We start from the raw sequence: 144,179 nt of genomic DNA on the forward strand, positions 1-144,179 counted from the left end.
TATTCCACAACCATTTCTGTACTCTGTCCTGAAATACATGTAATTTCTTTTAAGTCAGTTTATGCTTTTTCCTTTGCTGGTTTTCCTGGAACTAGGTTCATTGTTCAATTACCATTTGGGTGAAAGTGTTCCATCATACTCTTTATATCTAATTCTTAAAGAAAGAAAGAATTTGCATTTGTGTATCACTTTCTATAATCTTAGGGTGTTGCGAGATGCTTCACTGTAAATAATGTGGTTTTGAGCTGCAGTCACATCGCAAAGCAGAAAATACGTTGCTAATTTCATGCATATCAAGGATACAAGTGAGACAATGACCAGATAAATGGTTTTAGTGATGTTAAGTTACGGGATAGTTATTAGCCAAGACACCAGGTCAAGTTCCTCTACTCTCCTTTAAAATAGTGCCATGGAGTTATTTATGTTCCCCCTGAGAGGGCAGTTGAGAATTTTATCTAAAGGTAGCACCTCTGACAGTTTAGCACTCCCTCAGCGTTACCATTGAAATGTTAACCCAGGTTTTGTGCTCAATGCGCTTGAGCTCACAAGCCTCTGCCTCAGTGCTGAGAGTATTAGAGCTGAACTGCAGCTGACACAATCAAACTTCTGTACCTTAATATTTGGAAACTTCCCTATCATGGATAACTTGTCTGCATTAAATTTGCAATCTTCACATTTTCATTTTTGTCATCATAAATTCTCTTAATTTGAAATCTTGTTTCCTAGCTTTAAACTGCTAATTCATTCTGAATTGAAAAATGTGTTGCTGGAAAAGCGCAGCAGGTCAGGTAGCATCAAAGGAGCAGGAGAATCGATGTTTCAGGCATGAGCCCTTCTACAGGATGAATGACTAGTGTTATGAAGATGTGGGTGTACTGTACCTTTAAGAGAGTTAAAACTTAGCAGTGACAGCACCAAGTATTAGATTAGATTAGATTACTTACAATGTGGAAACAGGCCCTTCGGCCCATCAAGTCCACACCGCCCCGCCGAAGCGCAACCCACCCATACCCCTACATTTACCCCTTACCTAACACTACGGGAAATTTAGCATGGCCAATTCACCTGACCTGCACATCTTTGGACTGTGGGAGGAAACCGGAGCACCCGGAGGAAACCCACGCAGACACGGGGAGAACGTGCAAACTCCACACAGTCAGTCGCCTGAGGCGGGAAATGAACCCGGATCTCAGAAACAAAAATACAATGCTCCAGCTACTGGGGTAACTAGGGTAGCTGGTTACCTGGAAATAACAAAACAAATTCAAATTAGGCCAATCAGTTCAAATTATACCCCCCAAAAAAAACCAAACTCCAATCCAGTTTGAATTGTGTGTATTGACAATCTTAAAAGCCAATGGCACAATCCAATGCTTTAGTGTATAAGACTGAGGGAAATTGAACAGCTGAGAGGAGAACTGCCAAGCTACCAGCATGTTAAAAGACTGCCTGAAAAATAGCGCTCTTAAAAGTACCTTTATTGATCAGTAATCTGTGGAACAGAAATCCCTCAGAAGAAGAAAAAAAGACAGGAATACAGAGAAAAACAAAAGCTGCCTGGTTTTAAGATAAGAAGTTTTGTTTTATAAATTGCATTTGGGAATTTTCTCGGACTAGTATTATAGAAGAGAAGGAAAAAACTAGGGTAGAGGAAGGATTTGTAAATAGTTGTTAGTTAATTATTCTCTGTTATACTTTAAGAAATAAAGTTGTTAATTTTTACTTCAAAAAATACTTCTTTGCCAATCGGATTTTCACAGATTACTGCACGGGATAAATCCTTTGTGTTGCTGGTTTTAAATTAGGAAGGAGAGTTTACCCCATGTCGTAACTCTAGGATGAGTCAAGCTTGTCTACTCTTAGACTTCCTTGAAGAAATAGTCGGCCAATAGCCTTGATGTCCATAGCAGGACAATTACACAGAACTATGTTGAATATACAGTTCAGAAACAGAGCAAACTTCGACTTCTTTCTCCCTCATGTATAAAGCAAAGATCTGCTGAAAGGCACTGACGCAATACTAAAAGCGACTTCACATAACAGTGATTGTGTAAGGTAATAATGTCAAGCTTCTCTAGAACTACCAGTTAGATTCATGATTAAGCAACTTATATTTAGGAGTGTGTGATTCAGAATTGAGCCAACAACATGGGTTCAATCCGTTTCCAGTAGAGGTACCAGGAACCTGCCACCTCACTCTATCCCTGAGAGTGGAAGGGAATGGCAAAAGTGAATACCACTGACAAAAACTGCTAAGAAGAACAGCTTGAGGGGAAGCATCAATATACAATAAGTCAAAGACCTGTCTTCATGCCAAATGCATGGGTGATTGAATTTTATATTTATGGCCCCTAGTTCTGATCTCCCAAAAGTGGAAATATCCATGTCTACACAATCAAATCCTTTCTAAATCATGTTTTAAAATCATCTTTCAAGTCAATGCTTGCTCTCTTATCTCTAGAGAAGGAGACCTTGACTCATTAATCCTTCCTAACAAGTATAACTCTGGTAAACCTTGTAAATCTCTTATTGTATCTTCTGCAATGCTTGGGCATAGTTTCCAGGGGATGGAGATGAGAACTGTGGACAATCCTCTAAATACTGGAATTCTAGTCAAAGATAGAGCTAGTAAACCTCATAGACTGTTATGAAAAAAATATATGTTAGGTTAAAGGCAAAATATAACCAGCATCATGTCTTTGACATTGGATCTCTCCACTATCTCATTGCTATTGCTCTCCTCGATCTAAAGTATGAACAAAATCTTGCAACAATTTTCAGTTCTAAAGAAAAGACACATTGGACTCAAAATGTTAATTCTGTTTCTCTTTCCACCAATGCTGCCAGACCTGTTGAGTTTCTCCAACATCCTCTGTATTTGTCAACAGGTTCAGAGTTTGAATCTAATATATAGACATCCATAGGTTTGTCTACAGAAGTTTTCTTTTATTCACTCATGGGATGTGGATGACACTGGCTGGCCAGCATTTTATTGCCTTGTCCTTGATTGCCCTTGAGAAGGTGGTGGTGAGCTAATCTTGAACTGCTGCTTTGGGTTGACCCAAAATTTCCCGAGGGAGGGAAGTCCAGGATTTTGACCCAGTGACAGTGAAGTAATGGTGATATTTTTCTAAGTCAAGATAGTAAGTGGTTTAGAGGAGAATTTGCAATTGGTAGTGTTCCCATACATCTGCTGCACTTGTCCTTCTAGATGGAAGAGGTCAGGGTATGGAAGGTGCTATCTAAGGCAAGGTTCCAACTGGAAGGTCAACATCTAAATCAGCTTCAGTTACTGCGGAGTGGAAGGATAATTAAGTAGGTGGGCTAAAGTGTATATGAACCCCACTGCTTAATGTCCCTCCACCAGAATTACGTTTAGATAGGAAGAGCTGAAAGTGTGCACTTTCTTCATTCCTGAAGAAGGGCTTATGCCCGAAACCTCGATTCTCCTGTTCCTTGGATGCTGCCTGACCTGCTGCGCTTTTCTAGCAACACATTTTCAGCTCTGATCTCCAGCATCTGTAGTCCTCACTTTCTCCTTTATATAGGAAGACCCAATGTCTGACTTATTGTCTCCAAATGAGGATTTTAAGTGACCATTTAGCTGCTATTTAAGGGCTTCATCCCACCATTACAGGTATCAACAGAGTTGTGGACATACTGGTAGCATGTAGAGCCGTGTCACCATCTTGTCTTCCCTCAGGAAGTGGAAGGGTACTTCAATCAAAGGCACTTAGGGAAGAAAACTGTCAGCCTTACCTGGTCTGGCCTATATGTGACTCCAGGCGGAAGTGCGTACTGCAGATGCTGGAGATTAAAATCAAGATTAGACTCATGCTAGAAAAACACAGCAGATCAGGAGGCATCTGAGGAGCAGGAAAATCGATGTTTCGGGCAAAAGCTCTTCATCAGGAATGAGCCATAGCTAGGTGCTTGAATCTTCACTGTCCTCTGATCAATAAGGGTTGGACAATAAATGCTGGCCTAACCAGTGATACCCTCACCCCACAAGTGAACTTAAAATATCAAACTGTTCAAGACTGTATTTTGTAAAAACAGATTTTACTTTCTCTCTTGGTGTCAGGATGATCCACAATATTAGAAACCTTTCCGTTTCGAAATCTTATTTTTGGATTACCAACTGGATAAAAGTGACTTTGGGAATTATTGATTTCTGTGGCACTGGAGTCCTATTGTAGATTGATAATATCAGGAGCAGTTTCTGCTCAAAAAAAGAATTGGATAAAGTGAAACTTGTCTAAAGACTGGAGGGTAAAGACATAAGATGCTGCCTAAGTAGTTTTGGAATATGCAGTTCAAAATTGTCCAATCTCAACAGTTTTGAGATGTAGGCAGATTTGACCTAGATGCACTGGAAGTGCTTACAAGTAACACAGAAATTTCTGCAATTCTTATAGCTCCTGGTGTACTGGCCAGCAAAGCAAATCACTAGGTTTGAGCTTGAGTGCTCATAGTTATTTTCCTATTTCCACTTGGTAGAATTATGCACATCTGCAATATTTATACCCAATTTAAAGTATTATTGAATCTAATTCTGTGCTTCATAATTCCTGAGGTATCCAAAGATGTCAATACCAATGGATAAAGTGTCATCATATAACATGTTTTGAAGATTTCATGTCAAGTTCCTCCATTCACTCACTCCTCTCTATCCTGATGACTCTGTCAATTTAATGATTCTTTGTTCCTCTGACTGACCTCTTTTTCACCTCCAACCTCCACTCTTGCTATTTGCTGGTGAACATACAACTACCTTGGCCATAAACTCTGGACTATCCTTCTTAAATCTCCTTATATTTGTAACTCTTTCAGTTTGCTCCTTTAAGGCTTTTCTTAACATTTGCATCTTTGAATGCATTTTTTGACATGTTTTTGGAAGTTGTCTTTGCAAAGGTATATTGTAAGTACCCAGATTTTAGTTTTACCTCGTTACCAAAAGTATAAAATTGTTAAGATCGAAATTACATGAATAGATATAAAGGAAATATTATTTGCAAAGGCTGTGAGTGCAAAAGAATCCCAAAACTTACAAGCAAGGGCTTCTCAAAATCTGAAATAAGATCTCTGAAATTCAAAACCAAAGTTGTTCTACTACCATAAAGTTAAAAGTCAGAAGCCTGGTCGCAGCACCATGTCTTCATGCCTGTTTTGAAACATTGGTCTTGAATTTGGTGACTACCCACTTCTCTACTGCAATTGTGGTAAAATAGGGCTCCCACACTGTGAGCTGTCCCCCACTAACCCTGCCTCAAATCCTTGGGAATGCCAATGATCCATGGGATTCATGGTATTTTTCTTCACTGGATAAAGTCGGGAACACCACTGAAACAAGTTCCATTCCTAAATTTTTATCAGCCCCCAAACTGCAAGGAGCTCAAGCCAAACATCTGGAGGAATTTCAGAACTTCAAACTTCCACAACTCTGCTACCCATTGGATTCACCGCTAGCTACCTCTTACTTGTTAGCCAGAAAATAGAGATTTAACACAGCAGGAAGTGACAGGAACAAATGATATATGCAGTGTAGTGGACAGACAGAAGACATAAATATCTTCTTCATTTCCTGCCTGGACTAATTTGACAGGCTTGAGATGTGGGTAATGCAATTCAGAAAATTTCCCTGCTCGCAGCAAGATCCATGGTGAAAGTGCCCCTGTCAGGCTTGAGTTTCCCTCTGATAGTGTGAGTGCAGGAGGGAGACGACACCCAGACACCGATCAGAGGCAGCTATAGAGGTTGCCAGGTGCCTTTGGGGTTGATCATTCTCTGCCTCCATTTTCTAGGACTGAGTCCCAGTTCTTGCCTTGAATTTTAGCCCCTCTAACCATCACTCATCATATCTCATTCCCCTTCCAACCCCTTCCCATGTTTTCATGCCTTTCACCCACTCTATAAGCTGACATACCAATGGGTACCCATAGTACCCACCATGGGCAGAACTCAGGAGCTACATTGAGAAAACACAAAATAAAGGCCAAAATATCTATACAGCCTTGGCCATAGTAAAACAAAATCATGAAAGTTTATCTAAAACTTTTAAATACCATTAAGCAAACGAACTTATATTCATAATAAATCATCAAAGAAAACTGATCCTTTAACAACCCCTTTCAATCATCAAGCAAATTGCGAAATTTCCTGTTGAGATCATTTTCAATGGTGAAAACAGCCAAGCACTGATAATGATACAATGATAGGCCTTAGGATTTTATTGGTGCAGTGGTAGTGCCCCTGCCTCAGTGTCAGAAGTCTAGATTCAAGTTCCACCTGCTCTAGAGATACGTCATAACACGCCGAAATAGTTTAATTAAAAATAACTATTATGATAATCCTGTGGAAATGTTTTTAACCAACTACCACAACTGCTAGAATAGATTTGTTTTAACTTTTACTCACACGGGCAACCTATTTAAATAAATAATAGCAAGCTAGGGTTTTAAATAACTTCACCACTTGAATTTATTTTAATCTTTCACTGACATAGGAAGACTTTTTCAATTTTTTAAAACACTAGGGATTTCAATAACTTCACAGTTTGACCATTCTATACTTATTCACCCTTCTTGAGGATATATGTCGACTTTAAAAATTCATAATTCTTGCACTGTGAGTTGAAGCCTTTGATACAATGAAAATGATACGTATTTGAACTCACCACTGAATTCAAATGTCCTTATTAAGTTTAGCTTTCTTTTAAACGTGAATTATATCCTGTTCTCTTTCCTCTACCACTGAAAGTGGAATCCATCTGAAATGGGGAAGGGACCTCTGGGTATGAGTTCCGCTGACAAGTTTGATAGCATTTGTTTTCCAATAGGACAGTGATACACATGCCTATCTTGCTGAGGTTTGCAAAGACTGGAAGTGAATCAAATTGAGCTAACTCTCCCTGTGTTCAAATAGAGTCAAGGTTGGCTGCAGTGCAACATTTCCAAATGTACTTCTTCAGATTCGGCTGAGTGCGCCCTCTTTTTTTACTAAAAAGCAACAAAAATGAACAAGATAAATGTCAATTCAATTATAAAGATTGGACGTTCCAAATCTATGAGGGTGGATAAGGGACATCTGACAGTCTCACACTTGCTACTACTTATACATTGCTCTCTCCCAGAAACTGAAGAATGCATTTTAAATTCATTTCTACAACTTGTGGAAGAAATAGGGTGGCATGCTGACTCAGTGGTTAGCAATGCTGCCTCACAGTGCCACCCTTGGGCAGTTGTCTGTGTGGAGTCTGCACATTCTTCCCCTGCTTGCATGGGTTTCCTCCGGGTGCTCCAGTTTCCTCCTACAATCCGAAGATGTGCAGGTTAAGTGGATTGGCTGTGCTAAATTGCCCATTGTATCCAGAGATGTACAGGCCAGGTGAATTAGCCATGGGAAATGCAGGGTTACAGGGACAGGGTAAAGGGTCCTAGGTGAGATGTCTTCAGAGGACTGGTGTGGACTCGATGGGCCAAATGGCTTCCACATTGTAGGGATTCTATGAATTTGGAGGAGAAGACTTTGTGAACATAACCTTTGTTGCAACATTTCTCTGAAATTATATCCAAGTTATTTTTAGACTTTTAATTGGAAGTATCTCAGAAAAAAAATCTTTTTAGCATAAATTCCACAAAATACTAGAGGGGTCAATGAAGAAAAGACAGATTTAAGCATTGCAAATGGAGTTCTTCTTCTGAACTGAGCGAATTTTTGTAATGTATGGAAAGCCCTGAAGGAGATATTGTTGTGGAATCGCATTATCCCCTACTTAGAATTCCACTCAGGGTGGAATCATCACTGTACCACCATCTGTTAATGATTCAATCAGAAAATACTGAGAAGATGGATCACGAATGACGCAGGCAGAAGCAAATGGTCAGTGTGAGCATGCCAATAAAAAGTGTTTTATTACATCTACTAAAAGGAGTAAAATCTAATTTAATTGTATCACTGGTCCAAAGACTCTCTCATATGAAAATAAGATTGTTTGAAAATGTTTGGACTTCACTAAATGCTGTGAACTAATTGGGGTTGAGGACAATGCTGTGGATTTGAAAATGTCAGGAAAGGGTTGTTACTGGACAAGCTTACAGTTGTTGGATTGCAACAGCACATGGACAGCAATGGGTCAAAGGGGCAGCTCACCATCACCTTCTCAGGAGCCACCAGGGACAGAAAATATTTGCTGGCCAGCCATTGGTAACCACACCTATGACTGAATAAAAAGATACACCTCAAAGAGTTAAAAATCACACAACACCAGGTTATAGTCCAACAGGTTTAATTGGAAGCACACTAGCTTTCGGAGCGACGCTTCTTCATCAGGTGATAGTGGAGGGCTTGACTATCACTTGATGAAGGAGCGTCGTTCTGAAAGCTAGTGTGCTTCCAATTAAACCTGTTGGACTATAACCTGGTGTTGTGTGATTTTTAACTTTGTACACCCCAGTCCAATACCGGCATCTCCAAATCATGACCTCAAAGAGTGAGATGGATGTCACTAACAGCCTTTTACACAATGGCTGGTAGTTAGAGTAAGACTCTGATTTGATAGATTCAACACTGCCACCAGATGTTAAAATGCTCACATTATTGGAAGCAAAGAAAAACATTTGTGGGGAGAGTGTAGGACTATGGAATGAAATTTATATTACTTTAATAATGACATATATGCCATGATGTAATGACGTGATATAGATGTCATTCCTCATGACATTGCTGGTGCCAAGGATAAGGCCTGGGTTACATCTTTGTTGAAGCTGTGCTCAAGGGAGACATATGGAAGCTTACTTTGCAGTTTCATCTAACTGAATTGGGCTTCCAATAATTTCTGACCTCGATCTGCTTATAAATTCAATTCCACACTTGTTCAGGCTCAAGTGCTCTTTTAAATCAGGATTTAGAATCTCAGTTAGTTCAGTAATATTTTCATGGAATAGGTGTCACCACAAACAAACAGCAACTGTGGGAGCTAGAGCCTGAATGAGATTTTGTTACAAGTTGGTTAATTGGCTGCAGTGATAGTAACAAGGTCAGCCAGGTGGACGTTATAGAATATGTTCCCTGATTGGGGCTGTTAATCTGGTCCAATTGGGGAGCCCAGGCTGACAGTTAAGAACAGAAGTGTCAAACATCCTGTTCACTCTGAGAGCTGGCTCTGAAGGAACTGGATTAGTTTCAAGGACTTTCCACATGTAAATAAAGGGGCATTTGGTTACAGGACACCAGCCTGTATGGAATTTCATCAGTAAAATACTCTTTGTGTAAAATATAATTGTTAACATAATCAAAATGTGAAATGATCAATTGCAAAGCTGAAAGAATGTGGAGACTGCAGACAGTTACCAATAAACACAACAGACAGATGCATCATGTGATGTATCAATTATGTAATTAAAGGGATATGTCAGTGTTGGTATTTATGAGGGTGAAGAGGGTTAAATTGATTGGAATTGGATCACATCTACAATAAAAAGTCAGTTGCATTTTATTTAATTATAGATTGATGATAATAATATACTCCACCCATAATGTGACTTTAGCACCTGATTTCTAAGATCACTACCAACAATTACCATCATTGGTCTCTTGACATAGAGTCATAGAGATGTACGGCACGGAAACAGACCCTTCGGTCCAACCCGTCCATGCCGACCAGATATCCCAACCCAATCTAGTCCCACCTGCCAGCACCCGGCCCATATCCCTCCAAACCCTTCCTACTCATAATGCCTCTTAAATGTTGCAATTGTACCAGCCTCCACCACAACCTCTGACAGCTCATTCCATCCACGTACCACCCGCTGTGTGAAAAAGTTGCCCTGTAGGTCTCTTTTATATCTTTCCCCTCTCAGCCTAAACCTATGCCCTCTAGTTTTGGACTCCCCGACCCCAGGGAAAAGACTGTGTCGATTTACCCTATCCATACCCCTCATAATTTTGTAAACCTCTATAAGGTCACCCCTCAGCCTCCGACGCTCCAGGGAAAACAGCCCCAGTCTGTTCAGCCTCTCTCTGTAGCTCAAATCCTCCAACCGTGGCAATATCCTTGTAAATCTTTCCTGAACCCTTTCAAGTTTCACAACATCTTTCCGACAGGAAGGTGACCAGAATTGCACGCAATACTCCAACAGTGGCCTAACCAATGTCCTGTACAGCCGCAACATGGCCTCCCAACTCCTGTACTCAATACTCTGACCAATAAATGAAAGCATACCAAACGCCTTCTTCACTATCCTATCTATCTGTGACTCCACTTTCAAGGAGCAAGAACCTGCACTCCAAGGTCTCTTTGTTCAGCAACACTCTCTAAGACCTTCCCATTAAGTGTATAAGACTTATAAGTCTTATAAGTGTTTAAAACAGCTTAAAAATAATGACAGATGAAAAGAAAGGGGTAAGGACATAAACAGTGAGAAAGGAACATAGAAAGAAAAAAACAGCAAAGGCAAAAATGGAAAAACAAAGAACTTCCTCTTATATTTTACTATTTCAGGAGATGTTAAATTGCTTTAACATCAACTGTGTTTTTTTCTGAAACATAGTTGCTGTTGTCATTTAGGATACACAGCAGCCAGTTTGTATCTTTTAATATGCTAATAATTATACAAGTAATATAGCCATTAGCAGATTATCTGTTTCATAATGTTGGTTGAGGGATGTATATTGGTTAGAATAGCCAACAGAACTCTTCTGTATTTCCTCAAAAGTCACTTGGCACTATTTGAATGCACAACAGGAGAGTTCTGATTACATGCCTATAATCATGTTGTATGCAAATTGGCTGATATCCTACACTACACATCCACTTTTAAATTACTTAATTGGCCCTAAAAATAACTTCAATTTCCTGAGATAATGAAAGTGCCATATAATACACAAGTTGCTGCTTTTCCTTCCCTAACTCAGTCTGAAATGTCTACCCCTTTGTTGAAAACCTCACTGTTTGGATGTGAATAATCTAACATCATGCCCAAAAGCTCATGATCACTGGTCGTCATGCTTCCAATTCCTTTCCAATATGTCACGGTCCCTACAAACATTGTGACTTAGCCTCCCCTCTTACCTCTCCAACCCACCCTCAGAAGCACATATCCCACATGGTGATATTGACACTGAAACCCATCAGGAGTACACAGGATGGAATTTTTTGTGTAGCACAATCTTTTCTTTATCTTTGAAGTGATGAATGTGCTGTTAATTTACAATATTTGTTCATGCTTTCCAGCTGGTCACAGTTCGAGGATTAAGTTGGACATGTATTGTGCTTGTGATTCATTTTAAAACTCCTTACTGTTAAAGACAACTTGATCAATGACATTGATTCCTGCATTTCTGATGTTTTGGAAAGCATTAAGGAGGGTGATGATGGGCCGACCAATTTAACCATGTCAGAAGAATCCCCAACATGACGTATAATCCTTCTTACAGTACTAATTGATGTTAGACCCTGATTGTTGCCTGCATTGTGAATCGGATTGGATGTTCCAACATTTGATCCTCCTGGGCTGAGGAATGTCTTACAATTTCTCATCTCATACACCAACCATTATATGGTCTCTCATTAATTAATTCTTCCAAGCTCCATGCCCACCACATGTTGCTAGATGATAATGCAACATGCAATTAGGATTTAAATCCCACGAGAAGTAACAAGAAAACAAATTCATGAGCCTCATTTGCGTTCTGAAACCATTATATTTATTTTTTAGTCTGAAATAAGTATATCAGAGCACATTGAATATAATTATCCTACTTCTAGTCAGGTCAGTATCAAATTGACCACTATTTAATGTCACTGCTTGCTCAATATAATATAATGGCATTCATGTAAATTTCACATGGCAATATGAGAGAAGACATCAGTCGAGAATGAGTATGTGAAGAGAGGGGTCATAAATATCTCACTAGCATGGTACTCATCCTCAGACTCCATCAACAAGCACAATGACCTGAACCTGATATATAAACCATTGCAATGGAAAACCAGAACCAGCACTAACCAGAAACAGCTCAAACAGAGCCACATCAATTCAAAACAGCACAGTATAGTAGCATTTCACAGGAAGCAACACAGTACTGATGATGTCACCTAGAAAGGGGATGAAACATCTGCAAACAACCTACCAGCTCAACAAACAGACCAACAATGAATCTAACCACACTAGACCCTTTTCTTTGTTTTTAAAGTGAGGATGGTGCTGTTAATTTATAATATTTTCTCAAGCTTTCCAACCTTCCACAGTTAGAGCACTAAGTTGGGCATGTATTGCAATTCATTTTGGAGCCCCATTCCACACCAACTCCATTTTAAAAGTTTGAGAATGACACCACCATTGTTGGTCAGATCTCAAACAATGACAAGATGGAGTACAAGAAGGGATTAGAGTACTTAGTGACATTGGATAAAGGCAATAATCTCTCCAGTAATGTTAACTAAATGAAGGAGTGGTCGTTGACTTCAGGAAGTGGAATGAGGGACACGCCCCTGTCTGCGTCAATGTTGGCTGAAGTGGAGATGGCCAAGAGCATCTGGTTCCTGGCAGTGATGATCACCAACAATCTGTCCTGGTCCACCCCACTTTGACACGACAGCCAAGAAAGCACAATGTTTCTACTTCCTCAGGAAGCTAAAAAAATTCAGCATGTCCATAAAAACTCTTAAAAATTTTCATGCATGCACTATAGAAAGCATCCTATCTGGATACATCACCGCATGGTTTGGTAAGTGCTCCTCCCAAGACCAAAAGAAACTGCAGAGAGTTGTGAACACAGCACACTCCATCATGCAAACCAATCTCCCATCCATTGACTTCATCTATACTTCCTGCTGCATCAGGAAAGCAACTAACATAATCAAAGACCCCTCCCACCCCGGTTATACTCTCTTCCACAGGGCTGAAGATAAAAGCATTTGTAAACACGTACAAACAGATTCTAGATTAGCTTCTTCCTTACTGTTATCAGACTTTTGAACGGACCTCTCTCTCTGCACCATATCAGTAGCTGTACTATTGTACTCCTCGCACTGTTCTGTTACCTTGATACACTTGTATTGTGCAATCTACCTGTAAACCACGTAAGACAATACATTTCACTGAACCCCAGTACACGTGACAGTAATAAACCAAATCAAATAGTTAATTAAAGCTAATATATTAAAGTTAACCGAAATGTGGAAGTGCCGGTGTTGGACTGGGGTGGACACGGTCAGAAATCAGACCATACCAGGTTATAGTCCAACAGGTTTATTTGAAATCACATGTGACCACACCACACTGTTCTGTATCTGTAAAGTCTTCCTTACTGACCTGTTTTAACACCATCACCTTAATAAATTGTTATGATCTCCCTAACTTAATTAGTTTGTACAGTTTTGGATTACTTATTACTTAGACCCTCAGCATGTAACTCTTATAGCTATCATGTTACTTCAGTCAAATAAAAACCAAAAGAATTGCATATGCTGTAAATCAAGACCGGGGCAGGGGTTACTGGAGGAGGCTCAGTGGCTCTGATGGTATCTGTAAAGAAAGATCAGAGTTAACATTTTGGGTCCGGTGACCCTTCCTCAGCTTCTTCTTCAGAGATGCTGTCAGAGCTCCTGGGATTTTCCAGCGGCTTCTGATTGCATTCTATATTACTCAACTCATTTGGTTTGTCTCCAGCACAACCTCATTTTTAATGTTTTGTAATTGTCTCTCTGCCTCATTTAATCAGATTATAGGTCATCCCTTTGGTTGCTAGTCAATGCTTTACTCACGCTGTTTAACACCCTTAGTCACCTGCAGACTTTTCTTCCACACTCCACTCGCAACATTTGTCTGATCTTTGCTGTCCCTACCCTTGATATCTCTGTCCATAGATTCTGAATTTGTGTGGCTTTTTTCTCCCCTCACCTGATGAAGGGGCTACTTTCTGAAAGCTTGTGATTTCAAATAAACCTGTTGGACTATGACCTGGTGTCTTGTGATTTCTGACAAAGTTAACCTAGACATTGGTTCCTGCACTTCTGATGTTCAGGAAGGTGATTATGCCATCCATTACAAAGTCTTCTATTAAATATCAGAGCAGAATTTGGCTATTTAGCCCATTGAGTCTGCTCCACCATTCAATCATCATTTGATGTCTTTCTCAACCCCCACTTACCTGCCTCCTCCCTGTAATCCTTGATCCCTTTACTAAACAAGAAACTATTCATCTCTGTCTTAAATGCACTCAATGACTTGACCTCCACAGCCCTCTGTGCCAATGAGTTCCACAGACTGAACATCCTCTGGCTGGAGCAGGTTCTCATCATCTCAGTTCTAAAGTATTTTCCTTTCAGTCTAAGGCTATGTCCTTGGGCCCTAGTCTGCCCACTAGTGGAAACATCTTCTCCATATCCAATCTATCCAGGCCTTTCAGTATTCTGTAAATTTCAATGAGATCATTCCTCAATTTTCTAAACTCCATCGATTACAGACCCAGCGTCCTGAAATACTCCTCATGGGACAAGCCTTCATCTCCGGGATCATTCTTGTAAACCTCTTCTGCATGCCTACCAATGCCAGCACATCTTTCCTTAAATATGGCGACCAAAACTGCTCACAATGTTCCAAATGCTCTGCACTGAGCCTTATACAGCTTCAGCAGTACACCTCTGCTCCAGTTTTCTAGCCCTCTTGAAAAGAATGCTAACATTGAATTTGCCTTCCTAATTGCCAAATGATTCTGCATTTTAACCTTTAGAGAATCCTGAACTAGGACTTCCAAGTCCTTGGAGCTGGAAAAAGCACACCAGGTCAGGCAGCATCAGAGGAGGAGAGCCAACATTTCAGTTCAGAATCTTTCATCAGTCCTGAGAAAAGCTTCCAACGTGAAACCTTGACTCCCTTTCTCTTCTGATGTTGCTTGACCTGCTTTTTCCAGCTCTACCCTTTAACCAGCTTGAAGTTATTTTACACTTTTGAAGCTACCACTTTCAGAGCTCCCACGTTTCATCCTGTTGTGAAATTCTGTATGATCAAATGATTGAGGTTATAACAAAGTGAAACAGTCATTCCTCTGGACTATCATGCCGAATGGACGGAGGTGAGTGCTTGATTTTCTTCCTTCTTACTGTTGAAGGGTTCTAATTCTATGCTTTTCCCCCTCCACAGTATTGCTGGCTTGTGGCTAGGCTTCAAAGACTGCCAATTTTTGTTTCCACCCATTGGCGTCTTCCCACCCTCCTCCCTTCCCCCACCCCCAGGCAGTCCTTTAATCAAAGCCTTCCATGTCTATCTTCAGTCCTTTAGAATCTTCTTTTTTTTTCCCATGTCCATTTCTCAAAGCTTTGCCCAGCCTTTGGAGTCTTTGCAGCTGCATCCTTTGGACTTTGTTTCAACTTCTGATCCTGACTCTGGAGATTTGTTTTCCCCAGCTCCTACCATGTGCTTTAATCCAATGCATAAGACTGTGATAACAGCCAGGAGTATCTCAAGTTGTGAGTGTCTGCATATACATTGTCACTGAGCTTCCTTGTTCAATATCATTAAGTAAGAGTCTCAACTCCTTGAGCCTATAACACTTCTTTATTTATATTTGTAGACAGTACATTATAAAATACAATTTTCTAGTGCAGTATTTACATGCTCATTCCAGGCTCTCTTACTAATGTCTGTCATGTGATAAGTTGCAGTATTATAGTTTACATTGAGTAAGGAATTACATTAAATATGAATCAATTTGATACTGACCTGGGGCAATTATATTCAGGGTACTCTGATATACTTAATTCAGACTGAAGATCAATTACAAGGCTTCAGAATGCAAATGATGCCCATGAATTTGTTTTCCTCTGTTACTTCTCATGAGATTTGAATCATAATAGCTTGTTATATTATTGATTGACAAACTGATTACATTTGAAGTCAGTCATTTTTTGTCTTAATATATTTCTGATTGTACCACCACATAGCAAAGAGAGCATGAAATGTGATACCTTTTAAATTGGATGAAAACCACAGCCGATTTTAATTGATACTGTCTCAATATTTCAGTCGACCATTAACACAACGCCACAAAATTTGGTCTAGTGGCAGTGTCGGAGTTGGTGGACTCAGGACCGGGAATTCTGAAAATAGTGGCTGATTGACTTCCATTGTGCATGCCATATTTGTAAGGATGCCAACTTGGGCAAGCAAGCAGAGTGGCAGATCACTATAGCACTCAATGTTCAACATTGGTTTGGTAGCTAACCTACCATTTGGTGCCTTGAAAGTCTTGTTTATGTCCTCTGTTAAATACTAGTTGTAAGTATATTCATTTGGATTTCCCTCTCCCTGCCCTATACTCCTCCCTCCCACTCCCCACTGGTGCAATTAACTGCAGGGCATTAAGTTGGCTAATTCCCACAATTCTGGCAACAGTCATGATATTCCATCTTTTTCCAGTCAGATGCTGCTACTATCAAGTCAGTGTCAGAGACTGAGTATTTAAAGACAATGGCTACCTACTGGGGTGATAAGATGGCTTGGTGGTTAGCATTGCTACCACACAATACCATGGACATGGGTTCAATTACAGCCTTGTGCAACTGTATGTGTGGAATTTGCATGTTCTCCCCATGTCTGAGTGGATTTCCTCCCACAGTCCAAATATGTGCAGGTTAGGTGGATTGGCCATGCTAAATTGTCTGTCATGTCCAGGCATGTGTAGGCAAGGTGGGGATTAGCCATGAGAAATGCAGGCATTGGGTAGGGGTGATATGTTCTTTGGAGGGGTTGGTGTGGCCTTGATGAGCCAAATGACCTGTTGGGACCCTTGATACTGTAGATGTGGCTACAGTTTTCCATCTGGCATCCAGTCACATGGGAATAGTGAGCTTACATGAGGGCTATGCCACCAGCAGGAACATTTTGGAGCTCAGCATTGCTATTGCCCAGACCCCTCAGAAAGTCAGGTATTGGTGAAGGGTTTCAGATATGTAGGCTGATCCTACAATATCAGACAAACCGTGTCTTTGATTGTGCACTGATCTGCTGCAGTCTTGTGAGGGGATAGCTAGACTGTCATGAGGAATTCAAGGGAATGAACTAGAGAAAGAGAAAGAGGAGGATTCGGCATCATGGAACCCATTGCACTGCACTGGCTTCCCATGAATTATTAATCAGATTTTGGTTGTCCTAAAATCATTCCCATGTCATCAGTGCTCTTTAATTCCCCATCTTGCCATCTCTCTGCAATTCCCATGGTCAAAATCCAGAAATAAAAGATGCACAAAAGCAACATTTCATAATAACTTCATCCAATAATGTTTTTGAGAATACATGCACAACTGAACTATTCTATAATGTATTCGATTACTGCTTTTTTTGAGGGTGCCTTTACCCTGCCCTATTGCTCCGAAGGAGTTCGATGTTAGTGGTTGCAAGCAGCTCTGGGCCTTGAGGGTCTGGCCTCAGACTGTGCCACCTCAATAGGTGACAGCAATCTGAGTAGGCTGAGTGACTACAGCAAAAGTGCAGGCAGAGAGGCATCATTAGGAGACCCAGAAAGTGTGTCATTCAGAAAGTGTGTCCTCTGAGTGACATGGCTGTACAGCTACCCATAAGTCACCACTTCGGCCTCCAACAAGTTTGTCTCTTTATTGGCCAAGACATTTAAGGGGGCTGAATACTTAGGTGGCTCAGTGGTTAGCAGTACTGCCTCACAGCGCCAGGGACCCATGTTTGATTTCAGCCTCAAGAGATTGTCTGTGTGGAGTTTGCACATTCTCCCCGTGTCTGTGTGGGTTTCCTCCAGGTGCTCCAGTTCCTCCCACAGTCCAAAAATGTGCAGGTTAGGTGAATTGGCCATATTAAATTTCCACATAGTGGTGAGGGATATTTAGGTTAGGTGCATTAAATGGGGAATAATAGGGTAGGGGAATGGGTCTGGGTGGGATACTCTTCAAAGGGTCAGTGTGGATTTATTGGACCAAATGGCCTGTTTCCACACTGTAGTGATTCTATAATTCATTCTATGATTCTATGATAAATCACCCATGTACTGCACAACAATAATAAAGGCAACATTGGACAGCAGATGCATTGCCACTTGATTATATTGATCTGCTGAAGCACAGACTGCTGCAAGAGCCATGACGACACCAGTCTGAGACTGACTGGCATCAAGTTAAGATTTTATATCCTCAATCTGACATTTCACTGTGGCACAAAGATGTAGGTAGCTTCTGCTCATGCTGCAATGGAAGCTAAGACATTGGCCACCAATTGCTGCATCATGGTTGTGTATGCGAGTTACAACTGGTCACCTGTTCTACAGTTGAGGCTCTTAACTGTTCTCAAAACCCTGCTCCAAAGATGCTCCAAATGTGGGCGGCACGGTGGCACAGTGGTTAGCACTGCTGCCTCACAGCGCCAGAGATCTGGGTTCAATTCCCACCTCAGGCGACTCTCTGTGTGGAGTTTGCACGTTCTCCCCGTGTCTGCGTGGGTTTCCTCCGGGTGCTCCGGTTTCCTCCCATACTCCAAAGATGTGCAGGTCAGGTGAATTGGCCATGCTAAATTGACCGTAGTGTTAGGTAAGGGGTAGATGTAGGGGTATGGGTGGGTTGCGCTTCGGCGGGTGCGGTGTGGACTTGTTGGGCCGAAGGGCCTGTTTCCACACTGTAAGTAATCTAATCTAATCTAATCCTCCATTATCCTTGACAGACCTGCCAATGCCTCATGCATCTCTGCTGACATTTTCATCCCCTGTCAATGTCAGAATGACTGAAGGTTCACGTCCAAAAATATAAGGGCATAAGAAGTAGGGGCAAGGGAAGGCAATTTGCCTCCTCAAGCCTGCCCCATCATTCAACAAGATCAGGTTCCAAGCCTCAACTTTTCTTCTGTGCCAATTCTTCATAGCACACGACTGCTCGATACTTTAAAAATCTATTTTTGTTTCTAAATATTTTCAGTGTTCTAGCCTCCAAAACTCTCTGTGGTAGACAATTGTGTCTTGTTCAATGAGTTTGTGGAAACCTTACCACTGTCTCTGAATCACCTGGTGGCTATTTTACAGAGGAAAATTAAAACCTTTTTCCTAATCAGTCAAAATAGTCTGTCTCAGGGATGGTTAATGTATAATGGTGCAGTAGGGATCTCACTCATTGATCCCCATCTGTTCCTGACTTCAAGGCTGAAAAACAAAGTCTTCTTTTACCAACTGACAGACCGCCTTGATGAATAGATGGGAACACTTCTTAAAAATAACAATTAATGTTATTCATCATTATCTTGCCACAATTAGAGATAGATGCCAGATTTATTCACTGCGCTGTTTGGATGTTGTAAACACTGTAGTATATCAATCATAACAATTTTTATACAGTCCAGATTGTGTATAAGGACTCTACATTGTTCTGTATATAGAGTTCTCTTATTCTGTGTACTCTGCCACAGACTGTGTTTTCTACTGTGCGTTATGATGTATCACCTGCTATGTAATGTATATCACGCAATAATCCTGAACACTGTGCGATGTTATCTAAACTATGCCGTTTACTACACTAAGATGGAAATATTTTGTAGCATTTTTATTCACAGGTTTGTTTAAAATTTGTAAAGTATTTTTAACTCAAATCTAACCCCCTTTGGGAGGTGCTCACATTTACCTCTGATGGACAGCTTCAGATAAATTTGGACTCTGACTCAGTTTGACCTCTACCAGTAAGAGTTGGGAGTCGGGAAAACAGTATTTTGCAGTCAGCTCTTTCAGAAATTGCCTCGTAATTGAAGGACACATTTTCCAATTATTCAGGTAATGTGGTTGAATTCTCACCGTGTGTTCAGTCGCCTGTTAGCTATTGATTACGCTTAGATACGTCCCAGTCATTACAGGGGGAAAAAATCACACTGAATGGAAGGACTCTGATTTCTGACAGCACAGGATTTCAGTGGAAAACTGGTGTCTGTGTCTACTAGGTTGTGTGATTTAAAGCACAGTGATTTCAACTTCAGTCTTCGTGATAAGCTGTAATGTACAGTATTTGCTTTACACCGGAGCAGGCTATATAGTTAGAAGTTTGAATGTTTCATTGGTGGATAAGTGGATGGTGGAAAACTGTAAGATTTAACGTTTTATAGATGGTTTAAATTTGTGTGTAAAATGTTTTTTATCATTCCACCTCTTTCACAATGTCCTCCACCCTGATCGCAATGGAATGTCTTTAAACTTCAGACTAACTGAGATACACAGATTCAATCTCTCCTCAGCATGGTACCATACTGCCACCTACAGCATCAAAGATGCTATTTGCATGAAATTATATATTGGTTACAAAAGTCGTGCAATTCTGGTGCAGAGATGGACTAGCATTTGGATGGATAACCAGATACATTGGGATTGCACCCCTTCTGTAGCACAAGCTAACTTGCAGTGGGACTGATAGAGATATTTGTAAGCCCTAGTGTGTTGTAAGCATGCAAATGATATGATAATGAAAGATGAAACTGCTATCTCAGAAGTTGGACATTTCACACCGGAATTAGACTCACAACAGAAAAACGTAGAGGTCAACAAATCTAAATGACTGGTAAAACCAACAAGCAATCATAGCCATATGTTTTGAAAACTTTTCAGAAAATATCTGTGTTGATGGAAATGATTCTAAAAATCCATTTTCTATCATGCTGTTAACTAAGGATTCTGCATGCAAACTGCTCGGGCTCCTGGACCATTTTCCTTATTTTAGGTAACACTTTTCAACAAAGGCTGATTTAGGTGATGGAATGCATCATTGTCTTCGATATGTAGCTCAGCTCTTGGATGACGGTGAAAAGAAACATTTAGGATTAAGATCTCAGACCTGTGATGAAGGATATGGTTTAAGGGCAGTATGCCACACTCCTATAGTCTTTGGGGACTTGAACATCCTACACTGGGTTTCTCAACGCTCTGAAAAAGTAACAAGTGCAATATCCTTCAAAGCCAGTGGTTTAAAAAAAAGGGCAGACAAATAATGGACTCCTCTCCCAGGCCAATTGCCCAGCATTGAAGAACTAATCACTCAAAGTCAAAATATGTAATTCATAGACCAAGATCAGATTCCAGAAGCAATTGCACCACTGGGGTCTTGGGAACAGCAGGAGCCAGTCACGGGGATAACGGGAACATTTTGGGAATTTCCTACAGGTTTTCATGAAGAGGCCAAATGTCCCACCAAATTAATGGGAAACCCTGGCATGCAATTTGAAAAACTCCACAAAGGCCGGTATCGCATCACACAGAGAGTCCTTGACATGGATCCAGCTCCCTCTGAGCCAGCTCTCAGTGAACAGGATGTCTGACACTCCTGTTCTTAACTGTCAGCCAGGGCTCCCTGATTGGACCAGATTAACAGCCCCAGTCAGGGAACTCATATTCTATGAGGATCATATAGCTGACCTTGTTACAATCACCACACTACCAACTGCAAATGGTATCCATAATAGGGGAGTGATCTGCTTGGTAGTTTGTTACCCACCCAAGGGAGGCAAAAATTATCCTCAGTGGTACTTGTGCACATGATAACAAACCACTGACCATATTTCTGAAAGTGAGCTTTCCTTAAGCACTGTGAGCCTAATGTGGATTCCTGATGAAGAGCTTATGTTTGAAACATCAACTCTCCTGCTCCTTGGATGCTGCCTGACCAGCTGTGCTTTTCCAGCATCACACGTTTTGTCTCTGATCTCCAGCATCTGCAGTCCTCATGGGTTCTCCCACTCACCATGTCTGCTGGTAACTTGGAGTAAGCAGGGGTATGACTGGTCAACAACAAATAAAAGGTCTGTGTCAGTTTTGAAATTGTAAATAACTGCATAAAACTTCCAGCCATTCCCTAGGTACACATCATGTCCACTGTTCATAAAGGTAAGAATGAACTTGAGATTTCTGGGTGAAAGGGGTTACAGTGATGGTCCATTAGAAATTAAATAAACTATCAACGTTTCCTATGAATTATATAGAGTGTACAGAATGGCCATTCTGCTGAGCTGGTCAGTGTAAGAGTCCTACATAATGAGCATGGGCTACACTTCAGAAGCACTCTTTGTGGACATCCTGAGGTTGTGCAAGATTCCAAAAACATTTTCCTTCACTTTTTCTTTTCCCTTCTTTTCCCTACCTCTACTCAAGCCCTTCACATTATTAAAAAGTGGAAGTGATTGATTTTCATCCCTAATGAATTTGGGATTGATTTCAATCAGCTGAAGATAAAGGGAGATGGCAGCTTTAACTGCCCATGGATGCTCTGAGACTGTTCGCACAACTGGAGTTCACTGAGGCAGACTCTACCTCATAACCTGCCATTGACTTGTGCGAATTGGTGATGGTCCAAATACAGTGCTTTCACAATTGTAAACGGGCAGAGCTTTGACAGCAATGCACCATATGTCCTGTGCAGTGCTATGACTCCTTGCATAGCCTTGATCTGTGGTAGAATTACCAAATTGGCACAAGGTGGTGCCACTTTAATTCATGGTTTGGAGTACCAGATAGTCCGAAGCATTTACTGTAAGTGCCTGGCATTAGAAAATTGATTAACTCATTTACAGATGTAAAACCCACATTGCCCACCCCAGGATGTTAACAGATGGTATTTATTTCTGCATCTGTGTAGACCGGGACAGATTGTAGCCCACAATGCCATCATGATGGTTTGCAAAGACTTTGAAAAAAAAATTAATTAGGGGGCTGAGCTGATCGCATTTCACATTCAGCCTTTTATTTTAATTAACTCGGCCAGCTGCATCATAAGTTATCCCATATATTGGAGGTCAGTGCTCAGTTTGTAACGTGCATTTGGAAGTCATGTTCTCCCTGGCAATAATCACAGAATCACATGACTGCCTGGCGGTCACCCCTTTCCTCCCTGCCTCCAAGCCGTTAAGCTGCAATGTGACCACTCTGAATGTGCTGTCCATGTACACCTCAGATTGGTCTCAGTGTTTCCAGCCGCTGCTGCAGTTCCAAAGCCTGGAACTCCGATTTCTGCAATGTTATGTCCCAGAGGAAGGTCATTCAGCCCATTCTGCCACTTCAACACCCCACCCTGTCCTCTGGTCGACCTCTCTGTCTCAGGCTTACTGCAGTGCTCCATAGAAGCTCAATACAAGCTGGAAGAACAGCTCCTCATTTTCCGCTCGGGAACTCTAAAGCCGTCTGGACTTAGTAACAAGTTCAACAACTTTAGGGCTTCAGCTTCTTCCGTGTCCTAACCCAACCCCCACACTCCAGGCCTTGTTATCACACAGTTTGCTATTACACAGACAGTTGAAAAGTGTGGCTCTGGAAAAACACAGCAGGTCCGGCAACCTCTGAGAAGCAGGAGAGATGCCCTTCATCAGGCATACAAGGGAGGGAAGGGGTTTGAGAGATAAATAGGAGGTGGGGATGCTGGGAGTGGGGGGAACTAATTGAGAAGGAGATCGGTAGATGCAGGTATGTGGTGATGGTGATAAGTCAGAGGGGAGGGCGGAGCAGATGGGTGGGAAGGAAGATGGACAGGTAGGACAGTTCAAGACGGTGGTGTTGAGTTGGAAGGTTGGATCTGGAATGAGGTGGGAAGAGAGGAGATGAGAAAATTGATGAAATCAACATTGATGCAGTGTGGTTAGATTAGATTATTTACAGTGTGGAAACAGGCCCTTCGGCCCAACAAGTCCACACCGCCCCGCCTAAGCGCAACCCACCATACCCCTACATTTACCCCTTACCTAACACTACGGGCAATTTAGCATGGCCAATTCACCTGACCTGCACATCTTTGGACTGTGGGAGGAAACCGGAGCACCCGGAGGAAACCCACGCAGACACGGGGAGAACGTGCAAACTCCACACAGTTAGTCGCCTGAGGCGGGAATTGAACCCAGATCTCTGGCGCTGTGAGGCAACAGTGCTAACCACTGTGCCACCGTGCCACCCAGGGGTTGAAGGGTCCCTAGGTGGAAGATGAGGTGTTCTTCTTGCAGGCATCGGGTGGCTAGGCTTTGACAGTGGAGGAGGCCCAGGACTTCCATGTCCTTGGCAGAGTGGGAGGAGGAGTTGAAATGGTAGGCCACAGGGTGGCACGGTGGCTCCGTGGTTAGCACTGCCGCCTCACAGCACCAGGGTACCGGGTTCGATTCCAGCCTTGGGCGACTGTCTGTGTGGAGTTTGCACATTCTCCCTGTGTCTGTGTGGGTTTACTCCGGGTGCTCCAGTTTCCTCCCACAGTCCAAAGATATACAAGTCAGATGAATTGGCCATGCTAAATTGCACATTAGTGCTAGGGAAATGGGTCTGGGTGGGTTATTCTTCGAAGAGTCGGTGTGGATTGTTGGGAGGAAGGGCCTATTTCCACACTGTAGGTAATCTGAAATAAAGAGTGGTGGGGTGGTTGGGTGCCTGTGTCCCAGAAACATTCCCTGAAACTTTCCATGAGTTGGTGTCCTGTCTCACCAATGTAGAACCATATCAAGAGCAACAGACACAGTAGATGTGGTATTTGGATGTGCACGAAAATCTCTGCTGGATGTGGAAGGATTCTTTGTGGCCTTTGACGGAGGTGAGGGGACAGGTGTGGCTCAGGGAAGGTGCCAGGAGTGGAGGGTAGTTTGGGGAGGTTACGTGGACCTCACGAGGGAGTTGCAGAGGGAATAGTCTCTGCAGAATGCTGGTAGGTATGGGGAGGGAAATATATCTTTGGTGGTGGGGTCTGATTGTAGGTGACGGAAATGGCAAAGGATAATGAGCTGTATCCGGAGATTGGTGAGTGGAAGATGAGGACGGGGGGGATTCTATCCTTGTTGCAGTTGGAGAGGTGGGATTCAAGGGTGGAGGTGTGGGAATTGGAGGAGATGTGCTGGAGGGCATTGTTGATCACATTGTTGGGGGAGGGGGGAGGTGAAATTGCGGTCCTTGAAATAGGAGGACATCTGGGATGTTCTAGAGTGGAATTGCTCCTCCTGGGAACAGATAAGGCAGAGGCAGAGGAATTTGGAGTAAGGGATAGCATTTTTACAGGAGGGAGTGTGGGAGGAGGTGCAGTCTAGTTAGCTGTGGGAGTCGGTGGGTTTGATGGAGTTGTCCATGTTGAGTCAGTCACTGGAGTTGGAGATGGAGAGGTCCAGGAAGGGAAGAGAGGTGTCCAAGATGGTCCGGGTGAACTTGAGGTCAGGATGAAAGGTGTTGGTGAAGTTGATGAACTGTTCAACCTCCTCATGGGAGCACGAGGTGGCGCCGATACAGTTATCGATGTAGCAGAGGAAAGGGTGGGGAATGGTGCTGGTGTAACTACGGAAGATGGACTATTCCAAGTACCTGACAAAGAAGCAGGCATAGCTGGGGCCCATGCGGGTGCACATGGCTACCCCTTTGGTTCTGAAGGGAGTGGGAGGATTCAAAGGAGAAGTTGTTGAGGGTGAGGACCATGAGTGTGTCGGTGAAGGGGTACTGGTTGGGTGAGTGGGAGAGGAAGAAACGGAGGGATTGGAGGCCTTCACCATGGCAGATGGACACGTACATGGACTGGATGTCTGTGGTGAAGATGAGGTAATGGGGAGCCAGGAAAACAAATGTCATGAAGGAGATGGAGGGCATGAGTGGTTTCCTGAACATAGGTGGAGAGTTCCTGGACCAAGGTGGACAGGACATTACGGAGATATGAGGAGAGAGGTTCAGTGGGCAGGAGCAGGCTGAGACAATGGGTTGACCGGGCCGTCAGGTTTGTGAATTTTGGGTAGGAGGTAAAACCAGGTGCTGTGGGGTTGTGGAAATATGAGGTTTGAGGCTGTGGATGGAAGATCCCTAAGGTGATGAGGTTGTGGATGGTCTGGGAGATGATGTTTTGGTGGTAGGAGGTGATTTCATGATTGAGGGGGTGGTAGGTGGAGGTGTCCATGAGTTGGTGCCTGTCTTCAGCCATGGTTGGTGCACCAAACTACCACTGCTCCCCATCCACCCCCATGTCCGCTGGTTTAATGGTGAGGTTGGGGTTGAAGCAGAGGGAGTGGAAGGCTGCACTTTCTGAGGGTCAGAGGTTGGAGTGGTTGAGAGGAATTGATAGGTTGAGGCTGTCAATGTCATGGTGGCCGTTGGAGATGAAGAGGTTGAGGGCGAGTAAGAGACCATGAGGGAGTTTCCAAAAGGATGGAGTATGTTTTAGGTGGGAGAAGGGCTCCTCTGTGGGTGGGTGGGAGTCACGATTGACAAAGTAAGCACAGAGACAGGGGTAGTGGAAGAAAATTTTGATGTCCCAATGTGTATGGAATTTGTTGACCTGGGAGCATAGTAGGATGAAGTTGAGACCTTTACTGAGGACTGATCATTCATCCTCAGTGAGGGGGAGGTGTGTGGGGATGGTAAAAACACAGTAAGGCTGGGGCTGGAGCCTAGTGTAGAACTGGAGTTGGGAGTGGGGTTGGAGACCCTCTCAGGAATGAGGGGGATGGTCATGTGATCATTGGTGACATCACCAGAGGAAGTGACATAAACGCCAGCGGTCAGAGGACAGAAATGGTGCATTTGGTGGCACCCGTGGAGGCGGAAATGACATTCTGAGTGGCATTCACGGAAGTGGTGTCTTCAGCGGCAGCTGTGGAGGTAACATGCACAACCAATTACTGGCCACTAATAGTCCCCATTAGTAGCTATTCATTCTCTCAGGCTGATAGTTACCCATTGCTTTGTCTATCCAACTGTTCTCTCTCTTTGGGTTCTATCTCCACCCATTGTATGCTCCTTACCCCCTCCCCCTCACTCTATCTTTTGCATAAAATCTAACTTCTTCCTAGCGACCATCAGTTCTGAGGAAAGGTCATTGGACCCAAAACGTTAACTCTGATTTCTCTCCACGGATGCTTCCAGAGCTGCTGAGTTTTCCCAGCAATTTCTTTTTTCCCATTTCCAGCATTTGCAGTTCTTTCAGTTTTGAATCAGCCACTTGGGCTACACCAACTCTTCAAATGAGCATCATTACCTCATGCTAATCTCTTGTTTTTATACCTTATTCCCATTTATTTTCGAATGATCATTCAGTGCCCCCCTTGAACGTCTCATTTGAATCTGCCTCCACCATATTTCTAGGCAGAGATTTTTAAAAATTCAGTCATGTAATGTGGACATCACTGGCAAGACCAGTATTTATTTATCTCTAATTACCCAGTGAGCAATTAAGAGTCAACCGCATTGCAATGAGTCATATGTCAGCTGTACCAGGTGAGGACAGCTGTTTCCTTCCCAGTCCAAATTTTCCAACAATTGGCAGCAGTTTCATGATTCTTAATTCTAGATTTCATTAAAGTCATCTCATTAAATATCCACTATTGTCGCATTCAAATCTGGGTGCTCAGAACATTACCTAGGTGTCTAGATTAATAGCCTACTGATAATAACTAAGCTATCACATCCCTTAGCTACTGAGGTATACCTTAACTACATACTGCGTGGAAAAGCATTTTTCTCACATTAATTTGCTTCTTTTGCAAATCACTTTAAATCTATAGCCTCTCGTTCATGTTACTTTTACAAAAAGAAACAGTTTCTCCCTATCAATTCTCTCCAGCTTGCTCTTGATTTTGTAAACCTCCATTCGATTGCCTCTCAGCATTCTTCTTTTCAGAAAGAATAGTCCCAATATCTTCAACATATCCTCAGAACTGAGACTCCTCATCCCTGGAACGATTCTTGTAAATTGCTTTTGCACTGTATCCAATGCATTTCTTCTAATGTGGCTCCCGGAACTGTACATAATACTCCAGCTGAGTATTCTACAAATTCAACGTCACCTTCTTGCTCTTGCACTGTATGCCTCAATTAATGAAGCTGGGGATATTCAATTCTTTAATAAGTACTCTCTCTAGTATACTTTTTCAGTGATCCCTGCACATATATACCCAGGTTGCTCTGCTCCTGCAACACATTTAGAATTTTACCTCCTATTTTATATTTTCTTTTATAGTGTCATAGGATCATATAGCACAGAGGTAGACCCCTCAGTCCACTTGTCCACAACAACCAGACATCCCAATCTAACCTAGTCCCATTTGCCAGCATTTAGCCCATATCCCTCTAAACCCTTTCTATTCATATGCCCATCCAGACGCCTTTTAAATCTTGCAATTGTACCCATCTCCATCATTTCCTCTGGCAGCTCGCTCCATATGCACACCACTTCCTGTGTGAACAAGTTACCCCTCAGCTCCTTTTTAAGCCTTTCCCCTCTCACCGTAAACCTACACCGTCTAATTTTGCACTCCCCCACCCTGGGGAAAAGACATTAGTTATTCACTCTTTCCGTGCTCCTTATGATTTTATAAACCTCTATAAGGTCACATCTCAGCCTCCGACATTAGAGGGAATAAAGCCGTAGCCTATTCAGCTTCTCCCAAGAGCTCAAACCTTCCAACTCTGGCAACAGCCTTATGAGTCTTCTCTGATTCCTCTTAAGTTTAACAATATCATTACGAGTGAAGGGCAACCAGAATTCAATGCAGTATTTGAAAAGTAGCCCCACCAGTGTCCTGTGCAACTGTGACATGACGTCCACATTGCTATACTCAATGTCCTGACCAATTAAGGCAAGCATGACTGTGTGGAGTTTGCACGTTCTCCCCGTGTCTGCGTGGGTTTCCTCCGGGTGCTCCGGTTTCCTCCCACAGTCCAAAGATGTGCCGGTCAGGTGAATTGGCCATGCTAAATTGCCCGTAGTGTTAGGTAAGGGGTAGATGTAGATGTAGATGTAGATGTAGGGGTATGGGTGGGTTACGCTTCGGCGGGGCGGTGTGGACTTGTTGGGCCGAAGGGCCTGTTTCCACACTGTAAGTAATCTAATCTAATCTAATCTAATCTAATCTAATGTCAAATGCCTCCTCTACCATGATGTCTATTGTGACTCCACTTTCAAGGAACTACGCGCTTGGACCACAAAGTCTCTTTGTTCAGCAACATTCCCCACAGACCTACCATAAACTATGTAAGTCTCACCCTGGCTTGCCTTATCAAAATGCAACACCTCATATTTCTCTAAATTAAACTCCACCTGCCACTCCTCAGCCCATTGGCCCATCTGATCAAGGTCCCGTTTTACTCTGAGATAAACTTCTTCACTATCCACTACACCACCTATTTTGGTGTCATCTGCAAACTTATTACCTCCTATATTCACATCCAAGTCATTTATATAAGTGACAAAAAGCAGCAGACTCAGCTCTGATCCTTATGGCACACCACTGGTCACAGGCCTCCAGTCTGAAAAGCAACCATCTACACCAACCTTCATCTGCTACCTTCAAGGTAATTTTGTATCTAATTGGATAGCCTCACCCCATGGTAATCTAACCTTACTAACTAACCTATCATGCAGAACCTTTCAATGTTCTTTCTCCCCAAGTGCATCACCTCGCACTTCTCTGCATTGAAATTCTACTGTTTACACCTCTTCAAAGTTTTGTGCCATTTGCAACTTTTAAAATTGTTTTCAGTACACCAAGATCCAGATCAATAATGTATGTCAGAAAAAACAAGGGTTCCAATACTGACCCCTGAGGAAATTATCCATTGACCAATGCTCTGTTTCCTAACATTTATTTGTTTTATGATCATGTTTGTACTGACCCTTCTATATCATGACACATAACGTTTATTACCAGTCTGTTGTGTGGCACTATATTAAACACCTTCCAGAAGTCCATATACACCACGTCAACAGTGTTGGTTTCATCAAGCCTTTCTGCTAAATCCTCAAAAAAACTCCAACAAGTTAAGCAAGCAAGAATTCCCTTTCATAAATGCATACTGTCTCTTCCTAATCAACCCACTTTTCCATGTGACCTTTAGTTCCTTCTCCTCTCGGGCCTGGACATCACTGGCTGAGCCAACTCATTCCTAGATGCCCTTGAGAAGGTGGTGGTGAGCTACTGCCTTGAATTACAGCAGTCCATGTGCTGTAGGTAGATACACAATGCTCTTAGGGAGGGAACCAAGGATTTTGACCCAGTGATAGTAAAGCGACTAGTGCAAATGTGAATACTAATTCTAATCTGAAAAGAAAATGCTTCTCAAAGCTTCCTTACCACTGACTTTGTAAATGTTGGTTTATCCTGACAACTTTTCTCGGATAAGGCTTTAATGTTTGCAATTCTCCAGATTTATGCCATTTCTCCAAGTCGAGGGAAGACTAAAAGATAATGTTAAGTGTGCCTGTAATTTCCACTCCCACTTGCTTTCATATCCTTGGATTTACCTCTTCAGGTCCCGGTGACTTATCAACTTAAAGTACCAACAGTCTACTCAACACTTCTTCCTCCCTCAATTTGAACCTTTGTAGTGTCAGAGTTTCCTCTTCTGTTATCATGACCTGCGTAGCACCTCCCTCTTTTGTAAAGACAGATGTTAAATTATTCATTTAACACCTCAGCCATGTTTCTTGCCTAATGCATAAATATCATTTTTGATTTAATCAGCCTAGTCCTCCTTTTACCCCTCTTTCTTTCTGTTTATATGCCTGAAGAATAGGAAGGCATCCCTCTTATTTTGACTGTCAGTATTTTCTCATAATTGATATTTGTTTCTTTTATTTGCTTTGTTCATGCACAATTTGAAATGTCTGCATCCTTTTTGGTTCTCAATTGTATTATCTTCCTGGCACCTATCATAAGCGCAATTTAACTTCTTTATCTTGATTTGTACCTCCTTTGTCATCCAGGGAACTCTGTATTCATGTGCTCCACCTTTTCCATTTGAGGGTATATACTTTGACTGTACCTGAAACATTTCTCTATAAAGATAGACTGTTATTCAATTACAGCTTTCCCTATCACTCTCTCATTCCAGTCTGCCTTGCCCAGCTGTTGCCTCATTGAAGCCCACTGTCCACCAACTGTTTTTTTTCATAATCTGGGTTGAGAAAAGGGTTGAAAATGTGTTACTGGAAAAGCGCAGCAGGTCAGGCAGCATCCAAGGAGCAGAAGAATCGATGTTTCAGGCATGAGCCCTTCTTCAGGCTCATGCCCTTTTCCAGCAACACATTTTCAGCTCTGATCTCCAGCATCTGCAGTCCTCACTTTCTCCTTGAGAAAAAAGTTACCAGGATGTTGTTGGGTGGGGAAGGTTTGAGTAATAAGAAAAGACTGCATAGGCTGGGACATTTTTACACTGGAGTGGAGAAGGTTAAGAGGTGACCTTATAAATGTTTATAAAATCATGAAGGGTATAGATAAAAAATTGTAGATGTGTTTTCCCTAGGATGGGGGATTTCAAGACTGGGGGGGGCACATTTTTAAGGTGAGAGGAGAGAGATTTAAAGAAGATACAGAGGGTGGTTTGCATCAGGAATGAACTTCATGAGGAAATGGTGGATGCAGACACAACTACAACATTTAAAAAAACATTCAGATAAACCTATGAATAGGGAAGGCTTGGAGGACTATGGAGCAGGAGCAGACAGGTGGAGTCAGTTTAGTTTGGGACATTGTTTGGCATAAACTGGTTGGACCGAAGGAGCTGTTACTGTGCTGTGTGACTCGATAGATCTTTGTGCCTTATCGTGTTAGCTCAATAATCTCTTGCATTTGACACTGTCCTATTATATTAATGCTCTGTGTCCCCTCCCCTTCTAGATTAGTTTAAACTCTTTCCAACAGCACTAGCAAGCCCACTCATAAGGAAGTTGATCCTAATGTGGCTCAGATGCAGACCATCCCTTGTACATAGAGTCATACAACACAGAAACAGACTATTCAGTCCAACCAGTCCATGCCGACATTGATCCCAAACTAAACCAGTCCCACCTGCCTGCGCTTGGACCGTAATCCCTCCAAACCTTTCTTATTCATGTACTTGTCTAAATGCCTTTTAAATATTTTAACCGTACCCCCATCCACTACTTCCTTTGGAAGTTCACTCCACACACGAACCAGTCTCTGTGAAAAAAGATTGCCCCTCATGCCCATTTTAAATCTTTCTCATCTCAACTTAAAAATACGCCCCCTAGTCTTGAAATCTGCCAAATGAGGGCACCTGCCATTCACCTGAACTACATCTCTCATTGAGTCATAGGGATGTACAGCATGGAAACAGACCCATCGGTCCAACCCGTCCATGCTGACCAGATATCCCAACCCAATCTAGTCCCACCTGCCAGCATCCGCCCCATACCCCTCCAAAGCCTTCCTATTCATATACCCATCCAAATGCCTCTTACATGTTGCAATTGTATCAGCCTCCACCACTTCCTCTGGCAGCTCATTGCATACACGTACCACCCTCTGCGTGAAAAAGTTGCCCCTTAGGTCTCTTTTATATCTTTCCCCTCTCACCCTAAATCTATGCCCTCTAGTTCTGGACTCCTTGACCCCAGGGAAAAGACTTTGTCTATTTATCCTATCTATGCCCCTCATAATTTTGTAAACCTCTATAAGGTCACCCCTCAGCCTCTAACGCTCCAGGGAAAACAGTCCCAGCTTGTTCAGCCTCTCCCTGTAGCTCAGATCCTCCAACCCTGGCAACATCCTTGTAAATCTTTTCAGAAGCCTTTTAAGTTTCACAACATCTTTCCAACAGGAAGGAGACCAGCATGATTTTATTAATCTCGTTAAGGTCACCCCTCAACCTTCTACAGATCCCACCTTTCCCAGGAACAGTCCTGGTGATGCAGCAATCTAAAACTCTCCCTCCTGCACCAACTCTTGTGCCACACATTCCTCTCTACTCTATTCTCCTATTTCTGTCCTCACTAGCACATGGCACTAGGAGTATTCAGAGACTGCAGACTTAGATGTCATGCTTTTTAAACTGCCTAGCTCCCTGAATTCTTAATGTAAGAACACATCCTTCATTCTACCTAATGTCGTTGGTACTAAGGTGTACCATGACGTCTGGCTTATCACCTTCAGGATGCCTTGCAGAGGTTCAGTGATTTTGCCTGAACCTGGGCCCAGGGAGGCAACACAACTTGGATTCACTCCTGTGGCTACAGAAATGCCATCCTGCACCCCTCACTATTGAGTGACCTACCACTATTTCCTTTAGACTCTTGCTCCTCTTCACTTGGGCAGCTGAGCCACCCATAATGCTGTGAACATTTCCCTTGCTGCATTCCACAATGGAACCCTCGCTGTCATCATTCTCCAATTGCAGAAAAATGGTTATCAAATGGGACACCCTCTGGGGGCTATCCCATCTGCCTGCGTACCCCTTTCCTCTGAATGGTCACCCATTCCCTCTCTTCCTGAAGCTCTTTAGTGTGTGGATTGACAAGCCACATACCCACATAGCCTTCAGCTTCACAGATGTGCCTCTGTGTCTCCAGAAGATGCTCAAGATCCAAGCCTTAGTACCTGGAAACCCTTTCAGATAGGTGTGGCCATCCCGACTGGAGGAAGCATCTCAGAATTTCCCTAAGCCACAGACAGCACAACACCCAGTTAAACTTAAAGAACCTCATGTGTAAAACTGCTCAAAAAAAAAGTTAAACTATTACCCTACATACGCTGTATCCAAAAAGCTAAAAACATATGGAAACAGTATAAAAATATCAAAAGAATAAACCACAATAGATATTATAAAACAATAAAGAATAATACAAATATTCAGCCAATGAGCTGCATGCTCTTGCTCAATGTGTGTCACTTTGGGAATATGATATCACCAAGGGGTGGAGTCTGGCTGCCTCTCTCTATACCACTCCCACAAGGTCAACGAAACAGGCCTTGACTTGCATTTAATCCCACACCGTTGTATTGCTCCCTCATAGGTCCACTCTCAGGATGCTCACAAGGAGCCTGATCTTTACTGCTGTGAGCTAATCATTTATCTCATTGATGATATGGTATTTTACTCAGCATTGTGGGTATACCTCCATCTCATGGACTGCTCATTACCATGGCCTCAAGGTTAATTAGCAATGGGTAACAATGCTAGTCTTTCTAGCAGTGCCAACATCCTCAAAATGAACCTTTAAAGAAACATTTTATTTTCTAGCATTATCTTTACTTGAAAAAAAATGGCAATTAGTTTAATGGATTTATGGTATAACTTTTTGAGTCATACGCTCTATATCACAAAGATTAGACCTTCTTCATTGACAGCATGTTCTCTGAAGGTAAATAAGATCGATGGTACACAAGAAATATGTTTCAGGTACCAACTCTTTGAATCCCAAATATAATTTGTAATATGAAAATGTGAATGCACAGAACAACAGATGTTGCTTAGCCTTTTTCTATCTTTTATTGGTCATTCATGAGTATTTAATGAAATACATTAAGCGAAGCAAATTATTGGCTTTGTTCTTACAGCTACACTTTGGCTGGGAGGATTGTGTAAAAAGTCAAAATCTCTTGCTTCGTTCCACACCATTAGTATTGTTGGCTCATAGGAAACTATATGGGTCACCAAATGAAATATTGCTAATGGCACCCCACCACACAAGAATTCACCCACTCACATGCTGGATGCTGCAGATAGTCAATGTATTCTGGTTTAAGAGATCATCTCCACCAATAGCCCAATGGGCACTGTTAACTGCAGATACTTTGTTAGGAATATTGAGCACTATTCCAACTGATCTGGTCAGACAATGCAATCTGTTTATCCATACTAATTTTTTACAATAGAACAGTAACTATGTGATTAAAGTACCTCAATGGCTGAAAAGTGCTTTGGAATGACCTAAGCCTGTGAGTTTTGATAGATTATAAATGTTGGTTAAATGGAAAGCAAAGTTTGAATCTTACATTTTTTGGCCAAGTGCAAATTGTGTTGAGGTGTTTGGTGGGAATTTGACTTGAGCCTCACAAGATTTCTAGCTGTAGCTTGACAAACTTACTTTGTTAGTTAACTACCACTCCCCTATGATATCCCTTGCATCCAGTTCCAGCCCCACTTTATCTTGTGCTGTTTCCAGAATAACTTGCTACTTAGCAGATATCCCTTGTGTCTTTGTTCTGCACCATCTTTAAAAGTCTGCTGTGCACATAAATGAGCACCAGCATTCCAAAACCTCCTTGCCTGGTCAAGTACAATTTCAGAATATGTCAGAAAAGGGGAATGTGGCAGCACGCTGGTCAATGAGGTGTTCCTAGTTAATGAGGTGCTGCAAAGCAGAGATATTGTCTTCCCAAAGATCAGAAGAGTATATTGTGTCACCAGACCCTGAAACCTGGTCTGAGGTTGCTGCCCAGATTAGTGCTAGCTTTATAACCTGGAGGAGTGGCCAGCAATACCTTAATGAGGTGAATGACTTCTTCATTGCATCACTGAGTTGAATTAGCTTTATTGTCACATGTACGTGAATGAGCACTGTGAAAAGTTTGCAATGTCACCCTGTTTGGTACCATCTTAGGTACAAGATACCTAGCTACAAATACTTAAGTATTTGGTATGATAGGAAAAATAATTTTTAAAATGTCCAGCATAAGAATAAAAAGGAAAACTAAACAAAAATTACTCAATTTACAGTCCTTCGATCTCAGTCCATGCCACCACTGAGCCTCCAAAATACAAGCCCTCACCTCCAGTCCTCCAGCCTATGCCCACTTGCACTGGTTTTACACTGATACCTGCCCTAGCAGGCAGACCCAGGGAATGCCAGTCCAACACCTTCCTAAAAAGGTCAACAAAAGCCAAATCATTTCAAAGAAGTTCTGTTGATTTCTTACTGAAAGCATATGTTTCATTTACATTGAGACAATTTAGTTTCAACTCCACTGTCTTACCCAAATGACAGCAAAAGACCATGAGGCTGTGTGTTATGAGAAAGTATATTTTATGTCATAAAGTAAACCAACACAACAAGTATTTGCAACTGAGAATGTAAAGTATGTCTAATTTTATCATTTATCTATTTTCATGGTAGTAATACGACATTAATTTAGAGTGGGTTTTAGCATGATAACTGGATTTCCATATAAAGGGTTAATCTATCAATTTGATGTATGCAACTCAGGCAAGTATCAACTATAGAATTACATCAAGTTGTGTTTTCACTTGTCAAATTTGACTGTATCAATTCAGAGGGATTATTAAACTTTTTCTCCAACTGCAAAAACAACATTATCTCAGAGTTAATCCTTAGCTATCCATCTTATGCTATTCACAATCTATTTGATGATTGGCCATATATTTTAAAAATGCAAAAATGCATTTGGATAAAAATTTATGTTGAATTTTCAAAATTCCAGGGATTCTGGTTGAAAGCATATGATTCCTGAGAATATTATCCCATTCGGGGAAAGGACAAAAATAGTAATTACAAACTCACAGAAATTAAGCTTGAAATCTTCTCAAATACTATAGTTAATATCAATATCTTTGGAATTGCAGCTGTGGAGTGGTTCAGTGCTAACTTATGGGTGAAACAAGAAGCCAATACCCCTTTTACTCTCTTGGTGAATGTCAGAGATTCAATGCCACTATTTTGAAGAAGTGTCCTTATCAATACTTCACAGGTCGGCACAATATCGACGGCCGAAGGACCTATACCATGGAGTAACGTTCTATGTTCTATGCAATACTGAGTCCTCAATCATCAGCTGAATGTATATAATCTGGAGATTGTCACACATTTGTCTTTGTGAGCCATTGCTATTTGCAAATTAGCTGCTGTATACCTTGCATTACAACATTGATTCCATTTCTCAAGTCTGTCATTTGCTTTAAACAATTATGACATGTTGAGAGCAGGAAAGGGATTATATAAATTCAATACCCTTCTTTTGAACTGGTGGTTTAAAAATCCAAAATCTGTCAGACCTGAGGAACAAATGGTGTCTTTCCATTTTGAATAATCACTTATTCTGTTCATGGAATAACAGAATCCCTAAAGTGTGGAAGCAGGCCATTCAGCCCATTGAGTTCACACCGACCCACCCAAAGAGCATCCCAACCAGAATCACCCCCCCTATCCTATCCTGCATTTTCCATGGCCAATCCACCTAACCTGCATATCTTTGGACTGTAGAAGGAAACAGTCACCTGGAGGAAAACCACACAGGCATGGAGAGAAGATGCAAACTCCACACAGTTACCTGAGGCTGGAATCAAACTTGTGTCCCTGGCACTGTGAGGCAACAGTGCTAACCACAGAGGCACCTTGCCACTCCAATGGGCAGAGTTGAAGCATCCTGCCATAAGAATAATTGCTACATTGCAGTGCATTTTATTGATGCTGTATCATTTCTAGGCATCCCTCCCAACTGGCCCACTTGTTTGTATACAAATATCTCGTGCATCAAACTACATTTAACCCATCAATCAGTATACGTTTAAGGTAAAGGAAACCTGGCCTTTTCAAATTGAACATTTCATTATCTCAATTGAAACATCCCTTCTTAAATGGTAAAACAAATCTGTGGGAACTGTGTTCTTGTAATAGAATTGTGCATTGAATGCAGTTGTTCCAGGGACAGTCATACATGATGGGTACCGATTTGTTTTTGAATAGCAATAGAACAGAGATATTCAGCCAGAGCTAGTTTGAAATGTATAAGTAAATTCAGCTTTTCAAATTAAGTCTTCCAATAGCTGCAGTGAATAGTGGCATTAAATGCTTTGTTGTGGAATGGTTGATAGCTTCGGCACCAGAACGGGCCAGTGACATTCATAAAACAGTCCCAATGGAAAGCAAGTACCGGAACAACAATAAAGAGTGTCCTCCTTTTTTAAAATTGATAATCCGTTTTTTTTTGTTTTGAATTGAATTAGCCTGAGATGGCACCTAGTTTCGCTCAGCTTCTGCTACTAGTTCTGGCCCTGTTCCCGTTATTAATGACGTGACAATGAGAGACCTTCATAACATCACCTATTTTACTCCATTGAAAAATTACAAGCAAATGGTCCAAAGATTCCAATCAATATCTGATAGCTGTGCGTTAAACACCAGAATAAGGCAATTTATAAGTGCACTGTTTTAGAGAGGCAGTGAAAGCTTCATATTATCTCTCTGTTTGTGATGAATGTACAGTAATCCCCCCATACCCTTGGGGGATTTGTTCCAAAGACCTACCGCAGAAGCCCATAATCACGAATTGGAGTGAACCCATTTATTAAAATGGGAAATTTACCTTCCTTGCCGTCCCCATTCCCTGGTTCTAGAATGTTCCCTGTAATAGGTTCAGACCATTTTAAACAGCAGATAACTGAAACCACAGAAACCAGACCCATGGATACAGAGATTACCCTGTATTTCTCCTCAGGATGAATTCTGCATTCGTTACATACAACAGTGCTTAGAAGATTTGAGTTTTGACACAATCCAGTTCTGAGAAGCAACAATGATCTTCCATCCCTGAATACGGATATTGTCTCCCTTATTTCATCCCCTGTTGAATAATATGGGGAGATACTTCTTTTGAATCTCAGCAGATCCACCCACTTAACAAAACTGGAGACTGGATGCCCTTCATTAACCCAACCTGAACAGCTTTTATCTGTCGAATCAAATGTCTAAAAATGTTTAGAGCAATAGGTGGGATGGCATGCATTGCACACTGGGCTGCAGGGCCTGAGTATGATGTTATAGAAACTTGCTTTAGATTGACTTGATGGTAGGAGACAGTACGTGTTGTTGGAGGGTTGCCTTTCAGACTGGAGGCCTGTGACCAGTGGTGTGCCACAACGGTCATCACTGGGCCCGCTGTTGCTCATAATTTATATAATGATTTAGATGTGAATATAGGTGGTATAGTTAATAAGTTTACACATGACACTAAAATAGAGGGTGTCGGGGACAGTGAAAAAGTTTATTTCAGACTACAATGGTCCTTGATCAGATGGGTCATTAGGCTGAGGAGTGGCCGATGGAGTTTAATATAGATAAATGTGAGGTTTTGCCAGTAAGGTAAGGCCAGTTAGAACAGGACTTACATAATTAATGATAGCCCCTGGGGAGTGTTGCCGAACAAAGTGACCTAGGGATGCAGGTGTATAGTTCCTTGAAAGTGGAGTCATTGATAGATGAAGTGGTAAAGATGGCGTGCTTGCCTTCACTTGTCCTAATAGTGAGGATAGGAATTGAGATGTCATGTTGCAGCTGTACGGGACATTGGTGAGGCCATGGTTAGGATACTGTGTACAATTCTGGTTGCCTCTCTATAGGAAGGATGGTGCCAAATCTGCGGAAGTGCAGAAAATATTTACAACAATGTTGCCAGGGTCTGGAGGGTCTCTGCTACAGGAAAAAGCTGAGTAGGCTTGGGCTTTTTTTCCATGAAGCCTAACAGGCTGACAGGTAACCTCATGGAAATTTATAAAATCACGAGGGGCATGGATAGGGTGAATAACCAAGATTTTTTTTCTTAGAGTGGGAGAGTCCAAAACTAGAGGTTTAAGATGAAAGGGGAAAGATTTATAAAAGGCCTGAGGGGGTACCTTTGTCACACAGTGGGTGGTACATGTATGGAATGAATTACCAGATGAAGTGGTGGAGGACCGTATAATTACAATACTTTTTTTAAAATTTCTGGAGGGGTATATGAATAGGAAGATTTCAGAAGGATATGGGCCAAATGCTGGCAAATGGGACTGGATCGGTTTGGGGTGTCTGATTGGTGTGGGTGAGTTGGACCCAAGGGTCTGTTTCTGTGCTGTATGATTCTGTGAATGTACAACTCATTACCAAGGGTTATGCTTCTCCTTGTTAGTCCTCTGCAAACTTAAGCAGAAAGTTTTACTTCTATCTCTCTTTCTCAAACATTTCTTTTAAAAAAGAAACACAAATAACAAACTCATTAATTGTAGCAGCAAGTGCTCTTTGGCTAATGATTCCCAATGATCTTGGAGTTCTGTTTCCATGAAAGAGAGCCATTTTTAACCCATCAATGTATATCTTGTTTGTATCAATTGTGAGAGAATGCTTACTGTACTGTGTCGGACATTTGGTATTTAATCAGTCTTCAAGTTGTATGAGTCCTTTTACTCTCAGACTGGGTTTTCACCAGGTCTTCCCGCAAAAAAGGATCTTAAATTTGAACATTGAAAGACTGTCCTGAGCAGGACTGAATGATCCACTGTTTCCCAATGTCATGTTTTCAATACTATGTTTAAATGTTTTGTTTGAATTTTCATTCAAAAGCCCATGAGAGTGAAAGTTCTATGAACAGAGTGAATGGGTATGGAGTTGACGTGGACAGTATGAATGGCCGTTGGGTGGATGAGGGCCAGGAGTTGGCATTGAGTTGACTTGAAGGCTATGAGGGGCCTTGTGAGCAGGTAATGCTTGAGATGACATGGCATTGGATATGGAGGGTATGAGAGGCCATTGAGTGTTGGGTGGATATGAGGGGTAGAGAGAGGTAAGGGCTAGAGGATGTAGTAATTTGTAAAACAACTGGAGGCATTGTCCCAGGGAATGGAAAAGAGCTTTCTAGCCCCAGCTCATCTCAACACTCAGCCAAGCCACTGGCTATGGGGATCTGTGGTTCTGATTCTATACTATATCCACCAACTCAAACCAAAATAAAACTCATTTCCTTCGGTGCACCTTTTACTGAGGAGGTCTGGGAAGCTGGAACATTTCCAGACTCAGCACTCTAGCTTTTGCAGCCAAAATCCAATCCTCTGACTTCCCCGACCTCTGCTAACATCATCACTGTGTTGACCTAATTTTCTATTGTGATAATGGTAACCTTTGGCATTTGCTATTTGACTGGATGAGTGTTAGTCATTTTTTTAATGCAGTGCTCACTGAATGACTGCACTATTATGCACTAAGACTTCAATGATCAACTTAGTCACTTTAATAAACCTTATTAAAAGGCATAGAGTCACAGATTGTAGAGGCAGCATTCTGCCAGTGTGGAGCCCAACCATGTCTTGACACTTCAGTAGAAACTGAAGTCATAGAGTCATAGAGACGTACAGCATGGAAACAGACCCTTCGGTCCAACCCGTCCATGCCGACCAGATATCCCAACCCAATCTAGTCCCACCTGCCAACACCTAGCCCATATCCCTCCAAACCCTTCCTATTCATATATCCATCCAGATGCCTTTTAAATGTTGCAATTGTACCAGCTTCAGAGAATTCTTAGAAGAACAATTTACAGAGGGAAACATGTGAATGTATTACCCTTTTTATACACAGAAGGCTACTTTGGAATGAGACACACAGACTTTTCATATGCAGAAAGCAATTGCTGCTTCCTCTTGCAAGTTTATTCAGAGGAAGAGTGGAATGAATTTCAACTAAATTCATAGAACTGGAGATAAAACTCCTCATTGGGATAACTCAGGAAATGTGGAATGCACACATTTGATTCATCATCTAGGATTCTCAAAGCAAATATCAACAAAGCTTTGTGTATCTGCACTTTAATTATGATGTCAACATGCACTCTCTATTGCTCTGGTATGCATTTTAATTATACAGGCAGAAAGATAAAGATAAATTACAAATGAGTTTACAATTTGGACTGAGCTTTGTATTGTCAAAATTATATGACTTGCTTGCTGGAGAAAATAATTGCTTCTATTTTCATTTTACAACTCAAGCAAAATGGTCAAAACACACATCAAGGTTGCAAACAGGCATTCATAAAATAATAAAATGATACAGGTTAGAATTAGGTCATTTAGCATATGTTAGCTCTTTGAAAGTGTTATCCAATTAGTCTAATACTTTCATGCAGCTCTATAAAACATTTGTTTCAACTATGTGCTCTGAAATACTAGTGATATTCCATTACCAAGTTGCGATGCTTCTGTTAGCTCTCCCAACAATGATGAGATGAGTCAAGTAGTACTGAAGAATTGACTGAACTTTCAACTGAGACACCTAATATCTTCACAAGTAAGTTACAATCACAGGGATCAAGCTAAGCAATTCAGATGCATTCCAGCACACTTCCTGCAGCGTGTCATAAAGTAAGAGGACAGAGCTCAGTGAAAATGGTGAATGCAAACATTATACCATTAGATCCATGCCATGATTCAATGATGACAGAATGAACATATCCGTCAAATATATATTGCCCATCTGCTGCAGGGCATAGCACAACATCTGTGTATTCTGGATATTCTCCCTCAAACTACTGAAAATAGGTTTTCTTTGTGTCCATCATTAAACCATTTTAATAATTTTAAAATTGGCTTTTAAATTCTTCATTTTGCCTATAACTACTCCACATGGATGAAGGACTGCATCACTGACAAAAATTCAGGTAAATTACCTCTGCTTTGACATCTTACCAAGGTGTGGTGCCAAAATTGGAATCAGTTGGTATCTAGAGTATCTTCCTAATTTTTATGTGTTATGCCTTGATTTAAAGGCCAGCACTTTTTTTTTTGTTTTTAAATTAGCCTTACCTAATCATTAGAACACAACAATACAGGAATTAGGAGCAGGAGTAGACTATGCAGCTCCTTGGGCTTACTCAGCTATTAAATAATTTCACGCTTGATCTGATTGTGATCTCAGCTCCAATTACAATACTGTCTGGTGGAACTCTTGACTCTTTTGTCAATCAAAAATCTAATTCAACCTTGAATATATTCAAATTCCAAGCCTCCACCATTCTCTGGAGGGGAGAATTCCAGACTAACAGCACTTTCAGAAAATAAAGTCTCTTTATCTCAGTCTTACTTAGGAGACCCCTAAGATTTAAGCTGCACCCCCTCATTCTATATTGTCCCACAATGGGAAACAATATCTCAGCAACCATTCTGTCCAGTCTCCTCAGCACCATGTATGTTTCAACTAGTGTTGCAATCTTCACACAATCTTTAGATTTCTCTCTTCCTTGAACCATGTAAAGTAGAACAATTCACATCTCAACAGAAGTGAAGCCTTGTGGTGAGATTTCATTCCTTCAGGCACTTCCTCTTATGGTCCATTTACTCAGAGCATTCTCATTTTGTTTAATTTGGAGCCCATTGACACTTTTATTCTACTTTTCATTTGCCTGCACTTTCTAATTTGATGTGTAATGATGGAAAGAAACAGTTCCCCGAAATTGTTGCCCTTGTATAACCAATAGGAAAGTTGCAGGTGGTAGATGCTGCACATCAATTGTTAGTATTTCTCCTTCCCAACAGATAATTGGCCATAAGTTTCCTATTAACTAGGTAATTTGGCATAAATCCTAAATTATATCTATTAAAGTACCATAATCAAATTGAAAAGATTATCCTGCACCATTAAATAGTTAATTAACAAACTGTGAATAAGACAATGAAAAGACAGAGATAAGAATAGAAGAGTTCAAAAGCAGGAGTTCTAAAGATATGTTCTTGCATACAGAAATTCAGTTGGGTTTTGTATTCCCATCTGATCTATTATAATATCTTAAGCAGATGATATTATAAGTGAGAACCCTTATTACTTGGTAAAACCTGAGCTATGAGACAGGTATAATGTAGGAGTGAACAGAACTAAAGATGTTCTCGTGCAGTATCGCCAGACCAACTGTTTGAAATGCTGCATAGAATTGCCCCTTGAACAAACCCAGAGGGCAGGAAGGAGAAAGACAGCTTAGTGGAATGGTGTAAAGACAACAATTTCTCCCTCAAAGTCAGCAAAATGAAAGAGCTGGTCATCCACTTCAGGGAGCAAAGTGGAGAAAACACCCCTCTCTGTATCAATAGTATTGAGGTGGAGGTGGTCAAGAGCTTTAAGTCCAAAGGCTTAGATATTACTAACAATCTATCCTGTTCCATCCGCATTGACAGTGCTGTCAAGAAAGCATACCAATGCTTCGACTTTCTCAGAAGGCTGAGGAAATACAGCATACCTGCCAAGACTCTTACCTGTTTTGACAGATGCACCATAGAAATCATCCTGTCCAGATGCATACAGCTTGGTATGGCAACTGCTCTGCCCAAGACCCCAAGAACTTACAGATAGTTGTGAATACAGCCCAGTCCATCATGAAAACCAATCTTCCTTCCATTGACTCCAGTTACACTTCCGACTGCATCAGCAAAGACCACTCCTAAAAATTACAATGGGTATTAAGGTGCTTATTATTTGCAATATTTTTGTTACATTACCTCTAACCAACATTTTACACTTCCCACCACTACTCACTTCAAAAATGATATGCTAGAAAGAGGTAAAGTGCCAGAAAGTCAACTAATGAAAGAGAGAACTAGAACCAATCTTTACACTTTTTACATTGTTTCAGAGTTACAAGTTATAAGTATACATCTTCTAACCTGAAAACAACAGTTTTAATTTGAGTTTAATTGCGGGATTCAAATAAATCACATGTTAATGTCCCTAACTTGCTTACAATTAAAACCAGTTAACATACCAATAACACAAATATAAGCCCCAAACTGCATATCATCAACTCAAAGCAATATCAAATGAGAAATTCTCCCAGTAAATTCCTACTGTATTCAGTAAACTTTAGTCGAGAAAAAGTTACGTAATTCAACATTAAATATTTACAAAAATCCCCTTTAGTTACATATGTACATTTAGAAACTCAAGCTGCTTCTGTAAATGAGGAATTTGAACTCATTACCTAGTCTGCATAGCTAGCATTGAGAAATGCTATAGTTTATATTAAACGTATGGTTCACTCTCTTTGTTCCCAAAGTTCAGATGGACATGAAATAATAGTCATAATTTGGAGGTGCCAGTTTTGGACTGTGGTGGACAAAGTTAAAAGTCACACAACAAAGGTGGCGCGGTGGCACAGTGGTTAGCACTGCTGCCTCACAGTACCAGAGACCCAGGTTCAATTCCCGCCTCAGGCGACTGTCTGTGGAGTTTGCACATTCTCCCTGTGTCTGCATGGGTTTCCTCCGGGTACTCTGGTTTCCTCCCACAGTCCAAAAAAAATGTGCAGGTGAGGTGAATTGGCCATGCTAAATTGCCCATAGTGTTAGGTGAAGGGGTAAATGGAGGGGAATGGGTTTAGGTGGGTTGTGCTTCGTTGGGCCGAAGGGCCTGTTTCCACAATGTAACTAATCTAATCAGGTTATAGTCCAACAAGTTTATTTGGAGGTACTAGCTTTCGGTGCTTTCCGTGACACTGCAATCCTGTTACTATAAATTCTGTATTGTACGATTCTGCTCCACAACCACCTGATGAAGAAACAATGCTTCGAAAGCTAGTACCTCCAAATAAAATTGGCATTGCGTGATTTTTAACTATGAAATAAGAGGGAGTTCTCTTAGTATCTTAGTCAATATTGCAACCTTAGCAAACATTAACAAATGACAGAAAGACTGATCATTGATCATTGTGGTCATTTGTTGACCCTTGTTAAGTTAACTTGGCTAAATTTAAGGTGGCATGGTGGCGCAGTGGTTAGCACTGCTGCCTAACAGCACAAGGGACCCAGGTCCGATTCCAGCCTTGGGTGTCTGTCTGAGTGGAGTTTGCACATTCTCCCTGTGTCTGTGTGGGTTTCCTCCGGGTGCTCTGGTTTCCTCCCACAGTCCAAAGATGTGCAGATCAGGTGAATTGGCCATTCAAAATTGCCCATAGTGTTAGGTGCATTAGTCAGGAGGAAATGGGTCTGGGTGGGTTACTCTTCGGAGGGTCGGTGTGAACTTGTTGGGCCAAAGGGCCTGTTTCCGCACTGTAGAGAATCTAATGTAATCTAATCAAATTTAGCTCGATATCAATCTGCATTACTGCAACTCAAAATAATGGGGAGGGGGGTTAGGAGTGAACACTAGATGGGGATAGAGCCCAAAGAGACAGAAGAGCACATAGACAGACAAAGGAGTGGATAACAATGTGGCTAGGAGGCTGAATAGCTGTTAATGGGGACTGTTAATGACTAACAATAAGTTGTGTGGAATAGCAGGCCATGTGATAACAAGGCCTGATTGTCATGGTTGGGGTAAGGACATGGGTGAGGTCAAGCCCTAAACTTATTGAGCCTGAAAGGCTGCGGCAACCCCAAGCGGAAAGTGAGGTACTGTTCTTCCACCTTGTGCTGACCTTCCCTGGAGTGCCTCAGCAAGCCTGAGATAAAGATGTTGGCGGGGGAACAGACTGGTTGGGTGGCAGGCAACGGGAAGCTCAGGGTCATGTTTGAAGGCAGAACATAGATTTTATGTGAAGCGGTCTCCCTGTCTTCGTTTCCCCAATGTACAGGAAACCACATAGTGAGCAGCGAATGCAGAAGACTAGATTGTGCAGGTAAAGTGCTGCTTTATCTAGAAGGTGTGTTTGGGCCATTGGATACTGAGGAGGGAGGAGATAAGTGGACAGATGTTATACATTCTGTGTTTTCAACGGAAGGTGTTGCGGAGGGTGGGGAAGGTGCATGTTGGGAGTAAAGGAAGAGTTGGCTAAGGTGTCCAGGAGGGAATGGTCCCAGAGGAAGGCAGACAGGGGAGCAGAGTTGGTGGCATCCTATTGGAGGTGGCAGAAATGGTGGCTAATGATCCTCTGGATGTAGATTCTGGTGGGATGGTAGGTGAGGACAAGGGGGACTATATAGTTGTTGCAGGTGGGAAGACAGAGGGTGAGGGTTGAGTATAGGACATGGGCTAGCTCCGGCTTAGGGCCCTGTCAACAATGTTGCTGGGGAATCCTCAGTTGAGGAAGAAGGTGGATATTTCAGAGGCTCCCTTGTCAAAGTTGGCAGCATCAGAACAGATGCAACAGAAACGGCAGAACTGGGAGAATGGAACACAGTCTTTACAGGAAAAAGGTATGAGGATGTATGGTAATTGTGGGAATCAGTAGATATGGGCAGCCAGTCTATCCCCAGAAATGGAAGTAAAGATGTCAAGGGAGGGGAGGAAGGTGTCAGAGATAAACCGGTGAAGGTGAGAACAGGGTAGAAATTGGAATTCTGTATGAAAGAGGGAGGCAGTACCAATGATATCGTTAATCTACCAGTGAAAGAGTTGTGAGTAGGGGCCAGAATAGAACTGGAACAAGCAATGTTCCACATAACCCACAAAGAGACCCATGAGGGTACCCACAGCCAACCCTCTGACCTGAAGAAAATGAGAGGAGTTAAAAAAGAAGTTGTTGAGGGTGAGAACAAGCTCAGCCAGGCAGAGGAGGGTCGTGGGATTGGGGATGGTTCAGGCCTGTGTTCTAGGAGGAAGCAGAAAGCCCTGAGACCATCCTGGTGGGGGACGGATGTGTAATGGGATTGCACATCCATGGTAAAGAGGAGGCAGTTGGAGCCTGCAAACTGGAAATTCTGAAGCTGATGCAAAAACATCCGAGGAATCGTAGGTGTCTGGAATCTGAAAGAACAGCACCTCAATTTCTACCTGGGGACCCTGCAGCCTTCCAGCCTAATAACTTTAGCACTTGAGTTCTCCCATGTCCTTACCCCAACACTCTACAATCAGGCCTTGTTATCACATAGTCAACACATTGTTAGTCAATAACATTCCCCATTATCAGATATTCAGCCTCCTAGCCAGATTGTTATCCATTCCTTTGTCTGTCTTACTATTTTCTCTCTCTTTGGGCTCTATTCCTACCTATCTTTTACTGCTTATCCCTTCCTCTCAACCTATCTTCTGCATATAAACCAACATTCTCCTTGGTATCATCAGTTCTGAGGAAGGGTTACCCAAAACGTTAACGCTGCTTTCTCTCCACAGATGCTGTCTGACCTGCTGAGCTTTTCCAGCAATTTCTATTTATTTTTGTCCATGGAAAATCTTGTCCCTTTGAGATCTAGTCTCCATTTTTCCTATTCTGCACTGTACGATGTCAGTATATTAGAAGGAGATTAATGCAGTCTCCAGCAATAACCTTTTCAAAGCCATTACTGTATACTACTCTGATCATTTCCAGCATGTTATTTTCATTTTGCAAATTGTTTGAAGAATACAATTTCCATTTTTCTTCAGAAAAAGTTCAAGATTTCAAGTTTCTTTTCAAAGCAATTCACAAGATTTTGCAGTTCTGTAATACATGACAGTTTGACGGCAATTTCCTGCTGCTGATCAAATGCTTTGTTCAGTGTGAGTGTTCTTTTATTTCAGTAGTTATAGGTTCAAACGCCAGACCTAGCTGGTGTGTATTAACTAATATTCACAAACCTATAATTTTAAGAGAGGAAAATTGTGGGGTTCAAACAACTCATATTTTCTCACTGGAGAAAACACATCAGGCTTAACTATTTTTCTTCACTTCTCCTTCCCCTTCTACAGTTAGTAAATGTTAAATTCCAACACCACACACTATTTTTGCTGCATTACCTACATTCTCTATTACAAGGATATGTTGTTTAATAACCTCTCATTTGGACAGCCATATTGTTTGGGTCAAACCTGCCTTTGGGGGGTCATAAGCAATGGTATGATTAATTGAGGTCAGTCTAAGCCAGCTTTTCAATTTGAAACTGTTCCTTTTTAGATTCAAACATTGCCATTTTTCAGTCATACTCAGGATAGATATTTGTTCACCCTTGAATGCAAGCCAGCAATACAACAGGTCTACATGTTAACACAATACTCGCTGTTTAATACTTGTAAGTTCTTACAAAAAAATTTACTCAAAATGATAAAATTAGATCAGTTCAAGAATAATATACTTGCGAGCTAAAAAGAAGTAATAATTTGATAACAGCATTGTTAATAAATAGTGTTCTGATCTTTGAAATTGGCTGCATTGGGCATTGGTCAGGCTACTTTTGGGATAATGCATTCAATATTGGTCAGCCAGCTACAGGAAAGAAGTTGTTAAACTTCAAAAGGTGCAGAAAAGATTTACAAAGATGTTGCCAGGGTTGGAGGGTTTGAGCATAGGGAGAGGCTGAATAGTCTGGGGCTTTTTTTCCCTGAAGCATCGGAGGCTGAAGGGCGGCCTTATAAAGGTTTATAAAATCATGAGGGGCATGGATAGCGTGAATAGCCAAGGCCTTCTTCCAAACTTAGACATCATAATTTTAAGGTGAGAGGGGGAAGATTTGAAAGGGACCTAAGAGGCAACTTTTTCATGCAGAGGGTGATGCATGTATGGAATGAACTGTCAGAGAAGTGGTGGAGGCTGGTATAATTACAACACTTAAAAGGTGTGTGGATGGGTACATGTAAAGGAAAGGTTTAGAGGGACATGGGCCAAATGTTAGCAAACTGGATTAGATTGGATAAGAAGTTGTTGGTAGATAGGATCAGGGAAACCCCTAAAGCTTTCTATAGGTATATAAGGGATAAAAGAATGACTCGAGTATGATTAGGTCCAATCAAGGACAGTGGTGGGAAGATGTACATGGACTCAGAGGAGATAGGGGAAGCACTAAATGAATATTTTTCATCATTATTCACACTGGAAAAAGACAAGGTTGTCAAGGAGAATACTGAGATACAGGCTACTAGACTAGATGGGATTGAAGTTACAAGGAGAAGGTGTTAGAAATTCTGGAAAGTGTGAAAATAGATAAATCTCCTGGGCTGGATAAGGAGAGTAGAGACAACCCTGGTAATTATAGCTTTACTTCGGTTGTGGGTAAAGTGTTGGAAAATGTTATAAGAGATAGGATTTATAATCATCTCGATAGAAATAAGTTGATTAGGGATAGTCAATACAGTTTTGTGAAGGGTATGTCGTGCCTCACAAACCTTATTGAATTCTTTGACAAGGTGACCAAACAGATGGATGAGGGTAAAACAGTTGATATGGTGTATATGGATTGCAGTAAGGCATTTGATAAGGTTGCCCATGGTAGGCTACTGCACAAAATACGGAGGTGTGAGTTTGAGGGTGATTTAGTGGTTTGGATCAGAAATTGGCTAGCTGAAAGAAGAAAGAGGATGGTGGTTGATGAGACATGTTCATCCTGGAGATCAGTTACTAGTGGTGTTACTAGTGTTTTAGGCGCACTGCTCTTTGTCATTTCTATAAACCACCTGGATGAGGGCATAGAAGGATAGGTTAGTGTATTTGCGGACGACACTAATGTCGGTACAGTTGTGTACAGTGCTGAAGGATGTTGCAGGTTACAGAGGGACATAGATAAGTTGTAGAGCCAGGTTGAGAGGTGGCAAATGGAGTTTAATGCGGAAAAGTGTGAGATGTTTCACTTTGGAAGGAGTAACAGGAATGCAGACTACTGGATGAATGGTAAGATTCTTGGTAGTGTAGATAAGCAAAGAGATCTCGGTGTCCATGTACAAAGATCCCTCAAAGTTGCCACCCAGTTGATAGGGCTGTTAAGAAGGCATATGGTGTGTTAGCTTTTGTTAGTAGAAGGATTGAGTTTCGGAACCATGAGGTCATACTGCAGCTGAACAAAACTCTGGTGCAGCTGCACTTGGTGCATTGCATACAGTTCTGGTCACCGCATTATAGGAAGGATGTGTAAGCTTTGGAAAGGGTCCAGAGGAGAATTACTAGGATGTTATGGAGAGAAATTCTTACAAGGAAAGGTTGAAGGACTTGAGGCTGTTTTCAGAACTGAGAAGATTGAGAAGTGACTTAATTGAGACATACAAGATAATCAGAGGGTTAGATAGGGTGGACAGTGAGAGCCCTTTTCCTCAGATGGTGATGGCTAGCATGAGGGTGCAAAGCTTCAAATTGAGGGGTGATAGATAAAGCACAGATGTCAGAGGTAGTTTCTTTATTCAGAGAGTAGTAGGGGCTGGAATACACTTCCTACAACGGTTGAGGACTCGCCAACTTTACGGGCATTTAAGTGGTCATTGGATAGACATGTGGATGTGAATGGAATCGTGTAGGCTAGATGGGCTTCAGATTGGCCAGTGCAACATCAAGGGCTGAAGTGCCTGCACTGTGCTGTAATGTTTTGTGTTCTGTGTTTTATGTTCTATTTATTTAGGATATCTGGTTGGCATAGACAAGTTGGACTGAAGGTCTATTTCTGTACTGTACAACTCTATGACTCTATGATTTTATAACTTTCCAAACTCGAGAGGAAATTGTCCCATAATATTTTTGACAGTTTTAAACTTCAGAGCTGAAAGGAAGGAGACAAAGATACCTAACATTATGCCCATATTTAATAAGGGAGATGGAATATCTGCTGGGCACCATATACCAGTCAGCACAAATTTAATTGTAGAAAAAATAAGGGAAGATTTTTTAATATAAAACCTAAAAAACACTGTGATGACAATCAACATGGATTTCACTTTACGAACGGTATTGATTCTATGAAAAGTTAAAGAAGCATAGACGATGCTGTTATGTGCATAGCGTTTTGTAAGATAACACACAACAGACAAAGGAATATTGTGAGGTAATGTCAGAATCCTAGGAGAAGAAGAGTATTGGATAGCAAACTGCTTTCAAGACAGAAACCAAGCAGTAACTCAAAGTGTGCCAAGGATAACTGTTCAGGCCAATTTGTATTGGCAATTTAAACTTTGGAATCAAACCACAGTTTCTAATTTTGTGAAAGTACAAAGGTTTTGAGAAATAATCAACATTGAGGAGATTGGCAACAAACTATAAGAAACCATCAGTACACTTGCAGAGTGATCATATAATTAGCAAGTATGAATATTACACTTTGATCAGACAAATAAGAAGGTTACAGACTAATTGGAAAATGCAAATGGATTCAGCAATGCAAAAACACAAATCACTTAAAATTTGTGACACTGCCCCATAATAAAAGCAAACCTGAACTCGCTTTATTTCTTGAGGGCAAAGTAAAGAAGTTCTGCAAAATGTGCCTCAGTCCTTAGGTTTCTACTGGATGGTGGAGCAGGCTCAAGTGGCCAGATGGTCTACTCTTATTCCTCATTCTTATGGGTACTTGCACTTGGAGTCACGTGTAAAATTCTAGTTGCCATTTTATTAAAAGATTACAGTAAGGATTTGCAAAGAATGATCCCAGAACTGCAAGGATATATCTATCCAGAAAGGATGAATAGACTGTGCCTTTTTTCTTGTAGAAGAGAAGACTGAGAGGTTTTGATGCTGCATACAAACAAAATGATTTCATTTATGGGAAAGGGCCAATCAACACAAGATGATTAGCGAGAATTCAAATCCAGAATTCTGAGCAATTATCTTTGCTTAGATAGTGGACAGAACGTGGAGCTCACACCACCACAGAGAGTCATTGAGGGAAATAGTAACAAATATATTTAAGGAGAAGATAGATAGATGTACGAGAGTGGTGGAAATAGAGAGGTCTGCTGATTAAAGTAGATTTGAAAGCATGTAAGGAATTTTGAATGGATCCTAAACACCAGCATGGACTGGTTTGTTTACAGTACTGCATATTCTCCATAATTCTACATATTGCAAATTCATTAACTATATATAAAAACCTGTATGGAAAAAAACAACTTGTCCAGAAAGGCCTATAAATTCCATCTTCCATACTTTATCAGGTGAAGGATGACTTGAGTTGTTCCTTCAGGTAGCAGATTCTGGCCTTTCAACCATGTCCTATTCAGGGTTTGTGTGTCAGTTAACACACCATACCGATGATACTGTCTGACCTAGAGTTATCAGCAGTGACTCTGAATCCTCAGGCAGGTTCAGGTAGATGATATTCCAGTCACTCACCTCAAGGAAAGAAGCATGAGGATGAGAACCATTGAACACATTGAACCCTGGCACACTATGGATAATTTAGCACGGCCAGTTTATCTAAATTGCACATCTTTGGATTGCGGGAGGAAACCAGAGCATATCGAGGAAACCCATGCAGACATGGGGAGAAGGTGCAAACTCCACGCAGACAGTTTCCTGAGACTGGAATTGAACCCAGGTCCCTGGCGCTGTGAGGCAGCAATGCTAACCACTGAGCCACAGCTTCAATCAATATCCCCATAAGAAAGTGCAAGTGGGTCTCCTAGGTTCTCCAATTCTTCTAGATGCTCCTCCAGGCTAGACTGGAGAGAGGGAAGTCCTGTTCCTTTTCTTTAAACCCAACAAAGGAGGTGAGTAGGGCTTCCCACAGACCTGCCTGCAATGCTGCAAGATGATCAATGACTTGATCCAAAAGCAAAATACTGCTGATGCTGAAAATCTAAGATAAAAACAGAAAACGCTGGTAACACAAGCAGGTCAGGCAACACTCTTGGAGTGAGAAACAGAGTCACTGGTTCCAGTTGAAGCCCTTTATTCAGAACTGGGATAATACAAAGAGATTTTAATCAAGCAGAGGGTGGTCAAGAGCGGGGGAACGTTGTGGCGAGGGTGGAAGAGAGGAAGGATTGAACGATAAAAATACTAGTTCTCTACAGTGAAAGGAAATGGCAATAGGGCAAGAAAGGAAACTTGGAGAAAGTGAGGACTGCAGATGCTGGAGATCAGAGACGAGAGTGTGTTGCTGGGAAAGCACAGCAGGTCAGGCAACATCCAAGGAGAAGGAGAATCGATATATTGGGCATTGGCCTTCATCAAGAAAAGAAACCTAACAACCAAAGATATGTTGAGACCAGATATGGTCCTGTTTCTAAACAAAAATAAGAGAAAAGCCAAAACATTGAAAGTGATAGATCGCGATATTGAGTCCAGAAGATGAGGTGTTGCTCTTCAAGCTTGCATTGAGCTCCATTGAAGTAATACAAGAACGGAGATCACTGTGTGAAACCTCTGATGGTCCCTGGGGGCTTTCACAACTGCAACGGAGGTACATGCCCTAAGTAAAACATCAGCCACTACCTCCTCTCCCTTACCACCCCACATTGCTGAGGCCTGGTTAACTAGCTCCATCATTTCCAGACTGATTGAGAGGGTTAATGACAATAAAGGTACTTGCTTCATCTGGGTGCAATTCCACATGTGGCCTCCACTTACAGTGGTGCTGCTGAGCTGCCAGCTTTCTGATTGGTCAACCACTCTTGGGAAGGATAGCCAGCTTTAATCAGGGCACATTCTCCCTGAGAAGCAGGACCCTTGGCACCACCACAATATCATGCTCATTGGCATTGCAGCCAGCTCACAGCGGATTATAACAAACTCGATGCTATGAGATGTTTAAATGCAATTTTCTGGTTATCTAAGTGTTAACGAATTTGTGCAAAGGCGTATAAGAAGAGCCATCAGTGAGCGTCGAATCTGTCAGCTAATATTGTTGAGCAGACACAGAATTCTCCCAAGGTCAGTGATGTGTTTTCAGTCAGGACTGTCACTTCAACCCTGTTAATAGTCTTAACAAATCGATGGAAGGCAATGGCTTGTACACTAGATTAGTGCCTGCATATTAAATATTTCCACCCCAATAACTTTATGTGGTGACACTAGGACAGGTATTTGGAACATAGTAATCAAGACTTTGTCTGACTGGCCTACTTGTATGTGAAATTTCTTTAGGTTATTCTTACATTTGTTGAGGTTCTCTGAGGAACAACTCTTGGTTAATGACGCTGGGTGGTACAGAATCCAATAAAGAAATTGCAAGCTATGGAAGAGATGCTCAAAATGCTGAATACCCACGATAATAATATTTCTGACCTCAGGGGTTGAATGTATAATTGTATCTATTTGGCTTTTAATTAAATAGGAAATTTCTAGAGAATTTAACAGAGCTATAGTGGGATTACAGAATTTTAATTAATTTCAACGTTCAGGCGAAAATGGGATTTCTAGGATGAAGTAATATTTTGGTGCACTACTGAGACAAGTACAAAACCTGACAGCTTCCACATTTGATGGCGATGTAGTCACTTTGGCTTTGTAGTTTAATGGTAAGTTGGTGATGGTGCTTAGACTTGTTCATCTCTCTCAATTGAAGTCAAACAGAAGAGATGTAAAAATAAAACAAAGAGTTGCGGATGCTGGAGGTCTGAAACAAAAAATGGAACCTTGAGAGTTCGGAAGGAGAGTCACCAGACTCAAAACATCAACTCTGCTTTCTTCCGACACATGCTGCCAGACCTGCTGAGTTTCACCAGCAATTTCTGTTTCTGTTTCAGAAGAGATGTATGATGTGCACCAGTTGGCTAGCAACCATTTTAAACATTGCACAACCTAAAAATAGCCCAACTATTCTGACTTCAGTTGGCACGAAATGAGCTGATCTCAACTGCTTAGGTCAGGGGAGAAAAAATTATTTAAACTTCCTGCTTCTCATCATTCACACTGGAAGGTCTTCCTGTCTGACGTCAGTATTGGATGGGAAACACCCATCTTAAGTGAACCATATGCTAACTTTCAGCAACTAATCTAGGATGTGAAAACTGATCAATTTTGCACCTGATTCAGAGTGATGAAAAGTAGCTAATGGTCTGCCAGAAAGATGGAGAACACTTTTAAAATGAACTTTAACAAACTGGGCAATAAATGAAAATGATTTGTTCATTTAAGAGAAGGAAGATTACATTTATCTACTGCCTTTTTCAATCACAAAGTGCCCCAAGAGTTTTTAATGAGTAGTCACTGCTGTATCATGAGAAATGCATAAGCCACTCTGTGCTTAGCAAACTCCCCAAACAGCATAGATTCAGAGTGTCATAGAGATGTACAGCACGGAAGCAGACCCTTCAGTCCAACTCATCTATGCCAACCAGATATCCCAACATAATCTAATCCCACTTGCTAACACTTGGCCCATATCCTGCTAAACCCTTCCTATGCATATATCCATCCAGATGCCATTTACTTGTTGCAATTGTACCAGCCTCCACCACTTCTTCTGACAGCTCATTCCATACATGTACCACCCTCTGCGTGAAAACGTTGCCCCTTAGGTCTCTTTTATATCTTTCTCCTCTCACCCTAAACCTGTTCTCTCTAGTTCTGGACTCCCGCACCCCAGAGAAAAGACTATGTCTATTTATCCTATCCATGCCTCTCATGATTTTATAAACCTCTATAAGGTCACCCCTCAGCCTTCAACGTTCCCGCAAAACCAGCCCCCGCCTGTTCAGCCTCACCCAATAGCTCAAATCCTCCAACTCTGGCAACATCCTTGTACATCTTTTCTGAACCCTTTCAAGTTTCACAATAACTTTCCGATAGGAAGGAGACCAGAATTGCACGCAATATTCCAACAGTGGCCTAACCAATATCCTATACTGCCACAACGTGACGTCCCAACTCCTGAACTCAATACTCTGACCAATAAAAGCAAGCATACCAAACGCCTTCTTCACTATCTTATCTAACTGCGACTTTATTTTCAAGGAGCTATGGACCTGCATTCCAAGGTCTCTTTATTCAGCAACATTCCCTAGAACCATACCATTAAGTGTATAAGTCCTGCTAAAATTTGCTTTCCCAAAATGCAGCATCTCACATTTATCTAAATTGAACTCCATCTGCCACTCCTCAACCCATCAAGATCCTGTTGTAAGCTGAGGTGTCATTTTGGTGTCATCTGCAAACTTACTAACTGTACTCTTATGCTCTCATGCAAATCATTTATGTAAATGACAAAAAGTAGTGGACTCAGCACCGATCCTTGTGACACTCCACTTGTCACAGGCCTCCAGTCTGAATAACCCTCCACCACCACCCGCTGTCTTCTACCTTTGAGTCAGTTCTGTATCCAAATGGCTAGTTCTCCCTTTATTCCATGAGATCTAGCCTTGCTAACCAGTTTCCCATGGGGAACCTTGTCGAATGCCTTACTGAAGTCCACATAGATCATGTCCACTGCTCTGCCCTCATCAATCCTCTTTGTTACTTCTTCAAAAACCTCAATCAAGTTCGTGAGACACGATTTCCCAAGCACAAAGCCATGTTGACTATCCTTAATCAGTCCTTGCCTTTCCAAATACATGTACATTCTCTCCCTCAGGACTCTCTCCAACAACTTGCCCAACACGGACTTTCAGGCTCACTGGTCTATAGTTCCCTGGCTTGTCCTTACCGCCCTTCTTAAACAGTGGCACCTTGTTAACCAACCTCCTGTCTTCCAGCACCTCGCATGTGACTATCGATGATACAAATATCTCAGCAAGGGGCCCAGCAATCACTTCACTAGCTTCCCACAGATATCTAGGGTACATCTGACCAGGTCCTGGAGATTTATCCACCTTTATGCATTTCAAGACATCCAGCACTTCCTCCTCTGTAAATCTGGACATTTTTCAAGATGTCACCATCTATTTCCTTACCTTCTATATCTTCCATGCCCTTTTCCATAGTAAATACTGATGCAAAATACTCGTTTAGTATCTCCCCGATCTCCTGCAGCTGCACACAAAGACCGCCATGCTGATCTTCGAGGGGCAAGATTAGAGTGGTGCCAGAAAAGCACAATAGGTCAGGCAGCAGGAAAATCGATGTTTCAGGCAAAAGTCCTTCATCAGGAATGATGAAGGGGTTTTGTCCGAAACGTTGATTTTTCTGCTCCTCGGATGCTGCCTGACCTGCTGTGCTTTTCCAGCACCACTCTAATCTTGACTCTAATCTCCAACATCTGCAGTACCCACTTCTGCCTAGTTGATCTTTGAGGGGCCCTAATCTCTCCATGGTTACCCTTTTGTCTTTAATGTATTTGTAAAACCCTTTGGATTCTCCTTAACTCAATTTGCCAAAGATATCTCATGTACCCTTTTTGCTGTCCTGATTTCCCTCTTAAGTATACTTCTACTGCCTTTATACTCTCAGGATTCATTTGATCTATCTTGTCTATACCTGACATATGCTTCCTTCTTTTTCTTAACCAAACCCATAATTTCTTTAGTTATCCAGCATTCCCTATACCTACCAGCCTTTCCTTTCACTGTAACAGGAATATACTGTCTCTGGACTCTCACTATCTCATTTCTGAAGGCTTCCAATTTTCCAGCCGTCCCTTTACCTGTGAACATCTGCACCCAATCAGCTTTTGAAAGTTTTTGGCTAATACCATTAAAATTAGCCTTTCACCAATTTAGAAACTTCAACTGTTCGATCTGGTCTATCCTTTTCTATGACTATTTTAAAACTAAATAGAATTATTGTCGCTGGCCTGAAAGTGCTCCTCCACTGACACCTCAGTCACCTGCCCTGCCTTATTTCCCAGAGGAGGTCAAATTTTGTACCTTCTCTAATAGGTATATCCACATACTGACTCAGAAAATGTTCTTGTCCACTCTTGACAAATTCCTCTCCATCTAAACCCTTAACACTATGGCAGTCCCCGTCTATGTTTGGAAAGTTAAAATTCCGTACCATAACAACCTTATTATTCTTATAGATAACTGAGATCTCCTTACAAATTGGTTTCTCAATTTCCCTCAGTGGATCTATATTACAATCCCAATAAGGTGATCATCCCTTTCTTATTTCTCAGTTCCAACCAAACAACTTCCCTGGATATATTTCCAGGAATATCCTTCTTAAGTACAGCTGTAATGTTATCCCTTACCAAAACACCACTCCCATTCCTCTCTTGTTTCCCTTTCTATCCTTCCTGTAGCATTTGTATCCTGGAATATTAAGCTGCCAGTCCTGCCCATCCCTGAGACATGTTTCTGTAATTACTATGATATCCCAGTCCCATGTTCCTAACCATGCCCTGAGTTCATCTGCCTCCCCTGTTAGGCCTCTTGCTTTGAAATAAATGCAGCTTAATTTATCAGTCCTACCAGTGTGATGCTAAGCAGATAAACTAGAAAATGAGGGTTTAATATTGTGGAGGACACGAGTAATAAACCCAATCCCCTGCTCTTTGAAATTATGGCATGGGATCTATAATATCCACCTGAGGGCTCATTCATTTTCATTTGTGTCAATCAGCTCCTTACTGATGTCAAAAGCTTGGATGATCAATGCTGTTACGTACATTAGGAAATAAATTGATGTGACTCCCGCTACACTGTGATAACATAAACATCTACTCCTCTCTCTCCTCCTCTGCTTTCTCAGCTACCTATTAACTGTGCTAATTAGCAACAATTACTTTTTTATGAAGCCAAGTAGACTCAATGACAGCAGTAGTTAGTTTTATTGTGATGTGTTTATATTGAATTATTGATCCAGTTCTCAGGAGGATTCCACAGTGCGCTCAATGATCAAAGGCCATACAATTAACAAATATTTGGTTCAGCAAGGGCAACAATCATCTTTGAGCTATGAACTAATCTAGACGCAGTCTCTAGGTCTGAATTTGTCTTGTATGTCACAAAGATTTGAAATAATAGAAATGGAAATTGGGCAAATTTTATGAAGGGACCCAAAAGTATTAATACAAGAATCATGAAACCATCTGATTAAATCTTCATAAACTATTGGGCAAGCCTCATCCGGTATATAGGCAGCAATATTAATGGGGAAGTGGGGACCAGCCCTGGGTGAATGACTTTCTCAAATATTCTACTGGTATTAATGTCAGGTTGGCTTTTGCACCTATTATTATATGCTTCCAAGCCTGTAGCCCAAGCTATTTATTAAGAGACCGCTTGTCAGCTGGGCCAGGATGCTTGTGGATATTGTCACAGTCCAGGTGTAGAAAACGAGTAAAGGGCATGGTGAAATCACTATTGAGTGGTCTTGTGGTCAGTGGACATGCTGTGGTCATGGGCACTGCTTGTGATGATGGGAGGGGAGATCACAATGGGGAAAGATAGGCCAGAGCTGGAAGCCAGAAAGCATGGTGGGCCAGGAAAGCCCTGCTACTCCACCCGCCGGTCCCAATGAGTTTGCCATCTCATTTTACCAGCTGCATCTCCTGAATGCCAGGACCTCTAAACAAAAAGAAAAGAGAAAAACTGACTTGATTTCATAGCACGTTTCCCAAAGACGAGATGTTCTGAAGCATTTTACAGCCAATGAAGTATGTTTGCAAGTACAATCACTTGGAGGACCCAGACCGGAGGATCATTGCAAGGCTCCCATTTGAAACAGAGATCATAGAATCCCTCCAGTGTGGAAACAGGCCTTTTGATCCAACAAGTGCATACCAAACGTCCAAGTACCCCATCCAGACCGATAACCTTACCCTATTACTTTACATTTCCCTGTGTGTAATGCATATAATCTTCACATCCCTGAACATTATGGGCATGTTAGCATGGCCAATTCACCTAAACTGCACATCTTTGGATTGTGGGAGGAAACTGGAGCACCTGGAGGAAGCCCACACAGATGCTGATGAGAATGTGCAAACTCCTCACAGACAGTCACCTGAGGCTGGAATCGAACCCAGGTCTCTGGCACTATGAGGCAGCAGTGCTAACCACTGAGTCACTGTGCTGCCCTAAATGGTGAATGAGGGTTTCTCTCAGAGGGCCATAAGTCTTTCAAATTCTCATCCTGAAAAGGTGGTGTAAGCAGAAACCTTGGATATTTTTAAGGCAGAGGTGGATAGATTCTTATTCAGTGAAGAGGGTGAAAGATTATCAAGGAATACATGGCAATACTGACTTCTGTTTATAATTGTCCTCATCGCCATCCAACAACAGTGACCTTTAATTTTAAAGCAATGGCCTCCAGTCTGAACTGATCCACAAAAGGAAACATCCTTGCCACATTGACCTTGTCAAGGATAAAGTGAGGACTGCAGATGCTGAAGAGACAGAATTAAAAAGTGTGGATGTACCAAACAACCCCACCACCTGTGGCTGACTACTTCAACTCCCCCTCCCACTCCCTCAAGGACATGCAAGTCCTGGACTTCCTCCACTGCCAAATCCACCCTACAACCACACAGCATCAGTATCGACTTTACCAGTTTCTAAATCTCCCCTTACCCCTGCTCATTCAAAATCCAGCCCTCCAACTCAGCACCCCCTCTTAACCTGACCTACTGGTCCATCTTCAGTAATAACATTAGCAAATTTGCTGATGATACTAAGCTGGGTGGCAGGGTGAAATGTGAGGAGAATGTTAGGAGATTACAGGGTGACCTGGACAGGTTAGGTGAGTGGTCAGATGCATGGCAGATGCAGTTTAATGTGGATAAATTAGATTAGATTAGATTAGATTAGATTCCTTACAGTGTGGAAACAGGCCCTTCGGCCCAACAAGTCCACACCGCCCCGCCGAAGCGTAACCCACCCATACCCCTACATCTACATCTACATCTACCCCTTACCTAACACTACGGGCAATTTAGTATGGCCAATTCACCTGACCTGCACATCTTTGGACTGTGGGAGGAAACCGGAGCACCCGGAGGAAACCCACGCAGACACGGGGAGAATGTGCAAACTCCACACAGTCAGTCGCCTGAGGCGGGAATTGAACCCGGATCTCTGGCGCTGTGAGGCAGCAGTGCTAACCACTGTGCCACCGTGCCGCCCACATGGGCGGTATGGTTATCCACTTTGGTGGCAAGAACAGGAAGGCAGATTACTACCTAAATGGAATCAATTTAGGTAAAGGGGCAATACAAAGAGATCTGGGTGTTCTTGTACACCTTTCAAGGAAGGTAAGCATGCAGGTACAGCAGGTAGTGAAGAAGGTTAAAAGAATGCTGGCCTTCATAACAATAGGGATTGAGTATAGAAGCAAAGAGGTTCTTCTGCAGCAGTACAGGGCCCTGGTGAGACCACACCTGGAGTACTGTGTGCAGTTCTGGTCTCCAAATTTGAGGAAAGACATTCTGGCTAAGGAGGGAGTGCAGCGTAGGTTCACGAGGTCACTTCCTGGAATGGCAGGACTACCTTACGCTGAAAGACTGGAGCAACTAGGCTTGTATACCCTTGAGTTTAGAAGACTGAGAGGGGATCTGATTGAGACGTATAAGATTATTAAAGGATTGGACACTCTGGCGGCAGGAAACATGTTTCCGCTGATGGGTGAGTGCCGAACCAAAGGACACAGCTTAAACATACGGGGTAGACCATTTAGGACAGAGATGAGGAGCAACTTCTTCACCCAGAGAGTGGTGGCTGTGTGGAATGCTCTGCCCCAGAGGGCAGTGGAGGCCCAGTCTCTGGATTCATTTAAGAAAGAGTTGGATAGAGCTCTCAAGGATAGTGGAATCAAGGGTTACGGAGATAAGGCAGGAACAGGATACTGATTAAGGATGATCAGCCATGATCATATTGAATGGTGGTGCAGGCTCGAAGGGCAGAATGGCCTACTCCTGCACCTATTGTCTATTGTCTATTGTCTATTGTTTATTCCTTACCACCTATCTGTTTCACTCTCCCCATCGACCTATCACTATCAACCCTCACTTGGATCGACCTAATGCCTTCCCACCTACCTTTCCCCAGTCCCACCCCCATTCCCTTTATCTCTCAGTTGCCTTGCTCCTCCACATTCCTGATGAAAGGCTTTTGCCTGAAACATTGATTGTCCTGCTCCTTGGATGCTGCCTGACCTGTTGTGCTTTTCCAGCACCACATGTTTTGTCATCAACCTTGTCAAGGCAATTCAGGATCTTATACTCTTCAATCAAGTAATATCGTATCATTTTTTACCTGAATTTCTTAAAGCGGTGCTTTGGAAATTTCAAATCTTGGACTCTCCAGTGTCAGTCTGGAGGGTTAGGAACACTGAACCATTGATTTCATTTATCTCCTTCTCTATCCAAGCCACAGTAGCCATGATGTGGAGTTGCCAGTGTGGGACTGGGGTGGACAAAATTAAAAATTGCACTACACCAGGTTTATTTGAAAGTACAAATTTTTGGAGCGCTGCTCCCTCATCAGTTAGCTAGTGACCCTGACGAAGGAGCAGCACTCTGAAAGCTTATACTTTCAAATAGACCTGTTGGAGTATAACCTGGTGTTATGTAATTTTTAACTTATACCATTGTAGATGATGTAGCAAACAGCTGCTCCTTGAACGTTGTGGCAGATAGTTTTCTGACTATTATAAAAAGTGGCATTTATCACTGAGTGAGGAGATAATTTTCAGTTTTATGTGCATCCACTTTAATGGTAGGAAGTCTTTGATGCTCAGTTGAATTTTGTTGTCATTGAACCATTACCTTTTAATTTTCTGCCTTGCTGGCTCATCTCAAGAGTTAAGAAAAATCAGTTTTTTATTGTATGTTGATTGATATCATTTATTGGATCACTCAAGGTGCATGGTATACTACTTATGAATTCACAAGGAACTATAATTAGAACATAAATAATGTAATGCCATTGAGTACGTAGCACCTCAAAACTTGTTCACCATATTAAAGGTACAAGTCAGGATTGTGGTGGAATTCTCTTCATTTATTTGAATGACTGCTGCTCCAACAAAAATCAAAATGCTTTAGATATGCCAGGAGTCTACTTGACTTACACCCCATTTAACATTTTCAACATTCACTCCCTTCTCCATTGACCCACAGTGGCAGCAGTGTATACCACCTACAAGATGCAGTGCACCAAGACACTGAAGTTCTTCACACATCACCTTCCAATCTTCTGACCTCTACTATCTCGAAGGACATAAGCTGAGAATAGATGGGAATACCACTACTAGCAATTTATCCTCAAAGTTGCACATTGTCCAGACTTGGAAATGTATCACCATTCCTTCACTGTCACTGGGCCAGAATCCTGCAATTTCCTTCTTAATTGTACCGTGGCTGCATCTATACCACATGATTGCAGTGGTTCAACAAGGCAGCTCACCACCAACTCCTCAAATTAGGGAAAGGCAATAAATGATGGCCTAGTGCCAAATCCCATGAATGGTATACTAAAGAGATGAGGCAGTCTTGGATGCCCATGTCTAAAGGACAAGTACATACTTAAGAGCAGGACTGGTGCAACTGGCAGCAAGTTTAATAGATGACTAAATACTGCGACTGAAGTATCACTTCCTTGTTGCCAATTGACTGAATATGAATTCTACATCAGGGAGTTATTGGTAAAAATGTATACTACAAGACAAAAGCTCAATAATCTTCTCAAAACATGAATTAACAATAAATTCTCTCACTTTCTCCAGGTTTGGTCTTAATGCTGACCATCTTTAATCATTTAGTGGAACTGCACTATAGGCTGTTAAGGGCTGCTTGAAAAGTAAATATTCAGTGTTTTGTCTTATCTTCAATAATGATGAAAAGGGATTTAGCAAGGGTATTACATTAAAGCACTTCTTCAACTGAGAGGCATAACTATCGCTGCAATATTCTGATTAACATGTAAAAGACAGGCAACGGTTATTTGGGAAGTATGGGATTCTAGTTCATAATGATTCCATTTGTTAATTTAAAAATAACCAGAACTGGGAAAGTTTTAAATCCATTAACTAAAATACCTTACCATCTAATTAATGATATAGCCTGTGAGATAGATTTAACACCACATGATGTAGAGAGTAATTGCACATATCCAGTAATGGAATGCTCATTGCTGAAATCATTTAATTTATTCCATGCTGAATAGAAAGTAAATTAAAACTGAAAGAAATATTAAATGAATGATCAAGTCAATTCTGCCTATTGCCTGCTTTATCATAAATGAATTGGTTTCCTTGAAACATATTTGGCAAGATTATGTCACTACATTATTGGAAAGGGTTATTTTTAACCCCAATATTATAAAAGGAATTGTATATGACATCTGATTTCTGACCAGTCATCAATTTCCTACATCCATGTGACTGTGTGGATTGGCCACAGAGTAAAGAAAGTTGAGAGTTTTCATTTAACTTCAGGTCAGACACATATCTCTTTTCTGTAACATTCCAGAAATTGAGTCTAATTTCTGGCCAAGTAAATTAATATTCTAAACTACAAGGAAATAGAAGCAGGTCTTTGGGCTCAGTGGGGAGAGTCCCTGCTCCTCAGGCAAACTACCATCCTAAGACTTGGTGACCATGGAAGGTAGATTCATAATGTGGTCAAACAGGTTGATTATTAACTTGAAAATCCTTCCAACCAATGCCAATGGCAGGTGGCATTGGGAAAGAGATTCTGGGTCAGCCATGTGATGGAAATAAAGTTGGAGCCTTCACCAGTAATATCCATAACTCCAGGTGACAACACACAAAGGGATGCATTGCCAGAGGGACTCGTAGTTTCTGAGTGAAACACACCAATGGAAAGTAGAAACAAAGTGAATTAATTCAGCATATTTTATCACTCTGTTATCAAGGTCACCTGGAATACCAAGATACTCAAACTATTACCTCTCTTGCTACTGAGTCTATAAATTTCCATCTTAGTTAATTCAGGTCTTTGTTACCTGTAAATAGTTGTGTTCATCAATGTAATAGGCAACTTGAAAGTTACCTTCATTGTGTGTGTAAACTATTAGAATTTTTTATAGAGTCATACAGCACAGAAACAAACCCTTTGGTCCAACTTGTCGGCACCGATAAAACAACCCGATCTGACCTAGTCCCATTTGCCAACATTTGTCCCTCTAAACCCTTCCTATCCATCCAGATGTCTTTGAAATGTTGTATTTGTACCAGCCTCCACCACTTCTTCTGGCAGTTCATTCCTTTAACACACCACCCTCTGCATGAAAAAGTCACCCCTATGGTTCTTTTTAAACCTTTCCCCTCTCACCTTGCGTGCCATTTATTAATAATGTCTATGTTTTCTTGTCTGCTTTCTGGTCAATTAGTAGTTACCTATGCAATCTTACAACACACTAATAGTGCAACTTCAACTTGTAAATGTCTGAAACAATAACCTGAGCAAATCTCCCTAAATAACATGGATAAGATTGGGAGTTCACAGATTTTAACTCATTTTCTTTTTGGAAAAAATCGTGTGTGAAATTTCTGCGATCTCGCAGCCTCATCCCTGGTTGTAATTGGAAACAGATACAAATAACTAGAACCAATTGGAAAAAATCAGTCACAAATATTCCCATTCTAATGACTGGGGAGCCAGTGCTTCAGTGGAGTAGAAACCTTTATCCTGAGGTTCCTAACAGTGAATGCATTACAATTTTCTTCTGTTCTAACATCACAGATGCCAGTCATCAGCCAAGTCAGTCCATCTGATCGGAAGAAACGGCAGATGAAAATGAATACTGCAAAGGGTATGGATCCTGACTGTAATAATTTTCATCAACAACTTTATGCACACATTAAACTGTTGACATCATTCATAAATAAAACCACACAGTAAATACCTTTTCAACCTTGAGAATGTCCAAGAGTTCCAGGTTTTCACATAGTCCTTAGATACATATATGTATTCTCAACACTGAGAGCTGTAACATGGCATCACAAAACTCTTATTTCATTGTCCTGTGCTTCAGGATAAATGATTCAATGGTATGCACCATTCCCTTGGCAGGACCATTTTAGGTGGGGTAATTTGGTGAAGACATCGTATGGTTCCCAGTCCATTTCACACAGATACCCTTGAAAGATCTCCTCAGGTATTGTAGCCCATTATCAGAAATTATTTCTTCAGGTGCGTCAAACAGACTGAATATGGCACTCAATATCTTTCCCATGGACATGAAGTGTTCTTTACCAGCCTAACAATTAGAATCTGGAGAAAGCAGACTAAAATCATTTCCACGTGTGCTAGGTAAACCATGAGTGATTGAGGACCATGGAACTGGGGGATTCTTGTGGGGGTGTTAAGATTCTTTATGTTGTTATGCTTCACATTTACACATTTTTTGTATGTAAACACTGGACTTTCTGGAAGGGCTGACTTATAGAATTATTATCTTCTCTGAGATGTACTACAGAATCATCTTTGAAACTTTGAACCTATCCAGGTACAGTTGTTGTAAATCCTGGACTGACTCAATGCAAGTATTCTTGGTTCGTCTTGCTGACATGGGAACAAAGTTTAACTATTACATGGGATAGCCACAAAGTCAAGAGGCATAGACACTGGTCACTATGTGACTGTTGGCCTGTTCCTGCCTACCAGCTAGAATGTTTGTGGTTAGCATATTAAATTGCCATTGCTGCATTATGTTATCAATGTTCTGATTCAAGCAATTGGCAAGTTACTTGAGCAGTTGTCAGGTGTACCATTGAGTTCCAAGGTCCCAACATACATCCTTCAAAAGTTGGACTGGTTAGGTATGTACAATAGTTCCTGTGTCAATCTCAGTTTTGAGTGTGTATTTCCCAATTTTCTTTGGAAAAATGATGTTGATTGTGTCAAAAGCTTCTTTTGGTTGACTTTGTCCACACAATGCTTTATATTTAGAATGGGTATAACTTGCTCATTCTCTAGTTGAAAGTGATTCCACTTTGGATCTTTATTCAGGTATCTCTTGGAAAAACTAATTACAAGCATTCCCATTCTTAATGACGGGGACTACAGCGCCTCACACTAAAAGATAGGGAACTCCTGGTGTTGGATTATGTTTATACAGGTATCTGAGGCATTCCTTGCTAGTGTTGTGTTTGGCTTCCATTTAGTGAAGCTTCTAGTTACATCTTTGGGATTACACATCTTACAGAGGAGTGTCCAAATGGAGCTTTCAACCACAAACCTTGCTCTGACCTCAGAATGCAGGACATCTTCATAATAAAGTGCAATAAACCACACTTCCCAAGCAGCTTGCTTGCTTTTTTGAGTCCTGCCTACAGTGTCAATATCATTTGTAACACCTAATTCCAGGAGGTACAGTTACCTAGCTACAATGCCATCAGATTTTCTGCCAGCCACTTCAACAGTTATTGAGACAATCAACACCTCCATTAGCAATTTTGACAGTTCAGCAACTAAATGACATCTTGCTGTCATTGTTAGGCATCTCCTGATAAATTGATTTCTGTGGCTTTTGCCTTTAGAATGTGGGGTGCCATGGTAGCTCAGTGGTTAGCGTTGCTGCCACACAGTGCGAGGGACCTGGGTTCGATTCCAGCCTTGAGTGACTGTCTGTGTAGAGTTTGCACATTCTCCCCATGTCTGCATGGGTTTCCTCCAGCTGGTCCAGTTTCTTCACAATCCATAGATGCGCAGATTAGGTGAACTGGCCAAGCTAAATTGTCTATAGTGTTCAGGGGTATGCAGGCTAGGTGCATTAGTAAGGGGTAAATATTGGGTAGGGAAATGAGTATAAGTGGGTTATTCTTCAGAGGGTCAGTGTGGACTTGTTGGGCTGAAGGGCCTGTTTCCACACTGTCGGGATTCTATGAATATCAATGGTAAGTAATGAATTTGAAAGTAGACTGACAATAGAGTCATAGAGTCATTGAGATGTACAGCATGGAAACAGACCCTTTGGTCCAACCCGTCCATGCCGACCAGATATCCAACCCAATCTAGTCCCATCTGCCAGCACCCGGCTCATATCCCTCCAAACCCTTTCTATTTATATATCCATCCAAATGCCTCTTAAATGTTGCAGTTGTACCAGCCTTCACCACATCCGCTGGCAGCTCATGTCATACACATACGACCCTCTGTGTGAAAAAGTTGCCCCGTAGGTCTCTTTTAAATCTTTCCCCTCTCACTCTAAACCTATGGCCTCTAGTTCCGGACTCCCCAACCCCAGGGAAAGGACTTTGTCTATTAACCCTATCCATGCCCCTCACAATTTTGTAAACCTCTATAAGGTCACCCCTCAGCCTCCGACATTCCAGGGAAAACAGCCCCAGCCTGTTCAGCCTCACCCAATAGCTCAACTCCTCCAACCCTGGCAACATCCTTGTAAATCTTTTCTGAACCCTTTCAAGTTTCACAACATCTTTCCGACAGGAGGGAGACCAGAATTGCACGCAATATTCCAACAGTGGCCTAACCAATGTCCTGAACAGCCGCAACTCCTGTACTCAATACTCTGATCAATAAAGGAAAGTATACCAAATACCTTCTTCATTATCCTATCTACCTGCGATTACTTTCAAGGAGCTATGAACCTGCACTCCAAGGTCTCTTTGTTCAGCCACACTCCCAAGGACCTTACCATTAAGTGTATTAGTCCTGCTAAGATTTGCTTTCCCAAAATGCAGCACCTCACATTTATCTGAATTAAACTCCATCTGCCACTTCTCAGCCCATTGGTCCATCTGGTCCAGATCCTGTTGTAATCTGAGGTAACCTTCTTTGCTATCCACTACACCTCCAATTTTGGTGTCATCTGCAATCTTACTCACTGTACCTCTTATACTTGCATCCAAATCATTTATGTAAATGACAAAAAGTAGAGGACCTAGCACTGACCCTTGTGGCACTCCACTGGTCACAGGCCTCCAGTCTGAAAAACAACCCTCCACCACCACCCTCTGTCTTCTACCTTTGAGCCAGTTTTGTATTCACATGGCTAGTTCTCCCTGTATTCCGTGAGATCGAACCTTGCTAATCAGTCTCCCATGGGGATCCTTGTCGAATGCCTTACTGAAGTCCATTTGATCGCATCTACCGCTCTGCCCTCATCAATCCTCTTTGTTACTTCCTCAAAAAACTCAATCAAGTTTGTGAGACATGATTTCCCACAAACAAAACTATGTTGAATATCCCTAATCAGTCCTTGCCTTTTCAAATACATGTACGTCCTGTCCCTCAGGATTCCCTCCAACAACTTGCCCACCACTGATGTCAGGCTCCCTGGTCTATAGTTCCTTGGCTTGTCCTTACCACACTTCTTAAACAGTGGCACCACGTTAGCCAACTTCCAGTCTTCCAACACCTCACCTGTGACTATAGATGATACAAATATCTCAGCAACAGGCCCAGAAGTCACTTCTCTAGATTCCCACAGTGTTCTAGGGTACACCTGATCAGGTCCTGGGGATTTATCCACTTTTATGCATTTCAAGACATCCAGCACTTTCTCCTCTGTAATATGGACATTTTGCAAGATGTCACCATCTATTTCCCTACAGCCTATATCTTCCATATCCTTTTCCACAGTAAATACTGATGCAAAATATTCATTTAGTATCTCCCCCATTTTCTGTGGCTCCACACAAAGGCCGCCTTGCTGATGTTTGAGGGGCCCTATTCTCTCCCTAGTTACCTTTTTGTCCTTAATGTATTTGTTAAAACTCTTTGGATTCTCCTTAATTCTATTTGCCAAATCTAACTCATGTCCCCTGGATTCACTCGATCTATCCTGTCTATACCTTTCATATGCTTCCTTCTTTTTCTTAAGCAAACCCTCAATTTCTTTAGTCATCCAACATTCCCCGAACCTACCAACCTTTCCTTTCACCCTGACAGGAATATACTTTCTCTGGATTCTTGTTATCTCATTTCTGAAGGCTTCCCATTTTCCAGCCGTCCGTTTACCTGCGAACATCTGCCTCCAATCAGCTCTCGAAGGTTCTTGCCTAATACCGTCAAAATTGGCCTTTCTCCAATTTAGAACTTCAACTTTTAGATCTGGTCTATCCTTTTCCATCATTATTTTAAATCTAATAGAATTATGGTCGCTGGCCCCAAAGTGCTCCCCGACTGACACCTCAGTCACCTGCCCTGCCTTATTTCCCAAGAGTAGGTCAAGTTTTGTACCTTTTCTAGTAGGTACATCCACATACTGAATCAGAAAATTTTCTTGTACACATTTAACAAATTCCTCTCTATCTAAACCCTTAACACTATGGCAGTTCCAGTCTATGTTTGGAAAGTTAAAATCCCCTATCCATAACCACCCTATTTTTCTTACAGATAGCTGAGATCTCCTTACAAGTTTGTTTCTCAATTTCCCTCTGACTATTAGGGGGTCTACAATACAATCCCAATAAGGTTATCATCCTTTCCTTATTTCTCAGTTACACCCAAATAACTTCCCTGGATGTATTTCTGGGAATATCCTCCCTCAACACAGCTGTAATGCTATCCCTTATCAAAAATGCCACACACACCCCCCACCCCACCCCCCACCCCCCCACCCCCCCCCCCCCCCCCCACACACCCCCCCCCCCCCCCCCCCACACCCCCTCCTCTCTTGCCTCCCTTTCTATCTTTCATGTTGCATTTGTATCCTGGAACATTAAGCTACCAGTACTGCCCATCCCTGAGCCATGTTTCTCTAATTGCTATGATATCCCAGTCCCTAACCATGCTGTGAGTTCATCTGCCTTCCCTGTTAGGCCCCTTGCATTGAAATAAATGTAGTTTAATTTATGAGTCCTACCTTGTCCCTGCCTGCCCTGACTGTTTGACTTGCTTCTGTTCTCAGCTGTACCCGTCTCAGATCGATCTCTTTCCTCACTATCTCCCTGGGTCCCATCCCCCCACCTTATTAGTTTAAATTCTCCTGAGCAGCTCTAGCAACTTTTCCTGCCAGTATATTAGTCCCCTTCCAATTTAGTTGTAATCCGTCCTTCTTGTACAGATCACTTCTACCCCAAAGAGATTCCAATGATCCAAAAATGTGAATCCTTCTCCCATACACCATCTCCTCAGCCATGCATTCATTTGCTCTTTCCTCCTGTTCCTGCCCTCACTCTCTCGTAGCACCAGAAGTAATCCAGAAATTACTACCCTTAAGGACTTCCTTTTTAAATTTCTGCGTAACTCTCTGTAATCTCCCTTCAGAATCTCAACCTTTTATCTTCCGATATCATTAGTTCCAATGTGGACAATGACTCCTACTGGCCGCTCTCCCCCGTGAGAACATTCTGCACCCTCTCTGAGACATCCTTGATCCTGGCACCAGGGAAGCAACACAGCATTCTGCTTTTTCTCTGCTGGCCACAGAAACGGCTGCCTGCACCTCTTACTACAGAATACCCTAACACAATTGATCTCTTGGAACTCGACATACCCCTCGCTGCATTAGAGCCAGTCTCAATACCAAAACTTAGCTGTTCGTGCTACGTTCCCCGAGAATCCATCACCCTCCATTTTCCAAAATAGCATACCTGTTTGAGATGGGTATATCCACAAAAGACTCCTGCACTAGCTGCCTACCTCTCTTACCTTTCCTGGAGTTAACCCATCTATGTGACTGTATCTGAGACTTTCCCCCCCTTCCTATAACTATCATCCATCACATACTGTTGCTGTTGCAAAGTCCTCATCACTTCTATCTGTCTGTCCAATTAATCCACTCGATCTGAAAAGATCCACTGCCAACAACATTCATGGCAGATATAATCCGCAGTAACCCTTAAACTCTCTTTAAACTCCCACATCTGACAAGAAGTGCATATCACTGCAAAGGCCATTTTTGCTCCTTCACAATCTCCAGACCCAGAAAATAACACTATTATTCCTCTACAAACACTCCCCCAGGTTAAATTAATAGTTTTGGCTTATACTTTAATTTTAATCAAGAGACATACCTCCAAAAACATATAATCAAGAAAGAACCTACTCTACTCACTACTGCAGATTCCCTGTAGGCCACACTTAAAACAACGATTAACTTATCTGATTCTGTGCTGTGAACTTCACCCAACAGTTCCTCCAAGATTAGTTGTGAATTTCACTGTTTGAAAATTTTCCCAGATGAACCCTGATGTCCAGCGATACACGAATTCAAACATCAAAGGCGGTAACTGTGCAGGTTCTCTCTCTCTCTCTCTCTCTCCTGCAATGTCTTCACCATGTGCTTCCTTTGTCTGTTCTTCTCCCTATTAAAACTGCTGTTGTTTTGACTTTTTTTTCCCAACGTTCCAAAACAATGCAACAGCATATAAAACAGTAATTGCTGTTCCTGCAATTCGAGGAAATCACCTCCAGCACCTAAAATACCTCAAAAAAGGAGCAGCTGTTACAGCCAGAATATTTTCCCGTCCTCCATCTTGGATTACCCAGAATCCTTACCAGGTGATCATGTCGCACTTTCCATTTATTTCAGGATCTTTCTGGTCCCCAACTGCTATGAACACTTTCACAGCCTATCTGAATTGCACTGCATCTGCTTGGTCTATAAAACATTGTTTCATCCTTTGTTTAAACTCATATACGCACCCTTATGGTCCTTATCAGTTATGCTAGAGGATTTGCCATTCTTCGCAAATTCTTCGCATTCTATGCTTTCAGCACTGTCTTTAGAGTTCCATTCAGTCTGTTGGCTTCAAGCTTCTTTTCAGGGTTGTTTTATTGGCTCTGGGCTGTTCCTGAATGCAGCCTGCTATTTATTTTGTTGCTCGAATCTAGAAACTCTTTATTTTCGATCAGCAAAGGGCTGAGTCTCAGTGCTCATTCAACTTTGGAATAGCATTTAGATAAGGTGGACTTAAGTCAGTGGTTTTTCACACATTGCATTTAAGTCTACGTCCTCTTATTCTTAATCACTTTTACAAGTGAGAACAGTTTACCCTGGTTTATCTTTTCCAGACCACTTATCATTTAATCAGATTTCCACTGAGTCTTTCAATTCCAAGGAAATCACTCCCAACTTCTCCAAATCAGTTTCATAATGAGGTTTCTCATCCCTGGAACTATTCTCATGGATTTCTTCTGCACTCTCTGATGCATTCACATCCTTCCTAAATGATGCCTTCGAGAACAATACACAATACTCCAACTTAGGTCCAACTCATATACAAGTTCATCATACCTCGTTGCTGTTGTACTTTATACCATTGTTAATCAAGGTTAGGATATTGCATGCATTATTAGCAGGCTCTCCACTTGCCGTTCCACCTTTAATGACTTATGTATATAGACACTCAGGTCACTCTGCTCCTGCATGGCCTTTGGAATAGTACACTTTATATTCTACTGGTCACTCCCTGTTCTTGCCAACAAGATGTATCACCTCACATTTCCACATTGAACAATATATGTTGGCTGTCTACCCATCCTATGAACAGGTCGCTGTCCACTGGAAGTTCTACTCTGTCCTCTTAGTTTACAATGCTTTGGTATCATTAGCAAATTGCCCCATGCATTCTAAGAAATGGATTAGGAAAAGCAAGTGTTCAATACCAACCACGAAGCAAATCTGCTATGAACCTTCTTCATGCTTGAAGACCATCCATTAACCGTTGCTCTCTGTTCACAATCACTCAGCAAATTTTTACTTCACTTTGTTCTTGTCCTCTTATTTCATGCACTGTAACTTTTCTCATAAGTCTATTATGTGGCACATACCAATTCCCTTTTGAAGTCCATGTATATCGCATCAAAACCATTACCCTCATCAATCTTTTCTGTTACATTTTCTCCCAGTAGAAACATTTTGGATCTCCCTCATTTACTCATAGTTATCCATACGACAATAAAGTCTATCCTGACTTATTGTTTTTCCTTCCTTCCAGTTGTATCTTGATATTTGTTTCAAGGGATTTTAAAGAGGAGACTGAGTCCTGTGTTCAACAGCACAAATCAATCTTTATTTGGAGCTCCTTACCATCACTCATGGGCACTCTCCCTTTCCCTTTAAAGGACAGGATATTTGTACATTTCATGCTACACTGATTACATACCACATTGACAGCAGTGCTTGCCAAATCCCCTCTGACCTACACATCCAATCCTGTGAATACGTAATCAATGATGGACCACTTTATGGTCAACCCTAACTCCTCCCATCATCTTGCAATGTTTGCCATACCTCCTATCACCTGTCTTTGGGACTATACAACACGGCTTATTGACCATATTCCAACATCAATTGTTATAATCCTTACCGGACATTTGTCAGCTGCATCGTATATTTGCTTACTGCTAATGACTTTGCAAATTCTGTTATGCAATTTATAACTCTTGCTAACCTTGGTACAGAAGATTTGAAATGATGCTAATTTCTACTAATTGTTATATAATTTGTAATATCAGCTCTAATATAACATTATTTAAAACGTTATGTACGGTTACACCTAATGCTGCAATTCTGTGACAAAGCGGGCAACTTTGGCAGCAACTTTCCTCTTACCCAACTTTGAAAAGTCAGGCAAGCACAGTCTCTCTGTCTAGCAGCTGGCATTTGCATGCTACAAGATGGGTTAAAACAGAAATATGATAACAGGATGGACATTATTGTCACACTGTAAATATTTTTTATATAGCACCTATTCAAATCCCATTGGGAGGAATGAAATTCAAACACCTTTGTAGCTCTAAAGCATTAGATGAATCTTATTTCTCTTCTCTAAGCTATTTTTTAGATTTCAAAGTGCAGAATTTTTATTCTGTAGAGGCCATAATGACCCTGTTTCATGATTGTTTCGACTTCCACCCCATCCCCAACATCCCCACACACACACTATTTATTTCTCTGTTGATACTGCTACAAAGTTATTTTGTTTACATCTTTTGTTGTTCTAACCTTCCTGCTGACAGAGAAAAGGTTTCTCCAAGGATACTTACTGAAACCAGTCTTTGCTTCGAAAGCTGACTGCTGACAGAAATTCAATTAGAATATCCGGCGTCGAACACATTAAAATCACTATTATTGTCAGAATACATGTGTCTACTCTAATGTGTAATTATAATTACTTAAAAGGCCTCTTGCTCTTCAGATGCAGCCTGACCTGCTGTGCTTTTCCAGCGCCATTCTAATCTAGAATCTGGCTTCCAGCATCTGCAGTCCTTGTTTGTACCTCATTTAATTTGGATCAAGCCTTCCCTTTCCATCTAAAAATCGGAAATTTCAAACCAGACGGTTTTCATTTGAGCTGTCTTATCAGAGTTTTGCAGTTTCCACTCTAGCCCCCTCCAACTAAGACTCAGAGGCATTTTGTTGTTTGTCTGTGAAGGCCATGAATGGAAAAGCTGCATCAGTTACAATTTTCTTCCACCATCTTGTGACTGTTAAGAAAAGAACCACAAGCCATCATTTTTTATCAGACACAGCCATGGGCAGCTAGAGCAATGTTTATACCCTCTTCCTAATGGGCATGGGGGCATTTGGCAGCTAGTGCTGGAATATTTTTCTACTGCTGCTGGACCAATGATGGCGATGAACCTTCTTCCCTAGAATTTCAGCAGAGGTCAAAGGTGGAGTTGCACTTACTACACTCATGTTTTGGAGATGCCGGTGTTGGACTGGGGTGTACAAAGTTAAAAACCACCTGATGAAGGAGCGGCGCCCGAAAGCTAGTGTGCTTCCAATTAAACCTGTTGGACTATAATGCGGTGTTGTATGATTTTTGACTTTGTATACTCATGTTGCTCTTGAAGGCTGGTAACAAGGAGGTACAGCTGAAGATACTTAAATTCAGTGCAATGATATAGGAGTTGGGATACCCATGTTACGACTGTACAGTACATTTGTTAGGCCACTTTTGGAAGACTGCACTCAATTCTGGTCTCCCTTTTTTAGAAAATGTGCTGTTAAATTTGCAGAAGAGATTTACAAGAATGTTGACAAGGTTGGAGGGCTTGAGCAATAGGGAGAAGCTGAATAGGCTGGGGATATTTTCCCTGGAGTGTTGGAGGCTGAGGGGTGACCCTATAGAGGTTTATAAAATCAGGAGAGGCATGGACAGGATGTATGGCCAAGTTCTTTTTCTCAGGTAGGGGAGTCCAGAAATACAGGGCATAAGTTTAAAATGAGACAGGGAAGATATAAAAGGGACCTAAGGGCAACTTCTTCATGCAGAGGATGATGCATGGATGGAATGAGCTGCCAGAGGAAATAGTAGACGCTGGTACAATTACAAAAGTTAAAAGGCATCGGAATGGGTACATGAACAGGAAGGGTTGAGGGATATGGATCAAATGCTGGCAAATGGGACTAGATTAATTTAGGATATCTGATCAACATGGATGAATCAGACCAAAGGGTCTGTTCCTGTGATGTACAACTCTATGAATCTATGAATCAATGTATTGAACAGTTGAAGAGTCTTCCAACGAGTTGGATATCATTTTCTATGTAATGAATGTACTTGAGTGAAAAATTTATTTGAACAAGTTTCTCACCTAACCATGGCTCGTGCTCTTTAGTGATACTGATCAAAGCATTTCCAACTTTTCAGCTTCACCGGGGAAGTCCTTCCTACTATAAACTTACCTTTGCCAACCTGTTGGGTTTCAAACATATTTCTAAGCTGTTGTAACCAAGGGAATCCATGCATGCAAAATCACTTCTATTTGCTGTCTTATAAACATTTAAATTTGTTTCCACTCAGCAACAGGAGCTTCACAATAAACTCCCAGCCCATCCCTGGGAAAGATGTAGGGAATAGGATTACTTTGGAATCAAGACCTGACATCATTTTCTCCATTTTTTTTTCATATTACACATTCCCAAACTGGCTGCCCTTCCTTGGAAAACTTCCATTGTCTGCCCTCCAACCACAACAATTTTGGCCAGAGTTTTGACCATAGACTATGACAGAAAGATAGGCTTTTATATGGCATATTTTGTCTTCATGTTACCCCAAAAGAATTTTACAACCACTACCTTTGCAATATCTTTAATTCACAAAAAAGGTTCATGAAAACATTGTTTTAAAACTTGATTTCTATAATGGGCACAACCATGTATAGTTTTAAGTTTGATTCATATTTCCATATTGTGTGTTACTTAATGGACACATGGTTTGTTCTCATTTATTGACTTCTGAAAGACTGGTTTCAGATTGTCTGAAAATTTGTTACTGTGTTTGAATGAGATTTTTAAAAAACATTTAGTTGGATAATTTAATATTTAGAAATAAGGGTAGAAGATAGGAAAAAAGCTGGACTTTTGTCTAGATACAAAGTGTTCAATGACACAGGGAGACAGATATGTAACCAAAGACAGAACCATTCAGATAATCAAGGTACATGCTAGTTTCTTTTTGGAAGGAGAGGCCCATCATCAGAGAGAAAGAGGACTGGACAGCAATAATGCAGTTTAGCAGTCTCCAAACAGACAAGGAAAAAGAAAAGAATTCCAGCTATTGGGAGAGGCTAAGTAGACTGGGGCTGTTTTCCCTGGAGTGTCAGACACTGAGGGGTGACCTTGTGGAGGTTTATAAAATCATGAGGGGCATAGATAGGGTAAATAGAAGAGATCTTTGCCTTGGGGTGGGAGAGTCGAGAACTAGAGGACATAGGTTTAAGGTCAGAGGGGAATGATTTAAAAAGGAGTTAAGGGGCAACTTTTTCAATCAGAGGGTAGTGAGTCTATGCAATGAGCTGTCAGAGGAAGTGATGGAGGCTGATAAAATTATAACATTTAAAAAGCATCTTGATGGGTATATGAACAGGAAGGGTTGAGAGGGATGTGGGCCAAATGTTGGCAAATGGGAGTAGATTTATTTAAGATATCTGATTGGTATGGATGAGTTGGACTGAAGGGTCTGTTTCCATGCTGTACATCTCTATGACTCTATGCCTCTAAGTGACGGATTGTAATAGTACAAAAAACACAACAATAAAATGGACAGTTTCTCAAGCCATGTTTCACTCTGGGATTTAATTTATCTAATATTATCATCATCAGCTAATGATAACAGTTGTAAAGTAGGAAATGTAAAAGCAAATTTGAAAATGTATCATTTTGGTGATTTTAGTTGGGGAAGAAATATCAACCAGGATACCAGAGAAAAGTCTCCTCATCTTCCCCTTATAGAAAGATGCAGTAACAACATGGTTGTCATAGTGTGGGGTGACTTTAATTTCCCCAATATTGACTGGGACTCTCTTAGAACAAGAGGCTTAGACAGAGCAGAACGTGTTAAGTGCATCATGAGATTTTCTTGAAATAGCAGGTGGATAATCTAACTAGAGGACAGACCAGACTGGATCTTGCATTGGCTAAAGAGCCTGACCAGGTGACTGACCTTTCAGTCGGAGAGCATCTTGGGAACAGTGATTACAACTCTTAAGTTTTAAGATAGTTATGAATAAGGACCTTGTGAGAGGTATTAAAATGGAGGGGCAAATTACGTCAGTATTAGGAAAGAGCTAGGGAGTGTTAATTGGGAGCAACTGTTATCGGGCAAGTCCACATTTGACATGGGGGAGTTGCTTAAAGATCTGCTGATCAGAGTTCAGGACCAGCATGCTCTAGTAAGGAGGAAGGATAACGTTGGCAAGGTGAGGGACCATTGGATAATGAAGGAGGTTGTGAATTTAGTCAAAAGGGAAAAAAAACTGTAAGGTTTAGAAAGCTAAAATTGGACCGGACATGTGAGCAACATAAAGAAAGCAGGATTTAACTCAAATATGGAATTTGGAAAGCAAGGAGGGACCATGAAATGACCTTGATAAGTAGGGGTAGAGAGAATTCCTAGACATTCTATACATATATTAAAACTAAAAGGACAATTATGGATAGAGTAGGACTGCTTATGGTTAAAGGAAGGAACTTGTGCTTGGAGGCAGAGGATTGTGATGAGATCCTAAATGAGTATTTTGTGTCAGTATTCATTCATCCAAGAGAAAGACATAGTGGAAACTGGGATTAATGTGAAGCATGTTAATATGCGAGAGCATTTTGAGATCGAGAAAGAAGTGGTGTTGGGTCTCTTGAAGAGCATTAAGATGGATATGTCCCCAGGACCTGATGGCATCTATTCCAGGTCACTGAGAGAGATAAGAGAGGAGATTGCTGGGGCCTTGACCAAAACCTTTGCATCCTCACCAGCCACTGGAGAGGTCTGATAGGACTGGTGAGTAGCCTCACAGCGCCAGAGACCTGGGTTCAATTCCCGCCTCAGGCAACTGTCTGTGTGGAGTTTGCACATTCTCCCCATGTCTGCGTGGGTTTCCTCTGGGTGCTCCGGTTTCCTCCCACAGTCCAAAAATGTGCAGGTTAGGTGAATTGGCCACGCTAGATTGCCCGTAGTGCTAGGTGAAGGGGTAAATGTAGAGGAATGGGTCTGGGTGGGTTGCTCTTTGGAGGGTCGGTGTGGACTTTTTGGGCCAAAGAGCCTGTTTCCACACTGTAAGTAATCCAATCTACTGTTATTCCTCTGATCAAGAGAGGAAATAGGGATAATCCAGGAAATTATAAACCAGCAAGTCTCACATCAGTGGTTGGGAAGCTATTGGAGAAAATTCTCAGGCATAGGATTGACAGACATTTGGAATATCATGGCCTAATTAGGATCAGTAAGCATGGCTTTGTACCAAGCAGGTCATTACTTACTAATCTGATTGCATTTTTCGAGGAAGTGCCAAATTTGATCAATGAGGGTAAAACATTGGATGTTATCTACACGACGGTTGGAGGAAGAGTGCCTCATCTTCCGCCTGGGAACCTTCCAACCACAAGGGATGAACTCAGATTTCTCCAGTTTCCTCATTTCCCCTCCCCCCACCTTGTCTCAGTTAAATCCCTCGAACTCAGCACCACCTTCCTAACCTGCAATCTTCTTCCTGACCTCTCCGCCCCCACCCCACTCCAGCCTATCACCCTCACCTTGACCTCCCTCCACCTATCGCATTCCCAACGCCCCTCCCCCAAGTCCCTCCTCCCTACCTTTTATCTTAGCCTGCTGGACACACTTTCCTCATTCCTGAAGAAGGGCTGATGCCCGAAACGTCGATTCTCCTGTTCCTTGGATGCTGCCTGACCTGCTGCGCTTTTCCAGCAACACATTTTCAGCTCTGATCTCCAGCATCTGCAGTCCTCACTTTCTCCATGGAGTTTAGTAAGGCTTGCAACAAGGTTGCTCATGGTAGGTTCATCCAGAAAATTAGGATGCATGGGATCTACAGTGACTTGGTCTCTTGAGTTCAAAATTGGTTTGCCCATAGAAGGCAGAGGGCTGTGGCGGGAGTGGTATTCCACTGGTATTTGTACTGGGACCTCTGCTGTTTGTGATATATATAAAAAAAAGTTAGATGAAAATGTAGATGGATAGGTTAGTAAATTTGCTGACAATACAAAGATCAGTGGAGTAATGAATAATGTCGAAGGTTGTCAAAGGATACAGTAGGAGATAGATCAGTTGTAGGTATGGGCAGAGAAAATGGAGATGGAGTTTAATCCAGCCAAGTGTAAGGTGCTGCAGTTGAGGAGATCAAATGTCAAGGAAAGGTATTGAGTCAATGGCCGATCAACCACACTGACATACAGAGGGATCTTGGGGTTCAAGTCCATATCTCCCTGAGAATGGCCATACAATAGATATAGTGATAAAGAAGGCAGATGGCATACTTGCCTTTAGGTTGAAGCACTGAACACACGAGTCAGGATGTCATGTTGTAGCTTTATAAGACTTTGGTTAGGCCATACTTAGAACATTACTTTCAATGCTGGTTGCCACATTGCAGGAAGGATGTGGAGGGTTTGGAGAGGATACAAAAGAGGTTTATCAGGATGCTACCTGGATTAGAGGGTATGAGCTATTAAGAGAGGCTGCAAAAGTTCAGGAAGTTTTCTCTGGAGTGGCAGAGGCTGAGAGGAGTCTTGATAGGAGTCAATAAAATTATGAGATTTAAAGAGAGGGTTGACAGTCAGAAACTTTTACCCCAGAGTTGAAATGTCTCATATTAGAGGCCATGCATTTAAGGTGAGAGGGGGAAAGTTCAAAGAAGAGTGAGGGGCAAGTTTTGGTTTACACAGAGAGTGGTAGGTGTCTGGAACATGCTGCCAGGGTTAGTGGTGGAGGCAGAGATGATAGGGGCGTTTAACTGGCTCAAAGGTAGAAGACATTGTGTGGTGGAGGGTTGTTTTCCAGACTGGAGGCCTGTGACCAGTAGAGTGCCACAAGGATCAGTGCTGGGTCCACTACTTTTCATCATTTATATAAATGATTTGGATGTGAGCATAGGAGGTGTAGTTAGTAAGTTTGCTGATGACACCAAAATTGAAGGTGTTGACAGCGAAGACGGCTACCTCAGATTACAACAGCATCTTGATTAGATGGGCCAATGGGCTGAGAAGTGGCAGATGGAGTTTAATTTAGATAAGTGTGAGGCACTGCATTTTTGGAAAGCAAATCTTAGCAGGACGTATACACATAATGGTAAGGTCCCAGGGAGCATTGCTGAACAAAGTGAACTTGGAGTGCAGGTTCATAACTCCTTGAAAGTAGAATCGCAAGTAGATAGGATAGTGAAGAAGGCATTTGGTATTATTTCCTTTATTGTTCAGAGTATTGAGTACAGGAGTTGGGAGGTCATGTGCGGCTGTACAGGACATTGGTTAGGCCACTGTTGGAATATTGCATGCAACCCTGGTCTCCTTCCTATTGGAAAAATGTTATGAAACTTGAAAGGGTTCAGAAAAGATTTACAAGAATGTTGCCAGGGTTGGAGGATTTGAGCTACAGGGAGAGGTTGAATAGGCTAGAGCTGTTTTCCCTGGTGCATCAGAGGCTGAGGGGTGACCTTATAGAGGTTTATAAAACCATGAGGGACATGGATAGGATAAATTGACAAGGTCTATTCCCTGGGGTGGGGGAGTCCAGAACTAGAGGGCATAGGTTTAGAGTGAGAGGGGAAAGATATAAAAGAGACCTAAGGGGCAACCTTTTCACACAGAGGGTGGTACATGTATGGCACAAGCTGCCAGAGGAAGTGGTGGAGGCTAGTACAATTGCAACATTTAAAATGCATCTGGATGGGTATATGAATAGAAAACATTTGGAGGGATATGGGCTGGGTGCTGGCAGGTGGGACTATATTGGGTTGGGATATCTGGCCGGCATGGACGGGTTGGACCAAACGGTCTGTTTCCATGCTGTACATCTCTATGACTCTATGACAAAAATCTTTTAACATCTAATTTTTTATGCAGAAATATATGAACACAACAATCTCAGAAAAATGTGGACAATTCTGTTTTTTTGTTTTCAATGTAAGTCTAGGCACAAATGTCTACCAAGGTAAAATATTTTAACTTGCTCCACCATAAACATGGACTTGCAATATCAGGAATGCTTAAAGTTGGTTCGTTGCTCAGTTCTGCTGATAGTGTTGCCAGGCTCCACACTGAGACTTTGCTGCTAATATGGTGAGCAGAGCCTGACTGAGACACTATCTTTTGTTTTGTTTCAAGCCTGACTTGATTTTACTCCAAGATTTCTTTGCAGTTTCCTCCCATTTTCAACTACTCTGCGTCTGACTCAATATTTAGAATTGCTTAAGCATTTTCTTGAGTGCTGAGCCTTAATTTCTCTTTCCCCACTGACAACAAAATGTATGAGTTCCCTGATCTGCAGAGCAACAATGCTTTTTTCACTTCAGCTTTGTGTGAAATCTGCAACGCCTTATCCTTTCAGTGTTGAAGTGTTTTCGTGCATATCATTCTGCTGGAAGTATTAGCCAGCTAATATCAGATTTGTTCCCTCAATGAGAATAAGATAATATCCTTACAAGTAAGATTTTGTTCATTCAAAGTTTAATCATCCAAACTAGCTGGAGTGCTTACAAATCAAGGGAAACTGGTTTTGGGAAATAGAGTCTTTTGCATATGCAATCACTGAGCTCAAACCTACTGGGTCAAACCTAAATTCCTGTGAAGATTTGTCATCTTTTCATATAAAGTTACAAGTTCTTTATCAAAATGTCCATCAACTGAGATCATAAATTAATTAGTAATAGGTGATAGACAATAATTCTACTGATTAATGTGGATTAAGATAATCCATCCAAAAGTATTCTATCACTCTATATTCTTTCATTTCCCCCATTTATTGTCCTTACCAAGGTTGTGCAAATATTCTTCAATGAATTACAATGGGTGAGTGTCTAATGGTACTCTGCAATTTCTCAATCAGAAAAGTGAATGGAGATCAACTTTAACATCCCAGTAGTACTTCCTCCTGTGGATTACACCATTAAAGGTATTAGTACCAACCAATTGTGTTTCACTTCACATAAGATCAAGACATGGCTGAACACAGTGGATGAACACACAAATATTACAGGGACTGGCAACATTCTGTACTGTTGTGGATGACCTGTGCTCCAGAACTGGTCATACCTCTAGCCAAGCAGTTTCAGTATAGTTACACTATTCACATGTACCTGGCAAAGTAGATATTTACACAAGAAAACAGGAAAAGTTTTATCCAGCCAATTATTTTTTCATTTCATTCATGAGACATGGGCAGCACTGGCAGGGCCATCATTTATAGTCCATCCCTAGTCGTCTTTGAGAAAGTCGCTGTGAGCTGTATTCTTAAATCAAAGTAGTCCATTTGGGTTCCAAGAACTTGACATGACAATACTGAAGGGACCATGGTATATTTCTAAAGGGAATATTTATATGGCAGCATTCTCATGTATCTGCCACCTTTGTCTTTCCAGTTTATAGTAGTTGTGTTTTTAGTAGGTGCTGTTTAAGACACTTTGGGAATTATTATCCAACAGGCTATTACGATCATCAACAGACTGATGAAAGGTGGTGTTGACAATGCTACCAACACAGATAACATTAGTTTAAACAACAAATGAATCCTTCAATTAATATTCTGTAAATGTTCCAAGATAGCACAGGCAGTAAGACATTTCAGTTGCTACCAATGAGTGTCAAGCAAAGGTTGGCCTGCACACTGGCAGAATGCTGCCTCTTTTGAACAGCAGGATGGCAGTTTTAAATGTATCTGAGTTGCAGAATATACCTTGGTTTAATATCTTCAACTGAACTTTAGCCAGGGTTTGGGGATGATAGTGGGATAGTGTGGGATAAAGAAGGGCATGTTGGGAAGGAAATGTGTCACTGTTGAATTGCAAACCCAAGCAATGTAGCCATCAATGTCAGAGTATTGTGTAAAATCTGCTGACTCATACCTTAATCCAGTGCTGCTGAAAATTGCTGCCAAGGGAAATTGGTTTGGAACAAAAATAACCTGTCTTCAATGGCACAGATATAAGGTGATTGTCAAAAAAATAAAGGATATGGCATGGGTAAGATATTTTTCATGTATCATTCAAAACTTGATTTGAGCACACTAAATTCAACAGTAGGCTATTGATTTATTTATTTGTAATAATTGGTAATACAGAATAATAGAATGTAAATGTTGCTAAAAAGGAGACAAAAAGTTAATGCTTTTCATCTTACATTCATCAGGACTGGGATGCATGAGTACTGGTTGATCTTCATTGGCTTGTTGGTGCACCAGGGACAGTTGATTATCAATCACAAATTTGAGACCGTAAGCTCTTTTAGTCATGGGTCAGCAGAGATTGGCTTTTGCCATGGTGCATTTTCCAAAATCACAAAGGAGGACTTTATTTCTTTTGGCTATATTACAGGATCTTGTATGTTAATAAAGGTGGTGTCCAGCATGCACAAATACATCATATTCCAACTAGAAATCTTAGATTGCACCCCAATATAATTCTTATCATAGTCTGGATTATTTAGTAGATGCTGTCCATTAATAGAATCACATTTAATGTTAGAATTGTATCCTTAGGCTGACAAGCATGGACTGATGAGCATTATTGGCATGATGCCCACTGCAAATGGTCAACTTGACATGTTAGTTAGTATTAGCTACCAGTTTTTGAATGTATATATTATAATATTCATTCATATGGTATGAAGACATCTTTTTGACAGCATCCTTTTAGATTGAGTTGGAAATAATCATTTGTGTGTTTATTGAAAAGAAGCAGTGTTACACAGCTAACTTCAGACTACACTGAAAGGGGAATGTGTCTCAAACTTTGAACAGTTCGTGGAGCCAGCTGTCTCATGCTGATACTTTACAATAAGTACGCAAGTGGTTTTCTCCAATAACAAGATGTTATCATCAAGCCAAATATTTATTTTGCCTATCTTATGCCTAATGTGCAAGTGGCAGTTGAGTGTCAGTGCCCACATGATGCCAAATATGTTGGCCATTTTGTTGAAAGACTGGTGGATCACATCAATCAACACATCCCATTGATAATTCACAGTAGACGGTGTACAATGCTCCACAAGCCTGTACTTGCAAGCCTCAGAATCCCATGCCCAACATTAAATATGATTCTTCTATTGGAAAACATTTTAAAAACAATGCATTTTATCCAAACATTTTAAAAATTAGGAGTTGAGATGTACAAGACATTGCTGAGGCCACTTTTAGAATGCTGTGTACAATTCTGGTCACCCTGCTATAGGAAGGGTGTCCTTAAACTAGAAAGGTGCAGTAAAATTTACAAGGATATTGCCAGGAGGGCTGGAGTTATAAGGAGAGGCTGAATAGGCTGAGACATTTTTCCACTGGAGGATTGGAGGCTGAGGGGTAACTTTATGGAGGTTTATAAGATCATGAGGGGAATGGATAAGGTAAATAGCCAAGGTCTTTTTCCTAGGGTAGGTGAATCCAAAACTAGAAGGCATCGGTTTAAAGTAAGACGGGAAAGATTTAAAAGGGACCTGAGGGGCAATTTCTTTCACACAGAGGTGTGTGTTTGGAATGAGCTGCCAGAGGAAGTGACAGAAGTGGTTATGATTACAACATTTAAAAGACATTTGGGGAGGTACATGAATAGGAAAGGATTAGAATGATATGGACCATTCAGGCAAATGAGACTAGCTCAGTTTGGGATATCTGGTCAGCGTGGATGAGTGAGACCAAAGGGTCTATTTCCATGCTGTATGATTCTATGACTCTACAGCTAAAAATCAATCTATGATTACCATCCAATTTGCAGTGAAATGCACTTGAGGTTTCTAGAAGCCTCATTACAAACAGGTGAGGGGCTGTTGTGATGCAACAGCAGTGTCCCTACCTCTCTGCCAAATTGGCCTGGGTTCAAGTCCTATCTGATCCCAACGTGTGTCATAATATGTGTAAAGATGAGGTTATGTCTATCATTCACCTTGACCCAAAGAACAAAAATCAGACTGAGACATTTGGAAGCTTCACTGGTAATTTTTTTATGCAAATGCACAGAAGACACACTCTTTCCGCGGATTAATTGGATCTTCCCCAGGCTGTTACATGACATTAATTACTTTTACACGAATCCTACATAATTTGAATGTACCAATCCCTGAAAGTACATGCAATTCAATTCATCCAGTCCTGGTTAAATTCCATCTATGACGTTTGAATAATAAATTATCACCAGACCACATGCACAATAAGGAGTGGGAGGGGTAAACAATTGACCAACTACAGTGTCTTTAATCTTGTTTGTAAAGAATATCTAATTTTCTTATCTGTTTATTTCTCCAGTACAATGTCTGAGGGTCTCACATCTGCCCGCCTTCTCCAGAAAAAAGGAGCCGTTTGCTTTGTTCACAGAAGAATGTTCTCATTTCACTGTCATTATGGTTCTTCGCAACTCTGGGACATGAGCATTTCTTTTATCCCGCTCTCCTTTGTCTGTCTCCTGACTAATGTACTGACATGTCTGACTCCAAGCAATCTGAATATACTGAAATAATTGCACTATTTTTCCTAAGTTACATTACTTGGTCCAAAGGCTATGCTATCAAAGGTTTATTCAAGTTTTATTTTAATTGATACTTTTCCCCTCTTTTCTCCATCTTCCCAGGTGAGTAAAATACTTGCCGATAAACAAGGCCCTTTTTTTATGTATCCAAAAGGAATTCATACAAATGTTATACCATTTTATCATTGGGAAGGGGCCATGAAGACTGCCAATCTCAGCTGTATTTCCTAGAGCACCACCATGATTGGTCAATGTCTACTAATCTGTTATGAGAACTGAGAGTGACAGCTCAAAGTTCTTGCTGCATCTGCACCCTCTTTCAATTCAATTAAGTTGGTGCTCCATCTCCAAGTCTGGCCTCTTGCTTCTTAGTCCTGATGAGTGCAAGACAAATATCTTCAACTCTGAGTCTCCATTTTGCAACATTAACATTTTATTACTTTACAAATGTCCAAACCTGAACATTGTGATTTGGAGCCTTGCTTTGAAATGCTTCCAGTGTGTAAACAGATATAAATATTGCTGAACAGAACTTTTATTCTGGTTATTTCAGCACAAATTGTTCAAAATGGACACTGTCAACAAAAACAAATGGCAAAATCTGAAGTACAACTTTCATTTGATGCAAAATTGAGTTTCTCTCATCTTTTGTAATTGCTTTTAAAATATTATTCTGTAAGTGGGCTTTGCACACAGTAGGTCCCAGATGCCCAAGATGAAATTAATCTCCATCACGAGTTACTGCGGATGGTACACTTTTTCAGGTCTTTGACAAGGCTCCAAAAAGTAAGCCAATTCTTTTGGGAGGAAGATACATTTAGGTAATAGGTACATTTCAAAGAGTTGTGATTTTTAAAAATTTACTAAGTACATCTGATACAAATTTCATGATCTGCATACAGGTATTTGCATGAATGTGCTCTTCAATATTGGTTGGCAATTCTTCATTTCCTTGATTCCACAAGCAGATTGTTTATGTTAAAATATCTTCAGCTCCATGCAAAACCACATTTGCACCATCATGTAAGACCATGGTCCAGTCTAACTAGCAAAAGGCTTGTATATTCTTTACATGCAAATCATATTAAATGAAAATTGATTTCCTCACAGATAGTGAATTGACCCTCACTCTGTCGCTCCTACATGAACACACTTATAAGCTTATGGGGTGAATTTGTTCTTGCAGAATTACATTTTATTTTGCTCAAAAACTGCATGAATCCATGTAAGCCTCTGTAAAACTATACAGAGGGTTTGTCAGTCTGACATAGCATTGGGATACAGACAGACTTCACACCTATTGTTTAAAGAGCTGAGCTATCTTGAGAATGCAATTTAAAAGAAGTTCTGGGATTTACACATCAAAGAAACCAGCATATCCCATTATAAAAGATGAAAATTTTACTCTAAGATTGTTTGCTGTATCATATCTCCATGACACTGGACTCCTTTGACTATAAATTCTATGAGAATGATCTTAACCTCCACAACCACCTGATAAAGGAGCAGCGCTCCAAAAGCTAGTGCTTTCAAATAAACCTGTTGGACTATAACCTGTTGTTGTGTGATTAATAACTTTTTCCATCTCAGTCCAACACCAGTACATCCAAGTCATGGATTGATACTGTGATTAAGATGCTTCTCTGCTTTGATAAGCTAATTATAAGCCATGCTAAATCAGCATTCACTATTCACCATTCTTAGTTGTTTCAAGATTTTCTTTTAAAAGCTAAACATAGGCTTTTAAGGAAAAGTTATTTAAAGTATTGCCCAACTGGTCATGCCAGTTTTTGCATTTAATGACTGTCAAATGGATTTCTGAGGAAATTCAAAAGAATTAGCACAGGAATCACTGATGGTGTGCAAATATGAACTCAATCATGACATTATTTAGGTAAGGGAGATGCAAAAGGCTATTGATGAAAATATAATGTATCCTTAGTATAGAATGGAGGAATTGAGTTATAAGGAGAGGCTGAATAGGCTGAGACATTTTTCACTGGAGCATTGAAAGTTGAGGGGTGACCTTATAAAGGTTTTTAAAATCATGAGCGTGAATGGCTGGTGTTTTTTCCTTAGGGTGGGGGATTTCAAGACTAGGAAGCATATTTTTAAAAGCGAGAGGAGAAAGCTTTTACATAGAGTGGAATGAACTTGCAGAGGAAGTGGTGGATGTGAGTACAGTGACAACATTTAAAAGATACTTGGATAAGTACATGAATAAGAAATGTTTGGAGGGGTATGAGCCAAGCACAGGCAGGTGGGACAAGTTTAGTTTGGAAACATGGTCGACATGGATTAGTTGGAATGAAGGGTCTGTTTCCATGTTGTAAGACTCGATAGCAACAGATAGCAGGAGTGAATCAATAAACTCAGTGATTATTTGATCTTTGAATTCACTTGTTGCTGATAATGAAAGGTAAAGTAATGGAACCTGCTAAGAGAATGATAGAAAACTGCAAGGAATCAGCTTCTGAAAAGCTCTGATTTGCTTGTAATGATTTCGCTCTCAGCTTCTCACTGGGACTGAAGCTGACTAGCTGGCCCAAGGTGATTCCCAATAACAAAAAGATACAAAGCATTATCTTAGAGGCAAAAACATCAATGAGAGGCTTGTAAAATGCAAATGTTCCTCTCTTTCAAGTAGGTGAGAGGAGGTCTTCCAGTGAAAAAAGCCCAAAGTTGAAGTAAAAGGTACAATCAGTTTGCAAAGAGAATTAACAAGCTGCAGGGAGCAACATGATTTCAGCACATGAATAACAAGATGCCCAAGAGTGAAACTGCAGAGAATGGTGAGGGGTTCCTTTGACATTACTTCAACTGCAGTCATTTTGCACTTTCAGTAAAATGTAAGAACAGCAATTTGCTCATTCCTGAATCCCATGCACAGATCCCTATACGTTGTTTTAGTTAATTGCAAGTGCATATAATAACATTGGATATTTAAAGCATGCACAATGAATTACAGCATAACTATTGAAAAACATCAGGAAATTTTGAGCTCAGCCTTCATCTTATTGATATGAGATTATGCACATGGGGACAGGAAAGGAATTAGTGAAGACTGAAAAGAAAAGTAATGTAGCAATTCTTTCCTTTGTTTCGAACAGTCCCCAAGTTGGTGAGCTCTCTTTAATTTATTTCTTTGTCTATGTATTGTCGGATCATTTTGAAAATAGTGAAAAGTGTTTTGTCGCCACAATCCAGCACCATGTTGAGTTACAATAAGGATAAAAAGAAATTACATTACAAAGAGTTTATCTTCTCATCAAGCTGGGATCACAAGCATGGCTTCAGGGATTCTGCAAGGTCTCTGCAAGGTGTTCCGGTCCTCACCGAGTCCCACTCTGGGAATAACAATGGTGATGCTGATGCCCCAGGAGACTCCTGCTCTGCTTGTGCCACCACCTTGCCAACACCACTAGGACTAGATAAATATGAGGCGCTGCATTTTGGAAAAGCAAATCATAGCAGGACTCATACACTTAATGATAAGCTCTGAGGGAGTGTTACTGAACAAAGAGACCTTGGAGTGCAGGTCCATAGCTCCTTGCAAGTAGAGTCGCAGGTAGATAGGATAGTGAAGAAGGCATTTGGTATGCTTTCTTTTATTGGACAGAGTATTGAGTACAAGAGTTGGGAGGTCATGTTGCGACTGTGCAGGACATTGGTTAGGCCACTTTTGGAATATTGCATGCAATTCTGGTCTCCTTCCTATCAGAAGGATGTTGTGAGACTTGAAAGGGTTCAGAAAAGATTTCCAAGTATGTTGCCAGATTTGGAGGATTTGAGCTATAGGGAGAGGTTGAATCGGCTGGGCTGTTTTCCTGGAGTGTTGGAGGCAGAGGGGTGACCTTATAGAAGTTTATAAAATCATGAGGGGCATGGATAGGATAAACAGACAAGATCTTTTCCCTGGGGTCGGGGAGTCCAGAACTAGAGGGCATAGGTTTAGGGTGAGAGGTAAACGATATAAAAGAGACCTAAGGGGCAATGATTTCATGCAGAGTGTGGTATGTATATGGAATGAGCTGCCAGAGGAAGGGGTGGAGGCTGGTACAATTGCAGCATTTAAAAGGCATCTGGATGGTTATATGAATAGGAGGGGTTTACTGGGATATGGGCCAGGTGCTGGAAAATAGGACTAGATTTGGTTAGGATACCTGGTTGGCATGGACAAGTTGGACCGAAGGGTCTCTTTTCATGCTGCACATCTCTGTGACTCTATGAATATGCTGAATGACCCCAGTGTTGATAGTCTTCTATGGTAAAGAATTCCACAGATTCATAACTTCTGAGATAAGAAATTCCTCATCTCTGTCTTAACTGGGCGACCCCTTACTCTGAGATTATTCTCTCTATTTAAGACTCTCCCAATGAGGATAAACAACCATTGCTATCTATTCTGTTAAGCCTCCTAAGAATCTTATGTTTCTTAAGGTAGTCACTTATTCTTTTCTTTTCCAGTGAGTACAGATCCAAACTACTGACCCTCTCCTCGTAAGAAAATCCTTCCATACCCAGGGTTAATCTAATGAACTTCCTCTGGACTGTCTGCAATGCTAGTATATTGTTCTTTAGATAAGGGGCCAAAACTGTTCCCAGCATTCCAGCTGTGATGTCAAGTTTTGGCAAGACATCTTTATTTTTACGTTTCATTCCTTTTGAATGAAGGGTTGATATTCTACTTAGTTTCCCCATTACCTGCTAAATTTGGATGCTCATTTTTATGATTTATGCACTGCATCCCCCCCCCCCCCCCCCGCCATTCCTCCCTGCAGTAGCTTTTCATCACTTAAATAATATTCAGACCCTCATGCCAAAAGAGCGTAACCTAATATATTTTCATATTGTATCGAAGTTTATGCCCACTCATTTACCCTGTCTGTATCACTTCATAGATGTTGTGTCATCCTCACCATTTGCCATCCCGTCTATTTTTGTATCATCTACAAACTTGACTTTAGTACATTAACCAAGTCATTAAAATATATTGTACATAACTGTAGCCCCAGCACTGATCCCTATAACAACCATTTGCTGGTATTTCTGAAACTACCCACCTTATACCAAGTCAATCTTCCTTCCTTGCTAGCATTGTACTCTCAACATCATGGGTTCTTACCTTATAACCTAACCTTATGTGTGGTACCTTATTGAATGCCTTTTGGAAAATATATTGTATCTACTGGTTCACCACTATTTAACCTGCTTGTTACTTCCTCAAAGAATTCTAATACATTTGTCAGGCATGATTTTTCTCATGAATGTTATGATTCTGAAAGGGTTACTGCTAGAGACTGCATTAATCTCCAGACGATGTTGTTATATGAACATGGGTGAGGCAAAGGCAAAGATCTTGTAGAAGGAATATCTACTTCCTAGATCTTCCCACAGTTCCTGAAACAAATGAATGGAACCTTATAGAGTCTTGAACAACATGGGCAAAGGCAAGAAGTGTGCCAGAATCAAAGAAGTTGGTGAGGTCTTTCTCTGCAATAAGAGTAATTCATTACATTTTCAAATAGAATCCCAGGTAGCATGATGAGATTCTCATTAAGGAATAGAGAGCTGTCTGTTGATAGGGATTAATGCTTGTTGACAGCCTCATTAACAATGAATCTCAGCTCAGGAATGTGTGGTTTCCCATCCGATCACACACCACAAGCAAACTAGACAATGAATTTCTGAATGGATATCGTGAAGGTTTCAGCTCACTGGTTGCTCCTCCAGGCTGCCATCTTGGACACCCAGTGACAACATCTTACACTTCAGAGCACCAGCCAAATGCATCCACTATCCACAGCCATCGGCAACCAACACCAGCCAGCCCTCTTGGGGCCTTCATCACACCTGTCTGATCCACTGGCAAGTTGTATCTGTACTTCCACTAGTCACCTTGCATTGCAATGTTGCTGTAAGGACTCTGTACAAAATGATTAGCTCCCAGCTCATACAATGGACCAGACTACATCTCAGAACTGCTTGCTTGCTCTCTTAGCTCTCTCTCATTCAGTGTCTATTTGGAGGCTCACAGTATTCCTGTCTCACCTTGCTTTGCCTCTTAATACAGCCACAAGGCCAGGCAGCATGTCTTACTGCCTCGCATTACACAGTCAAGAGGGTATAGCACATTGCTATGTCAATCCTACACCTGCACCAGCTTAGATGGCAAACACACTGCACATGTTGTGAGCAAATATCAATGCCTCAAGGTTTAAGAGGTGTAGTCCTCAATAAAGTCCATAGAAGCACCCAACAGTGAGTGAATCCCATACCAGTCAGCCAAGAGCAGCTTCCAATATCAATCCCAGAACTTGACCACAGTTGAGGAGATTTCAAATTAACAGTCAGGATCAGAGAATCCTTACAGTGCAGAAATAGACCATTCAGCCCATCAAGGTTACACCAACCTCCAAGAGCATCCAACCCAAATCTAGGCCTTCACCCTATCCCCATAATCCTGCATTTCTCATGGCTTACCCAACCAGCCTGCAATTCCCTGGACGCTATGGGTATTTTAGCATGGTCAATCCACCAAACCTGCACATTGTTGGAGGTAACAAGAGTACCTGGCAGAAACCCACATAGACACCGGGAGAATGTGAAAACTCCACACAGACAGTCGCCCAAGGATGGAATTGAATCCATGTCTCTAGGGCTGTGAGGCAGCAGTACTAACCACTGAGCCACCTCTTGGCACTTCTCACTCAGAGCTGTCCAGTTAGGCCACTGAAGAGAATGGACTACAGTCAGTCTGTCAGGTCCATCCAACAAAATCCAGGGTTTGAAGGACACTGGTGAAGCTATTTGTGGAGAATTGGGGCTGCAGGCAGGGAGACATGAGAATAACAACTGTGAAGAGAGGTAACTGTAAATGTAAAGTGAGGACAGAAGGTCAAGCAGGGGTGAGAAAGGGAGATCACACAGAAGGAGGATTTGTCAACAGTAAGGATTACGCTGGTGTCCATGGTACATGGGCTAGGGACAGTCGATGACCACACCTGGCAGTGACCTCAAATGCCTGGAGCTTGATGGGGGAAGAGATGCAGGCAGGGACCTGAGAAACCTCATTCTTCAACATGCATATTTGTTTTGACCTCAATGTTGTTGAAAGAGCAGAGGAAGTCCATCTAACTTCAAATGGAGAGTAAACTGGTCATGGGAGATCTATTTGCGCCAACTCTAAGCTATTTGATGAAACACTGTTGCACAAGGTAAAAGTTCACAGCACTGGGGGTGATGCATTAGTATTTATTGAGGATTGCTTAGCACACAGAAGACAGAGAATAAGTGTTAATAGATCTTTTTCAGGTTAGAAATACATTATGTGGAGTACCACAGATATCCCATCCCAGGGCCTCAATTATTTACCATCTATATTAATGAGTTAGAAGGGGGACAAAATGTGATGCATCCAAATGTACAAAAATTGGTGGGTGGTGATGACATAAGGAATCTGTAACAGATTATAGAGCATGTGGGCAAAATCTAATGGAATTAAATGTAGGAAAGTGTGAGGTGGTGTACTTTGGTCGGAAAAATGAAGAGGCTGATTATTATTTAAAAGGTGAGGGACGCCGAAAAAGTGCAATCCAGAGACATCTGGATGTTGCTGTGCATGAAATACAAAAGATTAGAATGTAGGTGCAACAAGTAATCAAGAAGGCAAATGGAATTTGGCCTTTTTTGTGAGGAGGTTGGAGTTTAAAAATAGGGAAGTCTTGTTACAATGTATGGTGCGTTGATGATATAATTATGCTAACACAAACTAAAGGTTGTCACTGTTTACTCCACCTGTCTTAAACCATCCCCAGTTTCAAGAATCGTCCTTTAGCACTTCAGAAGTGCTGTGTCATATTGGATTAGATCACTGTTCTTAAAGGACTGCCTGACCTAGTTTTCAAAGAGATACCTCAAACTTTACAAATCCCTCGTATATGCCACTATTTTGAAATCTAAATGGAACAATAATATCAATATGTACACAATAACTTTTATCACAATATATTTGTCTTGAAGTATGGACACTCTCCCCTTCAGCTTGTAGATTATGTTGTACATGTCCCCACATGATGTTGTGGGAACTAACTGATCCAGTAGGGGAGAGTAGTATTGCAAAATAAATACAAAAAAAAAGGATCCTGCAGATAACGTAATGGCAGTATAACTGTTTTTTATGAGGAACAGCATTCTCAACAATAGATATCCAAGAGATAAAATGTTCACAAGGAAAATCAAGGACAGAATCAAGGTGAACAGATCTCAAATTAAAAACTTATCAATCCTACGTTATTCTGAAGTATAAAGAGGACATGCTCTGGAAGAATTAGGAAACGCTCAGACTGCCTGAACTTGTGAAGTCAAAAACTCGAAGGGAGATGAGATTGTGTATATATTTGAACATTGGAAATAAAGATAAGTGCAGTGTGATATCAAATATATTAATAGTTCTGAAGGGATTAATGTTAGATACCGCATTAAGCCATGATGGCATAAACAGAGAACACAGGGGACCAACACCTTCAACATATTGTCTAGCTATCACCATTGTTAACAGCTAACCCGAGAATGCAACTTTTTTTTTTAAAAAGTTTTTGTGATTTACACATGAAAGAAGTGAAACTATCACTGTATTCTAACAGATGAAAGGCTTAACAGACAATCAATTTTTCAATGTATAATTTCAGTTACATCACACTGTAAAGTTTTGTTATAAATTCTGTGTTAGGATTGAGCCCTCCACTATCACCTGATGAAGGAGCGTCGCTCTGAAAGCTAGTGTGCTTCCAATTAAACCTGTTGGACTATAACCTGGTATTGTGTGATTTTTAACAATCTGACAGTGGTTGGCATTGCAGCACATAGAACAAGCTAGAGTGGGAAGAGATGCCACTGGAATTAGGATGGAGCTGGTCACCAAAACAAACACAGAAAATGCTGGAGAATCTCAGCAGGTTGAGAGAGAAGCAGAGTTAATTTTCCACGTCCAATGACCCTTCTTCAGAACAGTTCTGAGGAACTGTTGTACCAGATTTAAAACGTTAACGTTCTTCTCTCTACAGATGTTACCAAGCCTGCTGACTTTCTTTAGCATTTTTTGTGCTTGAATCAATTATTTTGTTTATTAAAGAAACTTAGCTGCTGTTTCATTTTATTCCAAACCTATTATAAGAAATCAAGTATGTAATTGACCATAATCGAGAAGTGTAAACTGTTTAAATTATGTTATGACGAGTGGAGTAGTGGGACTGGAGTGAAAACTCTCCAACCTTGGTCCTAACATGAAGATTGCAGATGCACACCCACTATAGGAAACTGAAGTTATTTCTCAATCCCAAACACCCACACAGTTTTGATTGACAGCACAGAATATGTTAGAGATTTTGTGCATTATGTATCTCCAAAATCAGCACAATTATATAACATTCGATGCATCAAGAGTACAGTTAGAGTGTGCACTCTGACTTTGCATATTTGTGGAAATTTTATGACCGAACTGGCTTGCACCTTATTCTGTATACCAGAAGCCTAAACACTTGTGACTTGTGCATGAACTGAAGTGTTCTTGAAAGTTTATACCCTAGTGTTGTGAAATTCGTTTCCTCCCAGGTTTAGACATTAACTTCTTTATCCTTCTGGAGAAGATCATGTTCTTCATATGGAAATTTGCTGAGACTTAAATGGATCATTTGAAAAGGTGTGTGATCTGAAGATGGGTGGGGGGGAGGTGAACTGAGTGGAATGCTCTTCAGAGGGTCAGTGTAGACTTGATGGGCCAAATGGCCTGCTTCCACACTGTAGAGATTCTATGAAATCCAACTGTGAATTGAATTCATGGTAAGTTATCAGAATGGAGTGAATTACTGCAGTTTATAAATTCCTTGCGTCTAGAAAGATATTTGCTATTTACAAAGTGAATAAACCTTTGGAATGCATATCTTGACATGGTCAAATGATGCAGCTATCATACTTACTCACAGCTTAAAATCAATATTTGCATATTGTGTATAATTTGGAATTTTGTATGCAACAAATATCCCTTGTCATTTTAGAAAGTCTGTCATCAAAAGGATGTCTCTGGAGAGGTGATTAATTAAAAGAAATGCATTTGTGCCTTTGAGCAAATCAGAAATCTTAGCAGAATGTAAAAGCCAGAAAGAGAAAGTCCCTGTACAGCTGTTCATAAATAACAGCAAGCAGGTACATAACAGGCACAAGTTATCCACCAGTCAGTGATAGTACATGGAAGAACAATGTTACATTGAGGTAACTTCATCTATCATCTTATATTTGGTCACAATGATACACAGCAATCCATGGCTGTTAGTAAATAAATCACTGACATTGTTTTGTGCCTGCAAATGCTGCCTGAGTGCTGGTAGGTTTGACAGTACTCGTATTGTTTTAATACTAAAATGGGATTGTGCTACTTCTGCTAATATGTTGTGCAGCCAAATATCCCTTTGTTAATAATGGCAGCTTGGATGTGCCACATGTACAAAGGGAACACATTGTTATGAGCACACCTAGTGCTGATTTGACACCAGCCAATGATTTCAGGCTTCACCTTCCTAATTAATGCCCTAACCTAAGCGCAGACAAATGACCAAGGCATGAAGGATCTAGCACAAATGCTATTTATAGGCGATCATAGTTCTACAGGTTTAATTGGAAGCACACTAGCTTTCGGAGCACTGCTCCTTCATCAGGTGATTGTGAAGGAGCAACGCTCCGAAAACTAGTGTGCTTTTAATTAATCTTGTTGGACTATAACCTGGTGTTGTGTGATTTTTAACTTTGTACACCCCAGTCCAACACTGGTATCTCCAAATCATCATAGTTCTGGACTGTTTTAGAAGCATTTGCTACAGTTGGCAAAATATGCAGGGTGTGTTACAGCACGCGGAGAAGGGGTTCGTTGACACTGCAAGGGCTCTGATGACACAAATTCTGCCAGTCATGTCACCTTTTATTGCAACGTTAGCAAAAAGTTGAGCAGAGGCAGCAACTAAGCCGACAAAATGGTTACAGAGGGAGGAAAATGTACTGCTTATAGGAGGCCTATCCACCCAATGTCCTCTGAGAGCCAAGATCTCCAGATTTAGTGCCCTACCTTTCTGCTTCATGGGAATACACCTTGATTTATCTAAACTGTCTTCTAAACAGCATCCCATTGTTCACTTTATATTATTTCTCCCAACTTTTTGTTCCAATTCATTGGATCCAAAACCACTCTCACCACATTGAAGTTGGCTATCCTCCAGTTAATTATTCTTACACTAGATTTTCCTTTGCCCTTCTTTGTAGTCAAGAATCAAGTCAATCAGTGCTTTCTTTTTTATTGGATTGGAGACACAGTGCTGCTGAAACTTTTCCTGAACGCATTCACCTAGTCGATATGTTGACAACCAAAGATCTGCATGATAACTATTTTATAATTCTTGCAACTTCATTGCAAACGTGTTCCTTTAAATCTTTCCTGGTGGTTAGATCCAGTCAAGGTAATATTGCCCTTGACCCCTCTGGGATATTCTACTTCTCAAGGATTGCAATGTCCTTCCCAATTAATACCATTCTATTTCCCTTTTTTCTACTTTTCCTATCTTTCTGCAAGATTCACTGTGATACGTTGGTCTGATATGTCCTGTGAAGGCTCTTTTACTAACATTTACCAATGATGCGAGGTCATTAAATCTCTTGCTGTCCTATCCTGTAGGATATGTAGATGCCTACAAATATGCCTGTATTTGGTCGGGACAATGGTACAGAGATCTGTTTTTTTCCTGAGGGCTCTGCATCAAATTTTCTTGACGGCTACATTTGGTTTTCACGGGCTCCCCTTTCATTCTCAGGAATTCTTTTGTATATTTTTTAATTTAACCTACTTTTCTAATCGACCTGTTCAGAGACGTTATTACAAAGGTGGAGCAGGTGGGACTTGAACCCGGGGCTCCCAGTTCAGAGGTAGGGATATTACCATTGGGCCACAAGTGGGATCTGGCAGTAATCCACTTCTTTTTTTCTCTTTTGTCTAAATAAGAGATTTGAGACTTTCAATCAGAGGTTTGAAAAAACCAAGTCTACTAGTCCTGATTACTTACAAGACTTTGAGGTAAAAGTAGGTTTTCACAAGTTTTACAGAAATCATTGAAATTATTGTACAAAATGTACAAAAGAATGATAATTAATAAAGATGTAGAGGTCCCACTGGAGTGGACAAAGTTAAAAGTTGTACATAAACTTGTTGGACTATAACTTGGTATTGTGTGATTTTTTACCATAGTTAAACTTTGGGACATCAGCTTGAGTTCTGGCTAACTATACATGTCTCTGGTTCTGTTCTGCTGACTGAAGCACACTGGACTGCTAGGAGCTATAGCTTACTAACTCCTGTTAGCCACTACCCCCTGTGCATGATCAGAGGCATCCTGAATTCAAGTTGTTTTTTATACCTACCTTTCCCAATTAACCTGTTCAAATATGTTACTACACAGCTCTGGAGCAGGTTGGACTTGAACCTTGGCCTCTCTGTTCAGGGATAGGGACACTACCGCTCTGCCACAAGTGGATGCTGAGAGTAATCAATTTATTATATGGTGTGAACAATTCGCAACAGTGGTTTTGCATTTCTGTTGGGTATTCAGACTCAAGAAGAATTCATCGATATCTTTCATATTTCTCAATCTTATAGTAAACTTCAAGTCACAACACAAAGGAAAGCATTAGTTTCCTGGACACCACAGTATTTAAACTCAGCCTCTACTTCCTGTTGCTGGTATTGCCATTTACCTACATTCTGATCCTGTAAGAATTCCCACACCCCCAAGATGGCGGCAACCCAGCAAGTCTGAGTCTATAGTGCTCCTCCCAAGACTTGGGCAAAGTGGGTCACCCACCCCCACCACACTCACCAAATCATTTAAAACAGTTTTTACTTCATGTCATTAGTTGTTTAGTATTGAATTTAAACAATTTAATCTCCAGTCAAAATGACTAAAGGGAAGGGAGCCCGCAGTTCTTAGCAGGCAGGAACCCCTCCCCCACCCTCTCCAACTGCAGCAGAGGTGTCTGCAGCCGCCCCGGGGGACTTACCTACGGTGGCGAGCCTCGTGGAAATCATCTCCAAACTCGATGCGAAGATCAACGCTTTTATTGAAGAATCCCAAAGCTGATGGGACTCATTCTCGGCTGCGCTGCAAAAGCACGACCGAGACATCAAGGAAATTGAGCGCCGAGTCAGAGGTGCGGAGCTAAAGGCCACGACCTCCGAAACTACAGCACAATCGGCCATGGATCGGGTCTGGACTCTCGAGCGTATGGACCCCCTTCTGATGAAAGATAGTAAATTTGTAAAGTACTTCTCTCAAGAATTTAAAACTTTTTTAGAAATTAATTCAGGTACGGCTAGCAACCCATCAATGATGTGGGAGACCATCAAAGCTTACGCGCGAGGTTTGATCATTTCATACTCAGCGACCCAGAAACAATTAAAGGGAGGTTAACAGCGTCTGCTCGAAACTCGCTTAAAAGCAGCTGAAACAGCATACGCTGACAGACCTTCTATTATCAAATTACAAAGGATTATGGCCCTTAGGACAGCTCTAACCACCACGCTTACCCAAACGGCTAAGAGGGAAATATTATTTGCAAAACAAAGGTTATATGAATTTGGCGATAAACCTGGTAGATATTTAGCATTTCTTGCAAAGATAAAAAGGCCCCTCAAACTATCACGTCTATCAAGGAAAGTACGGGTATTTTGACTTATGATCATAAAAGGATTAACGCAATCTTTAGAAAATTTTATTCTGATTTATATAAATTGCAGGATTGTGAAGACAGGACTAGGAGGATGCAATCATTTTTTAAAAACCTGACCTTTCCGGACCTAACTCCGGAACAGGTATCGGTCTTGAATGTTCCCCTAACAATCCAAGAAATACTTGACGCAATCAGGCAACTTCAGAGCGGTAAGGCACCTGGCCAAGATGGCTTTCAAGCTGAATTCTATAAAAAATTTACAGGAATATTGGCTGGTCCACTTATGGACATGTATAACTACGCATACAGTCAGGGCTGCCTCCCGCCTTCGCTGAAAGAGGCAAATATCTCTCTTATCCTTAAAAAAGGAAAGGACCCAGAAGATTGTGTGTCATACAGACCAATATCCTTGCTAAATGTACATTTTAAAATCCTCTTTAAAATGTTAACATTGAGGCTAGAAAGTGTATTGGCACATATTATAAAGGAGGAACAGACGGGGTTTATTAAGGGCCGTGGATCATCCAATAATATTGGAAGGGTTTTGAATGTGATTCAAGCCTGCCATCAGGGAAAGGTACCAGGAGTGTAGTCTTGTTAGACGTGGAAAAGGCATTCGACAGGGTTGAATGGTCATATTTGTTTGACACATTGGAAAGGTTTGGCGTTGGAAAGGTGTTTACCAAATGGGTCTCAACACTGTATAGTGATCCCAAAGCAGTTGTGATTACCAATGGATTAGGCTCGGATAGCTTCAGTGTTGATATGGGCTGCCATCAGGGATGTCTTTTTCGCCATTGCTATTTACGCTAATAATTGAGCCACTAGCAGAAGCTACACGGGCTGACCCTAATATAACGGCCCCGAGGATTGGTATAGGTAAACATAAAATTATCCTTTATGCAGATGATGTTCTTCTATTTCTCAGTAATCCCCTGATGTCCTTGCCTTGTTTAATCCAAGTTATTAATACATTTAGTGTATTTTCAGGCTATAAAATTAATTTCTCAAAATCGGAGGCTATGCCAATGGTTGGCCTTGCTATGATACCCCACTTAGTGGACGGATCCCACTTTCCCTTTCGGTGGCCCCTGGAGGGTTTCTTATATTTAGGCATTTTTATCACCCTAGTGTTTGGTCAGTTATACAAGGCTAACTTTGTGCATTTACTGGAGAGGATAAGGCAGGACCTCCAGCGATGGGGAGACCTTCCAATTTCCTGGCTGGGTAGAATAGCACTAATTAAAATGAATGAACTGCCCCATCTCCTATACCCTATGAGAATGCTTCTGGTGAGGCTGCCGAGGCTGGCACTACGTAAATTATATGGCTGGTTGGGTTCCTTTATCTGAAATCATAGATGGCCCCTCATTAAGCTGAAGAAGCTACAGCTTCCAAAGGCGAGGGGAGGATTGGATTTCCCAGATTTTAGGAAATATCAGTTAAGTTCCCTATTAAGTTACATAGAACATAGAAAAATACAGTGCAGTACAGGCCCTTTGGCCCTCGATGTTGCACCGATCCAAGCCCACCTAACCTACACTAGCCCACTATCCTCCATATGCCTATCCAATGCCCGTTTAAATGCCCATAAAGAGGGAGAGTTCACCACTGCTACTGGCAGGGCATTCCATGAACTCACAACTCGCTGAGTAAAGAATCTACCCCTAACATCTGTCCTATACCTACCACCCCTTAATTTAAAGCTATGCCCCCTCGTAATAGCTGACTCCATATGTGGAAAAAGGTTCTCATGGTCAACCCTATCTAAACCCCTAATCATCTTGTACACCTCTATCAAGTCACCACTAAACCTTCTTTTCTCCAATGAAAACAGCCCCAAGTGCCTCAGCCTTTCCTCATACGATCTTCCTACCATACCAGGAAATATCCTGGTAAACCTCCTCTGCACCCGTTCCAGTGCCTCCACATCCTTCCTATAGTATGGCGACCAAAACTGCACACAATACTCCAGATGCGGCCGCACCAGAGTCTTATACAGCTGCAACATGACCTCAGGACTCCGGAACTCAATTTCCTCTACCAATAAAAGCCAGTACGCCATATGCCTTCTTCACCAAACTATTTAACTGGGTGGCAACTTTCAGAGATCTGTGTACATGGACACCAAGATCCCTCTGCTCATCCACACTACCAAGTATCCAACCATTAGCCCAGTACCCCATCTTTTTGATACTCATACCAAAGTGAATCACCTCACATTTACCCACATTGAAATCCAACATAGCTGATTGGGTCATGTCTGACCCACAATCAAGCTGGCTGGATATCGAGGCTTCTCAAGTAAAATGCCCACTTATTAACCTTTTATTTTCAGACAAGAGGAAAATCATTACGGACCTCTGTAAAAACCCTATAGTACTCAACACAATTACAGCTTGGAATATAATGTGGCAAAATGAGGGCAACTCACATAAAACATCCCCGTATGCTCCGATAGTGGGAACATGGGGATTTCAACTGGGACTTACAGATGCCACTTTCAAACTCTGGAGATCCAGGGGTATCTCTTGTTTAGGGGATCTGTTTAAAGAAGGGGTCCTGATGTCTTTTGAACAGCTGTGTCAGAAATTCGGATTACCTAATGGAGACCTCTTCCGATACTTCCAAATTCGAGATTATATACAGAAGAAGACTACGTTATCAGATAGTCTTTATAAATCAGATAGAGAATGTAGAGTGCTACGGCCAATGGGGGTGTTTTCCGTCAGTACTATTTATCATTTATTACATGATGAAGTATCGGGAGATATGGACAATCTGCTTAAAACATAGGATCAAGATTTGGGACTAGAAATCTCTATAGAAACGTGGAATGACATTTGGGAAAATGCCAGAAGGATCACCATCTGCAACAGAACTCAGGCCATTCAGCTGAAGATACTTCATAGGGCCCATATAGCACCTGATCGATTGGCAAATTTTAAGGCAGGAGCATCTCCAATGTGTCCCAAATGTAAAATAGAGGTGGGCACTCTTGTACATTACTTATGGATCTGTCATAAGATCCGTAGATATTGGACTAAAGTAGCAAGTGCTCTGACAGAAATCTTAGGAATAGAAATTAAAGTGGATCCTGTATCTCTCCTTTTGGGCTTTTCAAACTTACCCTCCCTGGATATGCACGGGAAGAGATTATTTTCCATTCTCTCTTTCTGTGCAAGGAAAAACATTTTGGTAAACTGGGTGGCTGAGGGCCCCCCTGGACTTTTGAATTGGCACAGATTAATTATGGAATGTATTCCCCTTGACTTCCTTACAAATATGGTGCACCAAGAGATCGCATTATTCCATAAAATATGGCAGCCCTTCTTGAATTACACAAATACAGATATTTCGGCCATCCTAACGAGGGCTTTTATTTAATTGAGATTGCGAACCTGGCTGGTCCGGGGCCCCTTGGGAGAGGAATCCCGCACGAATATGGGTTTTGTTACGATTTGATGTTAATACATTCCGAGCATGTATCTCACTACCCAATTTCTGTGTTATCTGTCGTTTTTTTTATCTTATTTGAATAATGTAAGAGACTTAATTATACACTCTGATTAGTTGTAGGTTAGATTAGTAGTTAGTTAAGTTTTGTTTTTTTTCTTGGTATTTTTCTTTTGTTAAATGTTGGTTATTATTTATTTAAGATTTAATTGTATATCAATGTTGATACTTGTTTTTTTTAATATTTTGTAAACTTGCAAAAATATGTTAAATTTTCAATAAAAATATCTATAAAAAAAAGAATTCCCACACCCCATGTCATGTTGATTGAAGCTTGGCACAACACTAGGTGCAGGTATTGCATCATACTGGCCTTTGCTCACCAATACAAGAAACATGGGCAGTACCTCCAAAACACATGTCCACGTCAAATGCACTAAGCGCGTCAAAAAATGCACCGTTACTTTGCCCTGTTTAAGGTAACTATTTCAGTTTAAGGTACTCTGATGAAAGTCTGTTCCTCCTGGCCACTGTAAGGTTTCCAATGGAAATGAGTTTGAGTCCATTTCCAGAGAACATAACACCAAAGATCATGATTTGGAGATGCCGGTGTTGGACTGGGGTGTACAAAGTTAAAAATCACACAATACCAGGTTCCAGTTAACCTGAGAATGTAACTCTAAAAAAAGTTTCGTGATTTACATATGAAAGAAGTGAAACTATTATGGTCATTCTAACAGATGGGAGACTTATCAAACAATCAAGGTATTATTCAATGTATAATTTCACTTACATCACACTGTAAACTTTTGCTATAAATTCTGTGTCTTACAATTGTGTACTCCACAACCGCCTGATGAAGGAGCAGTGCTCCAAAAGCTAGTGCTTCCAATTAAACCTGTTGGACTATAACCTGGTGTTGTGTGATTTTTAACTTTATCAAAGATCATAGTTGTCTAAAATGTGCTGAACTGATGTTCTCACTCAGGGAAGGGTGATAACTTCTGAGGGAGATAAAAGAAGTGGCACCCCTATATAAAGGTTATAACTGGAATAAAGGTTTGAAGTGTGTTTCACACAATTTTCAAAAAAATTATGCAATACAGCTATAAAACTGAAAATAAATTGTCCTGAATGAATTCCTTTCTGTGACTGTTTGATCCTTGAGTGCATCTTTTCTTTACTGTACAGCTGCAGAAAGAACTTGATTTTATATAATTCTCCTTTTGTTACCTGAGGACATAAAACACTTCACTTTTAAGTACTTTTGTAGGATTGTCACTGTCATAGAAATGCAGCAGTTAATTTGCATTCGAAAAGGTCCCACACAGCAATTTGGTAATAGTCAGAAAATTGTCCTTTTTTTCCACGTTGCTAAGGAATAAATGTTGACCATAACAATGGGCGACATCTCCTACATCTCCCTGAGAGAGCAGACATGACCTCAACCGAAAGGTAGCTCATCCAACAGTTCTCCTTCGCTATTACATTGTGAGCATCAACACAAGTTTTTATATTCAAATCATTCAAGTAGGGCTTAAACCCATGAATTCCTCACTTCAAGAGATCAATGTTGCCCACAATCACAATAGGGGAGAACTTCTTAACAGGGTGGTCACTCGGACTTTAAACTAGTGAGTTGGGGGGATGTGAAGGGGAAAATGACAGGAAGTAGCATGGCAAATAAAAAAGGTAAACAGCAGGTTAGCATGTGTACAGGAGGCTTTCACTACAAGGCAGACTGTGAAACAAGTGAAAAGGAAGGAGAACTCAGCACATATTTCTAGAGATGTTGGAAATCATGAGGAAATGAAAATAAACATAAGGGCACTTTACCTGGACGCTCACAACATTTGTAACAAGGTCGATGAGTTAAAGGCTCAAATCATCACGAATGCATATAATTCAGTAGTCATTAAGGAGACATGGTTACAGGATGGTCACAACTGGGAGTTAAATATCCAGGGGTATCAGACTATACTGAAGGACAGAGAGAAAGATAAGGGAGCAGGTGTCACTCTGATATTCACGAAACCACAAAAAGAGTTATAAAGAAAGGAAAGATAGAACATGAGAAAAACCTAGCACAGAATATAAAGACTGATAGCAAATGTTTCTATAAATTTATAAAACGACAAAGAATGGCTGAACAATCATTGGCCCTTTAGAGGCTGAGAAGTGAATTTAGTTTTGGGTTGTGATGAAATGGCCGAGGCGTTGAACAGGTATTTTGTGTCAGTCTTCACAGTGGAAAACACTAAATACATGCCAATAAGTGACAAAGAGACGAAGGTAGGTGAGGACCTGGAAACAATCATTATTAAGGAAGAGCTTAAGGAAGAGGTGAAGTCATGGTCGAGGGGGCAGTAGGAGGAGGTGTTTGCTAGTTAGTGCCTGGTTTCAGCGGTGTAGAGGTCGGTGCACCAAACTATTACTGCACTTACCGCCCCCTCCCCCCGACCCACCCTCTTGTCTGCAGGCTTGATGGTGAGGTTGATGTTGGAGCGGAGGGAGTGGAGGCTGTGCCTTGTAAGGGTGGGAGGTTGGAGTGGATGAGGGGGGTGGACAGGTTGAGGCGGTCGAGGTTAGAAGTGAAGAGATTGAGGCAGGGAACAGGCCAGTACAGGGTGTCCAGGTGGATGGGGTGTGTTGGAGGTGAGAGAAGGGGCTCTCGGTTGGTGGGCAGGAGTCTTGATTGAAAAAGTGGGCCCAGAGGCTGAGGTAGCGGAAGATGTTTCTAAGGTCGCAGTGTACATTAAACTCATTGATCTGGGACGGATGACGGTGAGGCCTGCCCCGGTTGACCCATTGTCCCAGCTTGTGCCTGTCCCACCGAACTCATCTCTTCCTACCTGGACTCTGCCCTGTCTTCCTTAGTCCAGGAACACCCCACCTACGTTTGAGACACCAGCCATACCCTTCACCTCCTCCAAGGTTTTCGTTTCCCCGGCCCCCAACGTCTCACCTTCACCATGGACATCCTGTCCCTGTACACATCGATCTGCCACAATGACGGTCTCCAAGCCCTTCGTTTCTTCCTCTCACGCTATCCCAACCAGTACCCTTTCACCAACACCCTCATCCACCTGGCTGAACTGGTCCTCACCCTCAACAACTTCTCCTTCCAATCCTCCCACTTGCTCCAAACCAAAGGGGTAGTCATGGGACGTGCATGGGACCCAGCTATGCCTGCCAGTTTGTCGGATATATGGAACAGTCTATCTTTCTCAATTACACTGGCACCACCCCCGACCTGTTCCTTCGCTACATCGATGACTGTATCAGCACCGCCAGTAGGTTGAACAGTTCATCAACTTTACCAACACCTTCCACCCCGACCTCAAATTCACTTGGACCATCTCGGAAACCTCCTTCCCCTTCCTGGACCTCTCCATCTCCATTTCCAGCAACCGTCTAACCAAGGACATCACCTACAAGCCCACTGATTCCCACAGCTACCCGGACTATACCTCCTCTTACCCTACCTCCTGTAAAAATGCCATTACTTATTCCCAATTCCTCCACCTCCACCGCATTTGTTCCCAGGATGACCAATTTCATCTTAAAAATCCCAGATGTCCTCCTTCAAAGATCACAATTTCCCTTCCCACATGTTGCCAATGCCCTCCAGTGCATCTCCTCCACTTCCCACACCACCACCCTTGAACCTCACTCATTCAAACACAACAACCATAGAACCTCCTTGGTCCTCACCTTTAGATTAGATTCTCTATAGTATGGAAACAGACCCTTCGGCTGAACAAGTCCACACTGATCCTTCATCGGGTGATTGTGGAGAATAACTGTTGGACTATAACCTAGTGTTGTGTGATTTTTAACTTTGTACACCCCAGTCCAACACCGATGTCTCCAAATCTTAAAATCCAACACACTGCTGTAAAAGTTCAGCTTGCCCTATATTGAACCCGGACTGTCAAGCCCAATTTCTAAGCTGTTCATCGTGAGCACTTTTACAGATTTACATCAAGTAGAAGTAGTGAATGAATTTGTGTCTGAACACAGTGTGCTGGGTTTAATGGAAGTGTCAGGGGTCACATGCACTGGAGATCCACTGAGAACCCACGGTGCATCTTCTAAGACGTTCTCAACATTTAATGCCACTCAGTAACCAGCAGCAGGCAAATCTCAAGGTCAAGGACCCTGGGGTGAAAATCCCACCTACTGAAAGCTTCAAGCCCAAGGCTACGAGGTGTCACTGGGTTGCAGAGTTTGCTTACAGATTAAAATCAACCGAAAGAACCAGGAACAAGGAGCAACCTGGTCAAAGTTAAATAGTCATGAGAAGAGTTTTGTTGGGTTGGGGTTATAGGATAGGGTGGTGGTAAGAAGGTCCTGGCTCTTACCAGTTTCCTCCCTCTGTCTAATATTATATCCCCAAATAAAGCACTGAACATCTTTGAACCACAGGCCTCACCTCCAAACAGGCCTGCATGTTGACAGTTCCAAAACCACAAGGTAAATCTGAGCAATGCTGGATGAGGCCATAAATTGGTCATTTATTGTCCACCTAAAGAGTGCAATTGGAAGTGGGGCAGAAGTCCAATCATTGGCCTGCCTGCCCTTGATTTAATTCTGGTGGAAGCATAACAGTAGTAGGGTTGACGTCCACTCCCATTACACCGAATTAAAAGCCATCACCACATCCAAACATAACATAAGGTAAGCCATAAAATTTCACCCAGTCTGTCCATACCTTCTCTATCCTCTCCCTTTTCATCCTATTCTAGTCCCCTACCTCCATCCTTCTTCCTGAAAAAAAAACATTCCTGTTAAAATGGGTTCAGTGCCACGTTACGGAAACCAGAAAGAACAGTTCACAAGCTGTTGGCATCCCAAAATGATTTACATCGAATGAAGTACTTTGAAGTGACATCACTGTTTAAATGCAACAGCCAGCTTGCTCCCAATGACTCAGGCAAACACCAAACTTGTCATGATCAGAATAATCAGTGTAGGTGAATCAGAAGCTCTAAATCCTAGGATCTCATCTCCAGAATCTGCATTTGATAGAGACTAGTTTCTGCAATTCATCAAATGCTCACCTTTCACCTGAATGAGTGGGATTTGAACGCAGTGGACAGTGAAGAGGGTTACCTCAGTTTACAACAGGATGGGCCATTGGGCTGAGAAGTGGCAGATGGAGTTTAATTCAGATAAATGCGAGGTGCTGCATTTTAGGAAAGCAAATCTTAGCAGGACTTATACACTTAATGGTAAGGTCCTCAGGAGTGTTGCTGAACAAAGGGACCAAAGGGAACAAAGGTTCATAGCTCCTTGAAAGTGGAGTCGCAGGTAGATAGGATAGTGAAGAAGGCGTTTAGGTAGAATTTCTTTTAGTATTCAGAGTATTGAGTACAGGAGTTGGGAGGTCATGTTGAGGCTGGGCATGACATTGATTAGGCCACTGTTGGAATATTGCATACAGTTCTGGTCTCCTTTCTATCGGAAAGATGTTATGAAACTTGAAAGGGTTCAGAAAAGATTTACAAGGATGTTGCCAGGGTTGGAGGATTTGAGCTACAGGGAGTGGCTGAACAGGCTGGGGCTGTTTTCCCTGGAGCATCAGAGGCTGAGGGGTGACCTTCTAGAGGTTTACAAAATTATGAGGGGTATAGATAGGGTAAATAGGCAAAGTGTTTTTCCTGGGGTCAGGGAGTCCAGAACTAGAGGGCATAGGTTGAGGGTGAGAGGGGAAAGATATAAAAGAGACCTAAGGGGCAACTTCTTCACGCAGAAGGTGGTACATGTACAGAATGAGCTGCCAGAGGAAGTGGTGGAGGCTGGTACAATTGCAACATTTAAGAGGCAGTTGGATGGGTATATGAATAGGAAGGATTTGGAGGGATATGGGCCAGGTGCTGGCACGTGGGACTAGATTGGGTTGGGATAGCTGGTTGGCATGGACAGGTTGGACCGAAGGGTCTGTTTCCATACTTGTACATCTCTATGACTCTATGACTCTATGAACCAAAACCATGCCTTCTCTGTTTGTTGAAAGTAGATACATGGTTTTGCTGATACATCATAGACATACAGTGGAATCTTATTGAGGCATCAGGGATCCCACCTGTAGGCTGGAAAGACCTATTTTTCCAAGAAGGCCCACTGAAGCTCACAACAGTCAGGCTATAACAGAGCCACCAAAATCCTTTGCCCTGGAATCAAGACCCCACCAGTGGTAGTTCCACCTAATGAGAGTTGCTGGCCAATCAGAGTACTGTAGCTCTTGTGCTCAGCACTGGCAATGTGGAGGCAGTGGTAACTGATGGAAGGACAGTCACCTCCAACATCGCAGGATTGCAGAGTGACCCAGCTCTAATATGATTGTGGGGGGGTGGGGGGGTTGCCAGGTGGAGGTTTGCAGGGGAAATGGCCAAGATGATCAGAGTCAAGGACAGTGAGATGGCTCTATTAACTGACATGTTCCGTTTCGATGCCCATTTCCTTGAGCAGTCAATGATTACCTTTGATTGAAGGTCCTCCCACACAAGATAACAAGTTACTCATACAATTTGACCTCAGAGGCACATTGTGAGGCAACAGGCCCTAATACAGCTCGGTTAATTGCTGTAACATTCCAATGAGATCCTGAAATGTTCTTCTATTGGCAGCCGAGAAGGTTGACTATGAGGTTTCCTGTCCAGAATTTCAATCTGTTAGAAACAAAAATGCAGTGCGGTTTAACTATCAGATCATCACATCAACCCCCCTTCACCCCATGAAATGCCCTCTCCACCTCTAAGCTCACCACTAGAGAGGGTAGAAGATCCCATCCAGTCTCTGCCAATGTCAATAACCAATAGTAGCAGCTGAAGCTTAGGTCAACCTCTGTGTTCATCAGAACCATTCACTCACACGATCTTGTCAAATCCTGAGATTATTCAAGTTGTTTTTGTGCCACAAGTTGTTAACAATCAGTCATTAACCCAACCTGACAGCCACATCAAGGGACTTTTAAAACTCCACGCCTGGATTTTCCATCTGTAAAAATAGAGCTACATACGATTTGTTAATGGGAAAAAACTTATTAATCGGGACATATCTCGTTAATAGGAAAACATCTTGTTCATGAGGTTATGACTTGTTAATCGTGTCAAAGCTCCTTAATAGGAATGCATTCTGTTCATGAGGACAGTGACTGCTAATTCCAAGAAGCTGATAATAGAAGTTACAAGCTGTTGTTGAGCTATTAAACTCATGGGATTACATGAAACAGTGATTCACAGCAGCTCTGTGCCAATATTAATTAGTCATTACTCAGACCACAATTGAACCTGAACTAAGTATTTTTGTTAAAGACCAGTGCCCAGAAATTCTCTCCTATCAGAGACTGGAACATTGAAAGGTCCCAGAGCTATGTTCCAAAATGCTGCTGCAGGCTTTCTGTTTATATTGCAGCATTGGTGCTGAAGGCTGTCCAACTAAAGCTGCAGCTTTATCTGAAACAGTGTCAGGCGCTGGGCTGGAAAGGAAAGGTGAAGTGGTTCTACCATTTGCTATCAGTCAAAGGTAGAGTTTTCCTGACTATAGGGGGTTGAGTCTCAGAGGCTAACCAGCTGACCCGCTGACCCAAATTTCTAGGATTATCTTTTATTTTGACTAAAACATAGAAACAAAAAAGATATGAGTAGGACTAAGCCATTCAGCTCCTCGAACCTGGTCCACCATTCCATTCGATCATGTCTGATCATCCAGTTCAGTAACCTAATCTCACCCTCCTCCCCATGTCCCTTGATTCCTTTAGCCACAAGAGCTATACCGACATCCTTCTTGAAAACACAATGTTTTGACCTTAACCACTTTCTGTGTAGTGAATTCCATAGACTCACCACTCTTTGGGTGTAGAAATTGTTCCTCATCTCAGTTCTAAAAGGTTTACTCCTTATCCTTTATTTGCCTCAAGTCCTTTGAAAGCCCCTTTCTGATGGTAGCCAATGGGAAACTAAGCCTGTGAGTCTCCTCTAGCCATTGCTTTGTGTTTCTTTCTGGTGAACGTACGCACTGAGGCTGTTGGGAAGTCATGTCCCTGTTCACTGTCTCAGTCCCTCTCCAACTCTTACCCTTCCAGTACCCATTCCACAATAACAATCATTAGCAGCCCCCGCCCAGCTCTTATGATCGCCAGCATTGCTCCCCCTCCCCAAAAGCTTGACATTTCATTGAATATTATAGATCCTATATCTTAGTAGATATCCAGCCCACCAAAATATACAAACAAATACTTAGCGCTGGTTATGATTTGCCGGTAAAAACAATGACTGCAGATGCTGGAAACCAGATTCTGGATTAGTGGTGCTGGAAGAGCACAGCAGTTCAGGCAGCATCCAAGTAGCTTCGAAATCGACGTTTCGGGCAAAAGCCCTTATGATTTGCCGTCCAATCGGTAATGTCAATAGGATGGAACCAAGAGTAATGGGACTTGGGTATATATTGCAGACACATATACCCGGTCACTCAAAAATGGCTGAGTGAAATCAGAAAGAACATCAGAGTGTCTGAGGAGTTGTTGAGAATTCATTTGCACATTTCCCAGTGCCAGTTTACATCAGACAGTAATGTTTCCATTGAATCCAAAAATTGCGGAGTTAAGCTCCATGCTCTGGCTTGTGGACATAATCCAGGTTAGCACTGCTGTGGAGAAATAAGAGGTTTTCAACATGTTCAGGTTATGAAAGAATCGAGGGGTTTAGGCCAGCATAGGCATATAAGAAGTCATGGAGATGGGTGAGGATGCTTTGGAAGGTATGGCGTGTATGAGGGCAGATTGGGGTTTAGATGGGCTTAAAGTGGCATAATTGTATATAGAAATATGAGAGGCTATGAGTTAACAAGGATCAGCAAGTATGTGAGTGGAGGGTTGGAAGGGCTGCAGGTTCGAGGGCATTATTTTTAGTTTCATTAATCTTTCACATTGTACTAATGCATTAAGGCAGAATTTCCTTCAGCTTGACTCCACTCCAGACAGTCTATGGACTTCTTACAGGATCACCCAGCTTGACTTTGAGGAACTGCAGCAGAAAAATCCAAAGTGCAAGGCCTCTTTTCCCAGGTCAGGATTGTGGAGCTGAGAAATGTCCTGTTTCTAGGAGTGAAAATCCCAGCCCATGACCTTTAGTGTTCTCCTGAAAACCTTTTCCTTAAGTAGCGTGTAAATCAAATGTCTATTGAAAATACAAATACATTTCATCTGTAGGTTCCCCTTTATCCATCCTGTTTGTTACATCCTTAAGGAACTTTGTAAGTTTGTCAAACATAATACAAAGCTACATTAATTCTGTCTGATTGTATTGTCATGACTTGGAGGTGCCAGTGTTGGACTGGGATGGACAAAGTTAAATATCACACATCACCAGGTTATAGTCCAACGGGTTTATTTGGAAGCACTAGCTTTTGGAGAGTTGATCCTTCATTAGGTGGTTGTCTACCTGATGAAGGAGCAATGGTCTGAAAGCTGGTGCTTCCAAACAAACCTGTTGGACTATAACTTGGTGTTATGTCATTTTTAACTTTGATTGTATTGTGATTTTCCAAATTTACCTCTTTGACAATGATTTCTAGCACCTTTCCAGTGATCAATGTTAGGCAAATCAGTGTTTAGCTTGCAGTATTCTGACTTCTTCTTTTACTAAGCAGAGGTGTTACATTTGTGGCTCTCCAAACCAGTGGGAATTTTTCAGAAAGTAGGGCATTTTAGAAGACTGCATCCAATGCATCCATTATCTCAATCTGCAGCCACTTTCTTTAAGACCCCAGAAAATAGGCCATCATCCCCAAAAGTTTTCAGGACTTTGAAGACTTCATAGACCCAAAGAAGAACCGAGATTTGCTGGTGTCCTGATTAACAGTTACTCATAAAAAATGGTTAGAATAGAATAATAGGATAAAACTGTTTTTTTATATATTGATATAAGCACCCTACATGACTGTGGAATGTCATAAGATACTTTACAGTTCATTAAGTACTTCAGTAGTCCAGTCCCTGTTGTAATGTAGAAAACACAGCAGTCAATTTGTTCACAGCAAGATCTCACAAACAACATTGTGCTAATGATAATGATCAAGGGGAGAAAACGCATTGGTCAGTATAGCACAGAGAATTTCCTACTTAATTAACCAGTCATCCTATTTGCTTTCTATGCGATCTTGCTCCGTACAAAATAAACTACCATGTTTTCATCTCATTATTAAATAATTTAGAGCCAATGCATTTTCGCCTATTGATGATTTGTCCCCGTTATCAATTTTTCTTTTTCCATAGTCTATTAACAATCATTTCAATGTGTGCCTAAGTATCATTCTCACTCTGGTCTCCATCTCTGTCTATCCACTCACTTCGCATTCCCAACAGCCCTCCCCCAAGTCCCTCCTCCATACCTTTTATCTTAGCCTGCTCGGCATACCCTCCTCATTCCTGAAGAAGGGCTTATGCCCGAAACGTCAATTCTCCTGCTTCTTGGATGCTGCCTGACCTGCTGCGCTTTTCCAGCAACACATTTTTCAGCTCTATCCACTCACTTCTCCTCCTTCACTAACACCCCTCTCCCATCCGCTCCTCACCCCACTCCCCAACTTCAGCATATCTACTACATTTTCCGAGCTACTATCAGTTCTGAAGAAGGGTCACTGGACTCAAAACATTAACTGTGCTTTCTCCCTCTGATGCTGCCAGACTTGCAGAGGTTCTCCAGCAAATTCTGTTATTGTCTCATAAGTCATTCAGAACTTAACTCATTCGATATGATGCAGTTCATGATAAGGTGTTGCTCTGATGAAAATTCTTGCTTAAAGTACAGTGGTTTCTTATTAAAGTACCAATGGAAACAGGCTCACAAAGAAAATAGCTCCTCCAAAAACACTTAACAGAAAATTATTGTTTCAGTTACTTTGTCGGTCTGTCAACGACGCTGTCAAAAGTGGATAATGCAACAATTGACATTTCTGCTCAGTATGAGGTTGCCAACAGATGGAACAATGTTTATTTTTAGCAACGGGATATCTCCAAACAAGGCCATATAAAGCAAACACTGGGACTGTCACTTCTGATGAGCAACACTTGGCAGGTCTGGCCATCACTCAGCAAATGCATTGCAATTTTTGACTTGAAAAGTAATAATTTATGACAGTGATACTTGCTGTGTAAACCATCGCACAATTGAAATGAAATCACTCGAAGTCAGTGGGAGATGGGGATGGTTGGGGAGCTGGGGGGGGTGGGGGAGGTGACGTGCTGGATTATTGCTTCAACACTGAGGAAAGTGTTTCTGTAGGCGATAGGCAGACTATATGTGTTCAAGTGCGAACATTCTCCAAAAAAGCCTTTCACCTTCATGAAGGTTAACCAGTGCCAGCTGGAATCCCAGTAGATCCCAGAATTTAAGTAGGGTCAAATGTGCGATGACAGCCAGCTATCTGGCTTATATGACCTACTTTGAAAATATGTGAGAACGTGATGTTTTACTTGGAGGAGCGACAGGATGTCAAACTTGCAGCGTCACACAGATTGCGAGCTCCTCCTTTTGGTAAAAAGGAGCTGAAGTCAGTGTTAGAAGAATCGTGGGGAACTCTTATAGAATTATGATAAGAATTAAAGTATGCCCAATTGGAGAGAGGCCAATGCTCACAGAGATATTGACAAATGCCTCACCCAACTTCAAGGGTATTCGTGCATTGAATTTGCACAACTAAATCTGATTGTAGCGAAAAGGTCTACAATTGTCTTTCTTCAACTGCTACTAAAAACATGAAAGGTGTTCATTTATCAGTAAGCTCACGAAAATGTTCAGCTATAATATGCCAGGAATGGATATTCATGTTGAACTCAAAATAGCATGAGAGGCTAACAATGAGCTGGCAATTACATCAGCCCTTTTGTAAATTTTTGAACTGAATTAATTTTAAAGGGAAGATTTTGGCATTCTGGTCATGCTCTTAAACTAACAATCCAGGAGCCCAGATTAATTCCCTGGGCACATGGATTCAAATGTCACTGTGGCAGCTGGTGAAATCTAAATTCAGTTTATGAGAAGTATGAACTGTGATCTAGTTTTAGTAATGTTGATCATGAGACTATTACCTAATGTCATAAAAATCCATCTGGTTCACTACTGTCCTTTAGGGAAGGAAATTTGCCATCTTTACCTGGTCTAACCTACACGTGACTCCTTATTCACAGCAATGTGGTTGAGTCTTAACAATTAGGAATGGACAACCAATGCTATCCTTGCCAGCATTTTAAAAATGCTGGCATTGCTGTTTGGACCAATATTTATTGCCAATCCCTAATTGCTCGTGAACTGAGTCACTTGCTAGGCTATTTCAGAATACTGGTGCAGCATGATGGCTCAGTGGTTAGCATTACTTCTTAATGGCACCAGAGACCTGGGTTCAATTCCAGCCTTAAGTGATTGCCTGTGTGGAATTTTCACATTGTTTCCATGTCTGTGTGGGTTTCCTCTGGGTGCTCTGTTCTCTCCCACAGTGCACGTTGGTTAGGTTGCTTGGCCATCAGACATGATCAATGATGCTCTCCACTGCATCTCCTCCACTTCTCGCTCCTCCGCCCTTGAGCCCCGCCCCTCCAATCGCCACCAGGACAGAACCCCACTGGTCCTCACCTACCACCCCACCAACCTCCATATACATCGTATCATCTGTCGTCATTTCCGCCACCTCCAAACGGACCCCACCACCAAGGATATATTTCCCTCCCCTCCCCTATCAGCATTCCGAAAAGACCACTCCCTCCGTGACTCCCTCTTCGGGTTCACACCCCCCCACCAACCCAACTTACACTCCCGGCACCTTCCCTGCAACCGCAAGAAATGCAAAACTTGCGCCCACACCTCCCCCCTTACTTCCCTCCAAGGCCCCAAGGGATCCTTCCATATCCGGCACAAATTCACCTGCACCTCCACACACATCATTTACTGCATCCGCTGCACCCGATGTGGCCTCCTCTGTATTGGGGAGACAGGCAGCCTACTTGCAGAACATTTCAGAGAACACCTCTGGGACACCCGGACCAACCAACCCAACCACGCCGTGGCTCAACACTTCAACTCCCCCTCCCACTCCACCAAGGACATGCAGGTCCTTGGACTCCTCCATCGCCAGACCATGGCAACATGACGGCTGGAGGAAAAGTGCCTCTTCTTCCGCCTAGGAACCCTCCAACCACAAGGGATGAACTCAGATTTCTCCAGTTTCCACATTTCCCCTCCCCCCACCTTGTCTCAGTCCCAACCCTCGAACTCAACACCACTTTCCTAACCTGCAATCTTCTTCTTGACCTCTCCACCCCCACCCCCACTCCGGCCTATCACCCTCACCTTAACCTCCTTCCACCTATCACATTTCCAACGCCGGTCCCCCAAGTCCCTCCTCCCTACCTTTTATCTTAGGCTGCTTGGGACACTTTCCTCATTCCTGAAGAAGGGCTCATGCCCGAAACGTCGATTCTCCTGCTCCTTGGATGCTGCCAGACCTGCTGCGCTTTTCCAGCAACACATTTTCAGCTCTGATCTCCAGCATCTGCAGTCCTCACTTTCTCTTATATGATAAATTACCCAAGAATGTCCAGGCTAGCGGGGTTAGCCAAGGGAAATACAGGGTTACGGGGTAGTGTTGGGGATAGTATGCTCATCAGAAGGTCAGTGTGGACTCGATAGGCTGAACAAACTCTATTTGCACTGTAGGGATTCCATGATTCCCATTTTCAGCACTAATTGACATCTAGCCAACATCTGTGGTGCCAAGGACCCTATCAAAACAGTATTCAAATTCACAGATTGAATGAAGCATAGATTGACTGCAGAATCAAGCTTAGCTTTATCTAACTGAGAAGTTAATCAGAGAAGGACATTTCTATAATCTGGCACTTTTTCTGAGTGATAATTTGTTTTCAAAAATGAAAGTTCAAGCTTAAATGTGACAGAAACCATTTGGAACTAGATAAGGTTTTAATAAGGTTCCCCACAGGAGGCCATTGCACAAAGTACGGAGGCATGCGATTGAGGGTGATTTAGCGGTTTGGATCAGAAATTGGCTAAAAGAAGAAAAAGGATGGTGGTTGATGGGAAATGTTCATCCTGGAGTTCAGTTACTAGTGGTGTACCATAAGGGTCTGTTTTGGGGCCACTGCTGCTTGCCATTTTTGTAAATGACCTAGATGAGAGCGTAGAAGGATGGATGAGTAAATCTGCAGATGACACTAAGGTCAGTGGATTGTGGATAGTGCTGAAGTATGTTGCAGGTTACAGAGGGACATTGGTAAGCTGCAGAGCTGGGCTGAGAGGTGACAAATGGAGTTTAATGCAGAAAAATGTGAGGTGATTCACTTTGGAAGGAGCAACTGGAACAAAGATTGTTGGGCTAGTGGTAATATTCTTGGTCGTGTAGATGAGCAGAGAGATCTCGGTGTCCATGTATATAGTTACCACCCAGATTGATAGGGTTGTTAAGAAGGCATACAGTATGTTAGCTTTTATTGGTAGAGGGATTGAGTTTCAGAACCATGAGGTCATGTTGCAGCTGTACAAAACTCTGGTGCGGCCGCACTTGGAGTATTACGTGCAGTTCTGGTCGCCATGTTATAGGAAGGATGTGAAGCTTTGAAGAGAGTTCAGAGGAGATTTATTAGGATGTTGCCTGGTATGGAGAGAAGGTCTTATGAGGAAGGCTGAGTGGCTTTAGGCTGTTTTCGTTAGAAAGAAGGTCGAGAGGCGAGTTAATTGAGACATATAAGCTAATCAGAGGGTTAGATAGGGTGGACGGTAAGAGCCTTTTTCCTCGGATGATGATGGCGAGCACGAGGGGACATAGCTTTAAATTGAGGGGTAATAGATATAGGACAGATGTCAGAGGTAGTTCTTTACTCAGAGAGTAGTAGGGACATGGAACGCACTACCTGCATCAGTAGTAGACTCGCCAACTTTAAGGCAATTTATATGGTCATTGGATAAACATATGGATGAAAATAGAATAGTGTCGGATAGTTGGGCTTCTGATTGGTTCCACAGGTCAGTGTAACATCAAGAGCCAAAGTGCTTACTGCACTGCAATGTTCTATGTTCAATGTAAAAGAGCAAAATCATTCTTATTGAGTGTATTGGTATTGGTGACTCTTTTTCTGTATCAACGAAAATGTCAAAATGCACGGAAACCGTTCAACGCTGAAAGTGGAAATGTGGTCAGTCTCTTCAGTCTCTGTTGTCCAAATAAATCAGCATCTTCCACAACTGTGCATTGTACATTAGCATTGTTTTAAGGCAGAATCAGATTCAGACCTGACAAAGTGGGTTTTTTGATTGACATTAATGACACACAGCTGAAAATGTATTGCTGGAAAAGCGCAGCAGGTCAGGCAACATCCAAGGAGCCGGAGAATCGACATTTCGGGCATGAGCCCTTCTTCATGCCTGAAATGTCGATGGGCGGCACGGTGGCACAGTGGTTAGCACTGCTGCCTCACAGCGCCAGACACCCGGGTTCAATTCCTGCCTCAGGCGACTGACATGTGTGGAGTTTGCACGTTCTCCCCGTGTCTGCGTGGGTTTCCTCCGGGTGCTCCGGTTTCCTCCCACAGTCCAAAGATGTGCAGGTTAGGTGAATTGGCCATGCTAAATTGCCCGTAGTGTTAGGTAAGGGGTAAATGTAGGGGTATGGGTGGGTTGCGCTTCGGCGGGGCGGTGTGGACTTGTTGGGCCGAAGGACCTGTTTCCACACTGTAAGTAATCTAATCTAAGTCTAGTAAACTTCAATTCTCTGGCTCCTTGGATGCTGCCTGACCTGCTGCGCTTTTCCAGCAACACATTTTCAGCTCTGATCTCCAGCAACTGCAGTCCTCACTTTCTCCATTAATAACACACAGTCACTTACAGCCCATCTTGACTTTTGTGATGTAGTTGTCTGCTCTTCACCACGCTGATGATGCAGATGGTCTGTTTGGCGCCAGTCCCATGGGAACGAGAAACAGAAGTGCTTGCCCAGCCATTGTGACTTTGTCGCTGATACCATATTTAAACTCCAGTTTCACAATACTGTACTTCAGGCACTGCACCAGGACCTGGCCTTATACTGTGGTGCTGTCCAGCTATCCTCAAGGGAATAGCCCAGTAAGGCAGCTTAGCTCCTCAATAACACAAAGGTGCAGATGAATGGTTGGTGGAAAGAAGAATCATGTTTTTTTTCTTGCTAAACGGCCATGTCACAGGACCCAGCCAGCCTGGGCGAAGATAGTGGCCCTTATCAATGTATCGTTCCAGCTGAAATGCAATGGACAGCAGGGCAGGAAGAAGGTTGATGATCTTTTGTGCTCCACAGGGATAAATGCACAAACTTCTCTCTGTTATATCAGACTCACAATGTTGCTACTTACTCGACCTTTGCTATTACACAGTCATCCCATCAAGACTCAGAGATTACAAATCTCACGTCATGTCCACTTAATGGCTGTCACCCACAATTTACTCCCAAACTGCTAACCTTTCCTGCCCTCTGCACTTCAAACTCACTAACTGGTGTTATGGACCAAACAAAACACCCTCAAAGTATATCAAGAAGATAGCCTAGACCCTAATGTTTTCTTATTTTAAAGGTAAGTGTAAGGTGTTGTATTCTGGATACAATTCAATTGGTCAAACAATCAGATTTGAAGCAAAACACACTTTATTCATACACTGTAGTTAAAATACCACAAAAGAAAAGATAAAAGAAAGGAATTCACTTAACCATAACTATTGAAATCTTAACAAAATAATAGATACAGTAACTATTGCTAATTAACTGTCCTAATATAGTAACATCTCATAAACCCAACCATGCCAAAAAGCAAAAACAAATTGTTTCATATGCAATTCCAACAGCAGGAAGAGAGCCACCAGCCTTTAGCTGTAACTGAGAGAGGGAAAAAGGTAGCTTTCATGTCTTCAAGACCCCCGCAGCAACTGCTGAAAGCCAAGTCTACAATCCTGGTTCTGTGGGAGCATGACCACACCCATTTGGGCTGCCTCTATTGTTCCAACTTGCCTCACAAGCTGTTTACTTTACAGATTTTCAATAGACAGTTGGTATCTCTACCTTCAAATCTCTCTTAAAACAAAAACAGGACAAAACATACCTCTTAAAGTCTCTTATCATCTCACTGAGGACACCCTATCTCTTCTCCTGCTCATGTATTACCACTAACTTGCTCTTCCATCCACTTCCATTATACTCAGTCCTTCCTTTTAACTCATTGCAAGATAAAGTGATCCACCCCCTGGATATGAATCAGACAACCTCCTTCACTGACAGTGGTAAGATTCCCAATTGACCTAAATTGTCCCCTTTGAGCCCTTTAAGCTCACTTTGACTTTTGGACACAATCAAATAGTTGAAGGATATGCCATATCTTTGTCACATGGTGTCACATGCTGTAGCTTTTACATTTATGTGGCATGGTGCTGTGTGGCAACATGTCCATCCCTTTGGTTGTTCAGTGCTCTGAACCATAGCAAGTTTCCTGCCTGGCCTTGTTACAAAAAGCAATACAAGTTACACAGCCTGCCAGCCACATCAATGTGGAGTAACTGAATGTAAGGTAAGAGTCATAAGATGCAACCTGGGCAGATGCATAAGATACAAATGCATCCTTGTGGGTAAAGTGACCTGCCAGAAGCATACTCTGCACTCCAAAACAAAGTCCCGAAGTGTTGAAGTCATGTTGGTCTGAAAATAATTATAATGATGTGGTGGGGCTGGTGGCTTGCTGATACCCCGTTGTGTGCTTGAAGGGTAGAAGAGGATGGAGCATGCAAGGATATTATGCTGAAGACAAAGTTGTCTGAAGACCTGGAGAAGTAAATGATGGTCTGGTACCACCAGGTAACCGTTCTGACTTCTCATTGGCACCATCTAGTTTCTCAAGGAAGGAGAAAATTGGCAGCAACATAGAAATGATTAGGTAGCAATGAGGTACAAATCCATGGAAACGGGACAGTCGCTACATATCAGTAAGGTTCTGAACTTAAATGGGAAAGTCGAGGCTTTTTTTCCTCCATATCAAACATTGTACTTTTCCATTTGCAGTGTATTTTCCCAACTTTCTCGCCATTGCTCACACTGCTCAAAGGAGTTAAAAACGTTCGCTGGAGTTGGAACCTGTGATATTCACTGGTGTTCAATGGTTCAATTGTTCTGTTTTTGATTATGTAAATCTGATGCCTACTGCACCAAGCACCTTGAGGACTCGTACAAGTGTAAACAAAGCTGTAAGAAAGAGCTAGAAGTCAAAGCTGAATCTTACAGTAAACATTTTCAGACATTGCAAACTAAACCTGTTTTACATACAGAATCTCATCTCACTTCTCCATAGATCTGAGCTATAAAATATACAGGAGTACTCTGGAAGAATTATAGTCTCCAGCTAAAACTTTTGACACTACATCAAGTGTAAATCCATTACATCATCAGACCTGATTTCACGTTTGCTGAATGAGACCTGTCTCATGCTTATGAAATCTGGATATCTTGATTTATTCTTTTACTACTCTCAAAAATATATATTTTTATTAGTTCGAAGAAAGCTCTATACATGTATTAGTTAAGTACGTCACTGGGATGTTGTAAAAATGTGACCCCGTAATTGCTACTGAAAAAGAATGAGAGTGACAGAACCATGAAAGGTTTTGCATTCCTGAAATAACACGTAAACGAGGGATGCATGTTGAACATTGTTGCATTTACTTTATATGTAGAGTCAAGTTAAAATAGGAGGACCCATGTTAGGATTCACTCATGTGGTCGGGACATTGTTACATTCAGCAGAGCCATTTGCAGGTAATTAATTCAATATTATGAAGCTAAATGTACAGCGACTGAAAATATATATATATATATATATATATACACATAAAATTTGCCATATTTGACACTTAAGGACTTTGTTATTTCTCTCATGCCGTAGTGAAATGTCATCACACAAAACCATCTGTTCAACTATGAAAGTTTGACAGTTATGCACATCCTTTACATTGCATCAGAGGCTCGACAATTACAAAGCTCTTTTGCGAATCCCATGTGTGTGTACCACTATGCGATGTGAGCTGAGTGCCTGTGCACGTGGGTGGATTGAGAGTTGTCAAGTTGCCTGCATTAAGTGCATCTCTCAGCAGGAACTATTGAGTGTGGGAGCAGAAATGAGTTGTGAACACACCAGAATGTTAAGCAAGGTCGCCAGTAAAACCATTATGTTATTTATTCTAAATTGTACAGCGTGGATGGATCCATTCAGCCCAGTGCATTTTGAAAGAGCTATCCAATTAGTTTCACTTTCTCTGTATTCCTACAACCTTTTCTTTACTAATTGCATGGTGCGCACAAGAAGCTTTGATTAGGTTTCATCCTCAGACTCTATGGAGGTGACAAAAGAAGAAAAGTGGAACCCTGACTGGGACTCAAAGAATATGTGTAATAGATGAAATTAAATATTAGCCAGACTTAAAAGAGGACACTGATGAGAATCTATTGGTAGATTAGTTGGATATTAATCTGAGCCAGCATCAGCGTGAAGCTGAAACCTAAGGGTTTTGTTTTGTATTGAGATAAACTTGGCCTTTATAACAAACCTTCCAAAATGGAATTCATTTCATTTTGAATCCGATTCAAAGTCAGAAATTAAACGTTGCAGAGAAGTAGCTTCACTGAGCCTGAACTTACAAGAGGAGAAATATGAGAAGCGAAAAGAAATAAAAAAGTTTAAATGCGACTGACTTAATGGGTGATCTTTGAAGGCAGTGTTTGGTGTGACAAACTTCCCATGCTCAATGATTGAGCTTCTACAGCCTTCTCAGGTAGATTCACTAGCCTCTGGATGAAGAGTTTCCTTCTCCACATCTCAATATTAAATGAACTACCCCTTTATCTGAGACTATTTATCTGGTTTTAAAACTACCAGTCAGGGGAAACAGCTTATTCACAGGCACCGGTCATACCTTGTAAGAATTTTATATATTTTAATAAAGCCTCATTCTTTGAAACTCTGAGAAATATAGATTTCGTCTCTCCAGTCTTTCCTAAGAGAATCCAACCACCCCAAGGATTAATCGGGTGCATCTCTACTATGCTTCTTGTAAGTTAAGTGTGTCCTCCTTTAGATAAGGAGACCTAAAGACGCGATAAAACTGCAGCAAGAGATCATTGCATCAATGATGCACAGCTAAGCATGTGAGGATGATGGGGCACACTCTGTCTGGATTATAATGGAGGGCCCTTCCAGACTATTCCAAGAGGTGGAGCTGAATCCTCCCAGCACTATCATATATTTCACCACAGCTCTAGTTGTTGCATGTCCACCAACTTGGCTGCCTTTCCTTGACAGCAGGCCTAGTAGATAGATTCTATAGATGGGAGGTTGGCCTTTATGATTGTCCGGGCCGAGTTCACCAGTCTCTGTAATCGTCTCCAATCTTGAGCGGCACAGTGGCTCAGTGGCTACTACTGCTGCCTCTCTGTGCCAGGGACCCAGGTTCAATTCCAGCCTCGGGCAACCGTCTGTGTGGAGTTTGCATATTCTCCCTGTGTCTACGTGGGTTTCTTCTGGGTGCTCCGGTTTCCTCCCACAATCCAAAGATGTGAATTGACCATGCTAAATTGCCCATAGACTTAGGTGCATTAGTCAGGGGTACATTTAGGGTAGGGTAATGGGTCTGGGTGGGTTACTCTTCGGAGGGTCGGTGTGGACTTGTTGGGCTGAATGGCCTGTTTCCATACTGTCAGGAATCTAATCTAAACTTGAATGGTATAGTTGCCATACCAGGTAGCGATACATCCCAACAGAATGCTCTTGATGGTACACCTATAAAAGTTAGCAAGGGTATTTGCTGTCATGCCAAATTTTCTCAGCTGCCTGAGGAAGAAGAGATGTTGTTGGGCCTTAAGCTTGTTGTTGATGATCACTCCCAGGAGCTTGACACTCTCCATTTGTTCCACCTCTGTGCTGTTAATATGTAGGGGGTGCATGAGTAACATCCCACCAAACGGCGATAATGAGTTCCTTGGTTTTGCCGGCATTGAGAGCTATGTTGTTCTCAGTGCACCATTTTTCCAGGTCTTCCACCTGCCGTCTGTAGTCTGTTTCGTCGCCAACTGAGAGTTGACCAACTATGGTGGTGTCATCAAATGGCATTAGTCTGGTATTTGGCGACACAGTCATGGATATACAGTGAGTACAATAGGGGGCTGAATACAGACCCCTGGGGAGGGGGGGGGGGGGGGGCTCCAGTGTTGAGTGTTAGTGAGGATGAAATATTATCCCCAATCTTCACTGATTGTGGCCTGTGGGTCAGAGAACTGAGGATCCAGTTGCAGAGAGTGGGGTTTAGTCTGAGATCACTGAGTTTAGTAATCAGTCTCGAGGGGATAATAGTGTTGAAGGCTGAAGTGTAGTCAATAAGTAGGATTCTTACATAGTTGTTCCTGGTGTCAAGATGTTCTTGGGCGGAGTGAAGGGCAATCGATATGGCATCTGACATGGATCTGTTAGTCCGATAGACAAATTGGAGTGTGTCAAGAGTAGTGGGGAGGCTGGAGTTGATTAATGCCATGACCAGCCTTTCAAAGCACTTCATGACCACCGAAGTTAGGCCCACTGGGCGGTAGTCATTGAGACATGCTGCATGAGCTGCCTTAGACACAGGGATGACGTTGGCCCTTTTGAATTAGAGTATTCCCAGTCAATATTGGGGAAGTTAAAGACCACCATAACAGGGGCCTGCTGCAGGGAGAGGTTGAAGATGCCCGAGAAGATCTCTGCCAGTTGATCTGCACATGCTCTGAGTGCACGGCCTGGTACTCCATCTGATCCCATCTCTTTCATTGGATTCACATGAAGGAAATCTGATCTGACCTCTGATGCAGTGACTGTTGGGATAGCTTCGTCAGGACTTGTTGGAATAGGTGTTACTCCACCGAAGTTCTGCTCAAAGTGAGCATAGAAGGCATTGAGCAGGCATCTGGGAGGGATGTGTCATCGTCTACTATCTTTCACTGTTTCTTTTTAGAAGCTGTAATATCATTCAGTCCTTGCCATAGTTGCCGAGTGTCTGTCTAGGTCTCTAGTTTGGATCAGTATTGGTCCTTGGCTATCTTAATGGCTCTGCAAAGGTCATACTTTGATTCCTTATATTTGAGTGGGTCTCCTGATCTGAAGGCCTCACACCAGTTTTTAGCAGGTTCTGTATGTCCTGTTTCATCCAGAGTTTCCTGCTGGGGAGCACCCAGATTGATTTTCTCGATGTGCAGTCCTCCACACACTTGCTGATAAAGTCTGTGACTGTGCTGGCATACTCATCCAAGTTACCTGCAGACTGCTTGAACATGGCCCCAATCAGCCGCTTCCAGACAGCACCAGAGTTGATCCTCTGCCCAGCACTGGACCTGTGTCCATGAGGGGGTCTGCTGCTTGAGCTTTTGCCTGTAAGCCAGGAGAAGAAACTCGGCATTGTGGTCGGAGTTCCCAAAATGAGGGCAGGGGATGGAGCGGTAGGCATCCTTCACAGTGGTGCAGCAGTGGTCTAAAATTTTCGGGCCCCTAGTGGGACAGGTAATGTTCTGATGGTACTTGGGCAACACCTTCCTTAGATTGGCTTGATTGAAGTCACCAGTTACAATAAACAGGGCCTTGGGGTGTTCCATCTCCAGGGTGTTAGTGATGGATTACAGCACATCCAGAGCTTCCTCAACCTTTGCTTGTGGCAGTTGATACACAGCAGTTCATATAACAGTGGTAAATTCCAGCTGTTTGGGTTGAGGTTAGAAACAAGGAAGGAGAGGTCACCATGTTGGGAGTTTTCTATAGGCCTCTGAGTTGTTCCAGGGATATAGAGTAAAGGATGGCAAAGATAATTCTCGATAGGAGTGAGAGTAACAGGGTAATTGTTATGGGGGACTTTAACTTCCCCAATATTGACTGGGAATACTCTAATTCAAGTAGTTTAGATGGGTCAGTTTTTGCCCAATGTGTGCAGAAAGGTTTTCTGACACAGTACGTAGACAGGCCAATAAGGGGCAATGCCATATTGTATTTGGTACTGGGAATCAACCTGGCCAGGTGTTAGATTTGGAGGTAGGTGAGTACTTTGGTAATAGTGACCATAATTCAGTTATGTTTTCATTAGCAATGGGCAGGGATAGGTGTATACCACAGGAAAGAGGTATAACTGGGGGAAAGACAATTATGATGCAATTAGGCAAGATTTAGGATGCATAGGATGGGGAAGGAAACTACAGGGGATGGCCAGTCTTGAAATGAGGAGCTTATTCAAGGAACAGCTACAGCGGGTCCTTGATAAGTATATACCTATCAGGCAGGGAGATAATTGTTGAGAGAAGGAGCCATGGTTTACTAAAGAAGTTGAAGCTTTTGTGAAGAGGAAGAGGAAAGCTTATGTGAGGATGAGGTGTAAAGACTCAATTAGGGGGCTTGAGAATTATAGAGTAGCCAGAAAAGATCCAAAGAGATGATTAAGAAGAGCCAGGAGGGGAAATGAGAAGTTGTTGGCAGATAGGATCAAGGAAAACCCTAAGGCCTTCTATTGGTATATCAGAAATAAAAGAATGATCAGAGTAAGATTAGGGCCAATCAAAGATAGTAATGGAAAGTTGTGTGTGGAATCTGAGGACATGGGGAAGGGCTTAATGACTACTTTTCGCCAGCATTAACATTGAAAAAAGGCAATGTTAATGGGAATATGAAGATACAGGCTACAAGATTTGATGGGATTGAGGTTGACAAAAAGGAGGTTTAGCAATTTTGGAAGATCTGAAAACAGATAAGACCCCAGGGCCGGATAGGATTTATCCTCGGATTCTCTGGGAAGCCAGGGAGGAGATTGCAGAGCCTTTGACTTCAATCTTTATGTAATCATTGTTGACAGGAATAGTGCCAGAAGACTGTCCCTTGTTTAAGAAGGGGAGACAGGACAACCCTGGTAATTATAGGCCAATGGTTGTGGGTCAGGTGTTGGAAAAGGTTATAAGAGATAGGATTTATAATCATCTGGAAAGGAATAATTTGTTTACGGATAGTCAACACGATTTTGTGAAGGGTAGGCCATGCCTCACTAACCTTATTGAGTTCTCGAAGAAGGTGACCAAACAGGTTGATGAAGGTAAGGCAGTTGATGTTGTGTATATGGACTTCATTAAGGCATTTGATAAGGTTCCACACGGTAGGCTATTGCACAAAATAAGCAGTTTTGGGATTGAAGGTGATTTAGTGATTTGGATCAGAAATTGGCTACTTGAAAGAAGATAGAGGGTGGTGGTTGATAGGAAATGTTCATCGTGGAGCTCAGTTACCAGTGGTGTGCCGCAAGGATCTGTTCTGGGGCCACTACTGTTGTCATTTTTATAAGTGATCTGGAGGTGGGCGTAGAAGGATTGTTTAGTAAATTTGCAGATGACACTAAAGTAGGCAGAGATGTGGATATTGCCAAAAGATGTTTTGCGTTACAGAGGGACATAGATAGGTTGCAGAGCTGGACTGAGAAATTGCAAATGGAGCTTAATGCAGAAAAGTGTGAGGTAGTTCACTTAGGAAGAAGTAACAGGAATGCAGAGTACTGGGCTAATGGTAAAATTCTGGGCAGTGTAGATGAACAGAGAGATCTCAGTGTCCAGATGCATAAATCCCTGTAAGTTACCATCCAGGTTGATAGGGTTGTTAAGAAGGCATATGATGTGTTGGTGTTTATTGGTAGGGGGATTGCGTTTCAGAGCCACGTGGTCATGATTCAGCCGAACACGACACTGGTAAGGCTGCACCTGGAGTATTGCGTGCAGTTCTGGTCACCGCATTATAGGAAGGATGTGGAAGCTTTGGAAAGGGTTCAGAGGAGATTTACTAGATGTTTCCTGGTCTGGAAGGAAGGTCTAAGGGAACTGAGGCTGTTTTCTTTGGAGAGAAGAAGGTTGAGAGGTGACTTAATCAAGACACATAATATAATCAGAGGGTTAGGTAGGGTGGACAGTGAGAGCCTTTTTCCTCAAATGTTGAAGGCCAACATGAGGGGACATAGCTTTAAATTGAGGAATGATAGATTTAGAACAGATATCAGGAGTATCTTCTTTACTCAGAGAGTAGTTGTGGGGTGGAACGGCCTGCCAGTAATAGTAGTAGACTTGCTGACGTTAAGAGCATTTAAATGGGCTTTGGACATATATATGGATAAAAATGGTGAAGGTTAGATGGGCATCAGATTAATTTCGCAGGTCAGCATAATATCGGGGGCCAAAGAGCCTGTACTGTACTGTAATATTCTATGTTCTATGTTCTAAGTGGTTTTATGTGTGGTACCCTTATGAAAAGCCTTTTGGAAATCCAAATATGTTCCATCTATGGTTCCTGTTTATCTATTCTGCTTAATTCCTCTTCAGAGGAGTCCAATAAATTTGTCAGACATGACTTCCCCTTCATGAAAGCACGATGACTCTATTTACTGATATCATGTGTACCTGAATGCTTCACTATTTCATCCATTATAATAGACTCTTACATTTTCCCAATGGCAAATATTAAACTAATTAAACAATTGTGTTTTGTTTATCTCCCTTCCTTTTCAAATAAGGATGTTATGCTGGCAGTTTTCCAATCCTGAGGGACTTTCATAGAAGCTTAATTTTCTTGGAAGATATGCCTGTAGTGACTTCCTTTAAAATCCTAGAATCCAACCCTTCAGGTCCAGTGGACATATTGTCCTTTAGGTCACTATTATGCCTAGTACAATTTCCTGTAGTGACCGTTTTTGTATTTGTTTCCTCTCCTATCTTTAGCCCCTTGACTATTTCATATTTTGCACTCAAAGTATTTATTCAACTCCTCTGCCATTCCCTAGTTCAGGTTGTATGGTTGCTCGCTGAGCTGGTAGGTTTGCTCTCAGATGTTTCATCACCATGCTAGATAACATCGTCAGTGAGCCTCCAATGAAGTGCTGGTATTAGGTCCTGTCTTCTATTTATGTGGCTTGGTCTGTTCAGGTGGTGATAGCATTTCCAGTTCTTTTTCTCAGAGGTTGGTAAATGGGATCCAAATCGATGTGTTTATTGATGGAGTTCCAGTTTGAATGTCAGGCGTCTAGGAATTCTCACATATCTCTGTTTAACCTGTCCCAGGATGGATGCTTTGTCCCAGTCGAAGTGGTGTCCTTCTTTATCTGTGTTTAAAGATACTAGTGATAGTGTGTTATATCATTTGGTGGCTATTGGTGCTTGTTTACTCTGGTGGCTAGTTTTCTGCCTGTCTGTCTGATGTACTGTTTGTTACAGTCCTTACATGGTATTTTGTAAATGACATTTGTTTTGCTGGTTGTTGGTCCAGTGTCATTTAGGTTCATCAGTAGGTGTTTCAGTGTGTTGGTAGGTTTGTGAGCTACAATGATGCCAAGGGGTTGGAGTAGTCTGATAGTCATCTACCAGATGTTTTAGATATAGTAATGTGGCTGGAGTCTCTGGGTGTGTTGTGTCTTCTTTGGATTTGTTGTCGATCAATTGGTGCACTGTGCTTATCGGGTACATGTTGTTCTTGAATACGCTGTCTAGGGATTTTTCTTCTGCTGCTTATAGTTCCTGGGTGCTGCAGTATGTTGTGGCTCATTTAAATAATGCCCTGATGCAGCTCCGTTTGTGGGTTTTGGGATGTTTGCTCCTGTAGTTGAGTATCTGGTCTGTGTGTTGCTTTCCTGTAGATGCTGATCTGCAGTTCTCCATTGACTGTTCGTTCCACTGTGTCAGCTAGGAAGAGGAGTCTGTTGTTATTCTCCTCCTCTTTGGTGATATTTATACCAAAGAGGATGTTGGTTTTGATATTTGCTCTAATTTGTTCTGTTTCTTGATGACAAAGGGGTCATCCACACAGTGGACCTAAAGTTTGGTTGGATCATGGGGAGGGCTGTTTGTTCGAGTCTCTGCATCACTGTTTCTGCTAAGAAGCCTGAAATTGGTGATCCCAGAGGTGTCCCAGTGATTTGTTTGGAGGTTTTATTGTTGAAGGTGAACTGGGCACAGGTCTACTAGCTTGAGGATGTTGTCAGTATCTGTGAGCAGTGAGTTCACTTTTTCAATGTACTGTGTTCTGTTTAGCATGACAGTCATGTGTCCTTTGTCTGCAGGTAGGATTACAATATTTCTATCTTTTCTGAGTCCTTCAAGGGCTTTCCTTTCCTCCATATTGAGGGCGTTCCCTTCTTTCTTCCTGCTTAGTGTTGGTGCTACTGTCTGATGGTCTACTAAGTTTCTTCACTGAGTCTGTTGTCTTTCACGGTTTATTCCAGTGCTACTAGGAAGTCCTTTTTGTCTGCATCTCTGTCATTGCAGTTCATCCCTCTTACTAGGATGGCTTTTTCCATGTCCTTTAGTGGTCAGTCCAACAAGTTCTTAATCCAAGTTTCTGAATTGTCTGTGTTGTTCTTTTGTGCAAGTTTGTCCAGTCTTTCTTGTAGTTCTTTTCTTTTTCTTGGTCTGCTGTTGTTTTATGCTGATGGCTCATTCTAGTGGTCAGTCCTGGTCAGTCACTTTGGTGTACCAAGATATTTGGGGCGATTTTTCCTGTTCATATTTGTGGGGTCAGTTGTAGGCACCATTAACCATTTCTCGCAACATTCTGCGGTCCATTCTGTTCTGATGTTCTTCTGGTTTGTGGGATGTTGAGAGATGGTTTGTACTTGACACATCTTGGTGATACCTGTTTCTTGAGGCATTCATGTAGGAAATATAGGTGTTCGAAGAGGCTCATTGATGATGTTACCTAGTATTGCGTTGAAACACCTGAGAACAAACTTGCCAGCTCAGTGAGCAAACTCAACCTGAGCTACAAATCTCAAAAATTACATTTCCTGGTTCTTCAATATGATTTTCCTAGTCTCATTCTCTAAGGGATTTATGTTCTGCTTTTGCTCACTCACTCCCTTTTTTTACATATTTAAAGAAGTGTTTATTACCTGCTTTTGCATTATTTGCTAGTTTTCCCTCATGGTTTATTCTATTACTCATTATTTTTTGACCACTACTTTTTTAAAAATTCTTAATTCTGTGGTTTACCTCTCATCTTTTCCATGTTGTATTTTTTCTTTTAATGTGATACCATAATTAATTTCCTGGATTAACCATGGTTGATTTATTCCCTTCCTCAAATCTTCTTCCTCACCAAAATATATCTTTCATATAAGTCACAAACTAATTTCTTAAATGTCTGCCATTGTTCCTCAATCATCTTTTCTGTTAAATTCCAGTCAGCTCTGCCTTCATCCTTGATTTAAGTTTAGCACAGTTGCGTCTGACCCAAATTCTCACTCTTAAATTTAATGCTAAATTCTACAACGTAACGGTCACTGTTTTCTAGGGGATGTTTTTAGCTGCAAGGTAATTTAATAAACTTGCCTCATTACCAGATCCAAGATATCTTGATTCTGGTTGCACCCTCTGTCAATCTGACTATTCTAAACCAAATAATGTTAAAATCATCCTTGATTAATGCACTGCCATTTTTGTATTCCCTCATTATCTCCCAATTTATTTTCAGGCCTACAATTTAGGTTTGTGAAATTGTGAAATGCTGTGAATTTGAAGTGTTTTGGAAAGTTGGTTTTACCCAATAAACTCCTGATTCCAGCTAATGCTGGGTTTGTTCAAAGAAAAATAAAGTATCATTTTATACAAAGTATAACAACAAAAAAATTCAAACAAATTTGACATTGCACTATTAAAACTGGACACTATAATTTTCATTGTAAACACACTTTACTCAGTCATTTGCTCATTTAGTTGAGTACACTCAGTCTTATTTGCCTTTTCTTTCTCTTGCTTCTCTTTGTTCTCTCTTCTTTCTTTTTCCTTTGCTCCTTCCCCTCTTCATTCCTTTTCATTTTGCTCCTTTCCTTTTTTGCTTCATTCCACTATTTTCTTTTCGCTTCTTTCACTGTTCTCACTTTCTCCTGGTCTTTCTCTACACCACAAAATGAGAATCAGTTTACAGGACAACCTTGGCTCTCACTTAAACCTCTGAAGAACATATTTTAGAGAACACGACCAAGCCCATCTGTTCCGCTATCGCTCTGAACCACTTGAAGATAAGTAATTTTATGACTTAAAACTCCTTCTCCACCACTATCTGCCTAGAACTGCAACTTTAGTTAGGCCTCACTTGTCCTTCCTCACCAACTAATTGGTATTCCAACTAATGAATAATTACTTTGTGCTCTAACTGAATCCTGCGGAGTTTGTGACAGAAAATCCTTTGGTGACAAGCAAAAAGAAGAGTCAATAGTCCATTTCATTTAAATCCACATGGCATGTTAACTAGATGGAAGTGGACTGGGGCAGCTGTCAACCAGCAGGATTGAACTGGCTCTCTGCTCTTCTCATCACCGAACCTGTGTTGTCTGCTCTTTTAAACCATTAAACAGCCAAATCCATGTCGGATAGCAAAACAACAGTCTGGTTCATTTCAAAATCAGATTGTTAATAATATTATTCTCTTGGGCTGCTAAGCTGAGAAATGGACTCGTTGAAATCATACCTGGCAGATGAAACACCTTCTGCTATCTCCTTCCCGTCTACGTACAGCTTGTATTTGTGGATTGGTTTTCAGAGCTTGGGGATTTTTCTCAGGTTTTGTTTTCTTCTCTAATTCCCATTGATCGCATCCGAAGCTTCGGGGGATGAAAGACGCCAACAAATGACAATTTCACGAGCGGAGTATAATAAAACATTCCAACATTCTGTAAATCCCGTGAGGGAGATCAGAGGTTCCAATGATATCCTGGTTATTAGCAAAATAACAAATAATGAGATGTGTTGGCATCTGTTTGTAAGGTAATGTTGTGTCAAGTTATAAAATAATTTCAAAGACCACTAACAGACCACAATTGTCGATCATATTTGTACCAGTTGCTATCTGTACTTATAGCATTCTGTTTTACGTATAATGGTGGTTGTATTATATAATATTTACCAGCGTACCAACTGTTCACTTCAAGTGTCATAAGGGGTTCAAGTACCCCCTCAAGGAGTATGGAAAAAGAACAGTGAATGAAAAGAAATGCAAAAGAAATGTGGAATGGGAAAGCCTGCCTGAAATGCAATGCAGTGCTGAGGGGTGCAGCACAATCAGACATGCCATTTAGTGATTGTCAAACTGAGGCCAAACCTACCATTTTAGGTCATAGAGCCATACAGCACTGAAATAGACCCTTCGACCCAATCAGTCCATTCCGGCCATAATCCCAAACTAAACCAATCCTACCTTCCTGCACTTGGACTATATCCCTCCAAACATTTCTTATCCATGTACTTCTCCAACTGTCTTTTAAACATTGTAATGGTACCCATATCCACCACTTTCTCCAGAACTGTATTCCACCCACAAAACACTCTCTGCATTAAAAAGTTGATCCGCATGTCTTTTTAAAATCTTTCTTCTCCCACCTACAAAATATTCCTCCCCCCAGTCTTGAAATCCCCCAACCTAAAGAAAAGACACCATTTATTCACCTCATCTATACCTGTCGTAATTTCATAAGCCTCTTTAAGGTCATCCCTCAACTTCCTGCACTCCAATGAAAAAATCCCAGCCTATCCAATCTCTCCTTATAACTCAAACACTCCATTCAAAGTGAATGATACCAAAACACTGTTTGGAAAAAGTGTTAGGATATGTTCCTTAACCAACATTTGTCAACAAGTGAAAGTGAAAATATTTTAAAAATCATTCATGAAATGTGAGTTTTGCTGGCAGACCAATGTTTGCTGACCATCGCTAATTATTCTGATGAGGGTGAGATGCCTTATCGAACCACTGCAGGCCGTGTCATGTAGAAACACCTCGGTATTATAAGAAAGGGAGTTCCAGCATACTGTGTCAGTGATTGAAAAGCCATATATTTCCAAATCAGGATAGTGTGTTTCTTGAAGGGGAACTTGCAGATAGTGGTATAGCATCTGCTGCCCTCATCCTTCCAGGTGTTAGAGGGCACAGTTTTGGATAATCAACAGTCAGATGTCCATTTACAGAATCAGACAGTTATTTAAACTGTTTTATAGTTAAACCAAAGCTCAGCTCAAGCACCATTTTCCACATTTCCCTCTGAATCCTCTGTCTATTCCAAAGCAACCCTCCTTTCCCCAGGGTAGGGGAGACCAAAACTAGAGGCCATAGGTTTAAGGTGAGAGGGGAAAGATTTAAAAGGAGTCTCAGGGGCAAAATTTTCATGCAGATGGTGGTATGTGAATGGAATTAGCTGCCAGAGGAAGTGGTGGAGGCTGATACAATTATACCATTTAAACGGTATTTGGATGGATACATGAATAAGAAGGGTTTTGAGGGTTATGGGCCAAATGCTGGAAATTGAACTAGATTAATTTAGGATATGGCATGGACGAGTTGGACTGAAGGGTCTGTTTCATGCTGTACATCTCTGTGACTCGATAAAAACCCAGCCTTACGCAAAAGCTTGGAAGGTACCATTCAAGGAGGCTTTGTGAATTAATGCAGCACATCTTGCCTCGGATAAATACATCTGCTGCTGATGGTACTTAAGTTTTGGGTAAAAGTAGGAAACTTTTTGTTTTATTCCTTCCTTTCGATCTAATAGCAGTTTTCATATTTTCTCAGTCTTTTCAGAGGGTGTTAAGAGCTTACTACATTGTCTTGAGTCTGGAATCACATGTAGACAAGTTTAAGAAGAAATGGCAAATTTCTTTCCAGAAAAGAAATTTATGAACCTGCTTTCCTTCACAACTATCAACAATGTAAACTGGCTAACAATAGATTATGTTTTAATTCTATATTTTTACTGAATTCAAATTTAATCATCTGCCACCATGAAGTTCAAACACTTGTCCCCAGAAAAACAGCCTGACGGTCTCGATTACCAGCTTAGTGACTTTAGCAGTATGTCATCATTTTCCCCTATTTATGGGACAATGCATATATTGACTGCTTTGTTTCCTACTTTATGACAGTAAAGATAATTCAAAGCAATACTCTGCCTGTAAAATGCCCTGGGATATTTTGGGGTCCATCAGTTTTATTCACTCATGAAATGAGGGCTGGGACAGCATCTATTGCCCATCCTTAGTTGCTCTTGTCAAGGTAATGGTGATCTGCCTTCTTGAACTGCTGTAGTCCATGTGCTATAAGCAAACCCGCAAAGCCCTTCAGGAGGGAAATCCAGGATTTTCACCCAGCGACAGTGAAGGAACAGCAATATATTTCCAAGTCAGGATGCTGAGTGTCTTGAAGGGGAACTTGCATGTATCAGCTGCCTTGGTCCTTCCATACTATAGTGGTTATGGATTTGGCAGGTAACATCTAAAGAACTTTGGGGAATTTCTGCAGTGCATCTTGTGCATAGTGCATATTGCTACTATCGAGAGTCAGTGGTGGAGGGAGTGGATGCTTGTGCATGTGGTGTCAATTAAGACAGCTGCTTTGTCCTGGAAGATGTCAAGTGTCTTGAGTGCACCCATCCAGGCAAATGAGGAATATTTTCCATCACACTGCTAATTTTTGCCTTGTATACAGGCTTTGAGGAGTCAAGCAGTGAGTCATTCGCTGCAGGATTCGTAGCATTAGACTTGCTCTTGAAGGCATTATATTGATGTGATGAGTCCAATTGAGTTTGTATTCAATGGTAACATCCAGGATGCTGTTATGGGGTATGCAGTGATGGTAATACCATTGAATGTCAAGGCATGGTGATTAGATTGTCTCTTACTGGATATGCTCATTGTCTGACATTTGTATGATGTGAATGTTAAGGTGTGCCTTCCTTATTTCTTCAATGAAAGCAGAAATGTTGAAAAAACATTTAGCAGTATCAACCTCCAATCTTATATATCTTACCTCCAATCGGGTATGTTTGCTGAATGGGTTTTATGTTTATGTTATCGTTTGTAACATAAGAATCTGGACATGGATAAAGTGATATAGAAAGACCTAAAAGACATTTATTATAGTTCACTAATATGGATAAATATTACATTTACAAGCACTTTGTAACTCAGTTAAGATGGAGTTTGTGAACTTTATATCCTCAGGTCACATATTATGATAGAGTGATGATTTCATCAGATTGAGAATTAAAGGCATACTGACACATTAAAAGTATACTCACATACTGACTGTGAGACATAAACAGCAGCATAGAGAGAGAAACAGAGTCAAGTTTCAGCTCCGTGACCTTTCAACAGACTAGAGACATAGAGATGTACAGCATGGAAACAGACCCTTCGGTCTAACCAGTCCATGCCGACTAGATATCCCAACCCAATCTAGTCCCACCTGCCAGCACCCGGCCCATATCCCTCCAAACCCTTCCTATTCATACACCCATCCAAATGGCTCTTAAATGCTGCATTTGTACCAGCCTCCACCACTTCCTCTAACAGCTCATTCTATACACGTACCACTCTCTGTGTGAAAAAGTTGCCCCTTAGGTCTCTTTTATATCTTTCCCTTCTCACTCTAAACATATGCCCTCTAGTTCTGGACTCCCCGACCTCAGGGAAAAGACTTTGTCTATTTATCCTATCCATGCCCCTCATGATTTTGTAAATCTCTGTAAGGTCACCCCTCAGCATCCGACGCTCCAGGGAAAACAGCCCCAGCCTGTTCAGCCTCTCCCTATAGCTCAAATCCTCCAATCCTGGCAATATCCTTGTAAATCTTTTCTGAACCCTTTCAAGTTTCACAACATTTTTCCGATAGTAAGGAGACCAGAATTGCATGCAATATTCCAACAGTAGCCTAACCAATGTCCTATACAGCTGCAACATGACCTCCCAACTCCTGTACTCAATACTCTGAACAATAAAGGAAAGCATACCAAACGCCTCCTTCACTATCCTATCTACCTGCGACTCCACTTTCAAGGAGCTATGAACCTGTACTCCAAGGTCTCTTTGTTCAGCAACACTCCCTCGGGCCTTACCATTAACTGTATAAGTCATGCTAAGATTTGCTTTTCCAAAATGCAGCACCTCGCATTTATCTGAATTAAACTCCATCTGCCACTTCTCAGCTCATTGGCCCCTCTGGTCCAGATCCAGTTGTAATCTGAGATAACCCGTTTCGCTGTCCACTACACCTCCAATTTTGGTGTCATCTGCAAACGTACTAACTGCACCTGTTATGCCTGCATCCAAGTCATTTATGTAAATGACAAAAAGTAGAGGACCCAGCACCGATCCTTGCGGCACTCCACTGGTCACAGGCCTCCAGTCTGAAAAACAACCCTTCACCACCACCCTCTGTCTTCTACCTTTGAGCCAGTTCTGTATCCAAATGGCTAGTTCTCCCTGTATTCCATGAGATCTAACCTTGCTAATCAGTCTCCCATGGGGAACCTTGTCGAATGCCTTGCTGAAGTCCAGATAGATCACATCTACTCCTCTGCCCTCATCAACCTTCTTTGTTACTTCTTCAAAAAACTCAATCAAGTTTGTGAGACATGAGTTCCCACGCACAAAGCCATGTTGACTATCCCGAATCAGTCCTTGCCTTTCCAAATACATGTACATTCAGTACCTCAGGATTCCCTCCAACAACTTGCCCACCACTGAGGTCAGGCTCATCAGTCTATAGTTCCCTGACTTGTCTTTACTGCCCTTCTTAAACAGAGGCACCACATTTGCCAACCTCCAGTCTTCTGGCACCTCGCCTGTGACTATCGATGATACAAATATCTCAGCAAGAGGCCCAGCAATCACTTCTCTAGCTTCCCACAGAGTTCTCAGGTACACCTGAAAGTTAGATACGTCTTGGGCAAAGTCTGGGTGAGACAAGAACAAAAGGATGCTGTGACCTTTGACAACGGTGCTCATGCCATGCTTTCTCTTCCCTCAACGGAGGATACCCCAACCATGATTAACAGGGCCCTCATCCACATCCACCACATTTTCTATATTTCTGTTTATGTTTGAACAAAGAGTCAAATGAACTGAACATTGATAAGACCATCATAATTGCTTATGGGCTTGTAGGTGGGGCAACCTTGTTTTATTTGTGGATAGAAACATACCTAGGCAATTTTCGACTTATTATTTCAAAGTCAGTGTTAGAATTTAACTGTTATAGCTTGGTTAGTGACATGATAGCTTCACTAATTGGCATGCCACTCTATTGCTATTCCTGATATGTGTTTCTACACTTCTCATTGAACCAGAATTGCTCCTCTAACTTGACAGTAATGATAAAAGGAGGTATAAACCAAGCCATAAGGCCATGGATTGTGGTTGAAGGCAATTATAACACTGCCAATAGCCCACATTCTGAGCTGTTGAATTTATTCTGAGCATATCATTATTGGTAATATTTTGATACATCTCTTTAGGGGTTGAAGTTGGGGGTGGGGCAGCAGAAGGAAAGGTCAATAGTTGGATGTTGGATGTCACGAGGTGGTTGAAGACAAGTAACAATGAGTATTGAGGATGGCATTTGACAGATGAGGAAGGTATACCAAGACACCAGATCTCTTGTCAGGAATGGCTCCAAGCAGCAACAGACAACGAAAAGCAAGAAACTATGGATGCTGGAAATCTGCAATGAAACAGAGATACCAGCAAGTCTTTAGAGAGAAAAACAGACAGAGTTTACATTTCAGGTCAATGACATCTGACAGATACTTGAGAGAGTTTGTTGTAGTATTGATGAAAAGGTTATTGTTGCCATCTTTTTATAATATGGTGTGATGCCATAGCATCAGCCTATCATGGTAGGAGTTATGTGCTCCCAACAATCTTCTTCCTTACTAATCAAGAGGCTTTCTAATATTCATGGTAAAGGATGGACCATGAATAATACTCTACAGTTTCTTATTTTGTACTTTATTGCATCATGGCAATTGTATACAGGTTGCATTTCTCCGAGGCATATAAACTATTACAAACAAAAAGTAGGTAAGATGTGTGAGTTTCCGTAAGGAGACTTTGTTGGACTCACTAAACTCCCTCAAGTGTCCAAATAGTGGGACAGTCCACCCAGTGGTTGTGTTGTAGATCAGAGTGGGCAGAGCTTCATCTTATCTGATTGATGAACCCTGTCATATACAACACCTTATTCCCCTGAACTGTTGGAATGAAGCAAGACATTTTAGTTTCTTTCAGTATTTTGGATCCAAAATCAGAGAATCGAAAGTGATCGTCTTTCTGAAGTTGCAATTCAGACTCCCACTCTGCGAGAGAAAGGCACTGCCTTTGAATGTCTTTTTTGCACATCGGAGAAGCCTTCTGTGTTCCTGTTGTGAAGTCAGGCCAGGCCCATTTGGAGCAATTCAGCAAATGAAGAGTGAACGATTAGTGCCTGACTGAGATAGAAGTTGGTCAATCATAGCATGGTGGTTGTCTATCAGCTAACCATCGCCATGGTGATGCATGCTAGTTATTTCAGCAAAAAAACCATGTGTGTTGATGAATATTAAAAGACCTGAAGCAAATGGAAATAAATATCAGCTTTGGAGGAAAAGTAAATTGATTGTTATGAATAAAGCTTGAGCCAATCAGAATTTTGGAAGCAAAATGCCAGCCTTTAGTTCATATTGTAAAAAGTAAGTACTCAGTAGTGTAGCCATTGCAGCATTTCTGTTTTATTAAATTTATCCCTGGGGGGCATGAGTAGCATTGACAAGATCAATATATATTTCTCATCCTTGGTTGCCTTTGAGACACTGGATACGCTCTTCTTGAGCGTCTGTAGTCGCTCGGGTGAAAGTGCTCCAACACTTGGTGCCCTGACTGAATCATCAACAAGTTGCTTGCTGTGCGTGGGTTGGAAAAGGTTGGTTCCTGCTTTGGATGTTTATTTTTGTTTCTGACAAATACCAACTATCCACTCTGTGACAGCAACAGAACTTTCTCAAAAGTAAAAATACTGCAAATGTGAAGGAAGCATTTGAGAAAGAAAATAAATGCCATTGAGTGTGAAATAGTCAAGATTTGCTCTGTGAGTTTCTGGCATTTTTTCATTTTATTTCCAGTTTTCCAATACTCTCATAACTTTGTTTTGCAGCTTCATATTCCAAATTTGTTACTGATTGGGTCTTATGCAGAGAAGCAATGATTATAAGAGCAAAAGAGCTCACATTCGGCAATGATTATGCCACTGTTTACGTTTTTGTTCCCCATTATCAAAAGGACACTGTAACCATGGTGAGCACTCAGGGGGGTGCATATTGCTCCAGCTCTCAGGAGTGGGCTAGGAGGTGGATGAGGCATAGAGCTAGGAAGGTAGGTTGTGCAGCGTCTGCCATCTTACAAACTCTGTGGCCACTTGAATAAAGGTAAATGATCAGGGTATATGCCTAATCAGTAACAAGCAAAGAACCATCAAAGACATATTTTCAGATTGGCCAGAAAATTCCCTTATATGAATTGGGATATGGTAGATCTCCAAACAGTATTCAAAATGTTTAAACAATTTATTTTACAATGTGAGATTGTGCACTGCAACCTCAGTGGGTTACTTCAGAGATATAGTTTCTAGATACTGATAGGTCCAATGCAGAATAGCAAGTCATTAAGATTCACACTGTAATTTGGAATGAAGCTGTATACAGATTTAACAGGTTGTATGTTTTTTTTTGGCTCAATGTGCACTATGTTGAATTGGCTGGAGAGAATCTTGCCGCTAGATACGCTGGCTTTGGTTACTATAAAACACATGGTTTTTTTGCTGAAATATCTAGCATGCATCGCCATGGCGATGGTTAGCTGATAGACAACCACCATGCTTTGGTTATCAAACGTGTTGCTATAATTGCCGACCCAGGCTTGATGATGCCCCTAACTTCCAAATACAGCTTTATCTTACCACACACCATTCTTAGAAGAAATCACTACCTATCGGATATCTGCTCAAAGACCAGCACCTGTACTATTTTGCTGTCAGCAGGGTGACCAGACTGCAGTGTCTCAAGAATATCCATCAGCTTTATCTCTTGGCCAGGATAAATACCACAATCACCTCTCTGTTACTTCATACTCACTCTATCTCTGCTGCCACACCCACCTCCCACCAAGACTCATGCTCCGACAACCCCTGTATTGCATGAAACATCTTCCCTCACTTGTTCTCTTTCACTGCCTTCCTCCCACACCACTAACGCTGTGTCCTCTTTGTGCTGCCTCCTCACTGTCTCTGAACACATTAACATCCTTCTCCCATAAGCACCAGCTCTAACCACCTTGCTGTCTACTTGTGTTTGACTCATCACTTCCTACATGTCATACAGGAGAAGACAGCCCATAACAGAATAGATTAATGCCATACTGGTGCAGAGGTGGTTCGGGGTTGGGTGCCTGACATCCATATCCTTATCCTCTATAAAACAGCAATCCTTGCCCTCACAGAAGAAGACTGGGACATGTCTTGTGGTAATGATGTGACATCCATGGCCCAGCATCCGAGTTTGTACCATTTGTCATTCCACAGTGACACTGATAATAACAAAGGAGGTCAGTATCATGCATTGAGCATCACTTCTAATGACTGACCATGTACCTTCATCTTCTGTGTCTTACAGCTGGAGCTGGTCTCCAATATACAACTGCAGAAAACAACCCATCTCCCCTGCAGAAAACACACCCTCAGACTCTGTTGATGACAAAGCTGAGACTCCAGAGGAAGTATCAGCAAGGCTGCAATCCTGTACCTTCTATCGGCTCCGAAACTGTCATATCGATCAATAGAGACACAGGACATGGGATCAGAGGCTGGGGAGAACTGCACAGGTGGATATGGAGGAAATGCCGCAGGACATGGGCAGTCTCCAGGACCCTGTGTCTTCGTTGCCTAAAAGCTGCAACAGTGTAGTGAATCATGCGACCACATCTTCTGATTGGCCAAGTTGACCGTTGCGATGGAGAGCCAGGCCCTGTAACCTCAGGATTTGTGAGAGAGGCACACAGATCTCTGCACCATCACCCTATCCATTGTATCAAAGACAACAGAAAAACAGGGAACCTTACCCTTACATAAGACAATTGTGTGATTTATGTCTTCTTGCACATTGAAAATCTGTTTGCAGGTCTGTCATTTCCTCCAACATTGCTCGGAGCAGTGCCTGAAAGTCAGTCTGTTGTGGGTCTCTCTGCAAGTCGCAATCAGTCAGTTTGTTATCATGTTTGCTTCATAACATGCAATGCGTATTACTGTGTTAATCACTGAGATAATCAATGCCCAATGAGTAATAGATTGTTGAACCATTATCATTAACCTGACACCTGGCACCTTTTCCAGGGCCTACTGACTGGTCCTAGTAAACGTTATCCTATTGCAAGGGTATGGTCCATATTACTGTCCCAGTCTTAGAAGAAACCACTAGTCCCTTTGGCACCTCTAGAATTGAGGAGCTGCCGATTCTCTGATTTCTGACTGATCTTGGGGATGGGAGTGCCAGAGATAGGAGGCCTTGCCTTCATAGGTCGACCTTTGAGAATAGGAGTTGGGACATTATGTTAAAGTTGGACAGGATGTTTGTGAGGCCTCTTCTGGAGTATTGCGTCCAGTTCTGGTCACCCCTGTTACAGGAAGGATATTATTAAGCTGGAGTGGATTTACATGCGATTTACCAGGATGTTGCTGTGAATGGAGGGTTTGAGTTATAAGGAGAGGCTGGATAGGCTGGGACCTTTTTTCACAAGAGCATAGGAAATTGAGAGGTGACCTTACAGAGGCTTTTAAAGAATGAGGGGTATAGATAAGGTGCATGGCAGGTGTCTTTTCTCCAGGGTGAGGGAATTCAAGACTAGGGGGGGGGATATTTTTAATGCGCGAGAAGAAGGATTTTAAAAAGGCATGGGGCAATTATTTTACACAGGCAGTGGTTTGTGTGCAGAATGAACTTCTGTAAGAAATGATAGATGTGGGTACAGTTACAAGATTTAAAAGACATTTAGTGAAGTATATAAATAATAAATATTCAGATGGATATGGGCCAAGTGCAAGCAGGTAGGAGTAGTTTAGTTTGGGATTACGGTCAGCATGGATTAGTTGGACTAAAGAGTCTGATCCCATGCTGTTTGACTGACTCTACCCGATACTAGGTAGTCACCTCCTTAATGGGAACTGAATCATATTGGGTATCCCAGAAATGGCCTCAGTGGCATTAACACTTCACCTTCCATCTGCTGTCAGGGCCATCGCCAATGTCATCAAATCCAAACCTAATGTTCATTTGACA

At 41.7% G+C, this 144,179-nt stretch overlaps 1 long non-coding RNA gene across 1 annotated transcript; it reads left to right on the top strand.

Moving 5' to 3' along the window:
* The first annotated feature begins 19,702 nt into the window (after positions 1 to 19,702).
* On the top strand, positions 19,703 to 88,248 carry LOC140453302 (uncharacterized). Its single transcript, XR_011952340.1, has 3 exons — positions 19,703 to 19,776; positions 65,593 to 65,662; positions 86,511 to 88,248. It is a non-coding gene; the product is annotated as an uncharacterized lncRNA (long non-coding RNA).
* Positions 88,249 to 144,179: the final 55,931 nt, after the last annotated feature.

The sequence above is a fragment of the Chiloscyllium punctatum genome, chromosome 27, assembly GCF_047496795.1.
Source record: "Chiloscyllium punctatum isolate Juve2018m chromosome 27, sChiPun1.3, whole genome shotgun sequence".
Lineage (NCBI taxonomy): Eukaryota > Metazoa > Chordata > Chondrichthyes > Orectolobiformes > Hemiscylliidae > Chiloscyllium > Chiloscyllium punctatum.